This window comes from Bufo bufo, chromosome 9 (assembly GCF_905171765.1).
Source record: "Bufo bufo chromosome 9, aBufBuf1.1, whole genome shotgun sequence".
NCBI lineage: Eukaryota > Metazoa > Chordata > Amphibia > Anura > Bufonidae > Bufo > Bufo bufo.
In genome coordinates this window covers 202939619-203083797 of record NC_053397.1, presented here as the reverse complement: position 1 = coordinate 203083797, position 144179 = coordinate 202939619, and the positions used below count along the sequence as shown (strand labels likewise).

General features: G+C 44.4%; 1 protein-coding gene across 1 annotated transcript; it reads left to right on the top strand.

The window, feature by feature from the left end:
• The first annotated feature begins 77177 nt into the window (after positions 1-77177).
• On the top strand, positions 77178-126885 carry LOC120979855 (sodium/glucose cotransporter 4-like). Its single transcript, XM_040408813.1, has 16 exons — positions 77178-77300; positions 83946-84017; positions 88787-88891; positions 101371-101535; positions 105275-105380; positions 108817-108897; positions 109512-109717; positions 110285-110420; positions 111593-111700; positions 113819-113969; positions 114983-115151; positions 115233-115448; positions 116594-116720; positions 118217-118306; positions 118580-118654; positions 126443-126885. The coding sequence occupies exons 1-16, from the start codon at positions 77178-77180 to the stop codon at positions 126883-126885; spliced, it is 2373 nt and encodes a 790-aa protein (XP_040264747.1).
• The last annotated feature ends 17294 nt before the right edge of the window (positions 126886-144179 follow it).

Here is a 144179-nt window from a genome sequence, read left to right as displayed (position 1 = left end):
TGTGGATGGCACTGTTATGGGCTAGGGGACTGTCTGTGGATGGCACTGTTATGGGGTGGGGGGGTCTGTGGATGGCACATATATAACAGTGCCATCCACAGATCCCCCCCCCCCTGTAACAGTGTCTTGTCATCCACAGATCCCCCCATAAGTGTCCGTCATCCACAGATCCCCCCATAAGTGGCCGTCATCCACAGATCCCCCCATAAGTGTCCGTCATCCACAGATCCCCCCCATAAGTATCCGTCATCCACAGATCCCCCCATAAGTGTCCGTCATCCACAGATCCCCCCATAAGTGTCCGTCATCCACAGATCCTCCCATAACAGTGTCCGTCATCCACAGATCCTCCCATAACAGTGTCCGTCATCCACAGATCCCCCCCATAACAGTGTCCGTCATCCACAGATCCCCCCCATAACAGTGTCCATCATCCACAGACCACCATTAGTTCCAAACCCACCAAAAGCACACCTTTTGGCTAATTTTTTTCTTCTTATTATTTTCCTCCCCAAAAACCTAGGTGCGTCTTATGGGCCGGTGCGTCTTATAGGGCGAAAAATACGGTTGATTCTAGTGTATTATACTGTGCCCTGTATTTCCCAGTAGAAAATGATCCTTGGGAAACACAGTCCTCATCCCTGACCCCCAGGACCACTTAGCGCTCTGTCAGTACATGGCGGCCTCCCCTCTCCACCATGCTGCTCCGCTGTTTACTGGTGCTTATTCTGACACTAGGGCTGGGTTCACATCCTATTTTTGCCATCCATTTAATGCATACCAAAAATGTATGCGTTAACAGATGCCTCAGACTGATGCCGTACACTGGCGTCCGTTCACCATACAGTTCCATGGTAGAAAAAGAATTTACGTTAACGTATGCATTTTTTTAATGTACTCCAGCAGGGCACATTTTTTAGAGTTTCCCTTTAAGACGCATAAAAATGGCCCCTGATTAAAATACATATTTTTTGTGGGAATTTTTGCCAATGATCCCCCTCTGGTATATCACTGTCCATGTTGTGGGACAATTTGTGTACTTCTAGTAAGTGTTTGGTGGCTGCAAATATGACTTGAAGGTTTTTCAGGTTCACCTGCAAGTACAGTGAATGGGGCCCCCCGCGAACGCGCGGTTCGGAAACATTTTATCAAGGGTCAGTAAAGATATCAGAAAATGGTCAGGTCAGGCAGCAAAGAGTCAAATCCTGAGTCAGGTAAAAGTTAGTACATGGGAGAGACAAGATAAATAGCAAAACTTTTCAGGAAACTAAAGAAGTAGAACCTATTGCTCAGGCATCCTGCCAGATGCCAAGGGAAATGTCTTAAAAACCCCAGGAAGGTCTGACATAGGCTGAGCAGCATAAGAGTGATGCCAGCAGGTCTGAACCACTGGAAACTTGAAGCAGCAGAGGAACAGGTGGGCAAACTGTCAGCCGTGCCCACCTGGAGCAGTGGAGCAGTGGAGGGCTTGGACCACCCACATAGCAGGTTATCTTAATAAAAAATGTGCTAGAATAAGATGCAGTAATTTTACCATGGAGACACAGGACTCTGAATACATTACTGGCAGCCCATGCACCAAAAAAGCTAATCTATGCCAGGTATACATTTGTGACAACATAGGGCATACATTATAATAAATCTGTTGGGCCACTGTAGACCGTGTACCTCCCTATAAAGGCACCACCCTCTAAAACTCATGCTATAAGTGCCGTAAAAACTAAAAAGTCTCAAAATGTTTGTACAAAGGATGCACAAAAATGTCTTCTTATGCAACACAAGGGTCTTTGGACCCCCTCAGGCTCCCGGGCCTGGTAGTGACTGTTGCCTCTACACCCCCTATAACTACGCCCCTGTAGAGAGCCGTCCCATTGACGTCATCGGAATGGTGGACCTGTAATTACACCTTTTCAACACTGCAATGTTAATGGCAAGTAGGTAAACAGTGAGGAAAACACAGCTTTTGCATGAGCGCTGCTTTCTCTTAATACAGCTGATTGGCGGGAGTGACGGTACTCGGGTCCCTGCCAATCTGATATTGATGATCATCCTTAGCTTTATAACATTAGATTGGACGCATGTTTGCTGTGACATGTTCCCTTTAAGATGTCAAACCATTTTTTCAATGTGATTTTTTTTATATATATACCGATTATCATTGACTTTGGCCAAAACCATGTGGCGGCTTACTCACTGGGAGGTAAATGCATTGCATTTTTGTGGCTGTGGTATCTGACCAGAAGCAGCCTTCACACTTCCACTGTATATTTTTAGTGACCAATAAACAGCTAGAAATGCAGCTTGTGGATTTGAGAAAATAGAATATTACGACCCAAAATGAACGACTCTGAATTTATGTAAACAACGTAACTATTCTTTTAGCTTTCTTTATCCTTAGAGTGGATGAAGCATCTGAGAATTTGATATCTTGTACAATAGATATTTTTTTTAAATAGATTCACCTGAGCACCAGAAGATCTTGTGGAGGGATCAAGGTCTGACTCAATAAACAAAACAAGTCCATAAACTATCTTAGGCTACTTTCACACTAGCGTTAATATTTTCCGGTATTGAGATCCGTCATAGGGTCTCAATACCGGAAACAAATGCTTCCGTTTTGTCCCCATTCATTGTCAATGAGGACAAAACGTAACTTAACAGAACAGAATGCTCCAAAATGCATTCCGTTTCGTTCTCATACCGGAAAGCAAACCGCAGCATGCAGAGTAAAACGGATCTGTCATGACCCACAATGCAAGTCAATGGGGACGGATCCGTTTTCTCTGACACAATCTGACACAATAGAAAACGGATCTGTCCCCCATTGACTTTCAATGGAGTTCATGATGGATCTGTCATGGCTATGTTACAGATAATACAACCGGATCCGTTCATAACTGATGCATGCGGTTGTATTATCAGTAACGGAAGCGTTTTTTACTGAACCCTGCCGGATACAGCAAAAACGCTAGTGTGAAAGTAGCCTAAATTTGCTACCGATAGCATGTGATGCTGTCTGTAAAGCTGGCATAGATTTCTAATAGCTATCAGTTGAATAATCATTTGGTTGTCGGCTATTCCTCTGGACCATCCTCATACACACGCATGTTCATCTCGGCCAAGAATGCTTGTGTTTTCAAAAAAAGTCTTCTTTCTCTCAGGGAAATTTGGGAAGTTTCCATAAACATTAGAAAATCGGCCACTTTCACTGAAATCAGTGGGTTTTGCCAACTGTATTCTATTGTATGTGGTCAAACTTGGTCAGACTATGAATCCTATTGGCTTAGTTATGGTGCTTGCAACTCGTCTATTATATCTTTATATTTCAGGTTTGTTTTACTGATAATTGCATTATTTTGGCTGCACCACCAGGGGGAGATAACTTAATCGGGATTTATACAGTTACAAAGGTAATGTTGATAAATCTTTGGATTTTCCCATTTCATCTACTTTTAGACTAATAATAAGAGATCAGTGAATCGATTGTGAAATTTGACACAAATGTTTCAAACAGTTCTGATTTATTAGAATCAGAATTTTGTCAGTTGATTTGGGAGAATAGAGGAGGGAGAGAGAGGAAGAGAGACTTTTCAAGGCAATCAGAGCACTTTCGATATGGACTGAATCGAATTGGATGGGTGATTGAGCCAAATCGGGCCTGAATCAAATGTTTAAGAAATTTGCTCATATCTACTAATAATACTTTAATCACATCCAAGTTTATTGTCTTATATGTCTCTGGCCTAAATTTTAGAATTGTAGTCAAATAATTAAAATTTTTAAGTTGGTTCCATCAGGTGATATGATATGTGCTCTTCCCACTCCACGGTTAAAAACCAAAATGCTAATTTGAGAACAAGACATTAGAATGTATTTAATTTATGCACTTATATGGCGCTACTATATTCTTCAGCACTTTACAAACGTTAGCATCACTCACTGTCGCCAATGAGGCCACAATCTAAGCTCCCTATCAGTATGTGTCACACACACAGGGAGTGGGGAAGTGACCACTGAGCTCAACCCGCACCTGCCTACTTGCCTCACAAGTCCTGGTGACAAGGGACAACTGGTCGACAAACCCTAAACTAGAAAAAGTGCAGGAAAGACGGACAAGACATACAACAGAGAAGTCAAATGAGCCGAGTCAAAAACCAAGAGAGCAGCAAGGTACCAGAGGAGCAAGCGGAGGATCGTCAGGAAGAAGCCAAAGTCAAAACCAGGAGGGAACGCCAAGACCAAGGGATGAGACAGACGGGAAGTCACAACACGAGCCGGAGACCAACACACCAGGTAAGTAGCAATCGCAGGAAGGACCTTAATAACAGGCAATCTGTGGCCAGCAGATTGCCTGTTTAAATATGGCACTAATGGAGTCATGTGACATGGCCAGCGTCACATGACTCTTGAGTTCCAATACAGCTGAGCACTGAGTGAGCAGCTTGGCACTCAGCCCTAGTGCGGTTACCATGGGAACTGGCGACGCCGTACGCGCTGATGACGCATGCGCACCCTGGTCGTCGCCGCCTCCTGGAACCCCGCACCAAGCACACCGTGACAGTATGTCTTCGGAGTGTGGGAGGAAACCCACACGAACACGTGGAGAACATACAAACTCCATGTAGATGTTGCCCTCGGTTGGATTTGAACCTAGGCACCAGTGCTAACTGCAAGGCACCAGTGCTAACCACTGAGCCACCATACTGGCCAATATGACAAATATTGAAGAACAATTCCAGAAAATGAGAGAACAATTCCAGAAAATGCTGCATTCTACGATTCTAGTGGCTTGAAAAATATCTGTTTAAAATATAGCAGAGACCCGGGTGATATCCTGAGAATGAGTAGTCTATATTATTCACAAGATTTTAGACATAAAAAAGCTCTCAGCCGAAGAGGTTCCCAAATATCTAAATGCTGACTGGAAGTGAGTGGGTGCTTCCCAAGTAATTTAGATTTTTTTGAAGGAATCTGTAGAATTTTTTAACCTGCTCAGACCTACCTGCTTAGATATATACATGGGGGCAAATGACACACTTTAATACTAACTAGGTTGTTAAATAAATAATTGACACTAACAACATAGTGGAAGAAATGGCCGCTGTGCTTTATTAAGGGTCACTTAAAATATTTTACAACCATAAATAAATAAATAAATTAATTTAAAATACCATAATAACCAATACCAGAAGACCAATGATAAATTAACCATATAAGGACCAAGATCCACTCAGCATGAGCTGAGCGACACTACCCCTCTAATAAAGCCCAGCGACAGATGATACAGTGAAAAAATAAGGGAAGGGGGGGTGGGACGCTGGTCAGCTCTTCAGGCACTTCTGAGCCAGCTCCGCCGAACCTGGGAATATAAAAGGGAACAGATTCCCGCCGATAAACAAACAACAAATCAGGGAGCTGGAAATCTCCCCCAGCAACCAGCAGCAACCAATCAGCTGCCCTCTTGACTCCCAGCAGCTGAAATCTTCTAGAATGCAGGTAAGACTATTTCTGAGGTGATTTTACCTGAAATAGAAAAAAGGGCGGGAAAAGAGGTACAGGGAAGAGAAACAAGGCCCCTAAACAACCCCAACTTTAAACCTACCTAAGGTGTCATAGCCCCCATGTCTCCCCCCAAGCTAAACGCTCTGGAGGGGTTAATTCATGGGGGCAAATGACACACTTTAATACTAACTAGGTTGTTAAATAAATAATTGACACTAACAACATAGTGGAAGAAATGGCCGCTGTGCTTTATTAAGGGTCACTTAAAATATTTTACAACCATAAATTAATAAATAAATTAATTTAAAATACCATAATAACCAATACCAGAAGACCAATGATAAATTAACCATATAAGGACCAAGATCCACTCAGCATGAGCTGAGCGACACTACCCCACAAGCCACGCCTAACAAAGGCGAGGCCCCCCACAACACCACAGCCATTTCTCCACTATATTCTGAAGGCCCAAATAAAAAATATCAATCCCTACCTCAGAAAGATGAACGTTATTAGACCTAAAAAGACCAGGCAAAAACCCCTCCAAATCTAAATGCCTATAACTAAACCCACCCACTAAAGGAAGAAATTTATCAAGGGCCCTATTCACTCTTTTACGAATTTTTTTCTAAAAATTTACCATCCTTTCCTGACCAGACTAAACGAGGGTCAATTTCTGAAAAAACTAAATCAGTACTGGGAAGACTATGACGTAATAAGGTCAGATCCCTCTTCATAACCCACAATAGTTCACAGGTTCTTGACCTACCTAAATCATTCCCCCCAAGGTGGATAACTATCAAATGCGGAACAGGCCATTTTTTCATAAGCCTATTAATTTCCACCATTAACCCTTTCCAACACATTCCTCTAACTCCCTGCCAAAGAATAAGAACTTCAGAAGTATTAAACGACAAATTCTCTGAGTATATTCTTTTTTCAGCTCGCTTCTGAGCCCAAAACACAAATGAATGTCACACAATCCAAATCACAAACTGACTCCCTGTAAAAATAAAAAGGCATTCAGACTGGTAGCATTAACTCTGGTCTAACATAAATTTTAAACCGATTAGATTCCCATCTCCCAATTCTTTTAACTACTGAATCATCTAACCCAAACCTAGAAGCCTCCGTCGCAGCACCTATTCTAAAAGAATGCGACGAGAATTTTACAGAGCTAAGCCCCAATTTCCCCAAACATTTCTTCAGAATTGCGCTAAACTGAAATTTAGTGAGAGGGGAGAAATCCTGATGCATTAAAAAAGAGCCACATTTAGAAGGATGAATCTCAACAAAACACCTTATCAATTTAACCGGACAAAAATCAGAACCTAACCAAGAACATAATCTAACTACCTGACCCCTACCATACTGATCAGTTTTGGACCTTCTGATAAAAATCTCCACTTTATTATCAAAAACAACAACATCTGAAAACTCCAAACCCGATAAATTATTACGGCTCGCCGCCACCAACTCACTAATCCTAAAAGCCCCGAAAAAAGCTAACACAAAGGCTGTACGAAAAAGCAATACCTGAAATTGATCCCTACACACGTCACCCAAAACTCTACATAGGTCACCCAATAAAGAGATAGAAATTGGCCTCCTAGGATCCAGCTTGCGAACACTTTTCTTGTAACCCTTTAACGACTGTTTATTCTGAAAAAAGGAAGATAACGGTCTCTCACCTCGCAGTTTCTGAAAAAACGAAACACCTGCCACCCCTCTAGCAATAGACGAAGCCACCAATTTTCTATTAAACAAACTAGTAACAAACAATAAACCATTACTTAAAACATCCCCTTTAATATCCACTGAACATGCATTTATGAAATAACACCAATCCCTCCATGCGGCAGAGTAAGCTGCCCAGGTTTTTGGGGCTAAAGACCTCTCAATAGCTGCAGACATCAATCCCAAATCAACCCCCACAGATGTTGAGGACATGGGCTCCCATCCAGATCCGCCACCGGAGCTAACTCCCGGAATCTCAGGAACTGTGAACGAGACAAAGAATCAGCCAGCACGTTAGAAGACCCTACAATATATTTCGCTTTGATCCATATATTAAACTTCATACAAAAAAGAACTAAATGCCTTAATAACTTTACTACTACATCACATTTAGACGAGAGAGTATTGACCGCAAAGCAAACCCCTTTGTTATCCGTGTGTAATAAGATCCTCCTATCCTTAAACTCATACCCCCAAAGAACAACTGCAACAATAACCGGAAACAGTTCTAATAAAACAATATTCCTAGTGAGACCATTCTCCACCCATGAAACTGGACATTTTTCAGCTGACCATTTTCCGTTCCAGAACGCCCCATAACCACAACTACCGGCTGCATCTGTAAATAACCCTAAAGCGTCTGAACTCAAAAATTCTTCTTGCCAGCAACTAGAACCATTAAGTTCCTGGAGGAACTCCAACCAAACACCCAAATCTTCCTTCAGACATCTAGTCAACCGAATATGGGAATTAGGCGACTTAAGACCCCTAGTCGAAAAATACAACCGACCAGAAAAAACCCTACCTATGGGAATAACCTTACAAGCAAAATTAAGGGAACCAAGAAGATATTGCACTTCTCTCAGCGTACATTTCTTCTTACCCAACAAAGACAACAGCAACATCCGAATTTTGACCAATTTCGCCTCAGACAGGCGGAATTTCATGCGACTAGAGTCGATAACTATCCCCAAAAACTCTAAACAAACACAGGGACCAACAGTTTTCTCCTCTGCTACTGGAATGCCAAAACAAGAACAAATATCTAAAAACCTAACTAACAGATGTGAACAAGCACTAGAATGAGAAGAACCGACAAACAAAAAATCATCTAAATAATGAAGAACACCATTAAAATTTAAATCACACTCAACAACCCACTGAATAAAAGAAGAAAATGCTTCAAAGTAATAACAGGACAACGAAAAACCCATCGGCAGGCATTTATCAAAATAAAAATAACTGTCAAAATGAAAACCTAACGAGTTGAAGCCATCTGGACAAACAGGTAGTAAACGGAACGCAGATTTAATGTCCGCTTTCGCTAACAGGGCATCCTTGCCGAAAGAACTAAAGCTAGTGCACTATCAAACGAGGCATATGACACAGAAGCCTTAGATTTATCCACCATATCGTTCAAAGAACTTTTTTCTGGGAACGACAGGTGATGAATCAGTCTAAAATCCCCAGGCTCCTTCTTTGGCACAACGCCCAAAGGAGAAAGCCTAAAATTAACAAATGGCAGCTCTGAAAAGGGGCCCTCAATCCTCCCCAAGTCCAGCTCTTTCTGAATCTTAATACGGACCACCTCCTTATGCAAATTTACGGATTTTAAGTTCTCAACCCAACAGCAGCCAACACCAGAAAAATGTGGAACTTCAAAACCATACAGAAAACCGTTAAAAATCAAATCAGCTTTCTGACGGTCTGGATAAAGAGCGAGCCAGGGTTGCATTTCTGCCAACTTCACTGGACTCAATGCTTTTTTGCCACTTGTTCCCTAATGTTCGGCTGCTGTTGGCTTGACTGGGAATTCCTTTTAAAGCAACGGGACATAGGATGGGTCCCCCCACAAAAGGAACACTCATGTTTAAAACGGCAACTATTCAACCATTTACATGAAGCCTCGTTATAAGCAAAACATACACCCTTTCTCATAACCGTATGAGACGACACCGGCGGCTTTGCCGGAATCGCTTTTTGCGGCAACATCAAATTTACCCAAAGCCCAATGTCCTTCACACCCCATTTAAGGGATGGATGGACAGCTAACTTTTGGCGGAACGTCTCGTTGTATTGAAACCAAGCCATCCCGCCAAAATTCCTGTAGGCTTCAGTAACAATATCCAAATGCTGGAACAATCCCGAACACAGCTCAGAATGCTTCTCCCCCAAAACCGCAGCATAAACACAAAATGCCTGAAGCCAATTGTTAAATGATCTAGGGGGAAAGCGTTTCTTTTCATCATCTAATTTTTCATCCTTTTTAAAAGCACTATCTTTGGCGGATGGCAATAACGCCATTAATTCAACGTACTCCATCCGCCAAATACGCTCTTTCATATTAACACTAAGATGATATCCTAAAGGAGACACTTCACAGGCTAGAGCCTCCTTTAAACAAGTCTCCTTAACCCCTGCACTTCTCTCCATCACAGGCACAACATTGCCAACATTATTAACACCAGACGGAATAACCACCGTACCTAGACCATTGCTCCAGACATCTGAAGCAGCATTAACCGTTCGCCTGCTAGAGAACTCAGCTAGCAGCTTAACCAGATCATTTAAAACAGAAGACTCAGACACAGGGACAACATTTATGTTCTCACCCACTGGTTGGCCCTCCTGGCGTGGACCAGAGGCTGAAGATGATAGGTGTGGTAGTCTTCCCAGGGGGCCCGGAGACGGCTCAACCAACAAAGGTGGGAGCCTCTCAACAGGCCGCCCCTGTAACTCATTCAGGACGCTTCGCTGATCCACTTCATGCTGCAGCTCCTCACTGGCAGCACCTTGATGACGCTCCCCACTAGTGAGATCACATGCTGTATAGCTTGTAAGACCGCTCTGCCCTCCAGATTAGCTGCTCCTGGAGGACCGACGGCCTCTCTGCAAAGCCACTCCTCTCTGGCTGCTGCTGCGTCGGCGCCCCGCCCCCGGGGGAGGAGTATAAGCGCTCCTTGCTTTTCTAGCTCTTTTGCCAGGTAGCGCTGCTGACTCCTCCTCCCGGAACCGGCTCAGGGATCCTCTAGCTGAGCGCCGCTCCGGCAGGCTTCTAACAGCTGGCACCGGTCCTTCATCTTCCTCCACAGGCGGCAGCAGCTCCAGCGGTGGCGGCGGTAACATCGGGGTTCCCAGCAGAGGTCCAGACGAACTCGGCGGCGGTGACATCGCTTGAGGTGAGCTTGATAGGAGCGGCGCCGGCATATTCAAACAGCTCCTCAGCCACTCTTCTCCGCCGGCGGACCCCGCTCTCTTCATCAGCTGCTGCAAGAGTTCTTCCATGTCCCACGCTGGTCAGCTCTTCAGGCACTTCTGAGCCAGCTCCGCCGAACCTGGGAATATAAAGGGGAACAGATTCCCGTCGATAAACAAACAACAGAGCTGGAAATCTCCCCCAGCAACCAGCAGCAACCAATCAGCTGCCCTCTTGACTCCCAGCAGCTGGAATCTTCTAGAATGCAGGTAAGACTTTTTCTGAGGTGATTTTACCTGAAATAGAAAAAAGGGCGGGAAAAGAGGTACAGGGAAGAGAAACAAGGCCCCTAAACAACCCCAACTTTAAACCTACCTAAGGTGTCATAGCCCCCATGTCTCCCCCCAAGCTAAACGCTCTGGATGGGTTAATTCATTCAGAGACCAAAGAATGGAGATACAGTGGTTTTTCATTTATCAAAAACTTCAAAATACAGAAGTCAGCAAGCAAGGCATTGGCATCTGTCTTCTGGGGCAAAGGTGGAATGTTGTTTGTAGATTATTCGAAAAGGATGTAACCGTCACACAAAGTATTATGTTTCACCTCTTGACAAACTGAACCTGCAACTGGTTTCCAAACAATGAGATAAGCTTTTAAAAGCTCCACAACAATGTCTCTCCTCGCGAGACGGCATTGCACACCAGAAATTGGTTGAACTTCAGTGAAACACCCATTCTACTCACCTTAAGAAACAGCTCTTGAGAGGAAAGTTTTCAAGCTTTGTAGAGGTCACATTAGCTGCGGAAGTTTGCTTTGCAGCACAACCAAAATTATTTTTCCTGGATAGCTTAAGCAAGGGCATAGCTGTAGGGTGTGCATAGGTAAATGTCACTATGGGGCCCTACAAGTCACTATGGGCCACTTTGGATATTTTTATATTGATGGCCAATCCTAAGGATAGCTCATCAATATCAGATCTGCGGGTGGAAGGGTCTGACTTCTGACACCCCACCAATCTTCTGTTTGAAGAAACCGTGATGTTCCAGTGAACACCGCATCCTCGTTCCAGACCTGTGATATCACATTTATCGGTCACATGCCTTAGGCGTAACGTAGTCCCATTCAAGTGAATGGGCCTGAGCTGCGATACCAAACACAGCCGCTATGTAATGAATGGTGCTTTGCTTATTAAGCTGCGAGGAGGCCGGAGCGATCACCAGTGCTCTGCAGTCTCCTCAGACAACTGATTGTCAGGTTTGTTGGGAGTCAGACCACCTTTGATCTGATATTGATGACCTGTCCTGAAGATAGGTCATCAATATCAAAATCCCGAACAACCCTTTTAAAGAAGAGAAGAATCTTAGACATAATGAAAGAGATTTATGAAAAACAGTGAATTGGACATACCGTACGTTATAGCAGTATGTAAAAAATGTCTAGTCTATCCTCAGACAACCTCTTCAAGGAGGTACATTTTGAAAAAGTTTTGTAATACACTATTTCTCCATGAGTATACCTTCCTTACCATTTTAAACCATTCAAATTCACTCTTTAAATCAACAACCCCTTTGGCTCAATCCAGTGTTACTATTAATACTATATGTAAATCCATTCCTTCATTTTCATTCCAGAACTTCAAAGAAAGATCCTTCTCAGTTTCATGTCTGTGATTTCCGAGACACAGACTCCAAGATTTGAGATGAAAAATGGCAGGTTTATTTGTTACCATCTATAATCTATTGTTGAGCCTCCAGAGCAGATTCGAGGCACCTTTCCAAGACAGATGGGAACAATCAATAAGAATACAATGATCGTGGAGAGCGAGGAAAGTGAAAGTAGCATGTTTGATATACCAGACCCTCTCAAATCAAACATTTTAGTCATGGTGTTTGTTGTTTTAGCTGTAGGAGAGGAAGTAAAGTGACAAGTGAATCCAAAATGTGGAGGTACAATGGATAGGAATGATTCGTAAAGGCTTGAGCTGAAGTCCTGTGATTTCCTATAGGAGGACGTGTTTAGGATTCCCAATCTTGAAACAAACAAATCTGTATGAGATACATGTGGTCGACACAAAGGTTTTCCCTTAGTACAGGGTTGTGTTACAAAGTGCCTCCTGGCCTTGTGCAAGTCCTTGATGGAATAAAAAAAGACTTTGGTTTACATCATGGTGTCGGTATGAGCGATTAACTAATTACAGTAGATAATCTACACTATAGTACAGAAAATGTTGCTTTGCTCAAAAAGTACATTTCATTTCAATCAGCATATGAACTTAGGCTACATTCACATTTTGTCCCAAATTTAACATATATGCATGGTGAATATGTTAAACAGGTACCTCAGCAGGATGCCATATAATGTCAAAGATCACTGTAGGATCTCATTGTAAAAAGTTTCTGTTTAACATCTATATTTTTCACTGGACTCTGCAAGATGGAAAAGCATGATAAACTATACATTTTTAGGCTACATTCACACGTCCGTATTTTTCTACATCCCGATTTTCGGTCCGTTTTTTGCGGATCCGTTGTTCCTGAAAATGTTTCCGTATGTCATCCGTTTTTTGCGGATCCGCAAAAAACGGAAACATATAAAAAACTCAAATCCGACAGTATATTCTAACACAGAGGCGTTCCCATGGTGATGGGGACGCTTCTAGTTAGAATATACTGAGAACGGTGTCCATGACTGCCCCCTGCTGCCTGGCAGCACCCGATCTCTTACAGGGGGCTGTGATCTGCACAATTATTGTGCGAATCATAGCCCCCTGTGAGAGATCAGGTGAAGCCAGGCAGGAGGGGGCAGACCCCCCTCCCTCCCCAGTATTAAATGTGCCCAGTGCGGCCTCACCTCTCCCCCCCCCCATCATCGGTGGCCAATGCGGATTCCCAGTATTAATAAATGTGCCCAGTGCGGTCTCACCTCTCCCACCCCCCCCACCCCCATCATTGGTGGCCAGTGCGGATTCCCAGTAATAATAAATGTGCCCAGTGCGGTCTCACCTCACCCCCATCATTGGTGGCAGTGCGGATTCCCAGTATTAATAAATGTGCCCAGTGCGGCCTCACCTCCCCCCCCCCCCCTATCATTGGTGGCAGTGCGGATTCCCAGTATTAATAAATGTGCCCAGTGCGGTCTCACCTCTCCCACCCCCCCCCCATCATTGGTGGCAGCGGAGAGTACCGATCGGAGTCCCAGTTTAAATCGCTGGGGCTCCGATCGGTTACCATGGCAGCAAAGACGCTATTGCAGTCTTGGCTGCCATGGTTACTTAGCAATAAATACAAGCATTATACTTACCTGCGACTGCGAGCTGCGATGTGTGTCCGGCCGGGAGCTCCTCCTACTTGTAAGTGAAAGGTCTGTGCGGCGCATTGCTTTTAGCACAGACCTGTCACTTACAAGTAGGAGGAGCTCCCGGCCGGACACACATCGCAGCTCGCAGTCGCAGGTAAGTATAATGCTTGTATTTATTGCTAAGTAACCATGGCAGCCAAGACTGCAATAGCGTCTTTGCTGCCATGGTAACCGATCGGAGCCCCAGCGATTTAAACTGGGACTCCGATCGGTACTCTCCGCTGCCACCAATGATGGGGGGGGGGGGGAGAGGTGAGGCCGCACTGGGCACATTTATTAATACTGGGAATCCGCACTGCCACCAATGATGGGGGGGGGGAGAGAGGTGAGGCCGCACTGGGCACATTTATTAATACTGGGAATCCGCACTGCCACCGATGATGGGGGGGGGGGGGAGAGGTGAGACCACACTGGGCACATTTATTATTACTGGGAATCCGCACTGGCCACCAATGATGGGGGGGGGGGGGAGAGGTGAGACCGCACTGGGCACATTTAATACTGGGGAGGGAGGGGGGTCTGCCCCCTGCTGCCTGGCAGCACCCGATCTCTTATAGGGGGCTATGATATGCACAATTAACCCCTCAGGCGCAGCACCTGAGGGGTTAATTGTGCAGATCACAGCCCCCTGTAAGAGATCGGGTGCTGCCAGGCAGCAGGGGGCAGTCATGTACACCGTTCTCAGTATATTCTAACTAGAAGCGTCCCCATCACCATGGGAACGCCTCTGTGTTAGGCCTCCTGCACACGACCGTTGTGTGCACCCGTGGCCGTTGTGCCGTTTTCCGCTTTTTTTCGCGGACCCATTGACTTTCAATGGGTCCGTGGAAAAATCGGAAAATGCACCGTTTTGCAGCCGCATCCGTGATCCGTGTTTCCTGGCCGTGAAAAAAATATGTGTCCGTGATCCGTGTCCGTGATCCGTGGCCGTAGGTTAGTTTTTATACAGACGGATCCGAAGATCTGTCTGTATAAAAGCTTTTTCAAAGCTGAGTTTTCACTTCGTGAAAACTCAGAACCGACAGTATATTCTAACACAGAAGCGTTCCCATGGTGATGGGGACGCTTCTAGTTAGAATACACTACAAACTTTGTACAAGACTGCCCCCTGCTGTCTGGCAGCACCCGATCTCTTACAGGGGGCCGTGATCAGCACAATTAACCCCTTCAGGTGCGGCACCTGAAGGGGTTAATTGTGCTGATCACGGCCCCCTGTAAGAGATCAGGGCTGCCAGGCAGCAGGGGGCAGACCCTCCCCCCCCTCCCCAGTTTAAATATCATTGGTGGCCAGTGCGGCCCCCCCCCTCCCTCTATTGTAATTATTCGTTGGTGGCACAGTGTGCGCCCCCCCCCCCCTCCCTCCCTCTATTGTAATAATTCGTTGGTGGCACAGTGTGCGCCCCCCCCCCCTTCCTCCCTCTATTGTAATCGTTGGTGGCACAGTGTGCGCCCCCCATCGGCCCCCCCCTCCCTCTATAGCATTAACAACATTGGTGGCCAGTGTGCGGCCTCCCATCTTCCCCCCCCCCCATCATTGGTGGCAGCGGAGTTCCGATCGGAGTCCCAGTTTAATCGCTGGGGCTCCGATCGGTAACCATGGCAACCAGGACCCTGGTTGCCATGGTTACTTAGCAATAGTACAATAGTAGAAGATTCATACTTACCGGCTGCTGCGATGTTCGTGTCCGGCCGGGAGCTCCACCTACTGGTAAGTGTCATTGCTAAATGAACTGTCACTTACCAGTAGGAGGAGCTCCCGGCCGGAAGCAGACATCGCAGCTCCCAGGTAAGTATGAATCTTTTACTATTGTACTATTGCTAGTAACCCGCTGCCACCAATGATCGGGGTGGGGGGGGGGAGTAGATGGGAGGCCGCACACTGGCCACCAATGTTGTTAATGCTATAGAGGGAGGGGGGGCCAATGGGGGGCGCACACTGTGCCACCAACGATTACAATAGAGGGAGGAAGGGGGGGGGGCGGGGGGGCGCACACTGTGCCACCAACGAATTATTACAATAGAGGGAGAAGGGGGGGGGGGCGCACACTGTGCCACCAAGGAATTATTACAATAGAGGGAGGAAGGGGGGGGGGGCACACTGGCCACCAATGATATTCAAACTGGGGAGGGGGGAGGGGGGGGGGGGGTCTGCCCCCTGCTGCCTGGCAGCCCTGATCTCTTACAGGGGGATATGATAGCACAATTAACCCCTTCAGGTGCGGCACCTGAAGGGTTAATTGTGCTGATCACAGCCCCCTGTAAGAGATCGGATGCTGCTAGGCAGCAGGGGGCAGTCATGTACACAGTTTGTACTATATTCTAACTAGAAGCGTCCCCATCACCATGGGAACGCCTCTGTGTTAGAATATACTGTCGGAAATGAGGTTTCACGATCTTACTCATATCCGACAGTATATTCTAACATAGAGGCGTTCCCATGGTGATGGGGACGCTTCAAGTTAAAATATACCATCGAATTGGAGAAAACTCCGATCCGATGGTATAAAAGGGACTCCAGACTTTACATTGAAAGTCAATGGGGACGGATCCGTTTGAAATGGCACCATATTGTGTCAACGTCAAACGGATCCGTCCCCATTGACTTGCATTGTAATTCAGGACGGATCCGTTTGGCTCCGCACGGCCAGGCGGACACCAAAACGACTTTTTTTTCATGTCCGTGGATCCTCCAAAAATCAAGGAAGACCCACGGACGAAAAAACGGTCACGGATCACGGAAAAACGGGACCCGTTTTTGCGGACCGCAAAAAAATACGTTCGTGTGCAGGAGGCCTAAGAATATACTGTCGGATCTGAGTTTTTCACGAAGTGAAAAATCAGATCTGTAGAAAACATACTGGGAATCTGCACTGCCGCACTGGCCACCAATGAATATAGAGGGAGGGGGGCACATTTAATACTGGGGAGGAAGCCTAATTTCCAGGAACGGAATCCGCATAAAACGGATGACATACGTAATGACATACGAATGTCTTCCGTTTTTTGCGGATCCATTGACTTTGTATTGGTCCAGGATCCGATTTTTCAGGACAAGAATAGGACATGTTTTATATTTAAACGGACATGCGGAACGGAACAACGGAAACGGACAGCACACATTGTGCTGTCCGATTTTTTCCAGGACCCATTGAAAATGAATGGGTCCTGAAAAAACGGAACAGATCAGGAAAGAAAAAACGGACGTGTGAATGGACCCTAATCCTGTTTTCCCTAGTTATGTTACAGCGGGGTCTACCGGCATGTTAAACTCACCCAGCTGTCCAGACCCCCCTCCTGAGAGGCCCGGTTGCCGTTACTCCATACAGGCTGAGGCCTGCTTGCCAGAAGAGCCTCTCCACGTTTTCCTAGAAGTGGGATAGTAACGCTGAGGATGGCGTCATGAGCACTGGCCACATTGGTGGAGTACTCGAAACAGCGCAACACAGCACAAACATCCCGCATGAGGGCCCACTCATTGGTGGTGAAGTGGTGCTGTTACGCAAAGCGACTCACCCGTGCGTGCTGCAGCTGAAACTCCACTATTGACTGCTGCTGCTCGCACAGTCTCCCCAGCATGTGCAAGGTGGAGTTCCACTTTGTGGGTACGTCGCATATGAGGCGGTGAGCGGTAAGGGCAAAGTTATGCTGCAGCCCAGACAGGCGAGCAGCAGCAGGCACTTTCTGCAGCAGCTCTGACATATCGGGGTAATTTTTCAGGAACCTCTGCACCACAAAATTCAGCACAAGCGCCAGGCAAGGGATGTGCGTCAAACCAGAGCTGCTACGAGATTTCGCCCATTATCGCACACCACCAGGCCGGGCTTGAGGCTCAGTGGCACCAACCACTCATTGGTCTTTTATTCCATGCCCGTCCACAGCTCCTGCGCGGTGTGTGGTTTTTCCCTCAAACAGATGAGTTTCAAAACAGCCTGCTGCCGTTTCCCCCTGGCTGTGCTGAAGTTGGTGGTTCAGGTGTTGCGCTGATTGGATGAGGAAGCGGTAGCGGAAGAAGTGGTGTAGGAGGAGGAGGCAACAGAAGGCAACGAGAAACGTCCTGCAATCCTCGGTGGTGGAAGGACATGCGCCAAACTGTTATCTGCCTCAGGCCCAGCCGCCACTGCATTTACCCAGTGTGCAGTTAGGGAGATATAACGTCCCTGCCTTTGCTTACTGGTCCATGTATCGGTGGTTATGTGGACCTTGCCACAAATGGTGTTGCGCAGTGCACACCTGATTTTGTCCGCCACTTGGTTGTGCAGGGATGGCTCGTCTGGAAAAGTTATGGCAGCTGGGAACCACGTACTGTGGGACAGCCACCGCCATAAGGTTTTTAAAAGTCTCTGTCTCCACCAGAGGGAATGACAGCATTTCATTTGAAATGCTGGCATTCAGGGCCAGGGATCGCTGGTGGGTAGGGGGGTACTTCCTCTTTCTCTCCAGTGTTTGGGGGATGGACAGCTGAACGCTTTTATGGGACAGTGTCGAGATGCTTGGTGATGGTGGTGGAGGTGGTGTTGTTGCTGCTACATCCTCTGTTTGCAGGGTGGCAGGTGCCACTGTCACTCCAGAGGGGGAGGAAGAGGCCAAGGCTGCAGCAGAAGAGGGAGCAGGAGGAGCCTGGGATCTTTCGTGGTTTTTGAGGTGTGTACTCCACTGCAGCTCGTGCTTTGCATTACGATGCCTGGTCATGCAGGTTGTGCTCAGGTTTAGAACATTTATGCGTCGCTTCAGGCTATGATTGCACAGCGTGCAAACCACTCGCGTCTTGTCGTCAGCACATTGTTTGAAGAACTGCCACGCCAGGGAACTCCTTGGAGCTGGGTTTGGTGCACTCAGTCCTTGGGACAGCCACTCTGCTTTTGCACCCTGCTCCCTCTTTTGCTGTGGGGCTGGCGCTGTGCGACCAACACCTCTTCCTCCGAACTGCACACGTCACTCGCATGACCTTAATTCCATGTGGGGTCTAAGACCTTATTATCCTCCACATCATCTTCCACCCAATCCTCACCCCTGCCCTCCTTGCCGGTCTGCACACTGCAGAAAGCTGCAGCAGTTGGCATCTGTGTTTCGTCATCAGAGACATATGGCGGTGACCCTCGCATGTCCACATCCTGAAACATAAGCGGTTGGACATTAGTGCACTCAATCTCTTCCATTTCTGGGGCAGGGCCAGGTGTATAGTCGACGGAAACCCTGCCAGCAGAGTCATCAAAAAGCATCAGAGACTGCTGCATGATTTGGGGCTCAGACTGCTTGCCTGATTTGCAAGGGGGTGAGGTGAAAGACAGATGCCCATGGGCTGTAGGTGCCAACTCTGCGCTTTCAGCAGGGGACCGGGTGGGAGACAATGTGAAGGAACTGGAGGCACTGCCAGCCAACCAATCTACTACCGCCACCAACACCACCAGCCCCACGACCAGGGCTACGTCTTCTCATTCTTTGAGGTCACCCACCGAACTAACAGATGGATTAACTAGATTTATTTCCCTGTCATGTATGCAGTGCAGGTGTACCTCAGACAAACAATGGGTATATGTCACCCACCAAACTACCAGGTGGATTAACTAGATTTATTTCCCTGTCACGTATACAGTGCAGGTGTACCAGAGACAAACATTGGGTATGTATCACCCACCAAACAAACAGATGGATTAACTAGATTTATTTCCCTGTCATGTATGCAGTACAGGTGTACCTCAGACAAACAATGGGTATATGTCACCCACCGAACTAACAGATGGATTAACTAGATTTATGACCTGGTCACGTATGCAGTGCAAGTGTACCTTAGAAAAACACTAGGTATATGTCACCCACCGAACTGTCCTATGGGGTGACATATACCCATTGTTTGTCTGAGGTACATCTGCACTGCATACGTGATAGGGAAATAAATCTAGTTAATCCATCTGTTACTTCGGTGGGTGACATATACCCATTGTTTGTCTGAGGTACACCTGCACTGTAAACGTGACAGGGAAATAAATCTAATTAATCCATCTGTTTAGTTCGTTGGGTGACATATACCCAATGTTTGTCTGAAGTAGACCTGCACTGTATATTTATTTATTTATTATTTATTTTACGCACTTATAAAGCTCTACTATATTTCGCAGCGCTTTACAGACATTAACAACAAACTGTCCCCAATGGGGCTCACAATCTAAGGTCCCTATCAGTATGTCTTTAAAGTGTGGGAGGAAAAAGGAGTACCAGGAGGAAACCCATGCAAACACGGGGAGAACATACAAATTCCATGCGGATGTTGTCCTTGGTCAGATTCGAACCTAGGACACCAGCGCTGCAAGGTACCAGTGCTAACCACTGTGCTGCCCAGATGGATTAACTATTATATTTTTGTGCACCCACAAAAAAAAATCGCTAAAGGTCACCCACAGAATTAACAGGCAGATTATTTATAAAATTTCTGTGTCAGGGGTGCCAAGATGGTGCATTGTAGCCACAAAAGATCGCTATAGGTCACCCACAGAATTAACAGTCAGATTATTTAATATATTTCTGTGTCAGGGGTGCAAAGCTGGTGCATTGCACCCACAAAAAAATCACTATAGGTCACCCACAGTATAAATAGCCAGATGAGATTCCTAACGCTTTTCCTCACCTCAGCTGCCTGCTTCCTGTCCCTGCAATACTCAGAGCTGATGGGCTGTGCTACACGTGATCCAGCTTTTATAGAGGCTGGGTAACATGATGCTCGGCCAATCACAGCCATGACATTACTAGGCATGGCTGTGATGGCTTCTAAGTGCCCACAGCCTAAAATCCTGTTAGTTGGCTGCCCTGCAGCCTTTCAACAAGCCTTATTAAATGCCCGAACACCGAACTCGAACCCAAACTGTTCCTGAAAAGTTTGGGTTCTGGTCCGGGTACCCGAACTCGGGTTCGCTCAACACTAGTAAGGGGGGTATTAAAGATTTTGAACTGGGACCAGAAGTTTTGAGTTACATCTCTTATTGAACGTATTGCTGATTGCTTACTTTAAGGTAGCCAAGTTTTGAGGTTTCTTATGATATGAGCCTTTCTCAGTTTATATCCTAGGACTTTGCCGTTCCTTGCTGTGTAACTTCAAGCTGATGTTGTCTGAAGGAAGCCTGGGGAATTTGGATTGTGTTTATGTTATCCTCCCTGCACAAACTCGATTTTCAATATGAGATACACCATGCCAGCCATAGGCACTGCAGCTGTCATCAATACCTCAGTCTGTTCCTTCTTCTGCACTTCGTCAGCCTCAGAGCTTTCTTCTAGAACAACAATCCAGCTTTCATGAAGACCTCCCCCCCCCCAATCCTCTGCCTTTGTTAACGTGAAACGGATTCCTATGCCATTCGGATAATGGGTGTAGGATTCCAGGCTGTAAACCAGTCGATTAACTACCTGTGGTTTTGAATAGAGACTGGAAAAAAAACCTAAGTAAAACAATGGTTTTTCTATTGCTAGGATTCATGCGCTGTGTCATTGTAATTTCCCGAAATTTAACACATATGACATTACAATGATGCTTAATGTAAAAATAACATGTGAAACCACCAGCCTGTTGTGGTTGAGACGGCAATGATGTAGAGAGTATGACTCAACAGCTACAGGACTTTCAGGAACGTAGGCTGCTATTTTATATCAAGTTAAAAATAGTGTCGTACTCCAAGCTCTTTTTGAACCACATTTTTATTTCCAGTGATCCCAAACCAGGGGCAGACATATCATATGTGCAACCCATGCAGTAGAACAGGGACCCAGTAGATATGTGGGTACACTGTCACCACTGCTTTTCACAGAGGCTCCCAATTAAGACATAGATTTATTGAATTGGAAGTCTTTGCATAACCAGGGTTGGGGATCTTGAATCCACAAGAGATCCCACCAGGTCACATAGGCCACATAACAGCCTGCCCTATCATGCCGCTACAGGTCATTGAGGTGCTACCCTCTGGAATAAGCTCCCCCACCTATATCTACTTGGTGGTATACCAATCACTCAATGAGCACTACATAGGGTTGCCAATGGCCCGTAAACTACCATCCTGGCCAGTATTGTCACCATCAACCTGGGGCCAATATTTATTTTTTTACTGCCCTCATTGTAATCCAGAATTTTAAAGCTTCTATATGTCTGTGGAGTCTGAGCATGCTCAGTACATACTTTATGATTCTCCGACTCCTCCTCGAGAGATTTGACATTGGTGGGAAACTGGATGGGTGGAATAGAAGGTGGAATGTATAAAACCACTCCTGTTTTGGTGGAAAGATGCCCAGCATCAAGGCAGCAAGACTTCATTATAAGTGGATAGAGACTTGGTGCTAAAAACAGTAAAAAAAAAAAGAATTGAAGCATCAGTTTAACAAACTTATGCCTTCAAGTGGCTAGTGAATGAAAAGATTTCCCAAAAGTTTACTAATTGTTTTGACTAAAAATGCTAGCTTCCTGTTCTGATAAGGTCCAGTGACTGTGGCTAGATTTTACTAAGAAATCATACTGTTGTTGGCTACCGTGGATGGGAGAATCTTGACCGCATGCAGCCAACCACTCCATTTGGCCGTACCTTTATGTCACGGAACCATGAACCAGACGTACAACAAGGAATAAGTGAAAATAAGAAGGCTTTATTGAAAATAAAGCTGTAAAGCAAAAGTCCAAACGGATGGCGAAACCGAAGCAGAGTCTTTGCGAAGCCCGAGGTCAGGAACCAGAAGGGTAGTCAGACGAAGCCAGGATCAGGAACCAGCAGGGTAGTCAGACGAAGCCAGGATCAGGAACCAGCAGGGTAGTCAGACGAAGCCAGGATCAGGAACCAGCAGGGTAGTCGGACGAAACCAGGATCAGGAACCAGAAGCAGCAGCAGTCTAGAAGCATGTGAACACAGGAGGACCAAGCAAGGAACTGAAGCCACAGACCTCCTATATATATGAGCTGGGCATCCAGCTCCTCCCAGTGGGAAGGAGGAGCCGCAGGGTGGGAGGCTACAAGAAACCCAGAAACCAAGATGGCCGCCAGCACATGTCAAACGAAGGAGAACAGCAAGAAGGTAAGACCATGACAGTACCTCCCCCTCAAGGGCCCCTCCTCCGCGGAGTAAAGAACGGTTTCTGAGGGAAGCGTGCGTGGAAGGCTCGGAGCAAGGCAGGAGCATGGACATCTGCGGAGGGAACCCAGGAACGCTCCTCTGGACCATAACCACGCCAATGGACCAAAAACTGCACCCGACCGCGGACCAGGCGTGAGTCCAGGATATTGCTCACCTCATACTCCTCACGATTACCCACTTGGACCGGACGAGGCCGAGGAACCGAGGAAGTGAAACGATTACACACCAGTGGCTTCAACAGGGAGACATGAAACACGTTGGAGATCCGCATGCCAGGAGGAAGCGCAAGGGCATAGGCTACCGGGTTTACCCTGCGAAGCACTCGGAAGGGACCAACAAAGCGAGGCGCCAGCTTGGGAGTGGGCACTCGAAGGTTGAGGTTGCGGGTGGACAACCATACACGGTCTCCGACCTGGTAGGAAGGAGCAGGCGCTCGTCTGCGATCAGCCTGGAGTCTCTGGCGCTGCGCAGAGACCTTAAGGGACTTCTGGATCAGTACCCAAGAAGCACGTAGGACGGAAAGGTGATCCTCCACAGCCGGAATATCCTGGGGAGAGAATACCTCCGGTAACACGGCAGGTTGGAACCCATAATTGGCCATGAAGGGAGACGTCCCAGAGGAAGAGTTCACCGCCGTGTTCCTGGCAAACTCAGCCCAAGGCAGGAGGTCAACCCAATTGTCTTGGTGATCGGAGACATAGCAACGAAGGAATTGCTCCAAGGCCTGATTGGATCGTTCTGCGGCCCCATTGGACTGAGGGTGGTAGGCCGAGGAGAAGGAGAGATGAATCCCCAACTGGGAGCAAAAGGCGCGCCAGAACCTGGACACAAACTGACTCCCCCGATCCGACACAATCTCCTTGGGCAAACCGTGCAACCGGAAGACCTCCCTGGCAAAAATCGTGGCCAACTCTTGTGCAGAGGGTAACTTCTTGAGAGGAACACAGTGGCACATTTTGGAAAACCGATCCACAATCATGAGAATGACCGTATGGCCTCGGGATGCAGGGAGGTCCACAATGAAATCCATCCCCAGGTGTGACCATGGGCGCTCCCCGGTGGCTATGGGTTGCAGAAGGCCCAACGGAAGGTGCCGAGGGGACTTACTCTGGGCACAAACGGAGCATGCCGCTACATATGCGGCGATGTCGGAACGTAGGGAAGGCCACCAGAACAGACGTGAAACAGCCCAGGACAGCTGATTCTTTCCAGGATGCCCCGTGGTCTTGGAGTTATGGTAGGTTCGCAACAACCGAGTGCGCAACTCCTCAGGCACAAAACATCTGCCGTTGGGTCTCCCAGAGGGAGCACCAGATTGAGCCGCCAAAATCTGCTCACCCAGGGGAGAGGTCAGGCTGGTGCGAATGGCGGCCAAGATCTGATTCGGAGGTATGACCGAAGTCGGAATCGACTCCTCCCTGGACAGCTCGGAGTACTGCCGTGATAAGGCATCCGCCCTGATGTTCTTGGAACCGGGTAGGTAGGAGACCACGTAATTAAAACGTGACAAGAACAGAGCCCATCTGGCCTGACGTGGTGTCAATCTCTTGGCCTCAGAAAGGTAGGTCAGATTCTTGTGGTCCGTCAGGATGAGGACCGGAACCACCGAACCCTCGAGCAAGTGCCTCCATTCTTTAAGGGCCTGCACGATGGCCAATAACTCCCTGTCACCAATCTGATAGTTGCACTCCGCGGAAGACAGTTTCCGGGAGTAAAACCCACAAGGAAGCAGAGGACCCTCTGGTGTTCTACGCTGAGACAGAAGGGCGCCTACTCCCGTCTCAGACGCGTCCACCTCGAGGACAAAGGGCAACCCAGGGTTGGGATGCGACAGAATCGGAGCCGACACAAAGGCGGACTTTAGAGCCTCAAAAGCTCGGATGGCCTCGAGCGGCCAGACCTGGGAATTACTGCCCTTCCTGGTCAGATCCGTGAGAGGCTTGGCTAGCATGGAAAAGTCCCTGATGAACTTCCGATAATAATTGGCGAAGCCCAAAAAGCGCTGCAGGGAACGAAGACCACTGGGCTGGGGCCACTGTAAGACAGCCGAAACTTTCTCAGGATCCATGGAGAACCCCTCAGCGGAAATGATGTAACCTAAGAAGGTTACCTGGGATCGGTGAAATTCGCATTTCTCAAGCTTACCGAACAGCTTGTTCTCTCGTAACCGTTGCAACACTCGTCTGACATCCAGAATGTGGGCCTCCATGGATTCAGAATATACCAAGATGTCATCCAAATAGACCACCACACACTGCTGCAACAGGTCACGGAAAACATCGTTGATGAATTCCTGAAAGACTGCGGGCGCATTGCACAACCCAAAGGGCATAACCAAGGATTCATAATGACCGGTCCTGGTGTTAAACGCGGTCTTCCACTCATCGCCCGCCTTGATCCTTACCAGGTTATATGCCGCCCTCAGGTCGAGTTTGGTAAAGACCGTGGCCCCTTTAAGGCGATCGAACAGCTCGGAAATCAAGGGTATCGGGTAAGCGTTCTTGATCGTGATGCGATTGAGACCCCTGTAATCGATGCAAGGCCTCAACTCACCGCCCTTCTTTTTCACAAAGAAAAATCCAGCCCCTGCCGGGGACGAGGATTTGCAAATGTGTCCGCGTGAAAGCGCCTCCCTCACGTACTCCTCCATGGCCTCATTCTCCGCTACCGACAGTGGATAGACTTTGCCACGAGGAGGAACGGCACCAGATTGTAACTCTATGGCACAATCGTATGGGCGGTGCGGAGGTAGGGCAACCGCGCGCACCTTATCGAATACATCCCGGTACTCCTCATATTCAGGAGGCAACAGAGAGTCCGAGGAAGTACACAGCAACTTGACAGACCCATGGATGCAACTAGCCCCACACTGCGGTGACCACGAGAGGATCTCGGCCGATCTCCAATCGAAAGTCGGATTATGCTTCCGGAGCCAGGGGTACCCCAAGACCACCGAGTAGTGTGGAGACGAAATAACCTGGAGGCAGACCGACTCTCTGTGAACGGCACCAATGGCTATCCCCACTGGAAGGGTCTCATGAGTCACGTGTGGCAGCAGAAGGGGTCTGCCGTCTATCGCCTCAAGAGCCAGTGGGGAACCTCGAGCCTGCAGAGGAATGGAATTGGCGGCAGCGAACACATTATCAATGAACAAACCACCAGCACCAGAGTCCACCAACGCCTGGGTCGTCACCGAGCCCCCGACCCAGGAGAGGATAACAGTGATCAGTGGTTTGTCAACACGGGAAACCGGGGACGAGGAGACTCCACCCAAGATCTGCCCCCGACAGGATCTCCGGTGCGAGCGTTTCCCGGACGGTTCGGACATGCCAACCGAAAATGCCCACCGAGACCACAGTACATGCATCGGCCCTCGCGTCTCCGGAGTACCCTCTCCCCCTCGGACAGGCGAGCAAACCCCATCTGCATGGGTTCACCCCCAGACAAGTCATCCCCAGGAGGCGTGGGAGGAGAGGGAGGCACGGGTGGGACAGCAAACGTAGGCGCCAATCTGTTAGAAAACCTCCGCAGGCTCTCCTTAAAGGAAGGTCTCTCCCTGAGTCTGGTGTCAATCAAAATCAGGAAAGAAATAAGAGACTCGAGCTCCACTGGTAGGTCCTTAGCTGCAACCTCATCCTTCAAGGCATCCGAGAGACCATGAGAGAAAGCAGCGACCAGAGCCTCATTATTCCAGCCCACCTCTGCTGCCAGGGTACGAAACTCAATGGCGTATTCAGCTACGGATCGTGAACCCTGTCTGATGGACATAAGGAGCTTCGCAGCAGAGGCAGCACGAGCCGGCACATCGAATACCTTCCGAAGAGAAGCAACAAAACCGGAAAACTCGGCAACCACCGGATTGTTGTTCTCCCATAAAGGGCTGGCTCGAAATAAATGCCCACCTGGTTAAGGAAACCTCGGCACTGAGTTGGCTCTCCCCCAAAGCGCTGTGGAAGAGGGGCAGAACCGGTCATACCCCGAAACACCGCAGGTGCAACAACAGGTGTCGGGGTAGACTCTGGCGCAACAACCGGAGCGGCAGTAGGAGCGGGCCCAGGAGCGACAACCGACCCATCGGCAACGGGAGCGAAATGAGCCGTGCGTTCAAGCAGGGTTTGCAACGCCACAGCGAACCGACCCAACAGGTGATCCTGCTGATCAAGTCTGGCAACCAGCGTGGGTAGCGAGGATGGCCCTGTACCGTCAGAATTCATGGCTTGGTCCTAATGTCACGGAACCATGAACAAGACGTACAACAAGGAATAAGTGAAAATAAGAAGGCTTTATTGAAAATAAAGCTGTAAAGCAAAAGTCCAAACGGATGGCGAAACCGAAGCAGAGTCTTTGCGAAGCCAGAGGTCAGGAACCAGAAGGGTAGTCAGACGAAGCCAGGATCAGGAACCAGCAGGGTAGTCAGATGAAGCCAGGATCAGGAACCAGCAGGGTAGTCAGACGAAGCCAGGATCAGGAACCAGCAGGGTAGTCGGACGAAACCAGGATCAGGAACCAGAAGCAGCAGCAGTCTAGAAGCATGTGAACACAGGAGGACCAAGCAAGGAACTGAAGCCACAGACCTCCTATATATATGAGCTGGGCATCCAGCTCCTCCCAGTGGGAAGGAGGAGCCGCAGGGTGGGAGGCTACAAGAAACCCAGAAACCAAGATGGCCGCCAGCACATGTCAAACGAAGGAGAACAGCAAGAAGGTAAGACCATGACACTTTACACCTGTTCACACATGATGCCTTTGCAGTTTGCATCATTTTGTACTGTAATTTATTTTCAAAATGACTTCCTTAAAAAGATATCTAGCAAAACTCAAGATAGGAACAAAACATTGGGGTCAAGTTAAGCCATGTCCTAAGCCATACCCTCTTTACAGCCATGGATACCGGAAAAAGTGGCAATCCTACAGAGAATAGTCCTAGGCCAAGCCCTAACAAAACAATGACAGTTCCAGTCCAAGTCCACACAATGCCAATTTATAGCAGCAGAAAATTGCAAAGTTACAAATAACATTTTCACACAACTTGCTTCCAGACTCTCAGTTGGAGAAGTACTGTTTAAGAGAAATTTTTTTGAGCCTACACACTAAGGGTCTCCACAAGTTATCCATCTTTCCCCAGGACAGAAGCGCAACGCCCGCGCCCTGGGGGTGCTATGGGAGTGTAATGGTGATGATGTGCTGAGTGAGGGTAGTAGTACTCAAAGTTCAGTTGTCCCCTGGGCCGCCCTGCAGTGGAGGGGAATACAGCACCTAATCCTCCAGGGCACTCTCTATTGCAGGGAACGCCGGCCAGATGGAAGATGAGGTGCCCTTAATGGTATAGGTGTTTAACCCCTTAAGGACCGGGCCATTTTTCACCTTAAGGATCAGCCCATTTTTTGCAAATCTGACATATGTCACTTTATGTGGTGATACCTTTAAAATGCTTTTACTTATCCAGGCTATTCTGAGATTGTTTTCTCTTCACATATTGTACTTAATGACAGTGGTTAAATTGAGTAAAAAAAAAAATATTTCAAATGTCAATTTCTCTACTTTTATAATAGATAGCAATACCTCCAAAAATAGTTATTACTTTACATTCCCCATATGTCTACTTCGTGTTTGGGTCATTTTGTGAATGCCATTTTATTTTTTGGGGAGGTTACAAGGCTTAGAAGTTTAGAAGCAAATCTTCAGGACCAGTTCAGATCTGAAGTCACTTTGTGAGGCTTACATAATAGAAACCACCCAAAAATGATCCCATTTTACAAACTACACCCTCAAGGTATTCAAAACTGATTTTACAAACTTTGTTAACCCTTTAGGTGTTCCACAAGAATTAATGGAAAATAGAGATAAAATTAAAAAATTTCACTTTTTTGGAAGATTATCCATTTGAATCCACAAAGCAAGGGTTAACAGCCAAACAAAACTCAATATTTATGGCCCTGATTCTGTAGTTTACAGAAACATCCCATATGTGGTCATAAACTGCTGTACGGGCACACAGCAGGGCGCAGAAGGAAAGGAACGCCATACGGTTTTTGAAAGGCGGATTTTGCTGCACAGTTTTTTTGACACCATGTCCCATTTGAAGCCCCCCTGATGCACCCCTAGAGTAGAAACTCCAAAAAAGTGACCCATTTTGGAAACTACGGGATAAGGTGGCAGTGTTGTTGGTACTATTTTAGGGTACATATGATTTTTGGTTGCTCTATATTACACTTTTTGTTAGGCAAGGTAACAAGAAATAGCTGTTTTGGCACCGCTTATCTGAAAGCCGTAGTTTTATTTATTTTTTGGGCGACTGTCTTGAGTAGGGGCTCATTTTTTACGGGAAGAGATGACGGTTTGATTGGTACTATTTTGTGGTGCGTATGACTTTTTGATCGCTTGCTATTACACTTTTTGTGATGTAAGGTGACGAAAAATTGCTTTTTTACACAGTTTTTATTTTTTTTACAGTATTCACCTGAGGGGTTAGGTCATGTGATAGTTTTATAGATCAGGTTATTACGGACGCGGCGATACCTAATATGTCTGCTTTTTTTTATTTATGTAAGTTTTACAAATTGTTTCATTTTTGAAACAAAAAAAAACATGTTTTAGTGTCTCCATAGTCTGAGAGTTTTTTCAGTTTTTGGGTGATTATCTTAGGTAGGGTATGATTTTTGCGGGATGAGATGACGGTTTGATTGGCACTATTTTAGGGTGCGTATTACTTTTTGATCACTTGCTATTACACTTTTTGTGATGTTAGGTGACAAAAAATTACTTTTTTTACACCGTTGTTATTAAAAAAAAATTTACTTACGTTTTACACAATAACAGCATTTTTAAAACAAAAAAAAATGATGTTTTAGTGTCTCCATATTCTGAGCCATAGATTAAATTTTTTTGGGCGATTGTTTAGGTAGGGGCTCATTTTTTGCAGGATGAGGTGACAGTTAGATTGGTACTATTTTTGGTGGCATCCGCCTTTTTGATCACTTGGTGTTGCACTTTTTGTGATGTAAGGTGACAAAAATGTCATTTTTTTACATCGTTTTTATATTATTTGTTTATGGTATTTATCGGACAGGGTGGATCATGTGATATATTTATAGAGCCGGTCATTATGGACGCGACGATACCTAATATGTGTGTTTTTTTTTCCGTTTTTTATTATGAAATAAGTGGAAAGGGGCGTTTCTTTTTTATTTTTTTACTTTATTAATTTTATTACTTTATTAATTTTATTAAAAACCCTTTTTTTTTTTACTTTTTTTTACTTTACTTTATTTCTGATGTTCACTTTTGAGGGCCTGATCCTCTCTGCAATGCATTACAATACATCTACACTCACCTAAAGAATTATTAGGAACACCATACTAATACGGTGTTGGACCCCCTTTTGCCTTCAGAACTGCCTTAATTCTACGTGGCATTGATTCAACAAGGTGCTGATAGCATTCTTTAGAAATGTTGGCCCATATTGATAGGATAGCATCTTGCAGTTGATGGAGATTTGAGGGATGCACATCCAGGGCACGAAGCTCCCGTTCCACCACATCCCAAAGATGCTCTATCATCAGAGGATGGATACATGTTCTCATTCTGTTTGCGCCAAATTCGGACTCTACCATTTGAATGTCTCAACAGAAATCGAGACTCATCAGACCAGGCAACATTTTTCCAGTCTTCAACAGTCCAATTTTGGTGAGCTCGTGCAAATTGTAGCCTCTTTTTCCTATTTGTAGTGGAGATGAGTGGTACCCGGTGGGGTCTTCTGCTGTTGTAGCCCATCCGCCTCAAGGTTGTGCATGTTGTGGCTTCACAAATGCTTTGCTTCATACCTCGGTTGTAACGAGTGGTTATTTCAGTCAACGTTGCTCTTCTATCAGCTTGAATCAGTCGGCCCATTCTCCTCTGACCTCTAGCATCCACAAGGCATTTTTGCCCACAGGACTGCCGCATACTGGATGTTTTTCCCTTTTCACACCATTCTTTGTAAACCCTAGAAATGGTTGTGCGTGAAAATCCCAGTAACTGAGCAGATTGTGAAATACTCAGACCGGCCCGTCTGGCACCAACAACCATGCCACACTCAAAATTGCTTAAATCACCTTTCTTTCCCATTCTGACATTCAGTTTGGAGTTCAGGAGATTGTCTTGACCAGGACCACACCCCTAAATGCATTGAAGCAACTGCCATATGATTGGTTGACTAGATAATTGCATTAATGAGAAATAGAACAGGTGTTCCTAATAATTCTTTAGGTGAGCGTATATTGTAATGCATTGCCTGTTAGTGTATGACACTAAGTCATACACTAACAGGTTGCCTAGGAGACCTAGCCTGAGGCTGGATCTCCTCGGCCCCCGGAGAAGGCAGGTCCCGATGCTATGCAAGGCATTGGGCAGCCTCTGCACGGCATTGGGCTGCCTTCTGAGACATCGCGTCCCCGCCACAGCAGCGCGGGGACTCGATGGGCTCACTCAAACACAAACCACTTCTATGTCACGGTCAGCGGCATAAAAGGGGTTAATCCACAGCGATCGCTGATATGGGGGGGTCACAGGACCCCCCTCGGCATTGTCCCACGGTGCCTGCTGATTGATTTCAGCAGGCACCCAGTTCCGATCACCGCCCCCCGCGCGGTGGTGATCGGAAATACACAGGGCGTACCTGTACGCCCTGTGTCCTTAAGTACCGTGACATCAGGGCGTACAGGTACGCCCTATGTCATTAAGAGGTTAAGGTGCTTTTGCGGCTGGGCCCCTGTGTTCGTGACACCAGCACCATAAGGTGCAAATGGTGGTGGAAGAGATGAGGAGGGTCAGTTGTAATAAAACAGTTGAATGTTTACTTAAATCAAATGTCTCAAGACTGTTGGTACAGTTCATCAGTACAGTGCACTTGTATGGCATAAAGGAGGATTCAGAAATGAGTTTAGCTGTAATCCTTACAACAGGTCTGACAATTGTCAGTTGAGGAGTTTTCCTAATCCTCTTATTTTACAGGCAAGACAAAAGTTATTTTCTTAGATAGTTCTACTTTAAGTCCAATCTGTAGCACTCAGGTACTGAATATAATGGTTTCCTTACTTTATATTGAGTAATCCAATAAGGGCGTTCTCCCTCGTGGCAGGCAAACTCTCTGCTACATTATTTTATGCAGGATGCTCTCCTGAAATATTCAGGTTCACTATGTCCCGGAAGGCATTTAGTGAAAAAGGATAATTATGGCCATTAATCATCCGATTGTGTCCGGGTACCTTTAAGCTCCTTCTGGTCCCTGGTGCTAGACTCAGCTCTAATCTTCGCTAGACTTTCTCTATATTCGTACATAGACTCACTTGTCTGTACTGGGCTGCTATGACTACTTGGTCTGTCCGCTCCAGGCTTGATCAGGGCCCAGAGGAAAGAAAGGCAGCTACATCTTGAACTGAGCCTGCTCTGCTCCTCCATACACTTCCTTCTCCTCCCTCTGACTCTCACACACTGACTAACTGCTTTATTTCTGTTCTGTCTAAGTAATGACAGCTCCACCTATGGGTGAATAGATGTAATGACAATGCCAGCCTGAATTTAGGAATAACAATACATTAAATACAAATACAGAAATTGAAGGGGACCACTTATACACACATAAGTTGGACACTGCAGAAGTACTCTCCATTCATTCATGAAAGGCCAAAAGTCTGTTTTCAACCTTTGCAAACAGATGCCTTATCTGCCTCAACTCTGCCATTGGCTGCTATTGTCTCTAGAGAGTCTAGTGGGGGTAGGATCAGGCCTGCTATGACCACAGCTCTGGAAGTAAGTCCCTCTGACTGTACACACAGTCAGAGCCACGCATGGCATAAAAAAAGTTGCAAAATATTGCACACTCCATATTTTCACCATAATTCGCAATGTTCACTTCTCTCAGAACTTTTTAAAAATGGCAAGAAAAGAGGGTGAGGTTTAGTGGGCCAAGCATGGTCTCTTATGGCATAAATGATAGTTCAAATCTACACCAGCTCTATAGTGTGTAAATGTGAACTTTTATTGCACAGACTGCCTGGGAATGCTTCAAATCTATTGATGGATGTTAGGCTGGCGGCCTGCATCCGCCGTTGTCCTGCTTTCCTAGGCAGGCACAGTCATCACTCTAACCACCCTCTGTGTATTGGGAGTAGCTTCCTTACAGCACAAGCTAAAGTTAATCCTTCCCTCTTGCTCCCTGTTCAGCTGCTAAGATGCTGATCAGCCTTTCTATTTAGCTAGGCTATAGTTCCACCTCTTTGCCTGAGCTTTGAGGTTTTCTAGTGTCTAGTAACTAGCAAAGGTGCGATCTCTTGTTTGACTACCCGTGTACCATACTTTCCTGGACTACCAATTCTGCTCCTTGCCTCCTCCCCCAACCTTGGAATTACTATCTGGAATACACACATACTCAGCATGCCCTGACCTTGGCCTGTGTCCAGACTACACCTTTTTCCTGATCCCTTGGTGCTTTGCATCATGTCTCTGACCCCTGTGGGTGAGCTGCCAAATACATCAAGACTACTTCAGGAGGTAGCAACCTTGTTCCTTGGTTCCCTGCAGTGAAATCTACATCCCTGTAGAGGGGTTAAAGAGTGAATTCCAGGGGACCGCCAGTTCAATGCATTTAGGTTTAGCCCTAAGTCAAATTAGGTCTGCGCCAACGGTCTTTATACTAAGACTGTTGTTTGTAATGCCAGCCTTCCTGTATCTGCCCCCTTGTTATGCTAGCAACATGAGCACTGCAAGTGGACAGTGGTGGTTTCACCGAGCAGAACATTGAACAAAGTAAAGATGAAAACATACAACTACAAGGGGGAGAAAAAGAATAGTCACACACAATAAATTTATTAAGGGTTACTCCTTTAGGCTGAGTTCACATCACCATTTAGCTTTCCATTATTCTGATCCGTCAAGAGAAGAAAGAGATGAAAATAAACAGGATCCTGTAAAAAAAAACTGATCCTGTTGCATCAGTTGTCAATAGTTTCCATCTGAAATCCGTTTTTTTAGATGGAAAAAGTCATGCATGCAGTGATTTTTTTCCATCTAAAAAATGGATCTCAGACGGAAATGGCTCAAACGGATGACAACTGATGCAACAGGAACCGTTTTTTACAGGATTCTGTTGTTGTTGTTGTTTTTTTTTCTCCTGACGAATAAGATCAGAAGGTAGAGTTGAGCGGACACCTGGATGTTCGGGTTCGGCAGGTTCAGCCGAACTTGAAAAAAAAGTTCGGGTTTGGGACCCGAACTTGACCCCGAACCCGAACCCCATTGAAGTCAATGGGGACCCGAACTTTTGGGCACTAAAATGGCTCTAAAATAGTCCTCGAAAGGGCTAGAGGGCTGCAAAAGGCATCAAAATGTGCTTAAGAGCATGACAACTGTTCTACAAACAAATGTGGATAGGGAAATGACTTAAAATAACATAAAATACAGAAAAATTAAAAATAACAATCTGGATCTAGGAGTAGGAGGTTGAGGAGGCGGTGGATGGGTGGATGTGGCGGTGTAGGTTGACGTGGCGGTGTAGGTGGAAGCGGCGGTGAAGGAGGAATAGGTAGCCAACACTGATTTGTGTTATTTTTTATTTTTAAATTGGGGTATCCCCCAAAATATTGGGACATATAACAAAATAAAATTAAGAATAAGTGCACTTGAGTACAAGAATGGATGGTTGAGGCTGGTATAAATGTCTATTCTGCACAAGGCACGGACAAGTCCTGTGTGATCCATGCCTGGTTCATTTTAATAAACGTAAGCTTGTCCACATTGGCTGCGGCCTGTGATAATGCTCTCTGCCGTGCTAAACACTCGTTCACACTATACACTGGCTGCAGGGCAGGTCAGCACCTCCAAGGCTGACAAAGCTTTTCCACATTTTGGCCATGCTAACCCTGCCTTCTCAGGTGCTGGTGGTGCCCCAGCTGCGTTGGCGACCTCTTCCTCCTCCTCTGCCTTCACCTTGTGCTTCCACTGTGCCCCCGCTGTCAGGTGGGAATGCTATCATCAGCGTGCGCTTGTAGTCGCGCATCTTCCGATCAGTAACAGATGTTTTCACTAAATTTAGTTCCCTGTCAGCAATGCAGAGCAGGGGTTCATTAACGGCAAAATATGAAAACTTACAATAACTTGGCTTGACCCTTGGGGATCTCGGACACCTCCACACTTTGGCTGGGGCTCGGCGGAGTTGATGTGTTTTATCCTAATGAGAAAATTTTCATAATAAGTATTTGGAGAAGAGGCAGAGGGATAGCAGAGCAGGGAGAGGCTGGTGCTGCTACTAGGGGGCTCACACCATGGAAGAGTAATAAAGCCCACCATAATGCCCCCTCCCCAGTAGTAATAATTTTCCTTATAATAGACAGTGCAAAAAATACCCCCTTGTAATGTCCCCAGTTGAGCTAATGTCCCCATAGTGCCCCCTATAATGTGCCAGTAGCCAATAGGCCCCCCTATAATGTGCCAGTAGCCAATAGGCCCCTCCTATAATCTGCCAGTAGCCATAGGCCCCCTATAATGTGCCAGTAGCCATAGGCCCCCCTATAATGTGTCAGTAGCCAATAGGCCCCCCTATAATGTGCCAGTAGCCAATATGCCCCCCTATAATGTGCTAGTAGCCAATAAGACCCCCTATAATGTGCCAGTAGCCAATAGGCCCCCCTATAATGTGCCAGTAGCCAAAAGGCCCCCCTATAATGTGCCAGTAGCCAATAGGCCCCCCTATAATGTGCCAGTAGCTATAGGCCCCCCTATAATCTACCAGTAGCCATAGGCCCCCCTATAATGTGCCAGTAGCCATAGGCCCCCCTATAATGTGCCAGTAGCCATAGGCCCCCCTATAATGTGCCAGTAGCCATAGGCCCCCCTATAATGTGCCAGTAGCCATTAGGCCCCCCATATAATGTGCCAGTAGCCAGATAGGGCCCCCCTATAATGTGCCAGTAGCCATAGGCCCCCCACTATAATGTGCCAGTAGCCAGATAGGGCCCCCCTATAATGTGCCAGTAGCCAGATAGGGTTCCCCTATAATGTGCCAGTAGGCATAGGCCCCCCTATAATGTGCCAGTAGCCATAGGCCCCCCTATAATGTGCCAGTAGCCATAGGCCCCCCTATAATGTGCCAGTAGCCATAGGCCCCCCTATAATGTGCCAGTAGCCATTAGGCCCCCCATATAATGTGCCAGTAGCCAGATAGGGCCCCCCTATAATGTGCCAGTAGCCATAGGCCCCCCACTATAATGTGCCAGTAGCCAGATAGGGCCCCCCTATAATGTGCCAGTAGCCAGATAGGGTTCCCCTATAATGTGCCAGTAGGCATAGGCCCCCCTATAATGTGCCAGTAGCCAATAGGCCCCCCTATAATGTGCCAGTAGCCAAAAGGCCCCCCTATAATGTGCCAGTAGCCAATAGGCCCCCCTATAATGTGCCAGTAGCTATAGGCCCCCCTATAATGTGCCAGTAGCCATAGGCCCCCCTATAATGTGCCAGTAGCCATAGGCCCCCCTATAATGTGCCAGTAGCCATAGGCCCCCCTATAATGTGCCAGTAGCCATAGGCCCCCCTATAATGTGCCAGTAGCCATAGGCCCCCCTATAATGTGCCAGTAGCCATTAGGCCCCCCATATAATGTGCCAGTAGCCAGATAGGGCCCCCCTATAATGTGCCAGTAGCCATAGGCCCCCCACTATAATGTGCCAGTAGCCAGATAGGGCCCCCCTATAATGTGCCAGTAGCCAGATAGGGTTCCCCTATAATGTGCCAGTAGGCATAGGCCCCCCTATAATGTGCCAGTAGCCAATAGGCCCCCCCCATAATGTGCCAGTAGCCAATAGGCCCCCAATAATGTGCCAGTAGCCATAGGTCCCCCCTATAATGTGCCAGTAGCCATAGACCCCCCTATAATGTGCCAGTAGCCATAGGCCCCCCTATAATGTGCCAGTAGCCATAGGCCCCCCTATAATGTGCCAGTAGCCATAGGCCCCCCCATAATGTGCCAGTAGCCATAGCCCCCCTATAATGTGCCAGTAGCCATAGGCCCCCCTATAATGTGCCAGTAGCCATAGGCACCCCTATAATGTGCCAGTAGCCATAGGCCCCCCCATAATGTGCCAGTAGCCATAGGCCCCCTATAATGAGCCAGTAGCCAATAGGCCCCCCTATAATGTGCCAGTAGCCAATAGGCCCCCCTATAATGTGCCAGTAGCCATAGGCCCCCCTATAATGTGCCAGTAGCCATAGGCCCCCCTATAATGTGCCAGTAGCCATAGGCCCCCCATATAATGTGCCAGTAGCCAGATAGGGCCCCCCTATAATGTGCCAGTAGCCATAGGCCCCCCACTATAATGTGCCAGTAGCCAGATAGGGCCCCCCTATAATGTGCCAGTAGCCAGATAGGGTTCCCCTATAATGTGCCAGTAGGCATAGGCCCCCCTATAATGTGCCAGTAGCCAATAGGCCCCCCTATAATGTGCCAGTAGCCATAGGCCCCCCTATAATCTGTCAGTAGCCATAGGCCCCCCTACAATGTGCCAGTAGCCATAGGCCCCCCTATAATGTGCCAGTAGCCAATAGGCCCCCCTATAATGTGCCAGTAGCCAATAGACCCCCCTATAATGTGCCAGTAGCCAATAGGCCCCCCTATAATGTGCCAGTAGCCATTAGGCCCCCTATAATGTGCCAGTAGCCAATATGCCCCCTATAATGTGCCAAATAGCCAATAGGCCCCCCTATAATGTGGCAGTAGCCAGATAGGCCCCCCTATTATGTGCCAGTAGCCAGATAGGGCCCCCCTATAATGTGCCAGTAGCCAGATAGGCCCCCCCCTATAATGTGCCAGTAGCCAGATAGGGTCCCCCTATAATGTGCCAGTAGCCAGATAGGGCCCCCTATCAGTGACAGAAATGACAAAAAAAAAAAATAATAGAGTCAGTCAGACTTATACTTACCTCCTCGAGCACCTTCACTGAATCACTCCCGTCCCGCCTCCAGCGCTGCTGATGTCTTTACGGCAGAGCAGCGGCTCAGTCAGGCGCCGCCTGCGCCGGTCCGACGGCCTCTCTGATAGGCTGCCGGCAGCACGCCTCCCTGTCTCCCTCCGCAGTCCGCAGCCGCAGGTAAGTAGTATTAGTAACAGCGGCGGCGGCGGAGGCAGTGCCCTTAGTGACAGTCTGATTCCGGGCCCGTCCGGCCGGGACAGTAAGGCAACAGAGAGGCCTGGGGGGGAAATTGCCCCCCTGCCCCCCGGCCCAGTCCGCCCCTGATTGATATTGACAAACTAAAGTAAAAAAAGTTCGTTTTCAGCAGTAGTTGGCTCAGGGCAGGCTTAAAAAAGTTGTGCACTGCACCCACAAAACACATTTGCTATAGATCGCTGAGTAAAAAAAGCAGTTCTTGATAACATTCCTCCCTGATCTCTCCCTCACAGCAGCTGCATCCTATCCCTACACTAATCCGAGCAGAGTGACGGGCAGCGCTACGTTACTCCAGCTTAAATAGAGGCTGGGTCACATGCTGCAGTTGGCCAATCACAGCCATGCCAATAGTAGGCATGGCTGTGATGGCCTTTTGGGGCAAATAGTATGACGCTTGTTGATTGGCTGCTGTGCAGCCTTTCAAAAAGCGCCAAGAAAGCGCCGAACACCAAACCCGAACCCAAACTTTTACGTAAATGTTCGGGTCCGGGTGCCGAAACACCTAAAGTTCGGGTTCGCTCAACTCTAAACATGTCCTATACTTGTCCGTAAAATGTGGATGAACCCATGAAAGTCAGAGCACTGCCTGAGGCCACCGCCTCACTTTGCCAGTCCGCCCCTGCATATATGACATCTCCTCTTTTTTTTTATTCACTCCTGGTTCTGGCTTCCAAAATTGTATGCAGAAGCCTGAGTGTGGCCATACCATATAATAAATTGCGCTGGGGCGGTGATGTTACAGATTTGGCATTAGGACACAAAAGGGGAGCAAGAAGAGAGAGATAAAATAAATATTATGTTTTTTATGTATATATATTTTATAACTTTAAGGTTTCTTAACAGTTTATTTATGAAATTTCGCCCCTTTGCAATTTGCTTCATGAACTGTTTATTCTCCCTAATACTGAAAAATATATAGTAAAGAACATTAAAAAAGAAAAATGTTCTTCATGTAACACAAAGCCACGACCTTTTGTGTGAGCGATAGACAAAAAATATATGAAGTATTTTAAAATGTTAATACTTTCGAACCAAGTATTATGAGTCAGAAAAGCAACAATTCACCCGAGCCTAAGTAATTCTGTAAAATCCCTGTTATTATAAGTATTAAACTGAGAGCTGGATGCAGAGGAGTCTATTTGGCATGGTATAAAAGTCAAGGATGTTCATCATTGCCAGTAATGTAGTCAGTGATTCTTTGGGCAAAAGGATCCTCATTCCACATAATCTCCAGGAATGCAAACAGTACGTTTTAGGCTCCGAAAGGTGCCACAAAATATTTACTCATCAGTAAAATAAGAAACTGGCGACCACAAAGTAAAATAAAACTTATAAAAATATGCCAGATTACACTAAAGAAGAAGTTTGTGTGAAGGGTTCTTCAACTGTATTAAAGAGGTATTTGTCTAGGGTGTTTATGTAGATGGGAAGTTCAGCCATAAGGATGCAACCACACAAGTCACAATAAAAAAAAATAAAAAAAATCATTCTCCATCTAAAAACAGACTTACTCAACATCCGTACCTGTGTGAAAGGTATGAGCAAGCGATTGTCGTGAGGGAAACATTTCCTCCCTGCAATCGCTTGCTAGTTAGCGGTGGAGACTGCTGCTATTACATGCACTGATCTCCTCTGCAGCATGGGGAGGAGCGATTGTTATGCCATTACTCATTCTCATGCCGTCTAGTGGTTTCCCGGCAGCAGATCGCATTAGACAGCAAGATCTGCGGCCGGCAAACAATTGCCTGATGAACGATAACTGCTAATGAGCATTCATCCGAATGCTCATTAGAGAGCATCTGCCAAAAAATCAACAGCCTTACCACAGTACCAAACCCTTTTCTTTTGCTCTCTTTCCAAGTATGACATGCAAGTCCCAAGCTCCTGTGAATCCTATGGTGGTCCTGGTTTAGTGGAATGCATGATCAGGGCATTGCATCCATAAAACCTAGAATGAAATTATATAGCATTCGCATGATATTGGCCTAAGGATTATTTGGCATTGTGCTGAATGACAAGAACAGGGAATGACGTAATCAAGAGCAGCACTGCAGTAACAAGGCACTCCTCCCACAGCACAGTCAATGGAGCTGTGTGTGGTTCTGGAGCCTGGACTCGGACAACAGCAGATGTGATGTTGATGACCTATTGTAAAAGCGGGCTATCAATAATTAAATCTCAGGGAATCTGCTAATGTAATGCTACTGTAATGTCTACAGAGCTGTTTTAGGGCTTGTTTTTTTTTTGTGGTGCAAGTTGTAGTTTTTATTAGCGCAATTTTAAGGTGCATGCAACTTTTTGATCACTTTTTTTTATCACTAGCTTGGACATTCTCAGATGTGGTGATTCCAAATATGTTTATTTTTTTATTGTCTATTTCTAAAATTGAGGAATGAGGGTGACTTCTGTCAACACTTTGATTGAAGGGGTATGCCATTCATATGGTAGATGCAGAAGATATATCAGTTGGGATGATAGATGCAGGGGAGGATGTAGATGCAGTGGCTGATAGATGCAGTGGATGATGTTGCTATGGTAACATAGTAACATAGTACATAAGGCCGAAAAAAGACATCTGTCCATCCAGTTCGGCCTGTTATCCTGCAAGTTGATCCAGAGGAAGGCAAAAAAAAAACTGTGAGGTAGAAGCCAATTTTCCCCACTTTAGGGGAATAAAAAATTCATTCCCGACTCCAATCAGACAATCAGAATAACTCCCTGGATCAACGACCCCTCTCTAGTAGCTATAGCCTGTAATATTATTACACTCCAGAAATACATCCAGGCCCCTCCTGAATTCCTTTATTGTACTCACCATCACCACCTCCTCAGGCAGAGAGCTCCATAGTCTCACTGCTCTTACCGTAAAGAATCCTCTTCTATGTTTGTGTACAAACCTTCTTTCCTCCAGACACAGATGATGTCCCCTCGTCACAGTCACAGTCCTGGGGATAAATAGATGATGGGAGAGATCTCTGTACTGACCCCTGATATATTTATACATAGTTATTAGATCTCCCCTCAGTCGTCTTTTTTCTAAAGTGAATAACCCTAATGTTGATAATCTTTCTGGGTACTGTAGTTGCCCCATTCCAGTTATTACTTTAGTTGCCCTCCTCTGGACCCTCTCCAGCTCTGCTATGTCTGCCTTGTTCACTGGAGCCCAGAACTGTACACAGTACTCCATGTGTGGTCTGACTAGTGATTTGTAAAGTGGTAGGACTATTTTCTTATCACGGGCATCTATGCCCTTTTGATGCAACCCATTATCTTATTGGCCTTGGCAGCAGCTGCCTGACACTGGTTTTTGCAGCTTAGTTTGCTGTTTATTAAAATTCCTAGATCCTTTTCCATGTCAGTGTTACTGAGTGTTTTATCATTTAGTATGTACGGGTGACTTGCATTATTCCTTCCCATGTGCATAACCTTACATTTGTCAGTGTTAAACCTCATCTGCCACTTCTCTGCCCAAGCCTCCAATCTATCCAGATCCATCTGTAGCAGTATACTGTCCTCTGTAGTATATATATACAGTATACTGTCCTCTGTAGTATATATATACAGTATACTGTCCTCTGTAGTATATACACAGTATACTGTCCTCTGTAGTATATATATATACAGTATACTGTCCTCTTCAGTGTTAATTACTTTACACAGTTTAGTGTCATCTGCGAAAACTGATACTTTACTATGCAAGCCTTCTACAAGATCATTAATAAATATATTGAAGAGAATAGGGCCCAATACTGACCGCTGAGGTACCCCACTAGTGACAGTGACCCAATCTGAGTGTGTACCATTAATAACCACCCTCTGTTTTCTATCACTCAGCCAGTTACTTACCCACTTACAGATGTTTTCTCCCAGTCCGAGCATTCTCATTTTATATACTAACCTTTCATGCGGTACAGTGTCAAATGCTTTGGAGAAGTCCAGATATACGACATCCATTGATTCGCCGCTGTCAAGTCTAGAACTTACCTCCTCATAGAAACTGATTAAATTAGTTTGGCATGACCGATCCCTCACGAAGTCATGCTGATATGGCATTATATGCTTATTTCTGTTAAGATGCTCTAAGATAGCATCTCTTAGAAAACCTTTAAACCGTTTACCCACAACAGATGTTAAACTTACCGGCCTATAGTTTCCAGGGTCTGTTTTTGGACCCTTTTTGAATATTGGCACCACATTTGCCATGCGCCAATCCTATGGAACACTCCCTGTCAGTATAGAGTCCGCAAATATCAGAAATAAGGGTCTGGCTATGACATTACTTAATTCCCTTAGGATACGGGGGTGTATGCCATCCGGCCCAGGCGATTTGTCTATTTTAATCTTTTTTGGTCGCTGATGTACTTCTTCCTGGGTCAGACAGGACACTTTTAATGGGGGAATTATTTTTACATTCTGCATGTCATCTGACAGTTTATTTTCCTCAGTGAATATATTGGAGGAAAAAATATTTAACAGCTTTGCTTTCTCCTCATCGCTCTCTGCGACTCCCCCCTCATTACTCTTTAAAGGGACGACACCTTCAGATACTTTTTAACATTTATATAATTGAAGAACATTTTAGGGTAGATGCAGTTAACATAGTTAATACAGTTGAAAAAAGACAAAAGTCCATAAAGTTCAACCAAGGGATAGGTGGGGACGCGAATCCCAGAAGGAAGTGAGACTCAGATTTCTACACGTTTTCATTAGCATTAATGTCATTTACTTTTAATAATTAATCTAAACCCTTTTTAAAACTGTCCACTGTTCCTGCTGTGACCATGTCCTGAGGAAGTCTATTCCACAGATTCACAGTTCTTACAGTAAAGAAGCTTTGACGCTTCTGGAGACTGAACCTTTTCTCCTCCAGTCGGACCCAGTGCCCCCTTGTCTTTTGAGGGAATTTTTTCATGGAACAGTTTTTCACAGTATTTTTTTGTATGACCCATTTATATATTTGTATAGGTTAATCATGTCCCCCCCTTAGACGTCTCTTCTCAACCTTAAATAAATTAGATTCTTTTAATTTTTCTTCATAACTAAGACCCTCCATTCCCCTTATCAGTTTAGTCGCTCACCTCTGTCCTTTTTCCAGCTGCAGTGTGTCCTTTCTATGGACTGGTGCCCAGAACTTGATTGCATATTCCAGATGAGGCCGCACCAGCGCTTTGTAAAGTGGTAATATTACATCCCTGCCCCGCGAGTCCATGCCTCGTTTAATGCATGACAATATCCTGGTGGCCTTAGAAGCAGCTGATGGACATTGTATGCTGTTATTTAATATACCATCCACAAGGACACCCAAATCCTTCTCTATAAGTGACTCTCCCAGTGTTACATCACCTAGGACATATGAAGCACAGAGATTATTACTACCAAGATGCATAACTTTACATTTATCCACATTGAACCTCATTTGCCAAGTTGATGGCCAATCACTCAGAGTGTTCAAGTCAGCTTGTAGTTTATGGACATCTCCCATAGACCGTACAGTTCTACACAGCTTAGTGTCATCTGCAAAAATAGAAATGGTGCTATTAATCCCGTCCTCAATATCATTAATAAATAAATTAAATAATAGAGGACCCAGTACTGAACATTGGGGTACACCACTTATAACCCGGGACCATTCTGAATAGGAATCATTGACCACAACTCTCTGGACACGGTCCTTCAGCCAGTTTTCAATCCAATTACAAACTATACTTTCCAAGCCTATAGACCTTACTTTACCTATTAAACATCTATGAGGGCCAGTATCAAAAGCCTTTGCAAAATCCAGTAACACTACATCTACAGCCGCCCTTCCATAATTACCTGTGGAGGACCTAGATCCTTTTTTGAATATGGGCACCACATTTGTCTTGCGCCAATCACTTGGCACTGTACCAGTTACCTAGAGAATCTTTAAAAATTATAAACAGGGGCACAGCAATGATTGAATGGAGCTCTTTAGGAACTCTTGGGTGTAATGCATCTCCTTTTTACAGATTTTATTAACCCCCTTGTAAACTTCAAAGGCTACAGCTGACCCCTCAGATTTGTATTTTTAAATGCCCCTTTTTGTCATTTATTGCCCTTTTTACATAGCTGTAAGCAATGGGGAGTTTAATTTTAGCCGTTTATACTTGTTACCTAAATGAACAAATTTGTAAGGGCAATTACTCAATGTGGATTTAAAGCTCTTCCATTTATCCTCTGTATTATTATGTGACAGTAGCTGCTCCCTGTCTATGCCCTGAAATGCTGCCCTCAACCCAGGGAAATTAGCCTTTTTAAAATTTTGTGTATTTGCTCTGCCTGACACAGTTTGCTTCTTATAGTTTAGGGGGAATATAATTATAGTGTGGTCACTATTACCTAGTGTTTCTCGAACAATAATATTTCCAACAAGCTCTGCATCATTAGAAATTACCAGATCCAACAGAGCATTGCCCCTAGTGGGAGCTTCTATAAACTGGCCCAAAAAGTCGTCCTGCAGCAAGTTGTGGAATCTTCTACCCTTTGCGGTGAGGCAGAACCATGACCCCAGTCAATGTCTGGAAAGTTAAAATCTCCCATTATGACCACTGTACCCGCCTGTGCAGCGACTCTATTTGGTTATACATTTGAGCTTCTATCTCCTCTGTGATGTTAGGAGGTCTATAGATTACACCAAGTATTATTGTTTAAGTGTTTATATCCCTTTGAACTTCCACCCATAAGGTTTCCACATTCTCACCCACAATTGCCTCTTTCACACTTGTCTTCAGATCATTCCTCACATATAGGCACACTCCACCGCCTTTTCTACTGACCCTGTCTTTCCTAATTAGTGTAAAACCCTCAATATTAACAGACCAGTCATGCGAAGAGTCCAACCATGTCTCAGCCACACCAACTACATTTACAGCATGGTCCATAAATATTGGGACATTGACACAATTCTAACATTTTTGTCTCTATACACCACCACAATGGATTTGAAATGAAAAGAACAAGATGTGCTACGACTGCAGACTGTCAGCTTTAATTTGAGGGTATTTACATCCAAATCAGGTGAATGGTGTAGGAATTACAACAGTTTGCATATGTGCCTCCCACTTGTTAAGGAACGGGACAGAATAATAATAATAAATTAAACTTTCACATTTTAATACTTGGTTGCAAATCCTTTGCAGTCAATTACAGCCTGAAGTCTGGAACGCATAGACATCACCAGATTCTGGGTTTCATCCCTGGTGATGCTCTGCCAGGCCTCTACTGCAACTGTCTTCAGTTCCTGCTTGTTCTTGGGGCATTTTCCCTTCAGTTTTGTCTTCAGCAAGTGAAATGTATGCTCAATCGGATTCATGTCAGATGATTGACTTGGCAATTTCATAACATTTCACTTATTTCCTTAAAAAAAAAATCTTTGGTTGCTTTTGCAGTATGCTTTGGGTCATTGTCCATCTGCACTGTGAAGCGCCGTCCAATGATTTCTGAAGCATTTGGCTTATTATGAGCAGATAATATTGCCTGAAACACTTCAGAATTCATCTGCTGCTTTTGTCAGCAGTCACATCATCAATAAATACAAGAGAACCAGTTCCATTGGCAGTCATACATGCCCACGACATGACACTACCACCACCATGCTTCACTGATGAGGTGGTATGCTTAGGATCATGAGTAGAGTTGAGCGAACACCTGGATGTTCGGGTTCGAGAAGTTCGGCCGAACTTCCCGGAAATGTTCGGGTTCGGGATCCGAACCCGACCCGAACTTCGTCCCGAACCCGAACCCCATTGAAGTCAATGGGGACCCGAACTTTTGGGCACTAAAAAGGCTGTAAAACAGCAGGAGAGCAGGAGATTATCGGGAGAGCAGGAGATTATCAATAACCATGACTCTTCTCAGGTAGATTTGACTCTTTTCAAGGCCTGGGCTGCAGTGATGTTATGATGTTGGTTCTCAGCAACCACTTACTTTTCACTATTTTATGCTGCCCTCAGTGAGATCAGCATACATTTGATGACAGGTTCCCTTTAAGCCTTCCAACCCCATAGAAGTATTGCATATACATTATTGAAGGTTTTTGGTTCTGTTTACGTTGCTGATGTTTTAGCGACCTTAAAATGACTATTAGAAGTCACAAGCATTAGCATAACATCTACCTACAGTCAGGACCATAAATATTGGGACATCAACACAATTCTAACATTTTTGGCTCTATACACCACCACAATGGATTTGAAATGAAACGAACAAGATGTGCTTTAACTGCAGACTGTCAGCTTTAATTTGAGGGATTTTACATCCAAATCAGGTGAACGGTGCAGGAATTACAACAGTTTGCATATGTGCCTCCCACTTGTTAATGGGCCAAAAGTAATGGGACAGAATAATAATCATAAATCAAACTTTCACTTTTTAATACTTGGTTGCAAATCCTTTGCAGTCAATTACAGCCTGAACTCTGGAACACATAGACAGCACCAGACGCTGGGTTTCATCCCTGGTGATGCTCTGCCAGGCCTCTACTGCAACTGTCTTCAGTTCCTGCTTGTTCTTGGGGCATTTTCCCTTCAGTTTTGTCTTCAGCAAGTGAAATGCATGCTCAATCGGATTCAGGTCAGGTGATTGACTTGGCCATTGCATAACATTCCACTTCTTTCCCTTAAAAAAACTCTTTGGTTGCTTTTGCAGTATGCTTTGGGTCATTGTCCATCTGCGCTGTGAAGCGCCGTCCAAGGAGTTCTGAAGCATTTGGCTGAATATGAGCAGATAATATTGCCCGAAACACTTTAGAATTCATCCTGCTGCTTTGGTCAGCAGTCACATCATCAATAAATACAAGAGAACCAGTTCCATTGGCAGCCATACATGCCCATGCCATGACACTACCACCACCATGCTTCACTGATTAGGTGGTATGCTTAGGATCATGAGCAGTTCCTTTCCTTCTCCATACTCTTCTCTTCCCATCATTCTGGTACAAATTGATCTTGGTCTTATCTATCCATAGGATGTTGTTCCAGAACTGTGAAGGCTTTTTTAGATATCGTTTGGCAAATTTTAATCTGGCCTTCCTGTGTTTGAGGCTCACCAATAATACCTCTGTATTCACTCTGATGAAGTCTTCTTTTGATTGTTGACTTTGACACACATACACCTACCTCCTGTAGAGTGTTCTTGATCTGGCCAACTGTTGTGAAGGGTGTTTTCTTCACCAGGGAAAGAATTCTTCGGTCATCCACCACAGTTGTTTTCCGTGGTCTTCCGGGTCTTTTGGTGTTGCTGAGCTCACTGGTGCGTTCCTTCTTTTTAAGAATGTTCCAAACAGTTGTTTTGGCCACGCCTAATGTTTTTGTTATCTCTCTGATGGGTTTGTTTTGTTTTTTCAGACTAATGATAGCTTGCTTCACTGATAGTGACAGCTCTTTGGATCTCATCTTGAGAGTTGACAGCAACAGATTCCAAATGCAAATAGCACACTTAAAATGAACTCTGGACCTTTTATCTGCTCATTGTAATTGGGATAATGAGGGAAAAACACACACTTGGCCATGGAACAGCTGAGAAGCCAATTGTCCCATTACTTTTGGTTCCTTAACAAGTGGGAGGCACATATGCAAACTGTTGTAATTCCTCCACCGTTCACCTGATTTGGATGTAAATACCCTCAAATTAAAGCTGACAGTCTGCAGTTAAAGCACATCTTGTTTGTTTTATTTCAAATCCATTGTGGTGGTATATAGAGCCCAAAAATTTAGAATTATGTCGATGTCCCAATATTTATGGACCTGGCTGTATGTGTTCTTCTAGTACCACAGCCTCCAGCTCCCCCATTTTGCTAGCTAAACTTCTGGCATTTGTGAAAATACATTTTAAATTACTATTACCTGTAAAGTGAATATCTGGGATTTTTGGGTTACCTTGGTTGACGTTTGTATGTAACAGGTTCTTGTTACCAGCAGTTCTGTTTTTCATCTGTGTATAGTTCTGCCCAGTCTTCTCCCTACTTTCTTCACTAACCCCAGCCCACACTAAATCACCACTGTCCCCTCCTATATCCCACTCTCTATCTACACTATCTACCCACTTATTAGTATGACCCCCCTCCCTCCAAATCCTAGTTTAAAAGCTCCTCCAGCCATCTAACCATTTTTGCCTCAGAGCAGTTACACCCTCCCCATTAAGGTGCAGCCCGTCCCTACTTTAGAGCCTGTAACCGACCAAGAAGTCAGCCTAGTTCTCCATGAACCCAAACCCTTCTGAGCCACTTATTTAACTCCCTAAGCTCCCATTGTCTAACTGGTGATGCTCGTGGCACTGGTAGTATATCTGAAAACACTACCTTGGAGGTCCTGGACTTGAGCTTCTCTCCTAGTTTCCTAAAATAATTTTTAAGGACCTTCCATCTCCCCCTGACTTTGTTATTGGTGCCAATGTGTACCATGACTGTCGGGTCTTCCCCAGCCCCACCCAGCAATCTGTCAATCCGATTCGCAATATGCCGAACCTGAGCACCCAGAAGATAACACACTGTTCAGCATTTGCGGTCTCTGCGACAGATGACCCTATCTGTCCTCCTAATAGTAGAGTCCCCTACCACCAGCACCTGTCTGACCTTTGCTGCACTCCTTTTTCCATCCTTCCTGCAGCGGTTATCCCCCTGGTTGCTAGAAGAAATACCCTACTGCAGTGTTGTGTGCCCTGGGCTTTCATCCCTAATATCAACCAATAAGACATATTTACTAGGACGTTCCAGCTCAGGACTATCCTCCCTGGCACTTTTCCCTCTACCCCTTCTACCTACATTAACCTAAATGCTGACCTGATAGTCCTAATTTTGCCCCCCTCCTCTCACCTCCATTTCACTGACCCCAATCAGTGCCTGCACAGTGAGGTCTAAGCCTCTCTCCAGGTTTGCAATGCCCCTAAGCGTTTTCAAGCTGCCTATTTAGATCCAAGATCTGGGCTTCCAAATATGCAACATGCTTGCATCTAGTGCAAATGTACTCACCCTCGAATGGCACGCAATGGTGGGAAGAACAGTAAAGAAAGAAGGAAAACAGCAAATAGTTAGACCCTTTCTGCTGTAATTGTAAAATTTGCTAGAATCAAACCAACAACACAAAAGGAAGTTCTATCAAACCTTAATTTCTTGTTCCTTGTCTTAAACTCCTGTTCTCTAAACTCCACTTATTCAGAAGCCCAGTAGAGAGAGCTCAGGATGAGTTCAGTGATGCAATTTATAGCACCTCGGAGCACAAACCACTCCCCTTAACCAGGTACACAGCAGAGAAAAAAAAATGGGTTTAAACAATGTCAGTACCAAAATGCAAGCACTTAACTCAGAAGGACCTTTGCTATAAACTATATGCAGATATTTGCAATCACTACCACAAAATCACACTCGGCACTAGCACTCCGGTTCTTTAAACTCCACTTATTCAGAAGCCCACTTAGTGCAGCAAGCCCAGTGGATCATGTTGTTGCAGCAAGCCCAGTGGATCATGTTGAAGTTGATGACATAGCTTTGTGAAGGTATACACATTTGATGATATAGTTGTTGGGATGGTAGATGCAGCTCATGATGTGGTTGCTGATGTAGTTGCTGAGATGGTAGAGGCAGCTGATGATGTTCTTTTGGGATGGAATATCCCACCATGCTAACATACTCCAGCAACTTAATAATAAAATTCCCCCACCACTCTGTGCTGACTGACAGTCGCTGCCTTTATGAACCCGTGCACCGATAGTTGTTTGCTGACGTACAGTAAGTCTACCTATAATAGAATAGATTAAGTTACTAATAGCGCAGCAAGTGTACTAGCTACAGATGCCTACAGTATATATTATCTGTCTGATGCACAGTAAGTCTATGTATAACTGAACAGAATAAGTATGAATGGCTCAGCAAATGATCTAGATAAACGTGCCTAAATATAAAAATTTATAAGGTTTCTGTCCTTTACAGAATTTATATGTTGGCTGCAGGATCCAGGGATAGGCCACAGTTTCCTCTACCAAAAGTCACAGTAAAAACATTACCAGATCCACGCTGATTCACAATGCAGAGGTCTCTAAGAGGTAAGTGCATACACTTCTCTATGGAGTTGGCTTATTTTCCTGGTCCCTTTTCACAATGTTATCCGCCTTCTAGTTTTTGTTCTGACACTCTTTCTTTTGGTCACCATCAAAGTCAGTATTATATCTCCGTGCTGAATCCTTAATGAGAGAAATACACAGTGAAAGTCTTCTACAAAAGCTATAACAAGAACACTGTATTCACTCACAGGATAAAAACATTTTCAACAAAATATAAAATCAATCATCACCAATAGTCCAGATATCCTCCTGATAGGTGGAAGTCTCCATTCATTAAGAGAAACACAAGGAGGTGTGTCCATTAGTATCTTCCTATTGGTTAGGGTAGACTCGTGACCCATATGACTAAGGCCTCTTTCACACTTGCGTTGTCCGGATCCGTCGTGCACTCCATTTGCCGGAATTACACGCCGGATCCGTAACACCGCAAGTGAACTGAAAGCATTTGAAGACGGATCCGTCTTCAAAATGCGTTCAGTGTTACTATGGCAGCCAGGACGCTATTAAAGTCCTGGTTGCCATAGTAGTAGTGGGGAGCGGGGGAGCAGTATACTTACAGTCCGTGCGGCTCCCGGGGCGCTCCAGAATGACGTCAGAGCGCCCCATGCGCATGGATGACGTGATCAATGCGGCACGTCATCCATGCGCGTGGGGCGCCCTGACGTCACTCTGAAGCGCCCCGGGAGCCGCACGGACGGTAAGTATACTGCTCCCCCGCTCCCCACTACACTTTACCATGGCAACCAGGACTTTAGCGTCCTGGAAGCCATGGTAACCATTCAGAAAAAGCTAAGCGTCGGATCCGGTAATGCGCCGAAACGACGTTTAGCTTAAGGCCGGATCCAGATTAATGCCTTTCAATGGGCATTAATTCAGGATCCGGCCTTGCGGCAAGTGTTCAGGATTTTTGGCTGGAGCAAAAAGCGCAGCATGCTGCGGTATTTTCTCCGGCCAAAAAACGTTCCGTTCCGGAACTGAAGACATCCTGATGCATCCTGAACAGATTTCTCTCCATTCAGAATGCATTGGGATAAAACTGATCAGGATTCTTCCGGCATAGAGCCCCGACGACGGAACTCTATGCCGGAACACAACAACACAAGTGTGAAAGTGCCCTAAGACAAAAGGGACGGGTATCTGGTAATATCCATATCCATGAAATGGAGTGTTTTACTGTTAGTTTATAATACTGTATCATTTTAAGTACTATTTATTTGTTTATTTATTTACCGCAACAAGGTTTTTGTAGAATCTTGACATTACGCAATTAAGGCTACTTTCACACCTGCGTTAGGTGCGGATCCGTCTGGTATTTTAAAGACTGCCCTGAACTAATTGACCTTAAGGTTTGCCCCTGAAGAAGCTGGAGCGAAACCCAGGTCGGGCATATCTGGACTATTGGTGATGATTGATTTTATATGCTGATGAAAAAGATTCCTTGTGATATCTTTTGTGGCAGACCGTCACTATGTATTTCTCTCATTGAGGATTCACTTTGTAACAAGTGTAGCCGCCATTTTAAGAAGAAAAAAACTAAAAAAAAGATTTGCTACCACGAAGCGCGAGGAAATTCGGATTCATGGAGAACCAAAGTTTTCCTGAAATTCTGATCAAAGTAAATTCTTTTCACTTCGATTTGCTCCACACTAGTAGATTCAGTTGAAGTTGTTGGGATGGAAGAAGCGATGGATGCTGTTGGGATAGTAGATGCAGTTAATGCTATTGTGATGGTAGATGTACAGTAGCTGATATAGTTAGGATGGCAGATAGTAGTTGATATGGGTATTGGAATTGTAGGTGCCATTGATGATGTTGCTTTGGGATGGTAGATGCTGTTGATGTTGTAGTTGTGGGGATGTTGATGAAACAGTGTAGGTATAGTCTATGATGCTGGGATGGTAGATGTAAAAAATATATTGCGTGATTTATGAGATGTGTTATCTAAACTAAATGAGTTAAGCAAACACCTTCAATTGCTTTTCAATGGCTTTTATCTCAAGATATATTTTGTTCAAAGAGTAGAAGATGCTTGAAACCAACTGTATCCCAGGCAATTCCCAACTGTTTGGGATAAACATGAACCTACCCTCAGAGAGAAAAAAAAAGGAAATAATCTAAGGGCAGACTACTGTAGATGGAGCATGCGGTCCTTTTGTCATCTTTCATCTATGTTTTTAAGTAACACTTGAATGCACATGAAAAATGAAAAAAAATGAAGAAATTAACATTAACACTCAGCACTCCTGGTAACTTCTGAAAACTCAGATTTTTTTTTCTAAGATGTCCCAAAATGACTCTCAAAATGCCAGTCTCTCAAGTGAAAAGTGTTGTATTTGGCAGTGGACATAGCCACCCAGGTGAACCAAGTTCTAAAGAGATGCTGGGATCTTTGGCATAGAAGGGCAACATAGATTATTAGGTTTCCTTAATATTGCTTCTGGCATTCATCTAAAACCTGTATTTCCAGTGACTACAATTCTTCCTGGCAGATCATCCACCTTCAAAGCTTCAAGAACTGGCAGATGGAAACATGGCAGCCAAATAGCTTACAAACGTCAGTATATACCAGACACTGAGAGTAAAAATAGTTTAACAAATTCATAATTTTCTTCCCAGAGTAAAACAGGATATTGTATGGGGGGGGGAGGTTACAATATTACCGTATAAGACGCACCCCCCCCCCAAAAAAAACTGGGGAGAAAATAGAAGTGCGTCTTATAAAGAAAAGGTTGCAATTTTTACATTGCTGACACTGATACATTGCCGGCCGCTATGCTGCACAGCGCGGCCGGCGATGTATCAGAGCTCTATCGCGCGGGGTGGGAGGAGGGGGTGGAGGCTGGCAGCTGCTGTTTCACTCTCGGCGGGGCCCGGTGCAGTCACTGTACTCCATTACACCGGGCCCCACTCACAGCAGTCTTCATATGTACAAATTAGTCATGTAACCCTCAACAAGTGGCAGTGCTTTGTACTTTAGTACTGTAATCGTCCGTAGTAGTACTCACTATCAAGCTAGCAGGCAGGTCGGCAGCGTCACGTCACTCAGTTAGTCATCCTCCTCCCACTTCATTAATGAAGCGGGCAGAGCAGGAGCGTGATTGAGTGAGTGACGTGACGTTGCTGGCCTTCCTACGCTACCGGCCTACCTGCTAGTTTGAAAGTGAGTACTACTACGGACGATTACAGTACTTTGACAAAGCAGAGCCACTTGTTGAAGGTTACATGACTAATCTTTACATATGAAGACTGTTGTGAGCGGGGCCCGGTGTAATGTAGTACACTATTGGGGGTCACTATTTACACAGGGACATGAGAAGACACAGAGGGGACCAGCATAAGATGCTATATACCCTCTGTGTCATCCACATATCCCCCCATAACAGCGTCATCCACAGAACCCCCCCATAACAGTTTCATCCACAGATATCCCCATAGCAGTATCATCCACAGATCTCCCATAACAGTACCATCCACAGATCCCCCATAACAGTGTCATCCACAGCTCCCCCCATATCAGTGTGTCATCCACAGATCCCCATAACAGTGCATCATCCAAAGATCCCCTCGATAACAGTGTCACCCACAGCTCCCCCATATCAGTGTGTCATCTAGAGATCCCCATAACTGTGTGTCATCTACAGATCCCCCATAACAGTGTGTCATCCAAAGATCCCCTCGATAACAGTGTCATCCACAGCTCCCCCCATATCATTGTGTCATCCACAGATCCCCATAACAGTGTCATCCACAGATCCCCCATAACAGTGCGTCATCCACAGATCCCCTGCATAACAGTGTCATCCACAGATACGACATAATAGTGTTATCCACGGACCACCATTAGTTGAAAACCCACCAAAAGCACACCTTTTAGTTAAAAAAATGTTTTTCTTATTTTCTTCCTGAAAAACCTAGGTGCGTCTTATCAGGTGCGTCTTATAAAGCAAAAAATACAGTAATATTATTACAATATTATAAACGTAGTATGTGAGATAAGTCATTATCAGTGTCGTATGCAAATGATCTCTTCATATGCTCTGCCCCTGATGCTAACAGATGTAAGCCAGCTATCCTATAAGTCAATATTCGACCTTATAGGAGGCCTTGAGATGGTCAAACATTGACTTATACGATAGCTATCTTACATCTCGTGGCATTAGAGGCTTGCTAATAGCTCATTTGCATACCTTCTTTCCAGAATTCCTTACACTGTCCATAAGGAGATATTGTATCCCCCAAATCCTGACCTCTGCTCTGCACTGTTGAGGGGTAATCCCCCTGAAACAGCTGTCTTCAGATTAGATGCTGGCTTAGTTATTATCTAAGTCATGTCTCAAGGCCTCTTACAAGGTTTAACATTGACTTATATAGGATAGCTGCCTTATATCTGGTGGCATTAGAGGCCATGTGATCATACCCTAAGACGGTCACTTCTGGAGGAAAGAGGGGCACGGATTTGTGTTAAATTGAACTCCCAAATGCATGCGAGACATTCATGCGAATAAATATTCTGAAATAGGAAATCACAATGTTAGTATAATGGACCTGTACTATGGCTTTTTGGCATTCTGTTGTTAGTCCTCTTAGACCTGTAAAAAATGAATATGATCCATCAACTGTAGTTAATAGTTTTTATTAATTTTTTTACATAATGTATGCACAGCAAGCAACATGTTCAAATAAAACTCAAAGACACTAAAAAGTCTGCAAATGCGAAGCACAGATAGAGCAAATTGCTGGAGTTTTTCTGCCATCTGCTGGTGATTTGAGTGTAACACAGAACATGACAACTACAGTTGGCACATAGTATTATTTAACTGCGCAGACTGATTTCAGAAAGCACAGGAACAATGGAAACTCATTATATATCAGAAAGTATCTCACTAGGTGAATTTGGTCAACTGCCAGATTGTACCATTCCTTATGCTTATCCACAGCTATCAACAGCTTTACAAGGACTGATTTGCGGCTACAACATCCAGGTCTTGCTCTGCTTGTCTCCCTGACTCCACAGAGTAGTTTTCTGAGAAAGACCACCATACACGGATTGCTCCATACTCATGGGTGGGAATAATGGTCAGAGGTCTCTAACTGTCAGCACTCCATATATAGAACAATCTCTGTGCTATCGTGGCTATTGTTCATACTTTAGGCAAGAGAGACTTCATTTTTTGTTATATAAAGCCCGTCAATTGCAAGCCCTTGATATTATAGTCTTTAACTTCTGCAAAGTTAGCGCTACCTGCTCTTCTTACCAAGAGAGTAACTCTAATTTCTCTGGATTAGTAGTCCGAACTAATGTAGTGAGTACCGATGGGGAGAGAAGAGAGGATAGGATTAATAATAGCAAGAATGGTGGGTATAGTGGGTACTCAAATGCTCCCATGAGCCATGCAGTGATGGGAAGGGCACACCTTACTTCCCTTTGGAGCACACCCAGGTCTTGGGGTTCTCTTGCCTTATGTTGGTTCGGGGTGCCATTGATGGTGATGAACTGTGAAGTGCAAGGCAACGTCCTGTATAGTGTTGGAGGAGGCAATAAAGAGGCAGTTTTGCAGAAGAACAGTTCTTTACTGAAGATTCAAGTTCAAGCACATCAGTTTAAGTTCTCAGCATGCATGGACTGGCAGATGTTACACAAGTACACTTTCCACAAAGTTAAATGGCTGCAAAGGTAATTAATATGTCAAGATGTCCCTTTAAATCAATTTTCACATTCTCCTCACACTGTACGTCTATACAGTAGATGAATTGGGGCAGACCCCAACATCAGACTATGCTCTGCCCATTTTTTTCAGGTTGTTATAATTACAATGTATGATTCTACAATTTTCTTGCAGATATTCTCTCATGCAAATGGCCAATCTGCTCCAAAGGTGTGCCCAGGCATTGTAAAAAGACAAGCGGCGATAGAGACTCAGTTGTCCCTTTCAGAAAGCAATTCTCCTAAGAACTTCTCTCTACACCTCCTCTTTTACATATGGCATGCTTTTTTAGCTTTTTTTTCCTTCTCTTGCCTTGCTATGACTGGTACCTAATCCAGGGTTGGCTTTTCTCTCAGCTCTCTCACTTGACATGTGCTTACTTCTGTCTATTTATAGACTTTACACACACTGAATTGTTCTGATATAACCCCTCATCTCTAAATAGAGAGAGTAATAGCCTCATCTAGAGGTCGATGCAAATGTGGCCTATTAATGCCTTAATCAGCACAAATACATGAAATGCATATGTTACATGAAAGTACAGTTTTACACCCCTTTTTGCAATCGGTTTTTATACACAATAAAAGCACACAGAGCTATGGGGACTGGGTATTGCGGATGTGCTAGCGGCCATCTAGCAACCCATGGCCTCAGCTCTATACCCAAAATCCCGGTGACAGGTTCCCTTTAAGGCTCAGTAGCCTCCTGAATTCATCACATGAAGCAATTTAAGATACAATCAAACAATAGTGTTGATTGCGAATATTCTAATCGCAAATTTTTATTGTGAATATCGGAACTTCGAGAATTCGCGAACATCTAGAATACAGTGCTATATCTCCATAATCGTGAATATTCTAGATTTGTTTTCATCAGTACCCATGATCCCTCCCTGCTTCTTGCTTGTGGGCCAATGAGAAGGCTGCAATATCTTTAAGCTTAGCAATATCCCTAGCAACCAATAGGAAAGTGGCCTACCCCTTACTATATAATAACCTCCCAGTAGTGGTGATCGCGAATATTCTAATCACAAATTTTGATCGCAAATATCGGCACTTCGAGAGTTCGGGAAGATCTCGAATATATGGCCAAAAATTCGGGATATATCGCAAATACGAATATTGCCTATGCTGCTCATCACTATCAAACAACTGTTCATTTTCATACTTGGTGACTCATATAAAAAAGACATTATAAGGTGTCATTGAGCATTTAGGAGAAAACCAAAATTCAAATAGCCTACCAGAGATGTTATTCATCACCTTCTCAATTTCAAAGTAAAGGAAGATATCATACAAAAAACAGGAATTCTGGCCATATTGGAATCCCCAGATAAGGTCCTTTCAAGATCTAGGCTGAGCAAAAGAGGAATCCCATATGGCAGAATGTTCACATTTGGTGTTCTTTTTACAATTTATGGGCAATGACAACACATCTGCACAAGCTGAGGATCTACCAAACATCTGTTGTAAGCTGGTCTTTCTAGATGTCCAAATATCAGATTGGTCTGTGCCACAGATCTCAATGCCTACACCTTGGGAAACTGTGGCACCTGGTTGAAATGCAAAGCAAGGAAGAAATTTGGCACAGTGTCCTAATATTTAGAGAAGTATCTGTAGATACCAGTAAATTATACATGGGAAGAACACTATTGAGGTATTTAGTCAGAGTAAATCCTCCCTTTTACCATAGCTAAAGAGGTTATCTTACTAAAGTAAATAGTATTTATCATGTAAGTTAAAGGGAACCTGTCATGTGGATATTTGATTATAATCTAACTAATTATATACAATCATTAACTACTTAGAGAAATACCTTAGATGTATTCACTTACTGGTGTGACAGATGGTTACCTCATAATATACACACAAAGATGCCACATGCTAATGAGCTGATTTGAGTCCAGCGTGATGTCAGTGAGTCCAGCATATATTTAATTCAGAGCTATAGCCACTCCCCTGCCCACCTTCTGCTGATTCATATGGAAAATAACTGTCAATCAGCAGCAGGTGGGCGGGGAGAGTCAGGAGCTCATAAATATTCAGGACTCCTCATTATCAGCTGGAGCTTTTCAATACAAGATGTTGGCAGATTGACTGAGTCAATCAAAAAAAGTGACCCAGCATTTTGCTAAGAGAATCAGTCACTTATTTATGTTGCCCTTAGTTTTGGACACCATAAAACTGGGGACAGGTTCCCTTGAATGCAAGGAACTTACTAATTGTGGCGAAACCAACCTCGCCACTAGGTTTTGGAGAGGCCTGGCTACCAGCCTCTTGCCTCAGGATTATGGCCCATACTAACTTTAAAGGAGAAGACAGACACAGCTTAAATCTGTCTTTGGAATGGTATTTTGTTATGTGAGGGTACCCAGATAGCCCATGTTATTGTATTCGTGTATTCTGAGTGCCATTCACCTAATGATATGCACTCAGACTTGAGCTATCTGGGAATATGTTAAATGTCTGTGTTTGCTGTGGGGGTGTGACATTGTGTGTTTGGGTGGTGATTTCTGTCCTGTTGTCTTCACATGTGTATTGGCGATTTCCCTTTGTCCTGAGAGATAATTGAATTGCTCCTCGGGTGTCTCCAGGGCAGAGAGGAGGAAACCATGATGCATTGTGGGGATGTGTTGTGTCTGTGTATCCTGAGTGCTACGTATCTGTCCTGTGTCACAGTCTTCCTTCTGGTCCCCTAAGGGCGTGTCCACCAGATGGGGACCTGCATAAATACGGGCGGGTAGCCCTCAATAAAGTGTTCCTGTTTTATACCTTCATGAAGTCTTGGCTCATGTTTGGGGGATGGAATAACTACACTCTTGGGGATTGCTATATCACAATACTCCCCTGAGTATAAGCTCTTGTAAGAGCTTGCTCCTGGTTCCTGTCTCTGGATTTAGGAGAGGTTCACCCACTGGAGCCTGGAGTCTTGTCGTAGGTCCAGGGTGGGTAGGAGACGGCGAGACCTCCACCAAGCTTCGGCGGTTTGTGGGGTCTGCAGTGCTGACGGTGTCAAGTGGAGTGCTTGGAGTCCTCTGGAAGCACTAGGAGCATTTATCGACGGAGGTACCCGGTCGGGGTGCTAGGCGTTCCGTTACACTAATGTATTGTGATTGTCCATATTGCTTCCTTTGCTGGCTTGATTTATTTTTCCATCACATTATACACTGCTTGTATCTATGTTTACGACCACCCTGTAATCCAGCAGTGGTGGTCGTGCTTGCACACTATAGGAAAAAGCCCCAGCCTCCCTGTTGGCTGGGAACATGGGAGCACTTATAGGCAGTGATGGCCAGTTCGCCATGTTCGCCCGCGAACACATGCGGGCTGCCATCTTAACTCCCAAGTCCGGCGATGCACAGGTAAGTCCTTACCTGTGCCTGTGCGCGAGCTGGTCTGAAACAAATGCGGTCACCGGGAGCAGGCAGTTCTGAGAACAGCGGCCGGGGGCCTTCATCGGGCTGTTCTTGGAACTGCCTGCTTACCTGTGCATCGCCGGACTTGTGAGTTAAGACGGCAGCTCGCATGTGTGTGCGGGCGAACACGGCGAACTGGCCATCACTGCTTATAGGCAAGCATGAACAGCAGCTCCTATCCCAACCGTCTTGTATAATTCGGTGCATCTATGGTCTTAAAGGGTTTCTACCACCACATTTGGACCTAATTAGCTGTCAGACACTAGCGATCTGCTAGTGTCTGCTGTACCTAACCATGCTATTGTAATTCCTTTCTGTGCAGCGGTAACCCTAAAAAACGTAGTTTTATTTCTATGCTAATGAGCCTCTAGGTGCTATGGGGGCGTCTTTTCAGCACCTAGAGGCTCCGTCCACTCACTATTTCCGCCGCCCAGCGTGCTCCAGCCCGCCCCTCTCCTCTAGATTGACAGACTACTTCTCTGCATCTCTGCCGAGTTCTCGCGCCTGCGCCGTGTGCTTCTGTATTCGGCGCAGGCGCAGTGACTGTCTCCCTGCGCCGGCATCTTCACTGCGCCTGCGCCGATTACGCCGCAGAGAGCAGTCCAACAGTCACTGCGCCTGCGCCGAATACAGAAGCACACGGCGCAGGCGCGAGTGGGCTGTCAATCTAGAGGAGAGGGGCGGACTGGAGCGCGCTGGGCGGCCGAAATAGTGAGTGGACGAAGCCTCTAGGTGCTGAAAAGACGCCCCCATAGCACCTAGAGGCTTATTAGCATAGCAATAAAACTAAGTTTTTTAGGGTAACCGCTGCACAGAAAGGAATTACAATAGCATGGTTAGGTACAGCAGACACTAGCAGATCGCTAGTGTCTGACAGCTAATTAGGTCAAATGTGGTGGTAGAAACCCTTTAACCCCTGGAAACTAGCAGTGTATACTGTGATGGAAAAAGGAATCAAGCAGGCAAAGGGTGCAATATGGACAATCACAATGCAAGTGCCTTATATTACCTTTGTCTACATGATAAATGCTACTTGCTGAAGTGAGACAACCCTTTTAACTGCTAAGGTTTATTCTGTTATACAGCAGGTCCTGGGCTCAAGACCCGGCAGCAAATGATTTGGATAAAACATGATTTTATTTTTCTTAATATACAGTGGTGTCCTCAAACACTATTAGGGCACATTCACATCAGTGTTACATATTTTCGTTGGAGCTTTTTTTGCCATGGAATACCTGGCGGATTTTGCTATTGCAGTGCATGGAGTGCAACTTAATTTTCCAGACTCAATACAGTTCACTGTTATGAGTAAACATGGGTACATGGTAATATTTGTACATAAAATTATATATAACCTTTATTTTTAGTACATTATTGTACTAAAACTCCTTAAAGGGGTTTTCTGGTAGTAGAATATTGACCTTTCCTCAGTACAGGTCATCAATATCAGATCTGTGGGGGTACAACTCCTGGCACACCCAAAGGTCACCTGTTTCATAAGGAGAAGCGCTGTGCCCACCTCACAGCATGCCTTGCATAGTGACTGTGCTTGGTATTGCAGTCTGGGTCTAGACTTCTAGTGAGCATTTATTTTGGCTTTTATTTTGGCTTCTTAGGCTACTTTCACACTGGCGTTTGGTGCGGATCCATCATGGATCTGCACAGACGGATCCGTTCAGATAATACAAACGTCTGCATCCGTTCAGAACGGATCCTTTTGCATTATCTTTAACATGGCCAAAACGGATCTGAACACCATTGAAAGTCAATGGAGGACGGATCCGTTTTCTATTGTGCCAGATTGTGTCATAAGAAAACGGATCCGTTTGGCTCAGTTTCCTCAGACGGACACAAGCAGCGTTTTGGTGTCCGCCTACTGTCAATTGTTCTGTCTGCTCATTGTTGTTTATGCAAAGTAACCCCAGAGGAAAACATTGATGGCGAGAAGGATGACGGCATTGACATTGCACACGTTCCTCCAGAGTCGCTTTTCTTCAATACTGGTCAACTTCCTCTGCAACATTATCTCTTCTTCTTTGGACAATTTTGCTTCGGGCTGCATCGATATACCGCAGAACCAGAAGTACAACTTTTTCCACCAAGAATGTGTTGAGGCTGTAAGAAGACAGCAGATATTACACCCAGGTCATAAGGCTGTACTGGAGCACAGAGAAACATATGGCCCTATTCATGTCCATGGAAACTAGCCACATCTTGCATTGTCATTAGAGATGAGTGAATTTCGGTTAGCCAAATGTTCCAAAAAGATTTTATTTGATCCGAATTTAATCACGGAGAATCGCATTAAAAACAGCTATTTCCTGGCTGCAGAGAGCCTGTATAGAGGTGTAGAGCACTGTGCCTTGCAGTAACACGCATAGGGAGTCTGCTGTTGTAGTGAAATAATACTGTGAGTCAGTATGACACGCAGATGACAGGTGTCGCTCTTAGAATCACTGCACACTTCACTTATTTGGGCAGTTACGGGGCCAAAACTGACCAAATAACTCAAGTGTGACCTTACAGGTCAATGTTAGCGCCAGGTATAAAGAACCGTGCAGAGGTCCAAGATCCTACTATAGCGTGAAAGAGCGCACTCCTTTTATACCGACGTCAACTGATTCCACATAGATGTCTACAGAACCTGTTCTATTAAACGCAAGTAGAGCCCCCCTGACAGAGTGGAGAGGGTGTCAGCAGTAAGTTTGTGTTGACATCATTGATAATTTTACTCTTCCTCTGATCCGTCAAACAATAACAAACAATAACCCCCCAAAAAACGGATCCTGTCTGTTGAGCATCCGCCTTCACTTGGCCAGCATTTGGTCAGTGATTAGTGTTGAGCGAACCCGAACTACAAAGTTCGGGTCCATACCGAACTTTGCGGGTTCGGGAACCCGGACCCGAACCCGAACTTTGCAGCAAAAGTTTGGGTTCAAGTTCAGTGTTTGGGCATTTAATAAAGCTTGTTGAAAGGCTGCAGGGCAGCCAATCAACAATCTTTTAAGCTGTGGACACTCAGAAGCCATCACAGCCATGCCTAGTAATTGCATGGCTGTGATTGGCCAATGCATCATGTGACCCAGCCTCTACACAAGCTGGATCTCGTGTAGCACCGCCCATCAGCTCTAAATAGTGCAGGGACAGGAAGCAGGCAGCTGAAGTGAGGGAAAGTGTTAGGAATCTCATCTGGCTATTTGTTCTGTGGGTGACCTATAGCGATTTTTTTGGTGGGTGCTATACACCATCTTCAATATTACACTGGTGTATACCCAGCACACGTAGAGGCACTTATTATTGTGTTTTACATTTAGTCGTTAGACTACTCATTGCCTGCTCTTGACGTGCGCTTTTTTTAGATTGGTGATTTTTATTTTGTAAAAATTAACTTTTATTAGGTTTGAATTTAATAAACAATGAAAACTTATAACTAACCTACTTAAGTGATTAAAACTCTCAACAGTGGACTTTTGCGGTGCTATACTGAATAAATTTGTCTACTGACAGTCAATTGGCAGTAGCAATGTAGCTTTATTTAGCTGACTATTAGTTTTGCTATCTGCAAAGATGGATACTTTGTGTCTGCTAATTTGTAGCAGTGGCTTGCTACGTTGTCTGCAGGCTGTTCAGTATTAGTGCCTGTCGGCTCTGTGTGGTGACGTTAGTGGTAGTGAATTTGCTGCGCTGGCTGCCTACTACCTGTCTGATTACTTCAATTCATTCAGTTTGTATTCTGATAGCAGCACAGTTCTTTGCTGTGCTGCCTTCTGATGGCGGCGCAGTCACTTGCTTAACCACTAAATCGCCACTCGGTAGCTAGCACTCTCTAACTCGGTCCACTGTGATCTAAAATCTTAAACGCTGCCCCCCGACATGTTTCTCCATAGATATGGCGTCCTCAGGGGATCGGGCAGTCAGCGCAGCAAATTCACTACCACTAACGTGGTTGGTGCCACTGAGCCTCAAGCCCGGGCTCGTGGTGTGCGATAATGGGCAAAATCTCGTAGCAGCTCTGGGGCTAGCTGGTTTGATGCACATCCCTTGCCTGGCGCATGTGCTGAATTTGGTGGTGCAGAGGTTCCTGAAAAAATTACCCCGATATGTCAGGACTGCTGCAGAAAGTGCGGGCCGTCTGTGCACGCTTTCGGTGTTCTCACCTGCTGCTGCTCGCCTGTCTGCGCTGCAGCATAACTACGACCTTCCCGCTCACCTCCTCATATGCGACGTACCCACAAGGTGGAACTCCACCTTACACATGCTGGAGAGACTGTGCGAGCAGCAGCAGGCGATAGTGGCATTTCAGCCACAGCTGAAAGTGGATGTTCGGGATCCATGCCTGGTTAATTTTAATGAACGTGAGCTTGTCCACGTTGGCTGCGGACAGACGGCTGCAATTGTCTGTAATCACCCCCCCTTCCGTGCTAAACACACTGTCACGGATTAGAGTGGGGGTAACTCTAATCCGTGTGATGTTAAGTTAAGTGGAAGCTGCTTGACCAGGACAACAGAATTAGGGAGCAGGTCACCTCCTAGCGCATCCCCAATCTGACCCTAACTCCTAGCTGTATGAGCCGACCTTGATGGTAGGAGGGCTCATACTCAGGAACCTCGCTTCCCTACTAGCCCTGGACAGATCCCTGAGCTAGGAGCTGGATAAGACAACCTGTTCCTCCTGGATATGGACGAACAGGAGTCTAAACTGGCCAAGCTGCATGGGACGAGAGACATAAACAGCCTATGGATATGGCAGGAGATTGAAAAGCACTTCCACACCTACCTGCCACAGGAACACTGACTGCAACCCGTGCTAACAGGCTGATGTCCAGACCCAAACATAAAAAGACAAAGCACACACCAACATCACACAGGAACCCAGATCCATTGCTGCAATAATAACAGACACCACATAAACATAAAATAACATCAATACATAGGTTTATGACCACAAGGGTGGCCCTCACTGGCAGATGGTATTAGAGACCAGGAGGATGCCTCCAGCTTACTACAAGGCTGGGGTACCCCTCAGCTACAGGTCTCCACAGAGGCTTTATAGCCCAAAGTGGCCACACCCACACAGACTGGAAAGGGAATTAACCCTTCCAACACCAACCAGGGAAGTGAAACCACTAAAAGGGAAAACACACACAAGTATCACACTGCAGCGTTTACCGCCGGCAACGACATGCGTGGCAACCATGTCCTGGGGAACAGCCAGAAGGCCGAGACACTGCCACCACATGTACACTAAATCACACGTTGCCACGGACAACCGCCAGTGAAGGAAAGTCTCACAGTACACACATACAACAACCTCGTGCACAACAACCAAGAAAAGTGCACACATACAAGGGGAGGTTGCCAGGTGCTACCGCATGCCCTTCACAGCAAGCTGCCTAGCAACAGCTCAGGCTGCTATACTGTGAATACAATCATGTTGCCAGCGGCAACCACATGTGAGGTAACATACCAGCAGTCCTCACCATGTGGTTGACAACAGACCAAACCGCAGGCAACTGCATGCGGGGGAGTCACGACCATGACCATGGTCGTGACACACACGTTCGAACAATACACTGGCCGCAGGGCAGAGCAGCACCTCTAAGCCATAAAGGGCAAGCTCAAGCCATGTGCCCAATTTAGAGACCCAGAAGTTGAATGGGGCAGACCCATCAGTCAGTACGTGTAGGCGTCCCCTTGTACTTGCGCATCTTCCGATCACGCTCCAGTGACGGAATTAACCACCGGAATTAACCCCTTAATGACCAGACCACTTTTTACAATTCTGCACTACACTACTTTCACGGTTTATTTCTCGGTCATACAACTTACCACCAAAATTAATTTTACCTCCTTTTCTTTTCACTAAGGCCTCATGCACACGACCGTTGTGTGCATCCGTGGCCATTGTGCCGTTTTCCGTTTTTTTTCGCGGACCCATTGACTTTCAATGGGTCCGTGGAAAAATCGGAAAATGCACCGTTTTGCAGCCGAGACCGTGATCCGTGTATCCTGTCCGTTTAAAAAAATATGACCTGTCCTATTTTTTTGACGGACAACGGTTCACGGACCCATTCAAGTCAATGGGTCCGTGAAAGAACACGGATGCACACAAGATTGGCATCCGTGTCCGTGATCCGTGGCCGTAGGTTACTTTCATATAGACGGATCCGAAGATCCGTCTGCATAAAAGCTTTTTCAGAGCTGAGTTTTTACTTCGTGAAAACTCAGATCCAACAGTATATTCTAACACAGAGGCGTTCCCATAGTGATGGGGACGCTTCTAGTTAGAATATACTAAAAGAACTGTGTACATGACTGCCCCCTGCTGCCTGGCAGCACCCGATCTCTTACAGGGGGCTGTGATCCGTACAATTAACCCCTCGGGTGCTGCACCTGAAGGGGTTAATTGTGCGTATCATAGCCCCCTGTAAGAGATCCGGGGCTGCCAGGCAGCAGGGGCAGACCCCCCCCTCCCCAGTTTGAATATCATTGGTGGCACAGTGTGCGGCCTCCCCCGGCCCCCCCTCCCTCTATTGCATTAATAACATTGGTGGCAGTGTGCGGCCTCCCCCCCCCCCCGATCATTGGTGGCAGCAGAGTTCCGATCGGAGCCCCAGCGATTAAACTGGGACTCCGATCGGAAGTCTATGCCAGCCTCAGTGCCTCATCACATCTCCTGCCACAGTGCGCCGTGATTTGCCTGCCACACTGCCTCAACACATTTGAAGCCGTAATGCCCCCTGACTATACCAGCCATGATTCCTCATCAAATTTACAGCCACAGTGCCCCCTGACTTTGCTAGCCAGATTGCCTCATCACATTAGCAGCCATAATTCCCTCTCACTATGCCAGTCTCAATGCCACCTGGCAACCACAGTGTCTCATCACATTGCAAGCCACAGTGTTTAATCACAGTGCCCGCTGACTACGCTAGCCACAGAGCACTATCATAAGTAGGGCCAGTTCACACCACTTATTCTCTCCCCCCCCCCCTATCATTGGTGGCAGCGGAGTTCCGATCGGAGTCCCAGTTTAACCGCTGGGGCTCCAATCGGTAACCATGGCAACCCCAGGACGCTACTGCAGTCCTGGTTGCCATGGTTACTTAGCAATAGTAGAAGCATCATACTTACCTGCTGGCTGCTGCGATGTCTGTGTCCGGCCGGGAGCTCCTCCTACTGGTAAGTGACAGGTCTGTGCGGCGCATTGCTGTCACATACCAGTAGGAGGAGCTCCCGGCCGGACACAGACATCGCAGCAGCCAGCAGGTAAGTATGATGCTTCTACTGTTGCTAAGTAACCATGGCAACCAGGACTGCAGTAGCGTCCTGGGATTGCCATGGTTACCGATCGGAGCCCCAGCGGTTAAACTGGGACTCCGATCGGAACTCCACTGCCACTAATGATGGGGGGGGGCGGGGGGGAGAGAATAAGTGGTGTGAACTGGCCCTACTTATGATAGTGCTCTGTGGCTAGCGTAGTCAGCGGGCACTGTGATTAAACACTGTGGCTTGCAATGTGATGAGACACTGTGGTTGCCAGGTGGCATTGAGACTGGCATAGTGAGAGGGAATTATGGCTGCTAATGTGATGAGGCAATCTGGCTAGCAAAGTCAGGGGGCACTGTGGCTGTAAATTTGATGAGGAATCATGGCTGGTATAGTCAGGGGGCATTATGGCTTCTATTGTGTTGAGGCAGTGTGGCAGGCAAATCACGGCGCACTGTGGCAGGAGATGTGATGAGGCACTGAGGCTGGCATAGACTTCCGATCGGAGTCCCAGTTTAATCGCTGGGGCTTCGATCGGAACTCTGCTGCCACCAATGATCGGGGGGGGGGGGGGGAAGGGAGGCGCACACTGCCACCAATGTTATTAATGCAATAGAGGGAGGGCGGGGGGGGGGCGCACACTGTGCCACCAATCATATTAATGCAATAGAGGGAGGGTGGGGGGGGGCGCACTGGCCACCAATGAAATTTAAACTGGGGAGGGAGGGGGGTCTGCCCCCTGCTGCCTGGCAGCCCCGGATATCTTACTGGGGGCTATGATACGCACAATTAACCCCTTCAGGTGCGGCACCTGAGGGGTTAATTGTGCTGATCACGGCCCCCTGTAAGAGATCCGGGGCTGCCAGGCAGCAGGGGGCAGTCATGTACACAGTTTGTAGTATATTCTAACTAGAAGCGTCCCCATCACCATGGGAACGCCTCTGTGTTAGAATATACTGTCGGATATGAGTTTTTACGATGTAACTCATATCCGACATAGAGGCGTTCCCATGGTGATGGGGACGCTTCAAGTTAAAATATACCATCGGATTGGAGAAAACTCCGATCCGATGGTATAAAAGAGACTCCAGACTTTACATTGAAAGTCAATAGGGACAGATCCGTTTGCAATTGCACCATATTATGTCAACGTCAAACGGATCCGTCCCCATTGACTTGCATTGTAATTCAGGACGGATCCGTTTGGCTCCGCACGGCCAGGCGGACACCAAAATGACTTTTTTTTCATGTCCGTGGATCCTCCAAAAATCAAGGAAGACCCACAGACGAAAAAACTGTCACGGATCACGGACCTACGGACCCCGTTTTTGCAGACCGTAAAAAAAACGGTCGTGTGCATGAGGCCTAATAGAGATTTAATTTGGTGGATACCACATGTGTGACACTTTTTTGCAGCCTAGGTGCGCAAAGGGGCCCAAATTCTAAAGAGCACCTTTAGGATTTCACAGGGCATTTTTTACGCATTTGGTTTCCAAATTACTTCTCACGCTTTAGGTCCCCTAAAATGCCAGGGCAGTATAAATACCCCACAAGTGACCCTATTTTGGAAAGAAGACACCCCAAGGTATTCCGTGAGGGGCATGGCGAGTTCCTAGAATTTTTTATTTTTGGCGGAAATTGATTTTTTATTTTTTATTTTTTTCTTACAAAGTCTCATATTCCACTAACTTGTGACAAAAAATAAAATTTTACATGAACTTACCATACCCCTCACAGAATACCTTGGGGTGTCTTCTTTCCAAAATGGGGTCACTTGTGGGGTATTTATACTGCCCTGGCATTTTAGGGGCCCTAAAGCGTGAGAAGAAGTCTGGAATCCAAATGCGTAAAAAATGCCCTGTGAAATCGTAAATATACTCTTTGGAATTTGGGCCCCTTTGCGCACCTAGGCTGCAAAAAAGTGTCACACATGTGGTATCGCCGTACTCAGTATAAGTAGGGCAATGTGTTTTGGGGTGTATTTTTACATATACCCATACTGTGTGAGATAAATATCTCTGTAAATGACAACTTTTCCCATTTTTTTATACAAATTTGTCATTTTACAGAGATATTTCTCTCACCCAGCATGGGTATATGTAAAAATACACCCCAAAACACATTGCCCTACTTCTCCTGAGTACGGCGATACCACATGTGTGACACTTTTTTGCAGGATCCATGTATCCGTGGATCTGTAAAAAACATACGGACGCCTGAATGGAGCCTTACAGGGGGGTGAACAATGAAAGGGGGGTGATCACCCCATATAGACTCCCTGATCACCCCCCTGTCATTGATCACCCCCCTGTAAGGCTCCATTCAGATGTCTGTATGTGTTTTGCGGATCCGATCCATGTATCCGTGGATCTGTAAAAAACATACGGACGTCTGAATGGAGCCTTACAGGGGGGTGATCAATGACAGGGGGGTGATCAATGATGGGGGGGTGATCAGGGAGTCTATATGGGGTCATCACCCCCCTATCATTGATCACCCTCCTGTAAGGCTCCATTCAGATGTCCGTATGTGTTTTGCGGATTCGATCCATGTATCCGTGGATCTGTAAAAAACATACGGACGTCTGAATGAAGCCTTACAGGGGGGTGATCAATGACAGGGGGGTGATCACCCCATATAGACTCCCTGATCACCCCCCTGTCATTGATCACCCGCCTGTCATTGATTACCCCCCTGTAAGGCTCCATTCAGATGTCCGTATGTGTTTTGCGGATCCGATCCATGTATCTGTGGATCTGTAAAAAACATACGGACGTCTGAATGGAGCCTTACAGGAGGGTGATCAATGACAGGGGGGTGATCAATGACAGGGGGTGATCAGGGAGTCTATATGGGGTGATCACCCCCCTGTCATTGATCACCCCTCTGTAAGGCTCCATTCAGATGTCCGTATGTGTTTTGCGGATCCGATCCATGTATCCGTGGATCTGTAAAAAACATACGGACGTCTGAATGGAGCCTTACAGGGGGGTGATCAATGACAGGGGGGTGATCACCCCATATAGACTCCCTGATCACCCCCCTGTCATTGATCACCCCCCTGTAAGGCTCCATTCAGATGTCCGTATGTGTTTTGCGGATCTGATCCATGTATCCGTGGATCTGTAAAAAACATACGGACGTCTGAATGGAGCCTTACAGGGGGGTGATCAATGACAGGGGGTGATCAATGACAGGGGGGTAATCAGGGAGTCTATATGGGGTGATCACCCCCCTGTCATTGATCACCCCTCTGTAAGGCTCCATTCAGATGTCCGTATGTGTTTTGTGGATCCGATCCATGTATCCGTGGATCTGTAAAAAACATACGGACGTCTGAATGGAGCCTTACAGGAGGGTGATCAATGACAGGGGGGTGATCACCCCATATAGACTCCCTGATCACCCCCCTGTCATTGATCACCCCCCTGTAAGGCTCCATTCAGATGTCCGTATGTGTTTTGCGGATCTGATCCATGTATCCGTGGATCTGTAAAAAACATACGGACGTCTGAATGGAGCCTTACAGGGGGGTGATCAATGACAGGGGGTGATCAATGACAGGGGGGTAATCAGGGAGTCTATATGGGGTGATCACCCCCCTGTCATTGATCACCCCCCTGTAAGGCTCCATTCAGATGTCCGTATGTGTTTTGCGGATCTGATCCATGTATCCGTGGATCTGTAAAAAACATACGGACGTCTGAATGGAGCCTTACAGGGGGGTGATCAATGACAGGGGGGTGATCAATGACAGGGGGGTGATCAGGGAGTCTATATGGGGTGATTAGGGGTTAATAAGGGGTTAATAAGTGACAGGGGGGGTGTAGTGTAGTGGTGTTTGGTGCTACATATTGCTGAGCTATCTGTGTCCTCTGGTGGTCGATCCAAGCAAAAGGGACCACCAGAGAACCAGGTAGCAGGTATATTAGACGCTGTTATCAAAACAGCGTCTAATATACCTGTTAGGGGTTAAAAAAATCGCATCTCCAGCCTGCCAGCGAACGATCGCCGCTGGCAGGCTGGAGATCCACTCGCTTACCTTCCGATCCTGTGAACGTGCGCGCCTGTGTGCGCGCGTTCACAGGAAATCTTGCGTCTCGCGAGATGACGCGTATATGCGTGACTGTGCCTGGAGCTGCCGCCTCCGGAACGCGATCCTGCGTTAGGCGGTCCGGAGGCGGTTAAGGAAGGTAAGAGATACTTTTCCTAACAATATACTGACCATCCATGAGGTTTTAAGTATCATCAACGGCCACCAGGATTGTGACCATACCAGAGACTTACACCTTGCAATATTTATGATACGCCGAAGGATGCAATTATCGATATAGCTATATTCCGGATATTTACCTGTTACTTATGCGGATTTATATACATGGGACAGTAATCTATATTTATTAGAAATCTGCTATCATATAGCCAGTTGATCATTGTGCTCAACAGAAACTACGTTGGCAGTATCTACTATACTGTTTGGACTCTGTTATATATCAGAAGCGCCACAATATAATATATTGTTTCTCTATTGGTTACAGTATTTTTATGTTTTATTCCATTTTATATAATCTGTTATACACGTGCTAAACATACAATTGTTTGATTTAATACAATTTTAGATTGTATAAGTCCAAGTGAAGTGTGCTCACCCATTACTTTAGTATTTAATTCCTAGGAATTCATCGGTGATAAGAGCCATTCTTTAGGGCCACAGACACCTTTGCATGGTGGAGGTTTATAGCTTCAGGCAACCACACCAACCTTCTGAGGGACAGTTGAGTTTTCCTGTCTACACATTCTTAGCTTGTAGGGAAAGTTAAGGAATAGGATCCAAGGCATCTAAAGGAACCAGGTACACCTAACCCACTGCTCCAAAACCAACCAAGCACCTGACAAGCCCTAAACAGTGGATTTGCAGTATCGTCTCTGTACCATCTAAAGACTGCATAAGTGTACCACAGCAACTGAAAAGCCACTAAAGTAAAAGTTGTGAGCTGCATCTTACCACTGTCTACCTCATTATTACTACCTATGGTTGTACCACCATTAACGGTACTGGCGTCACAACAAATTACATCAAAGGACTCAGCCGCAACAAGCACCCTAAGCACCCTTAACATCAAGGGCACCTCGACCACCATCTTGGCTGATGCTTTCTACCACAGAGTGTGCCCCGGAGGATTTGGTGCTGTCCACCTCAACACTGTGCTGCCAGCCCAGGGAGGCTATCTGCTAACCGTGAGTAAACTGATGAACTGTGTGTTATACCATTTGACCTCTCATCAGTCTACCGTGAACCTCACGTGTACCCCCTGCGACTGGCTGGCTGCATAACTTTTTATTGGCGTCACGAACAGGATAATTAACCCCTGCGCCATATTTGAAAGACTGTCACATGTGAATAAGTCCCTTTATCATATTGAGGGACTTTTGCTTATTGTGCGCTGTTTTGGGGTCCAGAACTGTCCAAACCGTTTGCAAAGTATATGGAGGTGCTATACTAGTCCTCAGCATCAAAATCGCAGTGTCAAAAGTGAAAAAAAATTCAACATTTGTGTGTCACTATAACTGCTTGCTGTCAGTGACTAGACTGTTACTGTGAAAACTAATATGGCCGCCGGAGCTCCGATTTGAAAAATAACACTGCGCCATCACTGTGCTAATTTGCGACACCCCCTGCAGAGCGGGAAAACCAGTGTGCCGCCCCTTTATGCAAAGTTGTCCGATTCAAGCCCATCCTTCCTGTACTGTGTGGGTTCTGAGAGGCGGACCCTGCGTGCAAAATCGCACCGCCCTCCTTGCCCTAGGAAGAGTCCTACCATTAAAACAAAATGGGTGGAACCATGTGTGGCTTGACAATGTGCCTACCTATAAACAGTTGGGACGACAGCACAGACACAGAAATAGTCCCCTATGAACCTCTTTATGCGCAAAAGACTGCCCCAGCATTGTGTGTTACTAAACAACTAGATCCAATAGGGGTACTGACCAATACTGTGCCGAAGGTCCAACTTGCTGAGACCGCCCCCCGTGTGGTGGATAGTGGTTACGCTGCTCCCGTCACTCAAACAGACCTAGGAGTGGGCCTAAAACTTTGGAAAAGCGTGACGTGCGTGCACACGTAAGAGGCAGAAGTACCGAGCGCTGCAGAACTAGAGAGAGAGAGTGCAGGAGCAGCATGGCTGAAGGATCGGAGCGCTCTGCATCTGAAAGTGATTCCGGACGGAAACCAGTCACCGCTCTACCTTGGACTCCCACAGAGATGACTCGGGAGCTGCAAATTCGCGTGCAGGAGTTCTGGGATTGTCACTGCAGGGAGCGCAGTGTAGACCGTGGCCCTGAGTCTGCAAAACACAGTGCATGTAATCATGCTTGTAAGCACTATAATGAAGGACTTACCCGTAAACTGCTGAAGGCACCTGTAAAGGATTTCCCGGTACCGGTACGTAAGCTGGGCCGAGTGTTGGACTTCTGTAAGCAGAGAGGGTTCGGATTCATCCGCGACTTATCCACAGATTGTGAATATTATGTAAATCGCTGGTCTGTAAAAAGGAAGGAACTTCCCCCTTGGCTCCATAGACTGTATATTGGCGAGGTGGTCGAGTTTACCCCTGCAGAAGGTACACGTGGGCCCTACGCCACTGCAGTTCATAGGCCAGGCCAACCCACAGAGCGCCAGGAGCCTGTTCAGGACTCGGATTCTGAGAAAGAACCAGAAGAGAAACTTCCTACCGACCCTGCGCGGCCGTCTGATGCAAAGTTTGTTCCACCCAGCTCAACCCAGAACCAATACGCAACTGGTTTTGCAGGGACAAATATTCTGTGGCAACCTGCCATTGTCACTAAAGACCCTGACACTAAGCCCAAGCCACAAAGAGAACGGGTGAGGAGAAGAAGGCCCAAGCCACAAAACCTTGCCACTACTGCAGCAGACTGTGAGATGTTGTTTCAGCAGCTAGCTATGCAGCCATCACAGGTGATTGTAGTTCCACTTTATGGAGAGGAATCAGCTGGTCCCTCAATACTAGAAAGGAATACCAATCCTCAGTGGCGTACACACAATCCATGGGGCCCCGATGCGAAACTGATCTATGGGGCCCCCTCCCCGTTGCCCCCCCAACCTGCCTCCAAGCCCCCCCCCCACTACCTCCCCTAATAGTGTTGTAACTATAGTGTAATGGGCCACAGTGCAAAATTTTTTACAAAGAATCGGCAAGTTTTCTTACTAAGGGCTCTTTCCGTGCGTGTAATCCGCTGCGTGACTGAGTGCCAAGCCCCATTCTGGACAGCAGAGACACGGAGCAGTAACATGATTGACTGTGATCTTTTTACTACAAAATCACGGTGACAACTTTATGTCTCTGTGATTTTGTAGTAAAAAGATCACAGAGAGGCACAGAGCATTATCAATCATGTTAATGCTCCGTGTGTAGTGGCCCCACTAGATAAGTGTGGGCGCTACACAAGGGTCAATTGGGGTGTGCGTTACTTCTCCTCACTAGGGACAGGGATGGTATCTCAAATTGTGCATTTTATGTAATTTTATGTAATTTGTAAAGTATTGTTTTTTTTTATGCAATGTTTTCCTGTTATATGCGTTATCAGGCCTAGTCTCTGTAGTTAGTCATCCCAGACGCTAGAGGGAGCTAGTGCAGCCCTGGTATAAGTATTCAGGCCCAGACAGGGAGAGGGGAGTTGGAAGGTCAGGAGTTTGCAGAGACAAGCTAGAAGGCACAAGCCAGAGCCTTCTCCTGACATGCAACTAGACAGCCCAGGCTTCTAGATGCCACCAGGAGACTAGTAGAGGGATCCTAGTCTACCTGCTGATCAAGAGAGCCATGGTTAGCTCAGAAGATCTAACCCAGGGGAAGAGGTTACCTCCTGGAAGCAACCCTGTAGTTCCCACCAAGTCAAGCAGAACCAACATGTCCAGCTAGTACAAGTAAGCTGAAGGGCAGAGAGAATAGAAGTATGGAGCAAGAATGAGTACCTGAGGAGGATTGTTTACCAAGGATAAAAGCCTACAATAAGGTATCCGGGCCTTGGGATTAAAGCCAGACAGGAGTTCGAAAGGAACAGTGTACACTATCTCCGAGGAGTCTGTACAGCCTGATTCTGTGCATGTGGATATTTACCCTCTGTGTATCTTGCCAAAGAACCATATACCTGCCATAATTGTGAAACCCTGCTTGTGAAGTGTACTTGACATGTGGAACTGAGTTGCCATCTAACTGTACAAAGTGGAATTTATTACAGTAAAGCAAAGTTTGGTTCACCCTGCCATCTGTGTTCCTTGCTTATTAAGACCTTCCACCGGTGTGCCACCGTTACCGGCACTGGCGTCACGTACCTCAAAGGGACCTTGCCCCAGGCACATAAATCACCAGCAACACCCAGGGCACCTCAACCATCACCAGGCCTGGTCCCTAAAGACAGAGTGTGCCCCAGAGGACTCTTGTGCCAGCCTCTCTTTCACTGCTGTATGCCGGCCCAGGGTTTCCTTATATAACTGTGAGTGACCCTCGCTTGCCATTGACCGTGACCTCACAATCGCATTACCCTGCAGGTCTGGCTTACCGCACGTGTCTCTGCTGTCAGGAGCAGGGCTTGGCTGTCTTTCACACAGTGGATTACCCGCACGGGATCCGCTCGTGTTAAAGAGCCCTAAGCCCAATGCATGGCTACACTCACCCAGTCCTAACAAAATCTGGTCCTACCTCATCCAGGGTGTCGCTAGTATCGGCGTGATGTCCGCTGGATCCAGAACAAGGTCCCTGTGGTGAGAAAAAAAGAATAATTACATAAGGAAGGGATGTTGACTGCCCCTGTGAAATCACCAGCAGGGGGCGCTGTGCTGGCCTGTAAGACTGAGCCATGCCAATGTATAGCAGGGTAATCTAGGACATTTCCCCTAAGTGCAACCACACAGTACTAATGCCCACCTTGTGGCCCCTCACAGTAGTTATGTCCACCTTTGTTCCTGTCACAGTATTTATGCCCAGATATGTGCCCCCTCATAGTAGTTATGCCAAATAGGTGTCCCCTTACAGTAGTTATGCCCAGATATGTGCCCCCTCAAAGTGGTTATGCCAGATTATGTGTCCCCTCACAGTAGTAATGCCAGATTATGTGCCCCCTGACAGTAGTAATGCCAGACTATGTGCCCCTCACCTAGTAACGCCAGATTATGTGCCCCTCACAGTAGTAATGCCAGATTATGTGCCCCTCACAGTAGTTATGGCAGATTATGTGCCCCTTCACAGTATTTATGCCCAGTTATGTGCCCCCTCAAAGTAGATATGCCCAGATATGTGCCCCCTCAGAGTGGTTATGCCAGATTATGTGTCCCCTCACAGTAGTAATTCCAGATTATGTGCCCCTTCACAGTATTTATGCCCGGTTATGTGCCCCCTCAAAGTAAATATGCCCAGATATGTGTCCCCTCAGAGTGGTTATGCCAGATTACATGCCCCGTCACAGTAGTTATGCCTTCATATGTGCCCCCTCATAGTTATGCCTTTATATGTGCCCCCCTCAAAGTAGTTATGCCACATTAGGTGCCCCCTCAAATTAGTTATGGCAGATTAGGTGCCCCTCAGTAGAGATGCCAACTTTTGTGCCCCCTCACTCTAGTTTTGCCCATCAAACCCCCCCACCTCAACTTAGTGGATGGAAAGATAGAGTGAAGACTTTGCAACACAGATTAGTGAGTGGAGCCAACTTCGCTAGAAGGTGTTTACTCAGATGTTTAGGCGCAGAAGAGCGTTTTCCTTCTGTAGCTGGACTATAGACTTGCATCCCTGACCAGTAGGAGAAGAGTTTGCCTCGCTGGAAAAGAAACAAGCATTCCTAGGAATTCATCGGTGATAAGAGCCATTCTTTAGGGCCACAGACACCTTTGCATGGGGGAGGTCTATAGCTTCAGGCAACCACACCAACCTTCTGAGGGACAGTTGAGTTTTCCTGTCTACACATACTTAGCTTGTAGGGAAAGTCAAGGAATAGGATCCAAGGCATCTAAAGGAACCAGGTACACCTAACCCACTGCTCCAAAACCAACCAAGCACCTGACAAGCCCTAAACAGTGGATTTGCAGTATCGTCTCTGTACCATCTAAAGACTGCATAAGTGTACCACAGCAACTGAAAAGCCACTAAAGTAAAAGTTGTGAGTTGCATCTTACCACTGTCTACCTCATTATTACTACCTATGGTTGTACCACCATTAACAGTACTGGCGTCACGACAAATTACATCAAAGGACTCAGCCGCAACAAGCACCCTAAGCACCCTTAACATCAAGGGCACCTCGACCACCATCTTGGCTGATGCTTCCTACCACAGAGCGTGCCCCGGAGGATTTTGTGCTGTCCACCTCAACACTGTGCTGCCAGCCCAGGGAGGCTATCTGCTAACCGTGAGTAAACTGATGAACTGTGTGTTATACCATTTGACCCCTCATCGGTCTACCGTGAACCTCACGACTGGCTGGTTGCATATGCAAAATCAATAATTATAATAAAGCTGTTAGCAGGTTGGTAAACGTGGTTAGTCATTAACTACCAGTTAATAATCAGTGTGTAGATAAGTTAGCCTTCATCTGAAAGAAATGCACTCTTCATCGGGAATGATGGACAACGACAACGCTACAGAGGCTCCGTCTGGTGATCCTAAATATGCCACCTTTGAGATCCCTGATATAGTTGTTGTTGTGGTTTATTTAGTTTTCTTCATTGGAGTTGGAATATGGGTAAGTCTATAAGTATTTATACATTGTCTCTAACATGTTCTTAAAGAACAATTCACTGAAACTTGGGCACAATATTTGGATATACACTGAGCAAAAATATAAATGCAACACTTTTGGTTTTGCTCCCATTTTGCATGAGCTGAATTCAAAGATCTGAAACATTTTCCAACCGGTCTCACAACCGCAGACCACGTGTAACCACACCAGCCCAGGACCTCCACATCTAGCATGTTCACCTCCATGATTGTCTGAGACCAGCCACCCGGACAGCTGCAGCAACAATCGGTTTGCATAACGAAAGGATTTCTGCACAAACTGTCAGAAACCGTCTCAGGGAAGCTCATCTGCATGCTTGCTCGTCATCCTCATCGGGGACTGGACCTGACTGCAGTTCGTCGTCGTAACCGACTTGAGTGGGCAAATGCTCACATTCGATGGCGTCTGGCAGGTTGGAGAGGCTTTCTGTTTATGGATGAGTCCCGGTTTTCCCTGTTCAGGGCAGATAGCGTGTGTGGCGTCATGTGGGTGAGCGGTTTGCTGACCTCAATGTTGTGGATCGAGTGGCCCATGGTGGCGGTGGGGTTATGGTATGGGCAGACGTATGTTATGGACAACGAACACAGGTGCAATTTATTGATGGCATTTTGAATGCACAGAGATACCGTGGCGAGATCCTGAGGCCATTGTTGTGCCATTCATCCACGACCATCACCTCATGTTGCAGCATGATAATGCACGGCCCCATATTGCAAGGATCTGTACACAATTCCTGGAAGCTGAAAACATACCAGTTCATGCATGGCCAGCATACTCACCGGACATGTCACCCATTTAGCATGTTTAGGATGCTTTGGATCGGCGCATACGACAGTGTGTTCCAGTTCCTGTCAATATTCTGCAACTTCGCACAGCTATTGAAGAGGAGTGGACCAACATTCCACAGGCTACAATCAACAACCTGATCAACTCTATGCGATGGAGATGTGTTGCAAATAGTGGGCACACCAGATACTTACTGTTTTTCTGACACCTCCTTCCCCTTCCCCCCAGTAAGGCAAAACTGTGCACATTTCAGAGTGGCCTTTTATTGTGGGAAGTTTAAGGCACACCTGTGCAATATTCATGCTGTCTAATGAGCACCTTGATATGCCACACCTGTGAGGTGGGATGGATTATCTCGGCAAAGGAGAAGTGCTCACTGACACAGATTTAGACAGATTTGTGAACATTATTTGAGAGTAATGGGTCTTTTGTGTATGAAGAAAATGCTTCAGAACTTTGAGTTCAGCTCATGCAAAATGGGAGCAAAACCGAAAGTGTTGCGTTTATATTTTTGTTCAGTATAATTGCAACCCATTACCTGTACTGTACTTTGCAAATACCATGTGTCTTCTGCAATATGGCCTTTTTCCTAGGCTATAGTTGAACTGGATTCATTGCATTGCGGCCTCAATTAATGCTGTTTTTCCATCATGGGCCTACAACCATTGGGCACAATTTGCTGTTTCTTGGCAGGAACATTGTACAGCAGACCATGATATAGATCTACTGAAGTTAGCAAAGGTGTCCAATAAATGTGCACTCACTATGCTCCATACTATCACTCTACTAAGAGGTAAATGACCTCCTTGATAAGATCACTGCTTAGGAAATAGGATGAAGCAAAGCTGATGATACAAAGTGAGCTCATTGGCCAGTAGTTGCATCTGGAAATTAGTCAGTGTGACTTAATGACTCAGTGACTGGTACAGTGCCAAACAACTGGCACGAGGCAAATGTGGTGACCATTTTCAAAAGGGCTCTAGGTCTTCCCCAGGAAATTATAAACCTGTAAGCTTAATTTGGAAAAACGTTTGAAGTGCTTTTAAGGGACTATATACAAGAGTATGGAGTCCTAAGTAATATCATAAGTGATAGCCAGCATGGGTTTTCCAAGGACAGAAGTTGTCATATGAACCTAATTTGTTCTTATGAAGAGTTCAATACAAGCCTGGACAGAGGAGCAGCTGTGGATATACCATAAACCCAAATGTACTAATCCTATAGATGGTGTAAGCTTAGACAGACTGTCTAGACCTGCACCAAATTTATCACATGGGCTCAGGCTGGATGATAAATCCAATGCAGTGACAGACACTTTTCTCCAACTTTATACCAACTATTGGTTGACTTCATTTTAAGCAGATTTTAAAGCCAGAACTGTGAAAATGTTGGTGTAAATGGTGCATCATAGCACCTCCCCCTTTCCAGTAAAGTACCACCCCCTTTTCCTTAAGCCCTGACCCCTTGTCAAGCAAAAAAAAGTGTAGAAACCCTAGATGCTCCAAATTGCACCACCTTTTAGACTGTGTATTGGCACAGAAAAATTAGTAAATCTGGGCCATAGGCATTCCCTGCTGTCCCTCATAGTTGCTTAATGGTTAAAATAAGGTCTGCAGGATAAAAAATATATACTTTGTATTGGGATTGAAAACTGGCTGAAGGACTATGTCTAGAGAGTTGTGACCAGTGATTCCTATAGGTGGTGGACTTCAGGGTTCAGTGCTGGGCCTGCTATTATTTAACCTACAGTATTTATTAATGATATAAAGGATGGGGTTAACAGCACAGTTTCAATTTTTGCAGATGACACCAAGCTACTTATGTTGTACTATGCAGTCTATGGAAGATGTCCATAAACTATAATCTGACTTGTGTTTGGGCATCCACTTGTCAAATAAGATTCAATATGAATAAATATAAAGTCATACATCTGGGCACTAATATTCAAAATTTAACATACAGTATGTCCTAGAGAAACACTAGAAGACTAACTTTTAGAGAAGGATCTAGGTATACTTGTAGATCAAATACGGTTTAGTCTTTGATGAAGTGTCAAGCCCCGGCTTCTGAGGCCAGCAGAATGATGTAGTGTATTAAAAGGGGCATGGCCTTGTGGGAGAGTGACGTAACATTGCCAATTTACAAAGCTTTGGTGCGGCCTCATCTCGAATATGCAAGTGAGTTATGGGCACCAGTTCATAGAAAGGATGCCCTGGAGCTGGAAAAAGTGCAAAAAAGAGTGACTAAACTGATAAGGGGCATGGTGGGTTTTCGTTATAAGGAAAGATTAAAATAATTTAAGTTATTTAATCTTCAGAAAATCGAAGGGAAGATATGATTATCCTATATAAATATGTTTATTACTCTCAAAATCTGCAGCGCTTTACAGACATTGTCATCACTTGCTGTCCCAAGTGGAGGTCACAATCTGCATTCCCTATCACTATGTCCTTTGGAGCTTAGGAGGAAACTAAAGCATCCAGAGGGTGGGGAGAAAATGCAAACTTCATGCAGATGTTGCTCTTAGTTGCAATTGAAGCCAGTAGACCAGCACAGCAGGGCACTAGTGCTAACCACTGCTGCTCCATATGTCCATATATAAATCATCCATACAAAAAGTATGATGCAAAGCTGTTCCTTGAAAAATCCAATCAAAAGACAAGGCGGCACTGCCTCAGTCTGAGGGAAAAAAAGTTCAGTCTCCAGCGGCAACAAGGCTTCTTCACCATAAAAGCTGTGAATCTTTGCAATAGTCCACCTCAGGATGTGGTTTAACCTCTTCAGGACACATGACGTACCGGTACGTCATGTTGTCCTGGTACTTAAGGACACATGACATACCGGTACGTCATGTATGGTTCCGATCACCGCCGCCCGGCGGGCGGTGATCGAAACCCGGTGCCTGCTCAAATCATTGAGCAGGCACCTTGGCTAGATGCGACGGGGGGTCCTGTCACCTCCCCATGTTGGTGATCGCAGCAAACCGCAGGTCAATTCAGACCTGCGGTTTGCTGCGGTTTCGGAAGTTTCTGATAAGAAACTTCAAATAAGCTTTATTTTAATGTTTAACCACCCCCCCCCCCTGCTGCCCTCTTTGTTATCTGCCAGCAGGCGCAGCGGGGGGGAGGGTGCGGGGAGTGCGGCAGGGAGGGCGGGCGGCGGGGCGGGCGGTGCTTGGGGGGCGGGCAGGCATGCGATCATCTGCCCGCCCCCTCACCTCACTCAGGACAGCACATTGCTGACACTCTGCTCAAAACGTGCTGGCACAGATGCCATGCGTTTAACCCCTTCCATGCCGCGGTCCGTAGGGACCGCTGTATGGAAAAGGTTAAGAGGGAGGGTGCTCCCTCCCTCTCCCATCGGGGGCTGCTGTGCCTTTTCAGCCCCCGATGGGAGAGGGAGGGGGCCCCCCTACCTCCCCATCACCCACTGCTCTGCTGTGGCAGCAAGTGATGGGTACCATGGCAACCGGACGCCTTCACAGGCTGTCCATGGTACTGATCAGAGTCTGTAAAGACTTTGTAAAGTGTAAATACAGTACAGTACACTATATAGTGTACTGTATTATACAGACATCAGACCCACTGGATCATCAAGAACCAAGTGGGTCTGGGTCAAAAAAAATGTTTAAAAAAATGTGAAATAAAAGTAAAAATCCAAAAACACATTTATCACTGATTAAAAATGAAAAAAATTAAATTCCCTTCACATGTTTGATATCACCGCGTCCATAATGACCTGATCTACAAAACGGTCATGTTACTTTACCCGAACGGTGAACGCCATAAAAATAAAAAATAAAAAACTATGATGAAATTTAAATTTTGCCCACCTTACTTCCCAAAAAAGGTAATAAAAGTGATCAAAAAAGTCGTATGTACGCCAAAATAGTACCAATCAAACCGTCACCTCATCCCACAAAAAATGAGACCCTACCTAAGATAATCGCCCAAAAACTGAAAAAACTATGGCTCTCAGAATATTGAGACACTAAAACATGATTTTTTTGTTTTTGTTTCAAAAATGAAATAATTGTGTAAAACTTACATAAATAAAAAAAAATAGTATACATATTAGGTATCACCACGTCCGTGACAACCTGATCTATAAAAATATTACATGATCTAACCCCTCAGGTGAATACCGTAAAAAAAAAAAAAAGGTGTAAAAAAAAGCAATTTTTTGTCACCTTACATCACAAAAAGTGTAATAGCAAGCGATCAAAAAGTCATATGCACCCCCAAAATAGTGCCAATCAAACCGTCATCTCATCCCGCAAAAATCATACCCTACCCAAGATATTTGCCCAAAAACTGAAAAAACTATGGCTCTCAGACTATGGAGACACTAAAACATGATTTTTTTTGTTTCAAAAATGAAATCATTGTGTAAAACTTGCATAAATAAAAAAATAGTATACATATTAGGTATCGCCGCATCCGTGACAACCTGGTCTATAAAAATATCACATGATCTAACCTGTCAGATGAATGTTGTAAATAACAAAAAATAAAAACGGTGCCAAAACAGCTATTTCTTGTTACCTTGCCTCACAAAAAGTGTAATATAGAGCAACCAAAAATCATATGTACCCTAAATTAGTACCAACAATACTGCAACCCTATCCTGTAGTTTCTAAAATGGGGTCGCTTTTTTGGAGTTTCTACTCTAGGGGTGCATCGGGGGGCTTCAAATGGGACATGGTGTCAAAAAAAACAGTCCAACAAAATCTGCCTTCCAAAAACCAAACGGCGCACCTTTCACTCTACACCCTACTGTGTGCCCGTACAGTAGTTTACGGCCACATATGGGGTGTTTCTGCAAACTACAGAATCGGGGCAATAAATATAGGATTTTGTTTGGCTGTTAACCCTTGCTTTGTTACTGGAAAAAATGGATTAAAATGGAAAATTTGTCAAAAAATCTAAATTCTGAAATTTTATCACCATTTGCCATTAACTCTTGTGGAACACCTAAAGGGTTTCTAGAATGGGGTCATTTTTGGGTGGTTTCTATTATGTAAGCCTCACAAAGTGACTTCAGACCTGAACTGGTCCCTAAAAAGTGTTTTTTTTATAATTTCTGAAAAAGTTCAAGATTTGCTTCTAAACTTCTAAGCCTTGTAACATCCCCCAAAAATAAAATATCATTCCCAAATTGATCCAAACATGAAGTAGATATATGGTGAATGTAAAGTAATAACTATTTTTGTAGGTATTACTATGTATTATAGAAGTAGAGAAATTGAAACTTGGAAATTTGCAATTTTTTACAAATTTTTGGTAAATTTGGTATTTTTTTATAAATAAAAATGATTTTTTTTTTACATCATTTTACCAGTGTCATGAAGTACAATATGTGACGAAAAAACTATCTCAGAATGGCCTGGATAAGTCAAAGTGTTTTAAAGTTATCAGCACTTAAAGTGACTCTGGTCAGATTTGCAAAAAATGGCCTGGTCCTTAAGGTGAAATAAGGCTGTGTCCCAAAGGGGTTAAAAAGAGTTTAGATGATTTATTAGAACTAAGTGACATTAATGCATATGAAAACATGTAGAATTCTGGCTCCCTCTCCCCTTCCCTTAATTCACATTTCCTCCAATGTCTTGAACTTGTTGGACTTATGTCCTTTTTAACTGCTCTAAGTAACTATGTAACTATTAATTATTTAACGCAATATCAGCAGTCTTTCATTGTCTGTAACACAAAGGTCAATAGGAAGGGCACTAAAGACACACATCTATGGGAATTCCTTAGTATGTGAATCTATAAAATGTAGACCTGTAACTAATAGTGCACTGACCAGTTTTTCCATGTTTTACAGTCCTCTGTCCGTGCAAGTCGGGGAACAGTAGGAGGATATTTCCTAGCTGGAAGAACAATGACCTGGTGGCCTGTAAGGAATAATAAAATATACTGGCTTATACAATTAATAAGTGACAACAACCTGTATTTACAGTCATGAGAAAGACAAAGAACATTGTTTTACATTGTTTTAAGTATAAGGAGGACATATAAAAAAAAAATCTGGTAGTTAGACGGTCTTAAAATCAGGTAACTACAACCTCAGATGAACATGAGAAACTACACTGTGTCTTTATTTATTTTGGGCTACTTTCACACTAGTGTTTTCACTGGATCCGGCAGGGTTCAGCAAAAACGATTCCGTTACTGATAATGCAACCATCTGCATCCGTTATGAACGGATCCGGTTGTATTATCTTTAATATAGCCAAGACGGATCCGTCATGAACTCCATTGAAAGTCAATGGGGGACGGATCAGTTTTCTACTGTGGCAGATTGTGGCAGAGAAAACGGATCCGTCCCCATTGACTTGCATTGGGGGTCATACCGTCTTGCTCCGAATCCCAGGACAGAAAGCAAACTACTGTATTTATACATATCTCTTTTACATATCTCTTTGTGCTTCATAGATCAATGTTCACCTATTATTTTTTTACACTTAGAGTTTGGTGGTAGCCTCAAACTGTTCAATTTGTGCTTTTTCATGATACGATTTCCCCCTAATGGTAGCCTCAAACTGTTCAATCAGTTCTTTCTCGTAATAATATTTTCCTCTAGTGATAGCCTTAAAATTTTCAATCAGTTCTTTTTCATAATAAGATTTTCCCCTAGTATAGTCTCAAACTGTTCAATCAGTGCTTTTTCATAGTAAGATTTTTTCCTAGTGGTAGCCTCAAACTGTTCAATCCATGCTTTTTCATAATAAAATTTTGTATATATTGCTGTGCTTGCATCCCCACATAATGCTTCTCTGGAAAAGAGACATGCAAGCCAAAAGTAAAGAAAACTGAACTTCCTATATCAGGAACTCAGCCTTTTCTGGGTAACTACCGTTTCTCTTTCACTCATCTCTAGTTTGACCATATTGCACAGCTCCACTTTTGCAAAAACAAAACAGATTATATTTGCACAAATACCTTATACCAACTGTCAAGCACGATGGTGGAGGGGTGCTGATTAGGGGTTGTTTTGAAGCGACAGGACCTGAGCACCTTGCAGTCATTGAGTTGACCATGAACCATATGAACCTCTGTATATCAAAGTATTCTAGAGTCAAATGTGAGGTCATCTATCCAACAGCTAATGCTTGGCCGAAACTGAGTCATGAAACAGGATGATGATAAAACGATTACTTGAAGTCATTGATGGACATTTTTATACATGGCTTTTCCATTTTAGCTTAATTTTTGTGTAACAGATAATAAAATGGTGGAATCTGTTGTGTGTTGTTGTTCATCTCAGGTTGCATTTGCCTAATTTTAAGACCTTCTAAGGATGATTTCGGAGAATTGTCATGGCTTGTGAGAGTCAGCAAGGTAACCAGCATAAAGCATTAAAGACTTTGTTGCTACAAAGGGGGCACAAGTTAAGACACCCTATGCACCCCAGATTAGTGGACACAGAGGCTACAACATTTTAATTAGCAAGGTGATCAGTGTACAGCATTGCAAATCCTGCTGCATTGGAGACATAATGAGTTAAGACACTCTGCACACTTCAGGCACTATTTTGGCCAATTGTTTTATTGGAACCACACGCCATCTTGCACATTGTGCAAGATGATTGATGGATATACTGCAACTCCTACTGTGCACACAGTAAAGGAAACTTTTGTTAAGTTCAATAATTTAATTGCGTGCCCTGTCTTGCACCAACACGTACATTAAAGGCACCCCTAAAATACCATCAGGCAGAGAGCCCACGGCTACAGAGAGTGCCCCAAGGAAAAACAGGATGCTCCTCCTTCAATGCACCCATCCCAGGGAGACATGGCCTGAGGGAATACACCGTGACATCAGGGCCACTACCATTCCCATCCTCTGCTCCAGCTCCTCAGGGGCTCGCAGCATGCTTTTCTCATGACTGTATATACCCATTTTTCATCGGCTACAATGAATCTTAATCCTTTATCCAGTTTTATTATATTGAGTAGGTAGTTCTGATTATTACAGATATAGTTATTAAAAGTATGTGAGAGTCTTTTGAAAGGGGTTGACCAATTTACACACGTGGATGTTAAATAGTGGGTGTAGTTTTCTGATCACTTCCCTGTAGAATGCAGGGGCGGAAGAAAAATCTAATTTGAATGGGACTGATGTATGTGATGTCATGGGCTGAGGTGGGAGTGTTGGGAGTGGAAACTACTCCCCTTTCCCCATTCAGATATTGAGGGATACTGAGGACAGGCAATAAAAATTAAACTCTAAGGGCCAGATTTATCATGACTCTGACAGCTCACTCCACTTTAACATATGGCTAAAGTCAGTTTTAGCCAAGTCAGATTTATAATTGGCCCTTTAAGACTGTAATAAATGTGGTTTGACGGTAGCAGTTTATCCGTCAGTAAGCAGCCTTACAAAAGTCGCACGTTTTTATGAAAAAGTCGCACGTTTTTATGAAAAAGTCGCATGTTCTATTAAAAAGTCTCATAAGATAAGCATGGTCCTCACTGGAGTGAAATTGCGACTTTTTTGCGACTTTTTAAATAGTCCCAATAGATAATCTGTCTAGAGATTAATTTACATAAGAAAACACGCCCACTTTCAGAAAACTGGCGAGCATAGTGCAGAGCAGAAAAAAGTCGCAAATTTGTGCGCAGTTTTAGCGTTTGGGACTTTTTTTGGGACTTTTTCACTCCATTATTCTGACCTGAGCTAATGATAAATCTGGCCCTAAGTTTGTGGCTCAGTTTGGCTTCTGAATATTCCATGTATTACAAGACAGATACTGCCCGTCTGAGTTTGAAAACTGCAGATGCCATTCACAGTCAGACAAGCTTGATCAGAATTCACATAGTCCATAGTCCATGAAGTGGATTTCGATCTGAAATTCAGGATAAATTAGATTAGTCGCAAAGCTCAATTTCCTCGTACTTCGTGGTAGCGAATCAGTTTTCCCTGAATGATGGTCCAAAATAAAACAAAGCATACTTACCTCATCGATTGGACCGCGAAAACCTGGCCGCCACCATGTTAAAGATCTCGCACGAAATCCCATGCGTGGTGGCATATGACGTCATCATGGGCTGCACAAGATTTTGCGCTAGATCTTCAATCAAGATGGCGGCGGCTGGCTTGTAGCAATCAAATGGATGAGGCAAGTATGATTTATTTATTTAAATTTTACACTGTGTTATAACTGTCAGATACCACGATCAGCTATGAACGCGGCATGTGAGAGGTACAATGAAGGGGCAGCAGCGCAATCGCTGCTCCCTGTCATTGCACCCACTACTTACAAACAAATGCACTTCGTGATGAAGTAATTTGTCACAAAGCAAATTTTTTGGTGAAATTAAGCAGCTGAATTGAATTTTACAATACTTTGCTCATCACTAGTTACAACATTCAGGGCCCCATTATTGAATATCGGAGCATATCCTACGGTAGCAATATGTCTATCATGAGCAAACCCTTTTAAAATTATCAGTGGGGTCTGATCCCAAAACCCAAATAGTAGTATCACAAGAGCAGGTGTCTGGCACTGCTGTGGATATAAAGTTCACACAATGAGCAACCAAATTCTCAAAATCCAGAAACTCAACTCAACGTGCTAATCTTAAGGTGGTGCTCAGTGATGGAATCCAAGACATTGATCCATGTAAGGCTACTTTCACACTAGCGTTTTTTTACGGATCCGTCATGGATCTGCAAAAACGCTTCCGTTACAATAATACAACCGCATGCATTCGTCATGAACGGATCTGGTTGTATTATGTCTTCTATAGCCATGACAGATCCGTCATGAACGCCATTGAAAGTCAATGGGGGACGAATCTGTTTTCTATTGTGTCGGAGAAAATGGATCCGTCCCTATTGACTTACATTGTGTCAGGATGGATCCGTCTTGCTCCGCACCACATTCCGGACAGAAAAACGCTGCTTGCAGCGCTACTCTCTCCGTAATGGGAGCGCAACCAAACGGAACAGAACGCATTCTGGTGCATTCCGTTTCGTTCAGTTTTGTCCCCATTGACAATGAATGGGGACAAAACTGAAGCGTTTTCATCCGCTATTGAGATCCTATGATGGATCTCAATAGCGGAATTGAAAACGCTAGTGTGAAAGTAGCCTAAGAAAAGACAAAATTTACGGCACTCATCCTTCGAAACAGATTGTACTGAAGGGTGAGTGCCGTGAATTATTCTTTACTTACATGAAAGCTTCTTTATTGTAGTTGGGGCAGGGGTATAGGGATTTGTGAGCTGTGAGACCATTTTCCGCAACTGAAGGGGACACCATGTCCCAATGACTTGGACATTTAGAATATGCATCTTCGATACTTATCCTGGTGTAGGGCTACCATAAAATTCTCAAAATATTGTCAATGGGTGGAAGCTTGAGATTGCCAATGTCTGTGGTTTGTTTGCCAAAAGTTTGGTCACCTAATGTATTTTATGGTTGTGTCAACAAGCCCAAGCAATGGCCTCCTTGTGGAGTTGCAAACCAAGCAAGGAAAGGGGAGTGGGATGATTTATGCACTAAAAATTACTGTATATGACAATGAAGCTGCAAATATTTTGTATATTTTTCCTAAATTCCAAGTCTGAAAAAATATGACATCTTTAAATCAATATAGATCCTGCTGATGCATCTATTTATAACTCTGAAATACTTATAACCTTGTCTTTATGTTTGTAGATTGGTGCTTCGTTAATGTCCACCAATGTTAGCAGCAGTCTCTTCGTTGGCATGGCAGGATCAAGTGCTGCAGGAGGTTTGGCTGTTGGAGGCTTTGAATGGAATGTAAGAAAATGTATTCATTGTTAACTGCAATGCAAATGAGAAAAGAGTCTGTACAAAAAGAACTGGGTTTAATCACTGAAAGGGATTTTCACATCTCGGACATCCCGAGGATATGCCATTAATGATAGATGCTGGGCCCACTTCTGGGACCCAATCCTACCTCTAGAATTGGGCGGGGCCTCCCCACTTCCATCCAGCCTGGATGCAGCGTCCATAGGTTTTCAGGACTACAGAAACAATCAAGTGGGTTGTGCTTCATTGTTTCCTTAAATCTCATCTTCAAGTGCTTGGAAGTTATGGAAACAATGTAGCACAGTCCGTTTGTCTATTTCCGTAGTCCTGACCATCTCAGGTTGTGAAATCAAAGTGACATGGGTTCGGGGGACTCCATTCTAAAAATAGGTTTGGATCCCAAAGATGGAATCAGCATCAGAAAGTTAGGACATAGGTGGGAATAAACTCTTGACACAAATTCACTTACATGTATGTTCCTGTGTGTTAGCACTTGATGCCCAGTGCAGTACATTTACATCACTGGGATGGCACGTACTAAGGAGCTGTCCTGCACCAATTTCAGCAGGAGCCAGCTGTAATCCACAGCCATGCTCCTACTGCAACAGCCAAGATCCGAGCTACGTGTAGCACCAATCCCAAATATTTAACCCCTTTACAACTGAAGCATCTAAATGGTTTACAGATGAATCAGGTTCCCTCTGTACACCATTAGGCCCACCTTGATACAGCAGATTTTTTGTAGCGTGCACAAGATTTGGCACATTTTCTTCAAACAAGATGGCCGCGATGACTTCTCCACGATCAAATAAATGAGGTGAGTATGTAATTTTTTTAACACACTTCAGAATGAGGAACCTAACTAAAATCGCTGTTTATTAGAATCATTTAAAATAGACCAGATAAATCTCGATGTAACTAATCGCAGCCTATATCAAAAAGTACGGTAGGTAGACCATGAAAAAAAGACAATATACTATATGGCAAATGCACAAAAAGACCCAGACCTCAAATATATGCTGCAGGGAGTTAGAAGAACCAGGAAAACAGAGGATATATACCACCAGGGCAACTGTCCCTGCTGAAGACCCTGTTCTCGCCCTCTGCCTGGACACAGCCCCTGATGGGGCTAGCCCCGTACCTAGCCTGGATTTCCCTAGTGCACCCTAATCATCGTATTAAATCCCTTTTACCCCGACGCGTTTCTCCCAGAGTGGGATCCCCAGGGGGTTCGTCAAAGAAAAGTTAAGAGGCAAAAAATGATAAAACACTGATAATGCAAATTATAAACAAAAAGGGAAATAAACTGGCTTATCTTTATATACAGCACTGGGACCCACAGATGTCACATGCGAACGACGTCCACCTATATTCAGAATGAATTGAACCATGTCATTAAAGGTATCAAATAGTAATAGTGATTAATGACGGTGACTTTGCAGATAATAAAGCCACAGTACATGACTTACATGTCCCAGTGGTGTAGCCAGAGCTCCCAGGTGCCTGATGCTGTAGAGGGCTGTGGGGATCAATACTGGCTTTAAATAGCGGCGCGCAGCGAGCCTTCCGCTCGCCGGAAGAGGTACTTCTGTAACACCCCAGAGTTGTGTTACGAAACTCTTCTTCCCCGCTACAATCTCCTAAGAGCCTTAACTTTGTCATCTGATGTAATTTTACATTATGTCTTCACAAATGTACATAAAACCTTGTTAAATCTAATTATTGCTGTAATTTCCATGTTCACCAGCAGTTGGCAGCAATGGTCTGGTAAGGACTTAGGTTCAGTTTAGTACACCTAAGCTGGAATAGTTCATTACAGCTTAGCTCCCCCTCTGTGAGCAAAGTGGGCTGTGCCCACATCCTGCAGCATGTGTATCCCACTCCCTGCTAGGGGTAGGGTGTGCGTGTTAGGAGCTCCCTGAGATAGAGAAGAAAGCCAGGATCTTGTCTCAGCTGAGACATTGATCATCATCCCCAGCCTGAGCCTCAGCTGGACGAAGCAAGCAAACAAACTCCAGTTCCAGGAAGAAAGCATACCCTGATAAGATAACTATGAGTAAAGTCCAGAGACCCATGAAAAGCCATATTCCTCCTTAGCTAGTCAGTCCCCATACAGCAGAAAAAGGAGAGTGCAGAAGCCAAATTCCTGCCACAGTACAGAGCTACAAAGCAGACGTTCTTTCCTGCAAGCTCCAGGTTGATAGAGTAGAAGATAAATTCCTGCCAAACATTGCCAATACCTGCTGGGACCAAAGACTAAAGCTGTATCTTGCTTGGATGAAAGTTACCCTCAGTAAAGACAAGTTTGAACTTTACCAAAGGTCTGGATCTAAATTTTTCTGCTGCAAAATCCCTCTATTACTCCTACTAGCACTACACTCAATTTATTGCTAGTGAGCCAGGAGCCAGGAGTCCAGCAGTACCCAGGTAGGAGACACCCTTGACACAATTACCACTACCATACAGAGACAATACACCACTCTGGGACGTGTGTTATAACAACCATAAAGGGCCATGTGATAGTACCCTGCGTACGCTGCAATTGGTGTCACAAACTACTACAAAACATAGACTATCATCTACACCTGACCCAGTCATTGCATAATTTGGCGTCAGTGTGTATACCCCGTTCCTGCTCATTGCACTTCCGGTTGGTAGAACGCATTGCCACAAGGTAACTTTAACCCCTTAGGGACGCAGGGCGTATCGGTACGCCCTATTTCCCGAGTCCTTAAGGACTCAGGGCGTACCGGTACGTCCTAACTTGAAATCGGCATTCCGGCGCCCCAGGGGTTAATCGGAACGGGATTTCGGCTGAAATCATTCAGCCGGCATCCCGTAACAATGCAGGGGGGGTCATTTGACCCCCCCGCATCGACGATCGCAGAAAACCGCATGTCAATTCAGACCTGCGGTTTTCTGCGTTTCCGGTCCATTCGGGTGTCCTGTGACCCGATGAACCGGAAAAAGACTGCGATCGGTGGCGTAATTATACACCACCTATCGCAGTCCGAGGATTTGAAGAGGCGGTGCTGGCCCTGGTGCTGATGCCTGCTGTCCAGGGTGCTGATTGGTGCAGGGGAGAGAGGCGCGAGATTCAAACTTCCTGCGCTCCTCTCTCCCCTCCTCTTCCTGTCCAGCACCCTGACCGTGCAGCACCGTCCAGAACGAGCTCCTGTGTCCCCCCAATCGGCATCCATCACCCTCCTGCACCCATCGCCACCCAGGTAGGTTAGGGTCAGTGAGGGAGAGGCACCGTTAGGCAGGAAAAGAAGGGAAAAGTTAGTTAGGAAAAAAAAAACACTTTATTTCCAAACTTTCTTTGATCCATCCATCAGACCCCAGATCCCCCCCCTGCCACTTCCCCCCCCCCCCACCAGACCCCCCCACCATGCTAGGGATCCTGTGGCCCACCCTAGTACGAGCCGCCCTGGGGTTCGTACTGGTTTCCCGGCCCACCAAATAAGTCCACCGGAGCCCCCTGCCGATGAACTTAGCTGGTGTCCCCCAGTGGACTTTGAGCCTGAGATTCCGGATTTTGCTGGCAATCCTGGAATCCAGATTCCCACAGTGGGGTTTACTGAAATAGACTATTTTAGTTTTTTTTTCAGTAACCCACTGGTGAATCTGATGGTGGAGCAGACGAATCTGTACGCCCAACAGTTCGTCGCTCAAAACCCAGGCTCATTTTTGGCTAGACCCGGTGGCTGGACGCCGGTCAGTGCAGCCGAGATGAGGACATTTTGGGGCCTCGTGCTGCATATGGGTCTAGTCCAAAAACCCAGTGTCAGGCAATACTGGAGTGGGGACGTCCTATACCAGACCCCACTGTACAGTATGGTCATGACACGTCCCCGGTTTGAGGTCATCCGGAAATGTCTGCATTATTCCGATAATGCAGCATGTCCACCCCGAGGTGATCCTGCCTATGACCGGCTGTATAAGATACGGCCGGTCATCGATCACTTTGGGGCCACATTTCAGCAGGCCTACGTACCTGGAAGGGAGGTCGCGGTTGATGAGTCTCTCGTTGCGTTCAAGGGGAGACTCAGTTTCCGCCAATATATTCCCACAAAGCGGGCGAGGTATGGCGTGAAGCTATACAAAATTTGTGAGAGTACCTCAGGGTACACTTACAAATTTCGTGTGTACGAGGGGCGAGATTCCCGGATTCAACCCCCAGAATGTCCCCCCACTCTGGGTGTTACCGGGAAACTCGTGTGGGACCTTATGTACCCACTGCTGGATAAGGGTTACCACTTGTACGTGGACAACTTTTATACCAGCATTCCCTTGTTCAGGTCCCTTGCCGCCAGATCCACGTTCGCTTGTGGGACCGTGCGGAAAAATCAACGCGGCCTCCCTGCCTACCCCCTCCAGGTACCTATCCCCAGGGGTGAGACCCGTGCACTTACCAGTGGAAACCTGTTGCTGGTCAGGTATAAGGACAAGAGGGATGTCCTTATGCTGTCCACAATCCACGGTAACAGCACCACCCCTGTCCCTGTGCGAGGTACCGCGGCAACAGTCCTCAAGCCCGATTGTATCGTCGACTACAATCGGTATATGGGAGGAGTTGATCTCTCTGATCAAGTCCTCACGCCATATAACGCCATGCGCAAAACCCGGGCATGGTACAAAAAAGTTGCGGTCTACTTGGTGCAGGTTGCCATGTACAACTCTTTTGTACTATCCCGAAGCGCTGGCAGCACAGGGACATTCCTCCAATTCTATGAGGCAGTCCTCAAGGACCTGATCTTTTCGGACCGGGAAAGAGCAGGCCGGAGTACCTCGGGAATTGGAGGCGCCCGGATCGTCCCTGGCCAACACTTTCCAGGTGTGGTCCCCCATACTGGAAAGAAGGGACGAACCCAAAAAAAGTGCAGAGTGTGTCGCAGGAGGGGGATACGGAAGGACACCACCACTCAGTGCGACACTTGCTCCGATCATCCGGGCCTCTGCGTTATCGATTGCTTCAGGGAGTATCACACTTCCATGGAGTACTAAATTTTTATAATCCCCAACAGTCCACTAGAGAACATAAAAAACTATGGCTCTCAGACTTTGAAAACACGGAAACATTTTTTTTTCCCCCAAAAAATATTAGTTTTAGTGCAGGCATCCTCAAACTGCGGCCCTCCAGATGTTGTAAAACTATAACTCCCAGCATGCCCAGACAACCTACAGCCATCAGCAGGGCATGGTGGGAATTGTAGTTTTACAACATCTGGAGGGCCGCAGTTTTTAGGATGCCTGCTTAGTGTCTCCAAAGTCTGAGAACCATACATATTGGGCATCGTCGCGTGCGTAAAAGTCGTCGCTATAAAAATAACTTTTGCCCAAACACCTCGGATGAACGGTGTTAAAAATATAAAATAAAAACGGTGCCAAAACACCCATTTTTGGGCAAAATTTCCATTTGAATCCTTTTTGCCGGTAATAAAGCAAGGGTTAACCGCCAAACAAAACTCAATATTTATGGCCCTGATTCTGTAGTTTGCAGAAACACCCCATATGTGGTCGTAAATGGCTATATAGTCGCACGGCAGGGCATAGAACGAAGGGAACTCCATATGGTTTCTAGAAGGCAGATTTTGATGGACAGTTTTTTTTTTTGACACCATGTCCCATTAGAAGCCCCCCCTGATGTAGCCTAGACTAGAAACTCCAAAAAAGTGACCCCATCTAAGAAACTACACCCCTCAAGGTATTCAAAAGTTACTTTACAAACTATGTTAACCCTTTAGGTGTTCCACAAAACTAAATAGCGAATGTAGAAACAATTTTAGAATTTTTTTTTTGTTACATTGCCTCAAAAAAGAGTAATATAGAGCAACCAAAAATCATATTTACCCCTAAAATAGTCCCAAAACAACAACCACCTTATCCCGTAGTTTCCTAGATGGGGTCACTTTTGTGGAGTTTCTACTCTAGGGGTGCATCAGGGGGCTTGAAAGGGTACATGGTGTAAATAAACCAGTCCAGCAAAATCTGCCTTCCAAAAACCATATGACGTTCCCCTTCTTCTATGTCCTGCCGTTTAGCCAAATAGTAGTTTACGACCACATATGGGGTGTTTCTGCAAACTACAGAATTGGGGCAACCCATTTTGAGTTTTGTTTGGCAGTTAACCCTTGTTTTACTCCTGGTAAAAATTGATTATATTGGAAAATTTTCCAAAAAATTGAAATTTCTAAATTGTTTCTCCATCTGCCATTAACTCTTGTGGAACACCTAAAGGGTTAACAAAGTTTTTAAACCCAGTTTTGAATACCTTGAGGGGTGTACTTTCTTAGATGGAGTCACTTTTTTGAAATTTCTATTCTAGGGGTGCAACAGGGGGCTTCAAATGGGACATGGTATAAACAAAACCAGTCCTGCAAAATCTGCCTTCCAAAACCCATATGGTGTTCCCCTTCTTCTATGTGCTCCCGTTCGGCCAAACAGTAGTTTACGACCACATATGGGGTGTTTCTGCAAACTACAGAATCGGGGCAACCCATTTTGAGTTTTGTTTGGCAGTTAACCCTTGTTTTACTCCTGGAAAAAATTGACTATATTGGAAAAATTTCCAAAAAATAGAAATTTCAAAATTGTTTCTCCATCTGCCATTAACTCTTGTGGAACACCTAAAGGGTTAACAAAGTTTGTAAACCCAGTTTTGAATACCTTGAGGGGTGTACTTTCTTAGATGGAGTCACTTTTTTGAAATTTCTATTCTAGGGGTGCAACAGGGGGCTTCAAATGGGACATGGTATAAACAAAACCAGTCCTGCAAAATCTGCCTTCCAAAACCCATATGGTGTTCCCCTCCTTCTATGTGCTCCCGTTCGGCCAAACAGTAGTTTACGACCACATATGGGGTGTTTCTGCAAACTACAGAATCGGGGCAACCCATTTTGAGTTTTGTTTGGCAGTTAACCCTTGTTTTACTCCTGGAAAAAATTGATTATATTGGAAAAATTTCCAAAAAATAGAAATTTCAAAATTGTTTCTCCATCTGCCATCAACTCTTGTGGAACACCTAAAGGGTTAACAAAGTTTGTAAACCCAGTTTTGAATACCTTGAGGGGTGTACTTTCTTAGATGGAGTCACTTTTTTGAAATTTCTATTCTAGGGGTGCAACAGGGGGCTTCAAATGGGACATGGTATAAACAAAACCAGTCCTGCAAAATCTGCCTTCCAAAACCCATATGGTGTTCCCCTCCTTCTATGTGCTCCCGTTCGGCCAAACAGTAGTTTACGACCACATATGGGGTGTTTCTGCAAACTACAGAATCGGGGCAACCCATTTTGAGTTTTGTTTGGCAGTTAACCCTTGTTTTACTCCTGGAAAAAATTGATTATATTGGAAAAATTTCCAAAAAATAGAAATTTCAAAATTGTTTCTCCATCTGCCATCAACTCTTGTGGAACACCTAAAGGGTTAACAAAGTTTGTAAACCCAGTTTTGAATACCTTGAGGGGTGTACTTTCTTAGATGGAGTCACTTTTTTGAAATTTCTATTCTAGGGGTGCAACAGGGGGCTTCAAATGGAACATGGTATAAACAAAACCAGTCCTGCAAAATCTGCCTTCCAAAACCCATATGGTGTTCCCCTCCTTCTATGTGCTCCCGTTCGGCCAAACAGTAGTTTACGACCACATATGGGGTGTTTCTGCAAACTACAGAATCGGGGCAACCCATTTTGAGTTTTGTTTGGCAGTTAACCCTTGTTTTACTCCTGGAAAAAATTGATTATATTGGAAAATTTTCCAAAAAATAGAAATTTCAAAATTGTTTCTCCATCTGCCATCAACTCTTGTGGAACACCTAAAGGGTTAACAAAGTTTGTAAACCCAGTTTTGAATACCTTGAGGGGTGTACTTTCTTAGATGGAGTCACTTTTTTGAAATTTCTATTCTAGGGGTGCAACAGGGGGCTTCAAATGGGACATGGTATAAACAAAACCAGTCCTGCAAAATCTGCCTTCCAAAACCCATATGGTGTTCCCCTCCTTCTATGTGCTCCCGTTCGGCCAAACAGTAGTTTACGACCACATATGGGGTGTTTCTGCAAACTACAGAATCGGGGCAACCCATTTTGAGTTTTGTTTGGCAGTTAACCCTTGTTTTACTCCTGGAAAGAATTGATTATATTGGAAAATTTTCCAAAAAATAGAAATTTCAAAATTGTTTCTCCATCTGCCATCAACTCTTGTGGAACACCTAAAGGGTTAACAAAGTTTGTAAACCCAGTTTTGAATACCTTGAGGGGTGTACTTTCTTAGATGGAGTCACTTTTTTGAAATTTCTATTCTAGGGGTGCAACAGGGGGCTTCAAATGGGACATGGTATAAACAAAACCAGTCCTGCAAAATCTGCCTTCCAAAACCCATATGGTGTTCCCCTCCTTCTATGTGCTCCCGTTTGGCCAAACAGTAGTTTACGACCACATATGGGGTGTTTCTGCAAACTACAGAATCGGGGCAACCCATTTTGAGTTTTGTTAGGCAGTTAACCCTTGTTTTACTACTGGAAAAAATTGATTATATTGGAAAATTTTCCAAAAAATAGAAATTTAAAAATTGTTTCTCCATCTGCCATTAACTCTTGTGGAAGACCTAAAGGGTTAATAAAGTTTGAAAAAACAGTTTTGAATACCTTGAGGGGTGTAGTTTCATTTTTGGGTGGTTTCTATTATGTAAGCCTCACAAAGTGACTTCAGACCTGAACTGGTCCCTAAAAAGTGTTTTTTTTTTAATTTCTGAAAAAGTTCAAGATTTGCTTCTAAACTTCTAAGCCTTGTAACATCCCCAAAAAATAAAATATCATTCCCAAAATGCTACAAACATGAAGTAGACATATGGGGAATGTAAAGTCATCACAATTTTTGGGGGTATTACTATGTATTACAGAGGTAGAGAAACTGAAACTTTGAAATTTGCTACTTTTTCAAAATTTTCGGTAAAAATTGTATTTTTTTATGCAAAAAAATTAACTTTTTTCACCCAATTTTAGCAGTGTCATGAAGTACAATATGTGACGAAAAAACAATCTCAGAACGGCCTGGGTAAGTCAAAGCGTTTTAAAGTTATCAGCACTTAAAGTGACATTGGTCACATTTGCAAAAAATGGCCAAGTCCTTAAGGTGAAATAGGGCTGAGTCCTTAAGGGGTTAAAGAAGCTGCGAGGTGAAGAAGAAAGGCGCACAGGTAGTCGCAGCCTTAATCCTTCAGTGGCTGATCAAAAATGAGCGTAGAAGTGAGATAAGCTTCAAACAGAATAACCTTGCGCCATTCAGTCCCCCCAGAGAGAAGAATAATGGTTATACATGCCCCCATTATGGTTATATTATACCATCCTCCACATAAAGTAAACAAAATTTCTAATAAAGTGGCCATACAGCCAGTATCCAGAAGTATATATACCCACAGCCACTGTATGCACCCCTTCTCAAGATGCACCAACACAGGTCCAGGACCCCAAACAAATACAAAGGGAACCCAAGGAACTAATTCTACTTGGATTAATAAGTACCCAAGTAGTATTATCATTCTTTATGTTCGAATGTTTCTTGCATCACTGGCCAGTCTGGGACTTAACGTCAACTAGAAGCTGAAGCATGAATTAATAGAAAGAAAATACGAAATGTACAGGAATACTAGATAAAACAACCAAAAGTCAACCTTTCATTTAACCCCAATGGGGACTGTGATCTAAATCTGTAAATCCATTCAGATTACTTTTTTTGGTCCCAGTCTCCTTTTTGTGATGATGGAGGGACAATTTCCAGAGCAGAAAATTTTAAGGCACGGGGGTCCCCCCATGTTTCTCAATCACATGATCAGCAACAGGGGTGATGTTCTTTTTCTACACATCGTTCACGGGTTCGCATATCCTCCTTCTAAGCTCCCTTTTTGTTTTTCCAACATAGTCCTTAGGACAGGGACACTGGCAGACATAGACTACCCCTCTACTTTTACAGTTTATAAAATCCCTAATCGTGGTGACACGGCTAGTGACTGAGCAGGTTACTGTTTTTGATAATGAGATGAACTCGCAGGCCTTACATGTCCCGCAACGGAACATCCCGCTTGGTCTGTGATCCAGCCACGTCCTAGTCCCCGCTGGAGCTACATAGTGGCTGTGTACCAGTCAGTCACGTAGGCTTTTCCTCCTCTGATAAGTGAGCGGAAGGCTTGCTGCACGCCGCTATTTAAAGCCAGTATTGATCCCCTACACCACTGGGACATGGTACTTTCACACTAGCGTTATTCTTTTCCGGCATTGAGTTCCGTCACAGGGGCTGAATACCGCAAAATAACTGATCAGTTTTATCCTAATGCTTTCTGAATGGACAGCAATCCGTTCAGGATGTCTTCAGTTCAGTCTTTTTGACTTTTCAGGGTGGAGATAGGTATGCTGCGTTTTATTTCCATCCAAAATTCCGTCGCCGGAACTGCCCGCCGGATCCGGCAATACGGACACAAACTGATGCCATTTGTCAGACGGATCAGGATCCTGATCCGTCTGACAAATGCATTGAAATGCCGGATCAGTCTCTCCGGTGTCATTTATTTTTTTCAAATTGTTTTTGGTCTTAGCATGCACAGACCGCAATGCCGAATCCGTTTTGCAGGGCCGGATCCGGCATTAATGCATGGGGAAAAATGCCGGATCCGGCCCCGGGTGTTCCTGCAAAACGGATTCGGCATTGCGGTCTGTGCATGCTAAGACCAAAAACTATTTGAAAAAAATAAATGACACCGGAGAGACTGATCCGGCATTTCAATGCATTTGTCAGACGGATCAGGATCCTGATCCGTCTGACAAATGCCATCAGTTTGCGTCTGTATTGCCGGATCCGGCGGGCAGTTCCGGAGACGGAACTGCCTGCCGGAATCCTCTGCCGCAAGTGTGAAAGTACCCTCAGTCATGTACTGTGGCTCTATTATCCGCAGAGTCACCATCATTAATCACTATTACTATTTGATACCTTTAATGAGATGGTTCAATCCATTCTGATTATAGGTGGACGTCGTTCCATCATTATGAATGCCTTTCCATGTGACATCTCTGGGTCCCAGTGCTGTATATAAAGATAAACCAGTTCATTTCCCTTTTTGTTTATAATTTGCATTATCAGTGTTTTATCATTTTTGGTTTCTTTACTTCTCTTTGATGGACCCCCTGGGGATCCCACTCTGGGAGAAACGCATCGGGGTAAAAGAGATTTAATACGATGATTAGGGTGCACTAGGGAAATCCAGGCTAGGTACGGGGATGGAGAGGCTCCACCATCAGGGACTGTGTCCGAGCAGAGGGCGAGAACAGGGTCTTGAGCAGGGACAGTTGCCCTGGTGGTATATATCCCCTGTTTTCCTGGTTCTTCTCCCTCCCTGCAGCATATATTTGTGCATTTGCCGTAAAGTATATTGTCTTTGTGCTGTATATCTAATTTTCATGGTGTACCTACTTTTTGATATAGGCTGCGATTAGTTACAGCGAGATTTATCTGGTCTATTTTAAATGATTCTAAGAAACAGTGATTTTAGGTTCCTCATTCTGAAGTGTGTTCAGGTTAGTCTTTTTGTAAAATATTTGGGACCAGTTATCATCACGATATATCTTTTTTGTTCATGTTTTTCTGAGTGTACTTTTTTTAACCCCTAATTAACCCCTGAAAGGCCTCAATGTGACACTCAGATGCCGCAATCAGTTTTTGAAAACTTCGCTCATCTCTATTTACTATGTTTCTTTTATTTACATATATATTGGCATTTGCCTATTTTGTTCCGGTGGCCATTTTTACGTAAGTGATAACAGGAAGTGCCGCCATATTCTCAACGAAATGCCATTCTGTCACTGATACAACCGGGTGGCAAAATAGTTGATGATCGTCAGTGTCTGAGAAACGACAGCTAATAAGGCTTCACTTCATGTAGTCACTTTAAAAATGGTTGCCGCCATATAACACCAAAGTGCTAATATATCTTTTTAAGTAACTAAAACATAATTACCTAACTTTGGTAATTTTTTTAACTTTTTGATTTGGCCAATGTGTATGCATCCTTGACTGTCTCTCCATGCAAAATCCCACACACCCTAGTCATGTATTATAGGAGGAATGGGGGACTGAGGACCCTTGTTCTAGCAATTGTGAGGGCCTAAACAAGAAATGTGGGGCTTCCAGTGATAATACATATACATTGTATTCAGGTGATTAATGTGATTTAGCAGGAAAACCCCTTTAAGCCTGACACTATAGTCTTCTTGACAAAGCCTCTTATTTATAACTTATAACATTGACTAAGTTGAGTAACATCTAGGAGAGCAAACAACAACCAATCACAAAGCTGGAATAATAATGGGAAAAATATCTTTAGGAAAAATAACCAAAAATTCCATGTGATTTGTGAACAATGTATCAGCAGATAAAGTTCTCCATTCTTAGTGTAATAATAACCTTGTTGCTTCATGCAAGGCATCTTGGGTGCTGGTGGCTCTTGGATGGATCTTCGTACCTGTATATATTGCCTCTGGAGTAGTCACTATGCCACAGTACTTGGAAAAGCGTTTTGGTGGTAAACGGATTCGTATCTACATTTCTGTTCTATCACTCCTCCTCTACATCTTCACTAAAATATCGGTAAGTTTGGCACCTTTAACTAGTTAAAGTTGTGATTTACTTTATTGCTATAGTCATTGTTAGTATTAGTACCATTAAAGGAGTTGGCTACTTTGTGAAAAAATCTGTAAAACTTCATGAATTTGTGGGGACTAGCACAGAAAACCCCCAAGCTTCTCCTTCCCACATTTCACCACAGCAACCCGATTCACCGTGCCTTCTGCCTATGGATTATTCCTTCTGTAGACAATGGATGTTGGTGGGTGCTGCATCCATGGCAATTTAGATGGCAACACAAATGCAGAAGAGGATTTGCCCTGGGCAGTGGTCACATAGGTGAATCCTGTGATTCCTGTGCCATCCTAAATGCCATAGACAGGAGCCACTGTTTACAGATAGAATCCATAGGCAGGGGGGGATCCTAAACTTGGGTGCTGTGGTGAGACATGGGGGGGGGGGCTTAGGGATTTCCTCTGCTTATGTTCACAGGTTCATGACTTTTTACAGATTTTTTTTCACAAAGTGTTTGACTCCTTCAAACAGTTCTACCCTAGGGGCTCTTTCACACGAGCGGATCCAGTGCGGGTAATCTGCTGCGTGAAAGAGAGCCAAGCCCCGTTCCGGACAGCAGAGACACGGAGCATTAACATGATTGATAATACTCCGTGCCTCTCTGTGACCTTTTTACTACAAAATCACGGTGACAACTTTATCTCACTGTGATTTTGTAGTAAAAAGATCACAGAGAGGCACGGAGTATTATCAATCATGTCAATGCTCCGTGTCTCTGCTGTCCGGAACGGGGCTTGGCTCTCTTTCCGCTCGTGTGAAATGAGAATGAGCCCTAACTCATATAAGGTATATGTCTGCTTTTTAAGAGCAGATCCTGTCAAAATGATTTTTGGATCAGGGTGCACAAAAAAAAACAGAACTTCCCACTGAGAGCTCTGCCAAACATACCACACTAATTCTAAAAGTCTGTACTAACTAACATAATATAGTTGAATGGGGTAGCTGTGTTTCTCTCACTTGATAGAGTTGCAACTTACAAAAAAAGAAACACACAGTAAGCGAACCCTTTGGAATGACCTGTATTTCAGTATTGATAACTAATAAAATGCAGTCTGATGTTTTTGTAATCTACTTCATTACAGATTTTTTTTATTTATAGAAATCTACTTGTAAAGAGTCTTCATATGAATACTCTGACTATTGCTAAGGGGAGCCCATCTTGAGTGTTCTGCTGAGCACTGAAGACAACTATGTGGAACATACAGTGGCAGGCTTCTCAGCCTGCTTCCTGTCTCAGTACCCTAGCCCCTGGCTCCCTATATGTGACCTAACAATCTCTGTCTGTGTCTCTGCCTATCTGACTTGCCAGTGCTGACAAGAAGCTCTGCTCTTTTATCTCCATTCCCTATGCTTTTTTAATTTACTGAGTGCAGGGAAGAGAGTAGAGAGATGGACTGCGCTTAGAGCTGACAGTATGTATACAGAGACAGCGTTTGGTGGGTCTGGGGCCCCCTTCATCAGGTTGAAATGGCTCAATAAACAATCAGTGCTGTACAACAGGTATTAAAACCCCCCAAAAAAAAAATCCAGCCCAAAGATAAAAAGAAAGAACGATTTCCATATGAACTTCATCACCACATATAGCCAGAACTACAATCGGATCAGAACAATCCTTACCAAAAACTGGTATCTTTTGAGAAAGGACCCAATTCTTAATCCAATTATCCCCAAAATACCTCGCCTCACATTTAGAAGAGCTCGGACTCTAAAGAACATCCTAGCCCCTAGTAAACTAAGGAATTCTGAGACCATAGCCGAATACATCAGTACATCCCAACCGAGAAGCTTATGCTGGAAGACAATTTGTCAAAGAACTATGTTTAAAAATAACAAAGAGGAGGAATCTTTTCAAATCCGAGAGTAGCTTGGATTGTAATTCTAACCACGTAATCTACATCTTGGAGTGCCCATGTGGCCTACATTACGTGGGACGCACCACACAAACTCTCCAAAGAGACTGAACAAGCACAGATCCAAGGTAAAAAAACTGTTCTAGAAACACAGTGTATCCAGGCATGCGGCCAACCTCCACGGGGGGACTATTCTCTGGGTTTAAAATTACACCAATAGAGCAGATACCAGCTCATCAAAGAAAGAACTCGCAATGCATTAAATCTCGAGAAATGTACTGGATATACAAATTAAATACACTGCATCCATATGGCTTGAATGAGGCCTTTGAGATCAATCTCTATATCACTACTAGTCTCATCCAAATCCCCATCCCACTGCAGTCTCATGAGTTTGGTTGGAAAAACCTCTGTAGCAAATCTGTTCCCATTATAAAGCCCCCAATATTAGGATCCATTATTCTTCACTGCCCTAAAGGGGCCACCCATATTGTTTTCCAGCTCAATAGTAATTGTATGTCCTTATAATCTAGCACAAGGGACACCTGTCAATTTTATGTGTATAAATACAAGCATTATCGATATTTCTCTCTACAATTATAGTTAGATAAGAGGCAGGCTGAGAAGCCTTCCTCTGTATGTTCCATATAGTTTTCTTCAGCGCTCTCTAAACCCTGTTTTTTAATTAATTAATTAATTAACAACTTTCCCTAAAAAGTATATTACAAAAATACTTCATGTCCCTGTCCCAGCACAATCTTAAAAATAAAATGAAACAACAGTTATACTTTAATAACGTTTACATCCCTTTTATCAGAACTCACTTCCACCAAACATTCATGTACCATAGCTGCAAATAAGATCTGTGCAATGTTGAGGGGAAATTTTGGACCATTGCTCCCTGTTTCAGTTCATCAGTATTTCTAGGATTTCTAGGAGTTCAGGACATGGGCATTCCATAACACAAATCCTTTGATTTACTTTCATGGTGTGGCTCATTATCTTGTTGCATCACCCAACGTGTCTTCAACATGAGGTCACAGACGGTTGCTCTTACATTCTCCTGCAAAATACTTTAATCCACCATAGAATTCATTGTTACCTTAATGTATGAAAGTCATCCAGGCCCTGAGGCATCAAAGCAGGTCCAAACCATGATGCCCCACCATGTTTCACAGCTAGTATGAGGTTTTGGTCCTGATGTGGTGTTTACAGTCCCGTTATGCAGTAAGTGGGTTTTTCTTATAATACTCATTACCCATAAAGGGTTTTTTCCATGACTAGTGTAAAAAAAATCAAAATCAAACATCATATAGTACTTGACAATCTACTAATATGTCTGACAAGGCTAGAAGCAGCCCTGTACCTCACAAAGATCCAGAAATCTCCCCATACATAGCTCCAGCTGCTGGTAGCTCAGGGGCATGTCCTTTTTCAGAGGGTCTGTCGTTTTTGCTGCAACTCTCTCCCTGTAACTGTCACAGCTTCTTACACTAGATACGGCTGTTGGCAGTCGAAGGGTGGAACTGAGCATGTGTGACCACTTCAGTAGGTGGATGTGCACATTACTATACACCAGGGGGTGCCATTATAATGAAGTAAAGAGAATATCTCACAAATTGAGCATTTTTGTAAAAGAAAGTAAATTATAATAAAAACACCTAGTTTTTCATGCTGAATTATATTAAAATACTATTTGATGGTGGCTCAAACCATTTTAAGTGACAAATACGTGTCATAGCAGCTTGATGTCATATAACAAATGCATCTAACTTATTTTACGGTTTGATTTAATGTAGGGCTGAAGGTAACGCTCAGGTTTTTTGTTTTTGTTTTAGACAGACATTTACTGTGGAGCTCTCTTCATCCAGGTGTCTCTGGGTTGGAACATCTACCTGTCCACCGTTATATTACTAATAGTCACAGCAGTTTGCACTGTCGCTGGTAACTATCATTGTAATGCATCTTGTAGATATCATTACTGGGCAGGTGCTAAAATTATCTTTTTTTTTTGTCCTGACGGGGGGGTGAGCATTTACAGGAATTGTTTAAAGAACATTTGTCATCACTCCTGGCATGTCTTTTTTAGGACAAATGTGTACCAGTATGTCCCTAAAAATTAGTTTTTTTAGCGTTGTTCTGTTATCCCTCTTGGAAATGTATGTATGACTTGACAACTGGATGTTACCATTTACCCTTGTCAATTGGGCATGTCCTGTTTTTTGTGGGGGCAGGGTTTTTGCAAATGAGCTTTAAAAATGGATGACCAGTGTAGGCATACCAGAGTGGATTAACGGGTGGTGCTTAAAATGCCACACAAAATGTTGAAAGCTATAATTTAGGGTTTTACTTATAGCTATTATTCAAGCAGGGTACAGTACTTCTTTAGGCTCCATTCAGACGTCCGTAGTGCATTGCGGATCCGCAATACACCCGGCCGGCACCCCCATAGAAATGCCTATTTTTGACCGCAATTGCAGACAAGAATAGGAAATGTTCTATATTTTTACAGAGCCGCGGACTGGCTGTGTGCTGTCTGCATCCATTCCTGCCCCGTAGAGAATGAATGAGTCCGCACCCGTTCAGCAATTTGCGGAACGGATGCGGACCCATTATTACGGACGTGTGAATGTTGCCTTAAAAGTGGGTATATAACATAGTGGGGTAGACTTATCAAACTGTCTAAAAGAAAATCTGTCTTGAATGCCCAAAGCATCCAATCACATTGCGGCTTTCATTTAGTTTTCTGTTCTCCACTCTCAGTGGCTGCTAACAAGTACATAGTTAGCATAAATCTAATTTCAAATCCTAATTGGAGTAGATTTGTGAAAACTGTCTTGGTCATAGTGCAGTACCCCAGACCCGAGGGTATCTAGAAATTGTTTTATGTACAGTATGTCATGTTTTGGCTGTGCATACCAGCTAGAGGAGGTATGGATGACAAAACTTGGCAGGAACAGGACTAACCACCCTGTTCCTCCCCTCTTGGTAGGAGCGGAATGGTCCTGCTTTCTGCCAGGTAAGGGGAGTTTCTGTTCAGCTACTGAGAGGGGAGGAAGCACACTCCAGAGCTCCTGCTCCTGGGAAATATACTTGATTCTCCAGAGAGACCAACACAATTCAGCTTCAAGAAAGCAACTCAGACACAAAACAGCAGAGTGAACAGCAAAATACTGAGTTATAGACACTGCTGCAAGGTGAGGGACTACGTCTCAGTCACCCATCACTAACCACCACTAGGCCAGATAAAAGTCAGAACCTTACATTGGACACCTATACCCACAAGTGCCGTCATCCAACCTGCCGTCATAACTTCTTAACTGGTGCCAGAAACTGCACTTTGACTTTGCTGCTACTGGATGTACGGTATTGCAAGTTATATTTTGTACTAAGTAAACAGTGATTGTTATACGCTCACCTCTGGCCTGATTCTTCTAACTAAATTTCTACTGCAACAGCCTGAGGGAGTCCACTGTTGCTCAACTTCATAAGGTCCACTACCACTCCCATCCTCTGCACAAGCTCCTCAGGGGCTCGCTGCAATAGCAGCCAATCATGATGCATCTTTCATTTTTCAAGAGCAGAATGTGACATGAAAGCTGCGCTGTGATTGATTGCTATGGGCAACAAAGACAGATCGCATAGATTCACTTTGTCCAAGCCATCACGACAGCAACATGATCTAAGCGAGGTGGTTGCTTAGGCAAAATAATCTAGTTATAACACTGGCAAGGACTGCGCCAGCAACTCCTGCCCGAGCAATCAAGGCAATCAACCTTTGATATGTCTCTATGACATTTTCTAAAGTTTTTATAAAAACTCAGTGATCCTAAATCTCAAGGCTATGTTCACACAGAGTATTATAGGTTGAAAACAAACTGATAAGGAATCTGCTTCAGGATCCCTCTTGGTTTTTTGGATGCATTTTTTTTTCAATGGCAGTTTTTGGTGCATTTTTTAATGCAGTTTTTCATCCTGCCGATTGTCAACAGGTATTATGGATACAGATTCAGTACAGAATCCATGTCAAGAATGGACAGGTCACTTCTTTTTTCCATGGTGTTATTTTTAAAACCGCAAGCGCGAAGAAAAAAATGCAGCATGAATCAACATGTAGATTCCCTATTGAAATCAATGGGGAAGATCTGTGTTTTTGGTGGAATTTTTGGGGCTGGGAATCGATGACAAAATCTGCACCAAAAATTATGTTGAATAGCTTAGGTTTCTGCACATAATATTTTTTTTAACATACTTGTATTCCAGTCACATCACTGCTATTCTGATACAGATCTACAAATCTCTCCTCTAATCATACATTTACAAAGGATGACATTCTGGTTGCCTGCAGCCATCACTAAAGGGAGCTCAGGAGCTTACTGCATACTGTTTATACATTGGGGAAGATTTACTACTCTTATGTATATTGGGCCACATCCTGTTCCCTTGACGACACAACCCTTTTCTGGCAAGCTACTGGTTACAAATAATTTTTCGAAACCTACATGCAACAGATTGTGCCAAATTGCTTCATATTGTGGCCATTGCCCTCAATAATAACACAGTATGCAGCCAGCTCTTAAGCTCCCCCTAGTGGTGGCTCTAAACTGCCATGATGTAATCATTCGACTCTATGGGTGGACTTTTTAAACCTTTGCGTTGCATATTTTTGCACAGCAAATTGAAATTCCAGTCATGATAAGTTCCCTTTGTCTATAATGTGCATTTGGAGCTCAGTATCAGAAAAATTGAGCTCTGATATACAGTATAGATATTTATTATGAAATAATCAGCAAACAACTTTGGATAGAATTTTGGACCGAAAAAAGACATAGGATAAAAAGTGGACATTGAATTTAAAGGCAATCTGTCAGTGGCCCTTCAGCAGGGGCGGACTGGGAACTGGAAAAAATACTAAAAGTGGCCCTGTTTTGCAGTCGGGTCCAAATTGATGGAAGGCAGAGCCAGCAATACCATATTGTGGCACATTATACCACTCCAACAGAGCCATATACCACAATCCATCACATAATACAGCCAGCAGCACAAAATACATCCCCCAAAACTTCCACTGGCCGGCCGTGAGGAGGGCATAGATGGCTCCCTGGGCATCGGCCCACCGGGAAATTTCCCTGTAAGGTCTATGGCCAATGCGCCCCGAGCCCAATAAAATCACTGGGAACCCAAATTATTGGAATTTTTTTCCTAGCTCTATAGTATCAGTAAATTTCTGAACATTTGAATAGTCTGGAAATAATGCAGGGATTATTGGAATTATACCTAAAAATGTGCCTGCGGATAAATATAATTAATACACCCAATAGCAGATAAATAATAATACATAATGTTTAATTTTTAATGAATATTGTGTTCCAATAATTAGGTGGACTAACTTCAATTATCTACATTCACACCATGCAAACCGTTATCATGGTGGTGGGGGCCTTCGCCCTCATGTTTATATGTAAGTATGACACTTATTTATTCGTCCTTCTCCATATGCTTCAGCCATGATGTATTGTTTTCCCATGACGTACTGTTGTCCTGTATACCACTGCGCCCAGTCACTGACCTCAGCAGCTTAAGGTATGGGACCACTGGGGCCAGTGATTGGCTGCAGCAGTGTACTGGCTGCAACAGACACAACAACCACTGGGTTGCCACACGTAGACAAATATAGGGCAGACATCTAATGGCACAGTATGGCAAAATCATGTTTTTTTTAAAGGGTATATTAGTGCAAGAGCAAAGGTGAGGAAGGACACATCTGTATGTACAATCCAGTTATACTGGCTACAAGGGATGGAGTAGAGCAACATATCTATTTAATGCACTTTTATAGCACTGACATATTCCGCCTAGGACCCCAGCGCTACGAGGCAACAGTGCTAACCACTGAGCCACCATGCTGCCCATATGTCTGTGGGTCAGACCACATAGGGTTTGCTTGTAGTCTGTAGTCTACAAAACAATAGAATACTTTATTTTAAATATATTGGAGCATTAGAGACATTGTTGCAGAATTACTATACCTGCCATTTAAATAATAACTTTTTTTTGTTTGCATTTATTTTGCAGCTTTTAACGAAGTTGGCTGGTACTCTGGACTGCAAGAGAAATACATGGAAGCCATCCCAAAAATAATTATACCTAACACAACATGTCATCTGCCCCGTAACGATTCTTTCCACATGCTTCGTGATCCAATCACTGGGGATCTACCCTGGCCCGGTCTCATATTTGGTCTGACGATATTGGCCACTTGGGTTTGGTGTACTGACCAGGTGAATCAAAAAATCGACTTATTATTATGTTACTTAATATTCAGACGTGAAGGTTATCCTAAACATTAGGCTAGGTCTCCATGGCGAAATAAAACTGGAGGCAATTTCATCATTAGTCTTGCACATGATTGACTCTAGGGGTGGGAAAGCTGCATGTGACCTTAGAAAAATAACAAAAATCCCAAAGGGCTGGATTATTTGCAATGGTTCAATGGTACCTATCCAGTTATACGATATATACCGAATGATTTACCGAATAATTTATTAAGGAATTGCAGAGTCCTTTATATTTTACCTGAAGTTTTTCCACGACCAGATAACCAATCAATGACTTTAAATCTTACTAATCTTTCAATTATATTATTCCACACGTTGCTAAAAAAAAAAAATCTGTAATGGAAGGGGTTAACTCTGTGATATAGGGGCAAATAATTTTATCACTCTAAATTAGGCCAACTTCTTAAAGGTAAAGTTATGCTTTTGAAATGGATACCCAGAGTGGAATGTAGCACTGAACTCTGAATTTTCAGGACGGACCCAGTAATGTCCATAAAAAATTTATTCCAGGTAATTGTGCAGAGGTCTCTGTCGGCCAAGAACTTATCCCATGCCAAAGGGGGCTCTATTGTTGGGGGCTACTTGAAAATCTTGCCGGTGTTCTTTGTGGTACTGCCTGGAATGATCAGCAGAGCATTATATCCAGGTAAGATTACTGTCTATTGTGTTAAACCCTTAAGCAAAAAGGATTTTGTTTTTTACTCTTCAGTTTTCTGCAGACATAACTTTTTTATTTGGTCCATTCACAGCCATATGAGGGCTTGTTTGCAAGATAAGTTGTACTTTCTAATGGCACCATTTAATATGGCATAGGATGTAGGGGGGAAAGCTGGAAACAAATTCCAAATGGGGGGGGAATTGGATTTTTTTTTTATTCTGTCAGTTTTACAGGTATTATTTTACTGGTGTTCCCTATGCGGTAAAACTGTAAACCTATTACCTTCATTCTCCAGGTCAGTGCTATTGCGATGATACCACATTTATATAGTTTTGCTCGTGTATTAAAACTTAAAATAAAAAAGTTTGATTTTTTTTTTCTTTTTATCCCCATATTCTGACCCAAATAACTATTTTACAGTTAGGTCTATGAGCTGTGTGAGGGCTATTTTTTGCAGGGCAATGTTTAGTTTTCATCTATATCATTTTGAAGTGTGTACAAGTATGACTTTTGGATTGCTTCTTATTCAATTTTGTTGAGAGGTGAAGCAATAAAAAAAATTGTGAACTGACCATTTAGATTTTTTTTTCCATTACGTCATATGGTATAAATATTTTCATATTTTAATAGTACGGTCGTTTTCAGACACAGCAATGCCTATGCTATTTTTTTTTTAAATTGGTTATTTTTATTTTATTTTGGATAAAGGGGATAGTTAGAATTTTATTTTTTATTTTTTTGATTTTTAAAAACTTTTTCTTTACTTTTTAAGTCACCTTAGGTGACTATAACAAGGTATCCTTAGATTGCCTTTTCCCGTTAGTAATGGAAATTGATCCATTGCTTAAAATGGAATTCAGTATATTCCAATGCAGTGCTGCAAACTACAGGCTTTTGTTGGAATATACCTGCTCACGCTCGCGCATTTTCACCACTCAGAATCTGTGGTCACATTTGACCGTGGCATCTGAGAGTTAAATATCTGAGATAGGTGTTATCGCCGATTGAAGACATTAGCCCCTGGCCTCTGCTGTTGAAAACAGTAGAAACTCGGTGGCTATGGCGCCTGCTGCTTTTGTGGCTTATAAAATGGCTTATAAAATAAGAGGCTTATAAAAAACATGACCCAGTTCATCAATCTTCCCGAATGTTCTTTGCAGATGAGGTCGGCTGTGTTCACCCTGACGAATGCCGGAAATACTGTGACAATGATGTGAGCTGCTCAAATGTTGCATATCCCAAGCTGGTAATTAGACTGATGCCTGTTGGTGAGATGTCAACTTATTATTTATTTTGGGAATCCCACTTACTACAGACATAATGGGCCTCATGTATCTAAACTGTCTGAGAAAAAATTGCATGGTACTTCCCTTTAAGAGAAGGGAAAATAAGAATAATCCCTGTCCATGTGTCATATTAACCCATAGGGTTATCATAGCAGTTGGTCTACCACACAGGATCGTCCTATATAAGCCAGAGTGGTGAGTTGCTAAGTAAGACCCGGTCGAGTATTAGATGGTGGTTCGTTCATTTTAATAGCTGTTTAGAGACTCTTTGACTTTGATAACAGAAATTCTTGAGACATTTTACCGATTTTAGGGACTTTAAGATCTGGTCACTCACAGCAGCTAATAGCTACTAGAAAGTCTTGAGAGGCGAGCTTTGCTTTTTGGTAACCGAAAGACTAAGTTGTGTTAAATCCGGACTCGAGTATTCTCAGCCATATCTTTGGACACAGGAAATAGATATGCCTAAGAGGGAGTTCACATCACCGCTTCATTCACCGTTTACTGCATGCAGATGTAAATAGCTCAAATGCCACATAAGCATAACTGATGCAAAGGATCAATTTTTTTCACAGGATCATTTTTGTTTTCTTCTTCAGAAGAACGGAAAATGAAGCATTGATGTGAACCCAGCCCTATTTTTGGAAAACCACCAGTTATTGTAATGCTGGGTCACTTACTTTTTTTGGGCAGTTGTTTTATTACAGGGGTTATCCAATCAAAGTACTTATCAAATAACCTCAGGATAGGTGCAAAATGTTGTATCATGGGGGAGGAAAGCCCGAATGCTGGTGCTCCCAAGTTCCCTGCCCAACCCCCAATCGCTAATTAGGAAAAGTGCTGTCAGTCACAATCACTCATCCATTGTAGGGTGGAGGAGACTGATTCTTAGGAATATTGGGAATTCTTTCCTCAGGTCCTGCGGGAGATTTTCAACAGTAATTTTAAGAAAACAACTGAGCCAAAAAAGACAGACCCAGTGTTTAAATCAGGACGTTGTTCACTAGTTTACATATGCTACACTCGATTAGGCACCATATGTATTGAGATATTCTCCTAGGTTTTGTAACTATAATAAAGCATTGTGTCCTAAAACACAGAACAGGACATGCAGTGAGCCCCTGAGGAGCCGAAGCAGAGGATGAGGGTGGTAGTGGCCCTGAGGAGATGTTGTGTCACGGCGGACTTCCTCAGGCTGTTGCCTCCTGGGGATCAATGCAGTGAAATGGTGGTTTAAGATATCAGGACAGAAGTAAAAGAATAAAAGTCTCTCTTTATTTAGGAGTTGAAGTACATTAAACAGTAGTTTTATACAGTGCAATTTCTCTCCCTAGATAGTGGCTGGCAATGTAGCTGATAATGGCACCTCTGGTATGCTATTTTGCTTATATCTCTCCCCTGAACTTCTGTCTAACAGCTGTAAGCTGGTACTTGTGGTTTTAGGTGTGCACTTGTTGAAAATACAGATTTTTATCAGTTGGCCTGGCCTTGATGTGATCTAAAACGATGGGTGCCAGAGCTGTAGTCCTTCACCTGCAGTAGGGTCTGTGTAGCTATGCTTGCTGGTCACTATGCTGACTGTAAATACTGTCATTTTGCAGATTGTCTGTAGTTTTGTCTTTGAAGTTGATGAGATGAGTTGGTTCTCTATTCCCTAAAGCCCTTGGTCCCGGAGCAATAGGGTGTGTTTCTTCACGCCTCACTATCCTAGCTAAGACTCCTCTCTAGTGGCCGGAAGTAGAACCATCCCACTCCTACCAGTAGGGGAGGACTGGGGTGGTTCGCCCCATTCCTGATGCCAACCATACCTCACTTGCTGGTGTACTGTGCAAACATTAAATAACATTATAAACCAAATATTTGCAGATATCCCCTGTGACTGGCATGCTGCAGAACCTAACCTGAGATAATTCATTGTGTTGCATCACTGAGTTGGTAGCTAGATGATAACTGTAAAGTCAGATTCAATGGCTCCACCAGTCACCTAGTAGATTCCCCATGAAATTGTATTATGCTTGTTGTAATGGTTCTTGTCTATGACAGGTCAGAGCAAACAGTCTTGTCAATGAATGACAACTCATTTGTATTCCCTTCTTCTAGGATTAAAGGGTTTAATGGTAGCAGTAATTATGGCAGCTCTAATGAGTGCTCTCACATCCATCTTCAATAGTGCCAGTACCATATTTACCCTCGATATCTGGATACGTATACGCAAGAATGCAAAGGAACAAGAGCTTATGATTGTCAGCAGGTAAAAGTGTGGACATTCATGTTTCTAGTAAATTCTAGGGAAGTAAAAAGATGACATGGTGACAGCAAAGTGACCAAAATGTTGTCGAATTATCGCTAGAAACCCTGTAGACGTTAGGATGGTCTGGCTTATATCATTCTGACTATATAAGGATTGTATTAAACTGATCACAGAATGTGTTAGAAACATTTTGTATGTACCAGTGTAATCCTTTACAATTATTTGATGTATGACCGGTAAGTAGCAGGTGATTTATTGCTAAGTCAATGTTCACAGGACACAGATTTGCAAATCTGTTGAGGATTTTTCTGAAAATCCACAGCAGACATCTGCAGCTATAATTAGGATATCAGCTGTGGATCCTCGTGCAGTTTAGCCCCATTGCAATTTAATCGGTGGTGTTTCTCTCAAACTCTGCAGCAAAAATGAACCTGTTAGTGGGGTATTAAACACCCTATTCATATGCATTGCCAGGGGATCGTCGGTGAAATGCTGTACGTGTGAACATGGGCTAACATTAGATCATGTCCAACTCAAAGTCACATCTGCATGTCTGTTTGGTCAACGTGCAACCAGTTTTTGAGAACTTCAGACACATCAAAAGTTTATATTTCTAAAGACTCTCGTGCTGAGAACCTGATCGATACACAGAACAAGTCTAAGCAATTCTCTGCAGAATGCCACGCACGTTTTGCTCCTGTTGGCTTCTCTTGGCATCATTCAGTAGATGTGACAATTGTTCATGTGACCACAAGAATTCAACTGGAGCAGAAAGCAGTGGATCTCTGCCAGTCCCACCTGCTAACGGAGTTATTTCATGAAGGTAGCCCTTCTCTATTTAGAGCATATGGACATCACAGAGGAGGATCTCCTGCTCAGTACCAAGTGGAACCAAATGTATACCCAATAAGGGTGGCTCCTGTTCGGGTAGACTTGAGCCATCCATGTATTACATCTATGTAATACTACATTTCTCCTAAAAGCTCATAAACATCCATGTTTCTCCTTCGCAGGGTCTTCATTATCATACTGGCGCTTATCAGCATCTTGTGGATCCCCATAATACAAGCATCACATAATGGTTTGCTCTTTGACTATGTACAGTCTATCACCAGCTACCTCTCTCCGCCTGTCACTGCAATATTTATTTTGGCAATTTTTATCAAGAGGGTCAATGAACCTGTAAGTGTCTGCTAGTAAGTTTCTATTGTATCTACTGAACATATCCAACACTGACACTAAATGTGTTGCATCTATTGACAGGGTGCTTTCTGGGGTTTGCTTATTGGCCTGGTGGTGGGCATGATACGAATGATCATGGATTTTGTGTATGTAGCTCCAAATTGTGGAGAGGAGGACACAAGACCTTCAGTACTCAAGGATGTCCACTACTTGTATTTTGCAATCATTCTGTTCGGATTGACGTCAATTGTCTGTATTGTGATCAGTTTGTGCACAAAAGCCATACCCGACAATGAGGTGAGGATACAATGGGGTTCGCTCCGCACTAGGTTTTATCAAAAATGTTCACCTATTTATTTTATTTTTATTTTTTTACCTGCACAGCTTTCAGTTTCAGTGCATTTGTTTCTTCTTCTTTTCACAAATCCATCTTAAAGTTAATTTGACAGCTAGGTCTGTAGCCCATATCTTTACTTTCTTAACAGCTCATAAACACTCATTTAAGCTAAATTATGGAACTCTTTGCCAGAGAAGATTGTGATGATGAAGTCACTAAAAGAGTGCAAGAAGGGCCTGGATGCATTTCTTAAATATGATAATATTACAAATGATCGTTACTAGAATTCTGCAGAAGGGTCGTTGATCCAAGAGGTTATTTTGATTGTCTCATTAGAGTTGGGATATAATTTCTCCCCTAAAAAGGAAAAAATTGGCATCTTCCTCATTGTTTTTTTTTTTTTTGCGTTCCTCTGGATCAATGGCTGAACTGGGTGATGTATGCATTTTTTTTAAGCCTTGCAATTTATATTGCTGTGATCATACTGGCAAGAATTTATGCTAAATGAGTAGTTATAAACTGTCATGAGAACTAGAGATAGGAGCTGTCAGAGCAGCTCATAGATAGAGTCACTGAGAAGTAGAAGTACAGTAACAGTCTGCCAATGCAGTGAAAGTGATAGAGGAAAAACTATTGAAAATGTTTAATAAAGAGCAACATTTTTTTTTTTGCTTGTATAGTGCTCAAGTGGTTCTCTGTAGTGAATAGTGACCATTTCAATGCCACTGCCTCTAAGAATCAATGTTCAAGTGAGCTCTGTTCCATGGCATGGTGGAGCTGCTGGGTCTTAGTAGACCCATATCAGCTGTGGCAATAACTAAAGTCATAACAGGGAGCTATTGAGGCAGCAACATTTTTGTCAGTCTCAAAACTTCTTGCCCCAATGCAAAAATCGGGTTACCTACCATGTGCCATTTATAATAATGGTGTTTTCATGTGGGACAGAGGGACCTTTAGAGAGAGAGAGAGAGAGAGAGAGAGAGAGAGAGTGTGCACTACATCTCTAGGTCATAAGGGATAGGACACTGCAGTGGTAATTCTTCGTAAACTAGAACCTTGTCAAAGACTGTTAAAAATGTTAACTTCTTTCTTTCATCATTCCTAGCTTGGTCGTATGACTTGGTGGACTCGAAAAAGATCTGATCAAATGGTTTGCCCAAAAGAGGAAATTAATGGTTTACAGGATATTGGTGCAACATCTTCAACTATTCCACCTATTAAGGAAGAGCCAGGTGAAGGAGATTTTTCACTCTGTAATCTTTGAGTTTAGGGACCTCCACTTAGACCCTCCACCAAAGCACCATTGATCTCTGTGATCAATGTTTAGATGCAATGTTTAGAATTTTATTACAGTATAAAATATATTATTGTGTATACCAGGGTTAAATTTAAATTCTCCTTTTGGAGACCCTTCCAATCCAGTGCCGTTGGTCCATCCTCTCTGCCAGACTGCAGCTATGATGTAATATTTTGGCTCCAGCTTTGACGTACGGTACATGGATATGTCACAACTGCAGCCTGGTAGGACTGATATATGGTATAGTTATTATTTTACCTGCCTGCAGTTTGTCCTCCAAAAATTGGAACTCTGACAACTCCTTTAGGGAGAGTTCACATCTCTGTTTCATTTTCTATTCTTCTAATCCATCAGAAGAGCAGAAAAAACGGATCCTTTAAAAAAACGGATCCTGTGTATCTGTTATGCACATTTGGTATCCGTTTTAGCCATTTCCATCTGAGATCCATTTTTGAGACAGAACAAAAGTACTGCATTTGACAAGCACCTATGACATTTTTTTTTCTTTGTATGCATGCCCTGCCCTAATGTCCAAATCATCAGTCCATCCCTGGTAGACTGAGCATGATTATTGTGCATGTATTTTGCAAATCATCCCACCATTCCACAAAAATTCTTAATACTCTTCACTCGTGGATCCCTGTGGAATTTGGAGATCTGATATGTTAGGATCCCAGGTGGAACTCAAATGTATATGGCTCAAATTTTCTATAGACTTGAGGTTGGATTTTGCATTACATTTTGGCTAATTTTGATGGAAAAATGTGCATCTAGTGGCCATGCTAGACAAGGGAGTGTGGCTTAGTTAAAAAAGGTAAGGTTTCTCTGGTAAATAGGCGTGGCCTAAGATGTGCTATTTTTTGCCAAAATATGCCTTACAAAAAGACAGCTTTCACGATCAATGGATGCAGAACCACTATTTTAACAAACCAGGTTGACTTAGGGCTAATCCTGGCTGTGCCCTGGTATTCACCTTTGGACCCCTAAACAGGGATTTGAATTTTGGTGCAGGAGACCAACAGGCTCTTATCTCTTGACATAAGCCTGGTGTGTTGACTGCTGACCCACGTGGGTCAGACTCCAGTGAGAAGCACTGAGGGAAAGGCAGCCACCAGAGTTCATGCGAATCTATGAAATCAGTCCGAGGTCAGGGCAGGCAGCAAAGGGTAAATATGGTAAACAGGCACAGGTGGGGTCAGACAGAGAAGAATCAGAATCAGTAAACAAACAGAGGTTGGTACACAAGCAGATGGACAGAGTAACACATATATGCAGGGAACTAGCAAGCTAGACTACCTATTGCTCAGACAACCTCCCCTAGGGGACGGTGACTTAAGTACTCTAAGGTGACCAACCATTGGATAGAACAGACTAGGATGTGCACACTGGCCCTTTTAAGAGCCAGAGAGTTCTCACACTCATGCACCCTAGGAATGGACCAGAGAGACCTGGTGGGGTGCGCTAGCCACGACCTGAAGCAGGAAGAGACGCATGAGACGCTGGTGGTCAGACTTGCTGCTGGTCAGTAGAAGAGAGAAAGCAGGTCCGGACCGTAAGCACAGCAGAGCGACCAGCTGAGTGAGCAATGGGCGCACATGCCCATTTGGAGAAGCGGGACAGCAGCGAACACAGACCACCAGCATAACAAGTAAAAGTTAGCAAACTTTCCGACAGGCAGTCTACAGATGCACCAGAACCATTGTGATAATTCTGGATCACTTAAAGACTGCCTATATATTTCACTCTGGGCTATTGTCTCTTCCAAAAACGGTTTGCTTCTGTTTATGCCCACAGAAAGAGACTTGATGCTACAAGTTGAAACTCTCCAAGACGATTGTTCTGTACATGAGCAGAAAACAAGCAATGACGGTAAGAACACACATTATTCATTCCACAACCCTATACTTCATACATTCAAAACATAAGTGGGATAAGTGTCTGAACCCAGGAGGTCCAACCGCTGGAACCCAGTGAGATCATGAAAAAGGAGGTCCTCTATGAGAATGGAACAGTGCGTAACCACTACTCCATTTACTTCTATGGGACTGCTAGAAATAATGCCAATTAGTTGGACTCCCAGCAGTCAGACGCTGATCCTCTATCCTCTGGGTAAGAGATAAGCGTTGGTTGTAGGGAAACCCTTTTAATCTACATTCTACTCCATCTTTAACTTGAGGTTACGTTTGACTTGTTGCAAAATCGGTGGAGGTTCAACTGGAAACTATGTAGATATGTGATAAATAGAAGATAATCAGCAGGGTCAAAGAGTTGACAACTATACCACTCCAGCCTTTGTGTTTAGAGTCAATAATTTGTTTTCAGTTCATTTACTTAATGGGGTTGTTGGGGTTCAGAGCTGAACCTGGACATAAGCTCTCCTTCACACATTTATGCTTCTGGCTAGCAGTGATCCCGGTTACATCACCAACACTAATGGGCTGACGGCCGATTTGTGCCAGTGACATCATCGGCTCATTACGAGGCAAAAGCCTCTACCTAGTATGCCCATGAGAAGCCCGGCAGTGAAGAAAAAACCCTTGGCCTGCGCTATGCTCCACTGATACAGGCTAAATGTGTAAAGGGGAGCTTATGTCCGGGGTCAGCCCTGAACCTCAACAACTCCTTTAGACAACCCAATGCCACATTTCACCGCTCCCCTCTTCATACTAATACCAAAAAATGGCAGGATGCTAAATGCTGATCAATGTTTCTTCTTATTAATAGATATGTACTAGTAAGTATTCACCCAGAAGTCGGGCCTGCACCTGCAGCACGCCAGACCCGCAGGGTAATGCTATTGTGAGGTCACGGTTTTTGGGCAAGCGAGGGTTACTCACAGTTTTGTAGGAGAACCCTGGGCAGGCGTACAGCAGTGAAGGAGAGGCTGGCACAGTAGACTTCTGGGGCACACTCTGTATTTAGAGACCAGGCCTGGTGGTGGATGAGGTGCCCTGGATGTTGCAGGTGTTTTATGTGCCTGGGGCAAGGTCCCTTTAAGAAACGTGATGCCAGTGCCTGTAACGGTGGCACACCGATTGGTAGTATTAATAAGTGAGGTACACAGATGATATAGTGAACCAAACTTAGCTTTACTTGAAAACAGTTAAACTTTGTACAGATGGATGTCAATTCAGTTCCACATATAAGATACACTTCACAAGCAGGCTTTCACAATTATGGCAGGTATACTGTTCCTTGCAAGATACTCAGAGGGTAAACAACAACACACTCAGAATCAGGCTGTACCTTCTCCTCAGAAATAGTGTGCTGTACATTGTTCCTTAGAACTCCTGTCTGGTTTTTATCCCAAGGCCCGGATGCCTCAATGCTGGCTTTTATCCTTGGTAAACAATCTACCTCTCGTATTTATCCTTGCTTTACATTACTACTTCTTATGCCCTTCAGCTTACTTGGGTTAGCTGGAACACTGGCTCTGCTTGGCTTGCGGGAACTGCAGGTTTTCTCCCAGGAGGTAACTCTTCTCATGGGGTAAATCTTCTGAGCTAACTCTGGCTCATTATCCACAGGCAGGCTATAATCCTTCACTAGCCTCCTGGTAGCAACTAGAAACCAGGACTATCTAGCTGCATGTCAGGAGGAGGCCCTCAGCTTGTCTCTGGCTGGTGCCTTCTCACTTCTGTCTCCACAGACTCCTGACTACAGACTAACTCCTCCCTGTCTGGGCCTGAACATTTATACTAGGGGCTCTCTATCTCCCTCTAGTGTCTAGGATGCCTAACTACACCCTCATAGGCCTGCTGTACATATCACAGGGGAACAATACATATAAAAACATATAGAAAATACATTAAAATGGACAGTTAAATATACTGCCACTGTCCCTCAGGAGTAGGAGTACCACGTGGCCACCTAGTGGGACACTACACACCTATCTGAGACTGACGGCAGTGTCGGACTGGGGTGCCTAGGGCCCACCAGTAAAATTTATTTTCTCTAGTCGTCTCCATGACACCACATCCTTAGACTGACTTCCTCTGATGAAGAAAAAGAGGTTTTGTCCAGCTTGTAGTTGACTTTGCTTTCTTGTACCTGGATTTTATATTGAACATTTAATAAAGAGCCTTTTTGGATTACCACAACTACAAGCTGGACAAAACCTCTTTTTCTTCATACTTCCGTATTTCTCCTGATTCGGGTGAAGGAGCTGTTCCGTGCTACAACAGTGGAACCCTCGGCAGGTGAGAGCTGCTCAAAATCTTTGAATTTTCCAAAATGACTTCCTCTGATAGGACATCAAAAACACAGAGAGGTTTAAATCCCACCCTGTGTTTTTCCTGTCCTACCAGGGTAGGAAGCAGGAGAGGTGCATGGAGGCTCTTTGGGCCCACCTGTGAAGCATAATGCAGGCCGAGGTTCTCCCTCCTCTTCTTGGGGCCTGTGCACGGGCGCAGACGGTTGCTGTCCCATGCGAAGATCCCCCTGCAGCGGTCCAGGTGGATTACATGCAGAGGGGAAGGAAGATGACATCTGGAGCAACACTGTAATGCATTCCCTCCAGCTGTTGGTGCGTAACGTCAGACACTGGGGGCGGAGCCAGAAGTCATGACGTCATCTCCGGGCACCGCGGTCCTTGCAGATCACAGGAGAAATAAAAGGCCACAGGACCTGCTCACTGGCGTCTGGACAGCGCAATCCTTTCTGCCGCAGGAAAGCAGTGCAGTGTCTGCTGGCAGACGGGAGTGTTACAGATGAGTGCCCCCATCACGCCAGACTCTGGAGCCGAGCCTACAACAAATCAAGGAGTTGTGAGTAGCCTGGTATCAGACACATGGTGTATCTCCCCTATACCCTCTTTAGCTGATCCTTCTCTTCCTTATACTTTTCAGGGAGAAAAGGATTCTGCTTCAGCTACTAAGGAAACAAGAAAATATGGAATATGTTATAAGCGTTTACCCAGCACAGGAGCTAAACCCTTATTTAAAGAACGTACTTCTAATGTGGTAAAAGCTGAATCCTCTAGTTTCCTGGAAGATATCAGGACATAGTTAAAGAAGAAGTTCAGTCCGCACTAGCTTCCTGGGATTCAGCCCCCCCTAAAAATCCTCCTCAAATCATCCGTGATAATTGCAATCCGGTGTATGACTCGGATTTTGACGTTTTGGAAGTCTCGGACTTTGAAACGAATGAAAAAACATGTGCCTCTTCTGATGAAGATAATGAATATAAACATTTCTTATTTAATCCGGATTACATTGATGAGCTTACAGTATAAAAGCGATTACAGCCACAATACAGATGGAGGTGCCTAAAAAGCCTAAGTCGGTGTGTAAGGGTCAGCCCCTAGAATACTGTTTTTCACAGATATCTGTGATATTGTGCTACATAGACTGTGATGACTTATTTCAGCCACTAAAGGCTGCTGTGGCTCTGAGAAAGAGGAAGCTGAACTGTTTCTGAGATACACAAGAGGTAGGAGGAGCCAGAAGTTCCTGGGGTTTTAGTCCTGGCTGGAGGTGTGTGTGTGTGCCCTGGGAGCTGTGATGATGGCTGCCATGTTAGGAGCCAAGTAAAGGTTAGTGATGGGACACAGAGCCTGACTGATGGAGTCCTGAGAAGCTGGCTGTGTTGGAGACAGGCCAAGATAGACTCTGCTGTAGCTGTGACCCAGAGAAAGAGACTGCACACTGTGTTACAGAGGAGTGGGACCGTGTGTCAGAGACCAGTACAAGCTGGATCCTTCCTGCCAGAGCTGAAGGATTCACCATGGTAAAAGATCATGTGACATACCATGTGATGACCGGAGTGACGTCATCAAAGGTCCTTGACCTATAATGAATGCTCACCACAGGTCCTGTTCAGTAAAGGAGACAGAAGGAGATGCCAGGCCGCGATCAAGTGGACTAAGGTGAGTTAAATTATTATTTATTTATTTTTAACCCCTCCAGCGCTGTTTTACTATGCATCCTGTATTCAGAATGCTATTATTTTCCCTTATAACTATGTTATAAGGGAAAATAATACAATCTACAGAACACCGATCCCAAGCCCGAACTTCTGTGAAGAAGTTCGGGTTTGGGTACCAAACATGCGCGTTTTTTCTCGCGCGAGTGCAAAACGCATTACAATGTTTTGCACTCGCACGGGAAAATCGCGGGTGTTCCCGCAACGCACCCGCACATTTTCCCGCAACGCCCATGTGAAAGAGGCCTAAGAGAGGGGAAACCTCCTCCTCTAATCCGAAACAATGACGCCATACAAATAGGGGGAAGACTCCTTTTTAAGCACTTGGGAGCAAATAACATCAAATTTGTGGATCCTCAACATCATAAGAGAGGGTTACCTTATAGAATTAGAATCTTTTCCTCCAGAAAAGTTTATTACCACTCTTCCTCCCTCTTAGTGTTGAGCGCGAATATTCGAAAAGCAAATTTTTATCTCGAATATCGCAACTTCGAGAATTTGCTAATATTTAGAATATAGTGCTATATATTTGTTTTTAGAATATTCGTCATTTTTTCCATCTGAACACGATGGAAAAAATGTTCAGATGGAAAAAATCACAAATATTCTAAAAACAAATATATAGCACTATATTCTATAGTGCTATATATTCGTTTTTGACCCACACCTGTACTGATCGCGTAATATTCACATACAAACCGGATTCCAAAAAAGTTGGGACACTAAACAAATTGTGAATAAAAACTGAATGCAATGATGTGGAGATGGCAAATGTCAATATTTTATTTGTAATAGAACGTAGATGACAGATCAAACGTTTAATCCGAGTAAATGTATCATTTTAAAGGAAAAATACGTTGATTCAAAATTTCACGGTGTCAACAAATCCCAAAAAAGTTGGGACAAGTAGCAATAAGAGGCTGGAAAAAGTAAATTTGAGCATAACGAAGAGCTGGAAGACCAATTAACACTAATTAGGTCAATTGGCAACATGATTGGGTATAAAAAGAGCTTCTCAGAGTGGCAGTGTCACTCAGAAGCCAAGATGGGTAGAGGATCACCAATTCCCACAATGTTGCGCAGAAAGATAGTGGAGCAATATCAGAAAGGTGTTACCCAGCGAAAAATTGCAAAGACTTTGCATCTATCATCATCAACTGTGCATAACATCATCCGAAGATTGAGAGAATCTGGAACAATCTCTGTGCGTAAGGGTCAAGGCCGTAAAACCATACTGGATGCCCGTGATCTCCGGGCCCTTAAACGACACTGCACCACAAACAGGAATGCTACTGTAAAGGAAATCACAGAATGGGCTCAGGAATACTTCCAGAAACCATTGTCAGTGAACACAATCCACCGTGCCATCCGCCGTTGCCAGCTGAAACTCTATAGTACAAAGAAGAAGCCATTTCTAAGCAAGATCCACAAGCTCAGGCGTTTTCACTGGGCCAGGGATCATTTAAAATGGAGTGTGGCAAAATGGAAGACTGTTCTGTGGTCAGACGAGTCACGATTCGAAGTTCTTTTTGGAAATCTGGGACGCCATGTCATCCGGACCAAAGAGGACAAGGACAACCCAAGTTGTTATCAACGTTCAGTTCAGAAGCCTGCATCTCTGATGGTATGGGGTTGCATGAGTGCGTGTGGCATGGGCAGCTTGCATGTCTGGAAAGGCACCATCAATGCAGAAAAATATATTCAGGTTCTAGAACAACATATGCTCCCATCCAGACGTCATCTCTTTCAGGGAAGACCCTGCATTTTTCAACAAGATAATGCCAGACCACATTCTGCATCAATCACAACATCATGGCTGCGTAGGAGAAGGATCCGGGTACTGAAATGGCCAGTCTGCAGTCCAGATCTTTCACCTATAGAGAACATTTGGCGCATCATAAAGAGGAAGGTGCAACAAAGAAGGCCCAAGACGATTGAACAGTTAGAGGCCTGTATTAGACAAGAATGGGAGAGCATTCCTATTTCTAAACTTGAGAAACTGGTCTCCTCGGTCCCCAGACATCTGTTGAGTGTTGTAAGAAGAAGGGGAGATGCCACACAGTGGTGAAAATGGCCTTGTCCCAACTTTTTGGGGATTTGTTGACACCATGAAATTCTGATTCAACATGTTTTTCCCTTAAAATGGTACATTTTCTCAGTTTAAACTTTTGTTCTGTGATTTATGTTCTATTCTGAATAAAATATTAGAAGTTGGCCCCTCCACATCATTGCATTCAGTTTTTATTCACGATTTGTATAGTGTCCCAACTTTTTTGGAATCCGGTTTGTATTACGCAATCATTACCTTGCCGATTTTCGAGTAAAAAAAAAAGTAGAATATAACGAATATTCAAATTTGCAAATATTCAACGAATATTCTACAAAATATTCGCAAAATATCGCAAATTCGAATATTGCCCCTGCCGCTCATCACTACTCCCTCTCAGAAAGGTACCTTAAAAATTGGCATAGAAGATTTACTAAAATTAGGAGCAATAGAACCTGTCCCGAAAAATTTGAGAGGGCCACTACTGTCGCCTATTCTTAATTAAAAAAAAAGTCCAGAATTATAATAAATCTAAAACCCTTGAACAAACATGTTACATATCAGAAGTTCAAGATGGAAACTTTAAGAACAGCAGTAAAATTAATAAAAAGGAGAGTGGTAACGGCCTCAATCGATTTGAGGGATGCTTATTACCATATTAGGATACACAAAATATTGACGAAATTCCTAAGATTTTGTCACGGCCTATGGTATGTTTTGTGACACTTTCCTTCACTTGCGGTTGCCCGTGGCAACGTGTGGTGTTGTGTGCATGTGGTGGCAGTGTCTCGGCCTTCTGGCTGTTTCCCAGGACATGGTTACCTCGCATGCCGTTGCCGGCGGTAACAGGTGGAGTATGATGTTTGTGTGTACACTTCCCCTTTAAGTGGTTTTCTTCCCTTGCCTGGTGTTGGAAGGGTTAATTCCCTTCCTAGTGAGTGAACACTGGGTGTGTCTGTGTGTGGGTGTGGCTACTTGGGCTATTTAGCTCCTGCTGGATGCCAGTAGCTGAGGGGTACTCCAGCATGGTGTTTGCTGGAGTCATCCTCCTGGTCTCATATACCATCTGTCCAGTGAGGGCAACCCTTGTGGTCATAAGTAATGTTTAGACATTGATCTTCTTATGTTATGCTATGTCTAGTGGTGTCTCTATGTTGGTTGCAGCTTATGGTTTCTGGGTTCCTGTGTGCTTTGTGTGTGTGCTGTGTCCTTTTGTGTTTGGTGTGGACATTAGCACTTGTGCACGGGTTCCAGTCTGTGTGTCTGTGGCAGGTAGGTATTGTACTATTTTCACTACCTGCCATTGCCATCTGCTGTATATGTTCCCCATTCCTTGCAGTTTGGCCAGTGAGACTCCTGTTCATCCGTGCCTACGAGGAACAGGTCGTCTTACCCTCCTCCTTGTTCCAGTGCTATCCTGAGGGCTAGTAGGGACCCTAGGTTACAGAGTATGAGCCCTCCTACCATCAGGGTTGGCTCATACAGCTAGGAGTCAGGGTCAGATTTAGGGATGCGTTAGGAGGTGACCTGCTCCCTGATTCCTATCCTGGCCCAGCAGCTACTCTTTATTATTGACACCGCACGGCTGAGGGTTTCCCCCACCCTCAGCCGTGACAGATTTGCAATCCAGACGAAGGGTCACATTCAACATTATCAATTTGTATGTCTTCCTTTCGGAATTTCCTCAGCACCAAGAATCTTTACCAAGATCATGGCTGAGGTGGTAGCAGTACTAAGACAAGAATCAATCAGTGTCATCCCGTATCTGGACGATCTTTTAGTGATCAAACCTTTCCCCAAGCAGCCGGAAAACGTTTCTAGGGATATCTTTGGATTCCATTTCTCAGAGATCATTCCTTCCATCTCTCAAAATACGAAAATTGCAAAACTAGATAAGAGATTTCCAAAAGAAGAGATTCTGCTCTATCAGGACAGCAATAAAAAGTCTAGGAGGTTTCTCATCATGTATCTCGGTGGTTACTTGGGCTCAATTTCATTTAAAACCCCTTCAGAAACTTATTCTATCCAGGTGGAACAGGTCACAAGTGACCCTAGACAGATTGTTCTAGACGGAAATGTAAAAAACTGCAACAGCAACCTAAAGAAGGGAGTATATTGGAACCAGGAATGACCCCTCGTAATCACGACGGACGCCAGTCTTCAGGGTTGGAGGGCTTTAGTTCAGCAGGAAACCTACCAGGGCAAATGGCCACACCTCATAAGACAACAATACTCAAACTTCAGAGAACTACAAGCAATTTGGGAAGCTCTGAAGAAAACATCACATTTATCAAAAGACCATCATGTTCTAATTTATTTGGACAATTCAACAGTAGTATCCTTCATTAAGCATCAGGGAGGGAAGAGACACATTATCTGCTTCAAAGTTTAGCAAACAAAATATTTTCTTGGGCGGAACAAAATATAATCTCGATCTCGATAGTTTACCTAAAGGGATCTTTAAATATAAAAGCAGATTACCTGAGCCGTCATGTTCTGGACCCGGGGGAACGGACATTATGCCCAGAAACATTTCAGCTGATAATAGAAAAGTGGGGCAAGTCATCAATAGATCTTTTTGCCTCCCAGAAAAATTGTCAAATCTGTTTTTCTCCCTCAGCCCAAGAGATCTCCCAACTGTGGTGGATGCCTTCAATCAGGACTGGACATCTCACCTAGTCTACGCATTCCCGCCCATTCCCTTTATTTCCAAGGTCCTTCAGAAGTTTCAGAGAGAAAAATGTACCTTGATTTTGGTAGCTCACTTCTGGCCCAAGAGGAGCTGGTTTGCACTACTAAAATCGCTCAGCATAGAAGCCCCCCTTCTACTACATCTGAGATCAGATCTGTTATATCAGGGTCCCATTCTCCACCCAAAATAAAATATCCTAAAGTTGTCGGCCTGGATTCTGAAGAATTCATCCTCTTAAAATTGGGGTTATCTAATAAGGTGGTTTCCATCTTACTCCATAGCAGGAAACAGAATACAAATAAGGTGTATTTTAAAGTCTGGAGGAAATTCGCCTCTTGGTGTGGGGATTCGTTTGATCAGTTTAGGCCCAATATGTCGGCGATCCTAGATTTTCTTCAGGACGGATTAGACCTGGGGCTTTGTCCTAATACCCTTAGGGTTCAGGTTTCAGCATTGGGGGCTTTATACAATACTAGTCTGGCAGAGTTTCCCTGGATAGCCAAGTTCCTGAAAGCAGCAGACAGGCTTAGGCCAACAATCAGGAATATGGTAGCCCCTTGGAACCTTAACACAGTTTTGTCAGGGTTAACTTCTGGCACCTTAGAACCATTCTAATCTTTTTCCATAAAATGGCTCACCTTAAAAAAAAAAATTCTGTTAGCTATAACATCAGCGAGACGAGTCTGTGAACTATTTAGGTTAGACCCCAGTTTTTTGCCAAAAGTTGTTTCTACTTTTCCTAGATTGCAAGATATAGTAGTACCCTCGTTTTGTGCCAACCCCAAAAATTATTAAGAGGCCATTTTTCATACCTTAGACGTCAGACGAGCAGTACTACGGTATCTAGAAGCGACAAAGGATTGGAGAATTTACAATTTTGCGGGCCAAATAAAGGTAAAAGAGCGGCGAAAAGTTATATTTCCCGCTGGATAAGAACACTGGTGATAGAGGGGAGGGGTGGGATTTAAACCTCTCTGTGTTTTTCCTGTCCTATCAGAGGAAGTCAGACTCATGTGGTGTCATGGAGACTTCCAGGAAACCGGATTACCGGTAAGTGTAATACTCATTTGGGGGCCAACCGCACAGATACATTCAAATATTACCTGCTCACATAGCAGAGAGATGCTACCAGATAATTGAATATGGAGGTCCATGCTTTGAGAAGGTAGGTCCTGGGGAGAAGAGGATACTGGTACTTTCCTCTATACCTAGAAGTCTTCTGAGCTCTGATAGTGTCTATAATAATAAACTGGGGAGTTTCTTTAATAATCTATTAAGTTTTTTATATGAACATAGGCTGGTTGAGGTGCTGTACATTGAATATGTGTATGTAGTGCAGTAAGTCTACTGCGTTATGTGCCACTTGTGCAGGGGGTGGGAGACTAGGGGCCCACCGAGGGATTCACCTGTACCCCTGTGGGCCAGTCTGAGCCTGACTGACTGCATATCCTAGAGTTATGCTATGAATGTAAAATCTTTTAACCCCTTAAGGACTCAGCCCTATTTCACCTTAAGGACTTGGCCATTTTTTGCAAATCTGACCAGTGTCACTTTAAGTTCTGATAACTTTAAAACGCTTTGACTTATCCAGGCCATTCTGAGATAGTTTTTTCGTCACATATTGTACTTCATGACACTGCTAAAATTGGGTCAAAAAAGTTAATTTTTTTTGCATAAAAAAATACCATATTTACCCAAAATTGTGAAAAATTTGCAAATTTCAAAGTTTCAGTTTCTCTACTTCTGTAATACATAGTAATACCCCGAAAAATGGTGATGACTTTACATTCCCCATATGTCTACTTCATGTTTGTAGCATTTTGGGAATGATATTTTATTTTTTGGGGATGTTACAAGGCTTAGAAGTTTAGAAGCAAATCTTGAAATTTTTCAGAAATTTACAAAAACCCAATTTTTAGGGACCACTACAGGTCTGAAGTCACTTTGCGAGGCTTACATAATAGAAACCGCCCAAAAATGACCCCATTCTATAAACTACACCCCTCAAGGTATTCAAAACTGATTTTACAAACTTCGTTAACCCTTTAGGTGTTGCACAAGAGTTATTGGCAAATGGGGATGAAATTTGAGAATTTCATTTTTTTGCCTAATTTTCCATTTTAACCCATTTTTTCCACTAACAAAGCAAGGGTTAACAGCCAAACAAGACTGTATATTTATTGCCCTGACTCTGCCGTTTACAGAAACACCCCATATGTGGCCGTAAACTACTGTACGGGCACACAGTAGGGCGTAGAGGGAAAGGTCCGCCGTATGGTTTTTGGAAGCCAGATTTTGCTGGACTGGTTTTTTGACACCATGTCCCATTTGAAGCCCCCCTGATGCACCCCTAGAGTAGAAACTCCATAAAAGTGACCCCATCTAAGAAACTACACCCCTCAAGGTATTCAAAACTGATTTTACAAACTTTGTTAACCCTTTAGGTGTTGCACAAGATTTAATGGAAAATAGAGATACAATTTCAAAATTTCACTTTTTTGGCAGATTTTCCATTTTAATAATTTTTTTCCAGTTACAAAGCAAGGGTTAACAGCCAAACAAAACTCATTATTTATGGCCCTGATTCTGTAGTTTACAGAAACACCCCATATGTGGTCATAAACCGCTGTACGGGCACACGGCAGGGCGCAGAAGGAAAGGAATGCCATACGGTTTTTGAAAGACAGATTTTGCTGGACTGGTTTTTTGACACCATGTCCCATTTGAAGCCCCCCTGATGCACCCCTAGTAGAAACTCCAAAAAAGTGACCCCATTTTGGAAACTACGGGATAGGGTGGCAGTTTTGTTGGTACTAGTTTAGGGTACATATGATTTTTGGTTGCTCTATATTACACTTTTTTGTGCGGCAAGGTAACAAGAAATAGATTTTTTAGCACGTTTTTTTTTTGTTATTTACAACATTCATCTGACAGGTTAGATCATGTGGTAATTTTATAGAGCAGGTTGTCACGGACGTGGCGATACCTAATATGTATACAATTTTTTTTATTTATGTAAGTTTTACACAATGATTTCATTTTTAAAACAAAAAAAAAGTTTTAGTGTCTCCATAGTCTAAGAGCCATAGTTTTTTCAGTTTTTGGGCGATTATCTTAAGTAGGGTCTCATTTTTTGTGGGATGAGATGACGGTTTGATTGGAACTATTTTGGGGTGCATATGCCTTTTTGATCGCTTTCTATTACACTTTTTGTGACGTAAGATGACTAAAAAAGGCTTTTTTTTTTTTTTTTACGGTGGTCGTCTGAGGGGTTAGGTCATGTGATATTTTTATAGAGCCGGTCGATACAGATGCGTCGATACCTAATATGTATACTTTTTTTTATTTATTTAAGTTTTACACAATGATTTCATTTTTGAAACAAAAAAAATCATGTTTTAGTGTTTCCAAAGTCTAAGAGCCATAGTTTTTTCAGTTTTTGGGCGATTATCTTGGGTAGGGTATGATTTTTGCGGGATGAGATGATGGTTTGATTGGTACTATTTTGGCGTACATGCGACTTTTTTGATTACTTTTATTACTTTTTTTTGGGAAGTAAGGTGGGCAAAATTTCTATTTTCTCATAGTTTTTATTTTTTTATTTTTTTATTTTTATGACGTTCACCATGCGGGGAAAGTAACATGACCGTTTTATAGATCAGGTCGTTGCGGACGCGGCGATACCTAATATGTGTAGTGTATTTTTATTTATTTTTTTTCATTCAGTGATAAATGTGTTTTTTTTTATCTTAACTTTTTTCACTTTTTTTTACATTTTTTTGACCCAGACCAACTTGGTTCTTGAAGATCCAGTGGGTCTGATGTCTGTATAATACAGTACAGTACAATATATATTGTACTGTACTGTATTTTACTTACACTTTGTCTGAACAGATCTCTGCCTTTAGCACAGATCTGTTCAGCACCATGGACAGCAGGATGCCTGATACGGCTTCCTGTTGCCATGGGAACCTTCCCCGTCTGCTCAGTAGTTGTCAGAACTTCTCAGACGGGGAAGGGTAAGGACGGGGCTGTCGGGGGGCTGTCTGGGGGTTCTCTCCCTCTCCCATCGGGGGGCTGCAAAGGCACAGCAGCCCCCCAATGGGAGAGGGAGGGAGCTCCCTGAGCTGTTAACCTTTTCCATACAGCGGTCCGTACGGACCGCTGTATAGAAAGGGTTAAACGGCTGACATCGCATCACCGATGTCAGCCGTTTATACCAGGGTGTCAGCAATGTGCTGGCACCCTGGTATACCCACTAGACGCCAACGATTATTCAAGGGGAGGCGGGCGGGGGATCGCGATCCCGCCTGCCGCACCGCCCGCCTCCCGCACCTCCAGCACCGCCTGCGACACTCCCCCCTGCACCACCCGCCCACATAATATCATTCAGGGGTGCAGGGGGGTTAATAAAACTTTATTTTGGGCATTTAAAAGTTTGATCCCCGCGGTCAGAGACCGCGGGGATCAGAATCGGCTAAAAGCGCAGCAAACCGCAGGTCTGAATTGACCTGCGGTTTTCTGCGATCGTCGATACGGGGGGGTCAAATGACCCCCCCCTGCGTTGTTACGGGATGCCGGCTGAATGATTTCAGCCGGCATCCCGTTCCGATTAACCCCCGCGGCGCCGGAATCGGGAATTAAAGCCATGATGTACCGGTACGTCATGGGTCCTTAAGGATTCGGGACCCATGCCGTAACGGTACGTCCTAAGTCCTTAAGGGGTTAAGTGTGTTGAATGGGTTCCTACGCATGCTTGAGAAAGGGGACATCATTCTCTCAAAACGTGGCAGGTTGCATCTAGAATGCTTCATCCAACTCCAGTATTGACTTTGATTGAAGATGCCACAGAAAACCGAGAACAATAGCTGGAACTTCATGAACTTTGATGAACTGAAATTTCGGATCAATACTTTGTATAAGTTTCTAGTGCCTATTTATTAATAAGAAGAAAGGTTGATCAGCATTCAGCCTTCTGATATTTTTTGTATTAGCATGGAGAGGGGAGCGGGTCTGATTAGTCTACCTAGTTCATGTCACAGCTACTGTGTAACTGACTTATCAACTCTAGGTAAGAGATATACAGTGGATATAAAAAGTCTACACACCCCTGTTAAAATGTCAGGTTTCGGTGATGTAAAAAATGAGACAAAGATAAATTATTTCAGAACTTTTTCCACCTTTAATGTGACCTATAAACTGTACAACTCAATTAAAAAACAAACTGAAATCTTTTAGGTAGAGGGAAGAAAAAATATAAAAATAAAATAATATGGTTTAAGTGTGCACACCCTTAAACTAATACTTTGTTTAAGCACCTTTTGATTTTACTACAGCACTCAGTCTTTTTGGGTATGAGTCTATCAGAATGGCACATTTTGACTTGGCAAGATTTGCCCACTCTTCTTTGCAAAAACACTCCAAATCTGTCAGATTGTGAGGGCATCTCCTGTGCACAGCCCTCTTCAGATCACCCCACAGATTTTCAATCAGATTCAGGTCTGGGCTCTGGCTGGGCCATTCAAAAACTTTAATCTTCTTCTGGTGAAGCCATTCCTTTGTTGATTTGGATGTATGCTTTGGGTCGTTGTCATGCTGAAAGATGAAGTTCCTCTGTTCCATGTTCAGCTTTCTAGCAGAAGCCTGAAGGTTTTGTGCCAGTATTGACTGGTATTTAGAACTGTTCATAATTCCCACTAGCTTAACTAAGGCCCCAGTTCCAGCTGAAGAAAAACAGCCTCAAAGCATGATGCTGCCACCACCATGCTTCACTGTGGGTATGGTGATCTTTTGGTGACGTGCAGTGTTGTTTTTGCACCAAACATATCTTTTGGAATTATGGCCAAAAAGTTCAACCTTGGTTTCATCAGACCATAACACCTTTTCCCACATGCTTTTGGGAGACTTTAGATGTGTTTTTGCAAAATGTAGCCTGGCTTGGATGTTTTTCTTCGTAAGGAAAGGCTTTCGTCTTGCCACTCTACTCCATAGCCCACACATTTGAAGAATACGGGAGATTGCTGTCACATGTACCACATAGCCAGTACTTGCCAGATATTCCTGCAGCTCCTTTAATGTTGCTGTAGGCCTCTTAGTAGCCTCCCAGACCAGTTTTCTTCTCGTCTTTTCATCAATTTTGGAGGGACGTCCAGTTCTTGGTAATGTCACTGTTGTGCCATATTTTCTCCACTTGATGACTGTCTTCACTGTGCTCCATGATATATCTAATGTCTTGGAAATTATTCTGTACCCTTCTCCTGACTGATACCTTTTAACAATGAGATCTCTCTGATAGTTTGAAAGCTCTCTGTGGACCATGGCTTTTGCTGTGGGATGCGACTAAGAACATTTCAGGAAAGACCAACTAGAGCAGCTGAACTTTATTTGGGGTTAATCAGAGGCACTTCAAATGATGGCCAGTGTATGCTGACTCCTATTTAACATGATTTTGAATGTGATTGCTTAATTTTGAACACAGCTACATCCCCAGTTATAAGAGGGTGTGCACACTTATGCAACCACATTATTTTCGTTTTGTTTTTTTTTCTTCCCTCCACCTAAAAGATTTTAGTTTGTTTTTCAATTGAGAGGTACAGTTTATAGGTCACATTAAAGGTGGAAAAAGTTCTGAAATGATTTATCTTTGTCTAATTTTTTTACATCACAGAAACCTGACATTTTAACAGGGGTGTGTAGACTTTTATATCCACTGTACATCCCCTACGAAATGCAATAACTGCTCTTATGAAATCATAGCTGGAAATTTGAGAAATCGTTGTTTAGTAATTAGTAATGTGTTTTACTACTGTTGCTTTTGAATTTGCAAGTAATATACCATAGGTATATGAAGCATATGAAGGTATATGAAGCATAATGCCCTCTAAGAGTGCATTACTGACTGCACTACTAGCTGTTAAGCATCCAGGGCAACAAGACTGAATACACGTGTACTTTCCCTCCCAGTTTAATATCTGTCTGGCCTTTAAATTATATCAACCAGCCTCTGCTGAGTATAAGAAAGCTTTTACTGCCACCTGTTGTCCAAAACTTGCATTGCTGATACACTTACGTTAAAGGGAGTCTGTCATCAAAGTTTCACCTTTTTAACCCTTCCCATAGCTTTCTAGCAGCCTTACAGTTAATAAAAATGTTACCTTTATGAGCAATCCTGGACTTATAAAACCGGCAAAAAACATCTTAGTAGCATATGCAAATGAGGGCTCGCAAGCTACCCTCGTAGGTGCCCAGCTAGCTCAGCCTTATCGTCGCTTCCCCCGCCCATTCTTTCCCTCTGCCCGCCTATCCTTTCCCTCTGACCGCCCATCTACTTGCTTCTTGTTTCGCCGAGATCCCGTGCCTGCGCACTCAGTCCGTCGGCCGGCGCTTGCGCACTGTGATGCCCATTCCTTGTACGGCATCACAGTAATTAATGCGCATGCACCGATGGACCGCCTCCTTTGTGGTATTTTTGCGCCGTTAGCCGGCGCATGCGCATTAATTACTGTGATGCCGTACAAGGAATGGGCATCGCATGCGCCGGCCGACGGACTGAGTGCGCAGGCGCGGGATCTCGGCGAAACAAGAAGTAAGTAAATGGGCGGTCAGAGGGAAAGGATGGGTGGGCAGAGGGGAAGAATGGGCGGGGGGAAGCGACGATAAGGCTGAGCTAGCTGGGAACCTACGAGGGTAACGCCGCCCCTGGGCACTTGCGAGCCCTCATTTGCATATGCTACTAAGATGCTTTTTGCCGGTTTTATAAGTCCAGGATTGCTCATAAAGGTAACGTTTTTATTAACTGTAAGGCTGCTAGAAAGCTATGTTAATGGTTAAAAAGGTGAAACTTTGATGACAGACTCCCTTTAAAGAGTTATACCCATCTCAGTTTTCTAATGGTGATGACATGATGGGAATGTTTGAATTCTAGTGCAGAATAACTATGGTAGTGTTGTCAAATGACAGCTAACACGTGGCTAGTTTTCCATGGACATGATGTGGACCATAGGTTTTTCTGTACTCCACTATATCCTCCTGAGCTGGGTATAGTGATATATGCTGTCTTCTTACAGCCTCAACACATTCTTGGTGGAAAAGGTTGTACTTCTGGTTCTGCGGTATCTCCATGCAGCCTGAAGCAAAACTTTCCAGAGAAGAAGAGATGAAGTTGCAGAGGAAGTTGACCAGTATTGAAGAGAAGCCACTCTGGAAGACCGTGTGCAATGTCAATGCTGCCATCCTCCTCATCATCAATGTTTTCCTCTGGAGTTACTTTCGATAAACTAAAGTGACAGAACAATGTAAAGTTGGAGGCAGAGTTTCAACTGGCAACAATTGTAGAGTACCACAAGCAGAGCTTTTACCGTGAACCTTGGATCTCCTATGCCTTGTAAGAGAACTCCCTAGAAGTACCATGCTTTTCTATTGAATATATTCCCTAACTTTATTCAAAAAGTTTTTGAGCAGTAAAATGTACAGTATTTAAAGTGTACCTGAGTTTTCAAAAAAGTTTGCATAGTGTGTTTCTTTGTACATTCATAATTGTGAAGGAACAAGTCTTTTTTTTTCTTAGTGTACTTGTCAGCCTAATTATTTCCCTCATCAGTAGCACAGCTAGATGCATTTCTCTTACAAGCAAGGGGCATCTCCCTTCTGTGATATCTGCTAGCACTGTACTGCTGCATCGTCCTTTCCCTTACTTCCCACTATACTTTTTTTCAGCTCCTAATCTCACAGAACAGATAAAGAGGGGGGAGATCACACCTACTGAAAGACAGGATGCTACTGTGATCTTCAGAAGCAGTGTACAAGCAGTTCTTTTATCAGGCTGAGGATCTCAGCTCTGAGATGTCCCCACTTGTTCTTCTGTGTCTCTCTTACTAGGGACGGATCTTGTCCGACAACAGGCAGTGAATAAAAAATGGAATTACAAAATTTAGAAATAATAAATTATATTGATGGGGGTAGGGTTGTTGCTGACGATTTGAATAGATATTTTTGCCTAGGTGCTCTTGATGATCAGATGTTTGGGCAGGGCATTACCTCCAGTGTTTTGGAGGCTGATGCTTTAAATTAACTTGCATGATTGAAGTTAAATAAGGCAATAGGTCTAGATGGTGTCACCCCAGTGTTCTTAAAGGAGTATTCCGGTTACCATAAATATAACTTATGTTTTAGACTATTGCCTAATTTTAAGTACATTTCACATATTTACCGTTCAGTAGTTATAAAAGTAGTTTTCTTCCTCTGCCACCCACTGAGTTTCCTCAGAAATTACCATGGCATCGACCTGTAGTTCTGAACCTTTGTTAGGTCGAGCATGCTCAGTGTGTTGCTATCAGTTCTCTAGCTAAATGTCTTGTGAAACAAAGGGAGTGTTAGTGTGCTGCTGATTACTGAGTAGAGGGGGCATGACCGGACTGTATCAGGCAGCCAATCAATAAACATCTACACTCACAGCAGGAAATTCTCTGTGTGTTGCAGGCTCACACAGGAGCTAAACACATGGATAGCAAGGTAAATTGAAGCTCTAGTTATATGTATAGTTATGGGTTCTGGTTGGGTCACACCTTGCAGACTTAATGCAGTTTTTCAAAAATTACCGTAAGTTACTTTACCGGAATACCCCTTTAAATAAATCCAATCTGTGATAGCTGCACCTATCACTGGAGATGTCACCAAAAGGTCAAAGGATGAGCTTCTAAAATGGTGGAAGGCAATAAATAGTCACCGTTGTTTCACACATCTCTGTACAGTATAAAAAGAACATCTTGCAATATATCTTCTCAGAGAAATACGCCTTGTTCTTTGGTTAACAGCTGCCCCAAGTGATAAAACAATTTAGTGAAAACCAAAACACAGTTCACAGAAGGATCAGACCCATAGAAATCTATAGAGAGGGGGGAAAACAGCAGAGTGAGACAAAGAGAACCCAATATCAATCAGCAGGTATTAGTAAGTGTTACATTTCACCCAAGTAGTTTACTCGCATCACTACTGCTCAGTACTTATCCACCATCCTATATGGTGCTTCTGAGGGATTTTGTGTAAGAGACAGTTAGGCAGCAGAATCTGTCGTCTCTGTGTATTCTATGGGAAGACATCATAGAAGTTAGTATCCACCCACCAGCTCAAGGACAACAGACAATAAGATATGGAGCCTGCAGAAGAAAGTCCTGAAAATCTTAGACACAAGTGATATAGTGTTATCGCTCTTTTATAAACACATTGTAGCTTATTTTTCATTATTATTGCATTCTACTCATTTTGAGCTAAAGGAAAAAATCTTTTTTAATCTTTAATAAAAAAAAAATTCCATCTGTTTTACTGATACAAAGAAAGTTTAGATTACTTTTCATTCCAAAATAACATTGCGGCTTATGACAATGTATAGAAATAATGTTCTACACACGCTTTCCCTTTGACCCAATCCCTCCTTAAAAGGAAGATGGACATCCAGGGATTTGTTCTGTGGGTCAATATAGCAGGACTACAGAATGTACTTGATGGACTTTTGTCTTTTTCCAATCTTAGCAACTATGTAAGCAACTATGTAACTATTAGTCTTGATCAAGCACCAAAGTGCTCGGGTGCTCTACTGAGCACACGAGTATAAAGGAAGTCAATGGGAGAACCCGAGCATTAAACCAGGCACCCCCTGCTCTGAAGAGGGGAGGGTGCCTGGTTCATAGGAAAAGGTCAGAAAATGATGGAAACACCAACTAAATGGTTCAGGAACAGCATGGGGAGATGTCTGGATGCATCTTGGACTCCCAGGTCGCTGCTGGAAATGATGTTGTCCAAGTAGTACACCACTTTTACAGACTGACAATAATACGCACAAAACCAAAGATAAAATCGATTTTAGAGGAAAAATTGTTAGGAAGCATTCTTTCCTGTATATTTACTTGTATATGAAGTGCAAGTGCTGCCATAAATTACAAGGAAGAGGAACTCCGATACAACCTGTATATCACATAAATGAGGGCCTCATTCCCATTGTGGAACAATTGTTAAGGTAGTGGGACTCCTACACCCATAAAACCTATGCACTAAGTGAAACGGCTGCCAAAAAATACAAGGAACCGGCACTCCAATACACCTTTTGTTACACATAAAGGAGGGCATCATACACAGCCTTTAAAAAATTATGATTGCTGGCCTGCTGGTGACTCTCAAAAACATTTGGAACAAGGGCCTGCTGATCTGACCATCTAAAACATTATGGGCGAGGACCTGCTGCCGTTTTGGTGACTCTAGATAACCTGGGGCCGATCGCACGTCCCCGTGATGGCGACGATCCATTTGGATGTCTGCCCTATCAACTTTCTATGTTATTTTCAGCCCAAACCATGTAAACCATGGGTAACGGGGGAATCATGGTTCGATTCCGGGGAGGGAGCCTGAGAAACAGCTACAGCTACCACATCCAAGCAAGACAACATTCGCGCAAATTACCTATTAGGTATAATTAGATGATGGCCTGCAGGTGAGCTGACCCTGAAAAAGATTTTAGGTGAAGGCCTGCTGGTGATCTGACCCTCTAAAAAATTATATGCAAGCAGGGCCGGCGCCACCCATAAGCAGAGTAGGCCATCGCGTAGAGCGTACTCTGCCTGGGGGCGCCGGCGCACTGGAGTCCGAATCCCAACTAGCCGCCGCCCGCGCCACGCCCCCTACTTGTGATCCATCTCTGACATCATCTCCTGCAGCTGCTTGACTCCTTCTGTTCGTTCCTGTACTTGCCGGCTGGTGTTCTGCCACTTTTCTATACCCGGACAAAAGTCTATACCCGGAAGTGATGTAGCTGCACCGGAAGTCAGGTGGACGCGTTGGAATCAGCTGGAGGAGGGGGTGTGCGCGCTGCGCAAGCGCATTCGGCTAAGTATAGTAATCTGGCAGAACGCTTCGAGCCCGTAATGTACATTAATTGGTACCGGCCTCGCTGCGCTCGGCATTTGCTAAAACTAACTTTATGCCGCCATTGATAGTAAAGAAAGAAATAAATGGTAAAGAAAGAGATGGATGGTAAAGAAAGAGATTGATAGTAAAGAAATGGAGGGCTGGGAAAATGCAGGGGCGTTCTGCCAGATTAACCCCCTCCTCCAGCTGATTCCAACGCGTCCACCTGACTTCCGGTGCAGCTACATCACTTCCGGGTATAGACTTTTGTCCAGGTACAGAAAAGTGGCAGAACACCGGCATGAGTTTCTTAAGTCACTTCGGCGCGAGATGCAGCGAGACCGGAGGTCACGGGTCTCGCGGGATCTCACGCCGATACACATGATCTTATGCAAAGTCATATCCGGGACGTCACAACAGGAAGTGACGTGACGACTCAGGGTATTGAAGTATTACTGGGTAGGGAAATATCACTGGACACCGGCGGGAAGTACAGACTAGACTACAGGATCATCAGCGTCAGTGAGCGACACAAGTACGTACGTGGGTGGGGGGGTTTTGGCGGCAATTTTAAATTACATAATGGAGCCTGGCTGGAGGGCAATGTGACTGTGCAGTCTGTGGGGGCAGTATTACTTAGTGGAGCACTGGGGGGCAAATTACATAATGGAGGGCAGGTAAAGGGGCGGGTAAAGGGGAGTGATCAATGGGCGGGGTCAAGGGGGCGGCAAAATTAGCTTTTGCTTAGGGTGGCAAAAATCCTTTCACCAGCCCTGTATGCAAGGGCCTGCTGGTGAGCTGACCCTCAAAAACATTATATGCGAGGGCCTGCTGGTGAACTGACCCTCTAAAAAATTATATGCAAGGGGCTGCTGATGAGTGGACCCTGTGAAACATTGTAGGTGAGGGCCTGCTGGTGAGCTGACCCTGTAAAACATTATATGCGAAGGGCATATATGCGAGGGCATTAAATGCGACGAATAAGCATGTGTTGATATGATAGAAGAGTAGGAGGATGAGAAAAGGAAGATTCAACCATATACCCTTGTTTGTGGTGGAAGGGGTGCACAGTGTATTCAGTACATTATAAACAACACATTTAAAGTGCCTTTATGTTCATCAGCTTTCTGGTGGTGGAGTCGAGAAGTCATGGTCAATCCAGGCCTTGTTCATTTAAGAGTCAACCTGTCAGCAGTTTTAGTAGACAGGCACACTCTTATCTGTTATAATGCCACCAGCAGCATTAAATACCCGCTCAGACAAAACGCTGGCGGCAGGGCAGGCCAGCACCTCCAAGGCGTAGAGCGCCAGTTAGTGCCATGTGTCAAGCTTGGATACCGAGTAGTTGTAAGGCACTGAGGGATCATTGAGTACGCTGACATGGTCTGCTATATACTCCTTCACCATCTTCCAAAAATTGTTCCACCTTGTGACACTAGGCCGCGCATCAGGGTGAGGATGCTGGCGGGGTGTCATGAAACTGTCCCAGGCTTTGAATAGTGTTGCCCTGCCTCTGTTGGAACTGCTGTGTGTTCCTCTTGTCTCCCCTCCTCGGTTGGCCAAGGAACTACAGACTCTGCCGCGAGCGTTGCCAGATGGAAATTTTTGGAGCAATTTTTCAACAGGAATCTTCTGGTATTGCACCGTTTTGCTCATCCTCTCCACCAGAGGAATGAGAGAAGTTCTCTTTGTAGCGGGGGTTGATAACTGTGAACAACCAGTAATCAGTGTTGTCTAAAATGCGTATAATGCGCGGGTCGCGAGAAATGCATCCTAACATGAAGTCAGCCATGTGTGCCAGAGTACCAACAGGCAAGGCTTCGCTGTCATTATCAGGAGGATCACTCTCAATCTCCTCATCCTCTTCCTCCTCTTCTGCCCACCCACGCTGAACACATGGAATTTAGTGTTGATCACGAATATTCAAATTTTTATTGCGAATATAGGTAATTTGAAAATTCGCGAATATTTCGAATATAGTGATATATATTCGTAATTTCGAATATTCGAGATTTTTTATAGCAAATTTTTGTAATGCGAATCTTTATCGCGAATTTTTCAATTGCCGAGAAAAAACATGATTCCTCCCTGCTTCTTGCTTGTGGGCCAATGACTCATTGGCCCACAAACAAGAAGCAGGGAGGAATCATGACTTTAAATGGGAAAAATGCTGAATATTCTAAAAAAAAATAATATATAGCACTATATCGAATATATTTGTTTTTCGATTTTTCGAATATTCGTAATATTCTAAAACAAGAATATATTGCAATATAGCGAAAATTCGAAAAAAACGAATGTAGAGCAATTTAGCTAATATAGTGCTATAATCTTCTTTGTCTAATAGTTGTAATTTTTTTTCTCATCTGAAGTTCAGATTGGAAAAAAAATTAGAAAAAAAGATTATAGCACTATATTAGCTAAATTGCTCTACATTCATTTGGCTGTATTGCTATATATTCTTGTTTTAGAATATTACGAATATTCGAAAAAACTAATATATTCGATATAGTGCTATGACTCATTGGTCCACAAGCAAGAAGCAGGGAGTAATCATGTTTTTGCTCGGCAATTGAAAGATTTGCGATAAAAATTTGCATATTACGCGATTATTACCTTGTCGATTTTTCGAGTAAAAGAAATCGTAGAATATAATGAATATTCGAATTTGCAAATATTCGCCGAATATTCTACAAAATATTCGCAAAATATCGCGAATTCGAATATGACTACTGCCGCTCATCACTAATGGAATTAAACTTCCATGGGTACTACCCTGTGTAGCGGAGGCAACCGTCTCCTGCTCCTCCTCTTCATCATCCAATTCGTGCTGAGAATACGAACTTAGGGTGGTCTGGCTATCATCCTGTGTAATGTCTTCCCCCATTTCCACCTCTTCCACATGCAAAGCGTCGTCCTTAATTTCTGAGCAGCGAGCGTTTGAGTAGATACAGAAGTGGGATGGTTACGCTGATAATAGCGTTATCGCCGCTCACCATCTGTGTTGATTCCTCAAAGTTACATAAAACTTTACAGAGGTCAAACATCCATGCCCACTCCTCGCTTGTGAATAGCGGAAGCTAACTGGAAAGATGACGACCATGTTGCAGCTGGTATTCCACTACTACCCTCTGCTGCTCACAAATCCTGGCCAACATGTGGAACGAGGAGTTCCAGTGCGTGCTCACGTCACACAACAGCTGGTGAGCTGGCAATTTCAAGCGCTGCTGCAGCATTGACAGAGCGGCTGAAGCTGTCGATGACTTGTGGAAATGTGCACACACGCAGCGCACCTTCACCAGTAGCTCAGGCAAATTGGGGTAAGTTTTGAGGAACCACTGAACCACAAGGTTGAACACGTGGGCTAGGCATGGGATGTGTGTGAGCTTGCCGAGCTCCAAAGCCGCCACCAAGTTACGGCCATTATCAGACACAACCATGCCTGGTTGTAGGTTGAGTGGCGAGAGCCACAGCTCAGACTAGTCTCTTATCCCCTGCCACAGCTCTGCGGCAGTGTGCTGTTTGTCTCCTAAGCATATCAGCTTCAGCCCGGCCTGTTGCCGCTTCCCCACTGCAGTGCTACACTGCTTCCAGCTACTGACTGATGACTAACTGGTGCTGCACGCGAATAATTCGGAGGTGGAAGTGGAGGAGGAGGCAGAGGAGGAGAAGTTGGATTTGGAGCCACTAACGTAGGTGCTGGCGGAAACCCTGATTGACGTAGGGCCTGCAATCCTTGGCATCGATAGCACCTGTGCCATCCATTGGTACGACTCGCTCCTGGCCTCCACAATATTCACCCAGTGTGCCGTCAGGGAAATGTAGCGTCCCTGGCCGATTGCACTTGTCCAGGTGTCCATGGTTAAGTGGACCTTCCCAGTAACTGCGTTGGTCAGGGCACGTGTGATGTTTCGGGACTCATGTCGGTGTAAGGCGGGCACGGCACATCTTGAAAAATAGTAATGGCTGGGGACTGCGTAACGTGGGACGGCCGCCAACATCAGGCTGTGGAAGGCCTCAGTGTCCACAAGCCAAAATGGCAACATTTCCAGGGCCAGTAATTTGGAAAGCTGTGCATTTAGCGCTATGGCCTGTGGGTGGGTGGCTGGGTATTTTTGCTTGCGTTCAATGGCCTGGGCTAAGGACATTTGGACGCTGCTCTGGGACATGGAAGTGGATGTGGTCGCTGATGGTGCTTGCGAAGGTCCAGGTGCAGGGGGGGAGGCACCCAGGCCTGCGCCTTCGACAGGGGATTGGCCAGCACATAACATAGGGGAAGAGGAGGCAGTGGTGTGACCCGCAGACACAGATTGTGGACCCAGGCGTTCGTCCCACTTATTACGGTGCTTGGCTGCCATGTGGCGGATCATGCTGATAGTGGTGAGGTTGCTAGTGTTCACACCCCGGCTCATTTTCGTATGGCACAAGTTGCAAACTACTATTCTTTTGTCGTCCGCGCTTTCCTCAAAAAAGCGCCATACTGCGGAACATTTACCTCTTGGCAAGGGAGATTTCTGCAAGGGGGTGTTCCGTGGAACAGTTGCGGGCCTGTTTTGTGTGGCTGGCCTTCTTCTATTTGGCACCTTACTGCCTCTCCCAGCCCGTTGCGGTGCTGCAGATCCCTCCCCCTCTGTACTGCTGTCCTCGCTCAGCTTTCCACCTTCCCAGGTTGGGTCAGTGACATCATCGTCCACCACCTCCTCTTCCACTTCCTCACTCTGATCATCCTCTTTATTTTTTGACCTAACCACAACCTCAGTGATTGACAACTATGTCTCATCCTCTTCATTAATCTCTTGAGACAGTAATTGCAGTTGACTCATTGGCAATTGTGTCTC

Bases quoted from the DNA above. Each gene is read 5' to 3' on its own strand.
- LOC120979855 (XM_040408813.1), top strand. From the start codon at position 77,178: ATGATGGACAACGACAACGCTACAGAGGCTCCGTCTGGTGATCCTAAA. The intron at 108,898-109,511 runs GTAAGTATGACA...TTTATTTTGCAG, and splicing joins CTTCGCCCTCATGTTTATAT to CTTTTAACGAAGTTGGCTGG. The intron at 111,701-113,818 runs GTGAGATGTCAA...CCCTTCTTCTAG, and splicing joins AATTAGACTGATGCCTGTTG to GATTAAAGGGTTTAATGGTA.